Genomic DNA, 144,179 nt, shown 5'->3' with positions numbered 1-144,179 from the left:
ACTCTTACTGCAAATGTAAGCAGGGTATGTAAATGTAAAGGGTCTGCATTTATATTGCGCTTTTCAAGTCACTGAAAATCTCCCTGCGAAAGCACTTTACAATTTGCTTCAAACTTACACATTCATACACTCACTGATAGCAGTGTCAGCCATGCAAGGCAATTACCTGCTTGTCTGGGGCGTTAGGGATGCAGTGTCTTGCCCAAGGACACTTTGACATTTGACAGGGGGGAGCCGGGAATAGAATCTGCGACCTCTTGGTCCCAAGACAAATGCTTTACCTCCTGAGCAACAGCCGCCCCAAATGTATGTATACCTTATTGTTTTCCCTTCTAACAGACCTTCATTAATTTTAGATATGTCACCTCACTCGTATTTCTTGGTGCATCTAACGCCATAAAATAAGCATAGTTTTCTTTCGGCTGTCTTTGCCCGCTCTTACATTGCTGTCTCCACCTCAGAGGACTAATATCGTATCCTAGGGGTCCACTGTATCTGCCCCCAAATAATACTTGAACTAAGTACTGCACATAAAATGTGTCATTCTTCTATTCTGCCAACTCTACATTTTTATTTCTACAACTGTAACCATTTAAAGAGGCTCCCCAGTGTTCAAGGTATTATTAAAATGAATCAGATTAAACACTGCAAAGTGACAAGACGTTCCACAAAGAAAATCTATCACAGGTGGTGGCACACATTTGGGTTCACCACTCCCGTCCAGCATTTTATTTAAATTCCTCGCCTTATAGCCGCCGTGTTGTCCATCAAAGGACAATAAGGGAGGAGGACATCCTGGGCAGAGTCAATCATGAACTGGGTGCCAGTTTGAAACGCATCAAGCCACTTTAATATGAGGAAGGCGTGGGAATAGAATTTGAAGAAAGAGATAGGACGGTTGACAGGGGGGGTGGGGGGGGGGGGGGGGTGCCCTGGCCAAATAAAATGTATGAAGACAATCATTTCTGTGTTTTTCCAACCGAACTATTTGACTTCATTTTTGTCAGTATGAACAACACTTAGATCAGGGTCTTTTTCCCAATTCAGAGATTTTTTTGGGGTTCTGATTATTAAGAATTGTATAATGGATAATTTTTTCAAATGGCCATTTCCGGTAGTTAGTTATGACAGTTATCTATTTATCTGACAGTGATCATAGTAATATTTTCTCCAAATTACACAGATATTAGTTTAACTAGTGATATTCTAATTTCTTAATAAGACTCTGCCGATGAAGAGTAGAAGAGACTTCACCTTTACCAAAAGGATCCTACAAAATGTCAATAGGTTATTTAACTTTTCCCAGATACTTAACAAATACAACTGGTACTTTTATTCATGCCAGGACGGCTTGCACCCGGAAAAAAAAGTAGAATAAATCACAGACATTAACTAATAATTATGGCATTGTAGGCATTAGTTACTAGCTGCTAGCATCTAATGTCCAGAAAGTACATACATTGCTAAAAGATTCCAGATTTATTTATTTGAAAAAAACTCAAAACGTGAATTTATCTTTTTGCCATATTTCCCACTTTTACAAACTATAACTATATTTACCACTTAATTATTTAAGTTACTTCTAATTAAGAAAAAAATGGGATGTATTTTTATTATAGTTTAAAGTAACAAGTATTCATTTCTCTGTTTTTGCACTAAAAGATAAGTGCGCCAAACACGTTTTAACACCATCTAAGCTATTTTGTTTTCCATTTGTTGCTCATATTTTCTATCCACCGATTGGTTTGTGACACACCGAGCCCGATGAAAAATCAACAACAAAAACAGAGACAACAAAAAAAAGCGTAGTGTCTTACGCGTTCTCACCACACATATCAGGAAAAATCGTTACTCTGTGGCTGAGGAGTTTTGAAAAACAGGCTATATTGGGTTGTGTGCTGAGAGGCCGAGAAAAGGGTGAGGGCGAAGTGTGTGAACGATAACCTTGCCACACTTTCCAGAATGGGCGGGTCAAGAAAGAGAGGATGAGCGACAGAGGGAGCGGCGGATGATGCTTCCTCCCCCAGCTGCGGAAGAAGTGATGAAAGACTGGAGAAATTCTGCTCTATTGTTTCAAAAGAGTTTTTTGTTTGTTTTTTTGTCACCAAAGCTGCACTTAAGTTTGCAGGGAAATGTATTTTTGCTCTGCTGCGGAGGGGGAAAATCGAAGTGACGAAGCGATAGAACCGAGTAAGAAGGTCAGGGTAGACGCGGCGGTGGAACTTTGTCACCAGAAGACCACTGGTGAATGACGCTTTCCCAGCACAGTGTAAAGATAGAGCCTGCTGTGTAAACATGTCGTCGCTTTCCGAGTGTGGAGGTGTATCTTCAAAACAGGATCTGCCTCTCCCTAGTTATTATCACCCCTTACCACGTCAGAATAACGCAGTCTTTCCAAACCATTAGCGGGGGCGCGTCGAGTAAAGTCATTGACTCAAGTCTCAAAAACGTCTTTTAATGGCGGCATTGTGAAAATATGGAGTTTGTGGGAAATGCGAGTCAATTGAACGTAGGCGGTTTTGGATGGATGGATGGACCTATAATAGATCAATAGACAATGGTTAAAAGAAAAAGATGATGGATTAATTTATTGGTGTATGGTTGGATTGGATGGTTGATGAAAAGGATAGCTGTGTCAATACCAGAACGAAGACCCAGATGCGTAACGTTACTCACAAGTTTATTGAGATATAGAGGAAAAATCAGCTCCAGCGATTCGGTGCTCGCTTGACGAGGGAAGCAAGCCGCTCACGGGATCGGAGCTTGATCGCAAAAAGACAGGAAAAACAGGTCTTTAGCCTGGACGAGAGATCAGAACGTGGTCGGGGTCAAAAAACGGGCCATAGCCGGAGACAAATGAGGAAATTAGGAACAGACGAGTGGAAAACGGGTGACAAAACATGACCGACGGGAGTCAGAGTCAAAATGCTTGCCTTGTGTACACAGAGGTTCGCCGACGGACTGACAAAGAGCGAGTGAGAGCACTGAGCGTAAATAGGAGGGGGAACCAATTAGGTAACCCTTAGCAGCTGGCGTCAACAAGCGGGCACAGGTGAATGCAATGAGTAATCATGACAGGATGGTGGTTTAAAGAAAAGGATAGATGGATGGTTGATAAAAAAGGATGGATGTATAATAGAAAGGAATGACAGGCAATCAAAACAAGCAACACTCAACCCCTGGTAGATTCTATAACTGATGATGAAAACTGAATCGAAAAGTTTTTCGGAATACTCAGGCAATCTAAAGGGTTCCTACACCTTTTTCATGGCCAAAATCCAATCACTTTTTAAGGACTTTCAAAGCCAAATTTTCAATTTCTCCAGTACCATTAAAAGGAAAAAATCGGGTGGGAATCTTGTATTTTGCAGAGCCACAAATACATTTGTGATATAAATATGCAATTTTTAATACCGAGTGTGGGTTTATCAAGATTTAAGATTTTTTATCTCGTGTAAATTGCAAATCTATTTTTGAGACATATCTATACCCACATAGTTGTTGGGGTGCAAGTCTCCACCCTGGCAGTTTATATTTCTTGATAAAAAAAAAAAACTGTATCCAAACTTAATTCTGACTAAAGTTAAGCAATCTTATTACAGCTTGCAGAGTCAATTTTTCAAGAATCCACGAAAGATTCTGACAACCCATCTTATCGATTCAACGCTGCATTTTCTGAGTGACTTGTGAAAATTGCCAGAGTCAATACTGACGGACGAAGGTCTTTCATTCTGTCACTGGCAACACTAGATTTTTTTTTTTTAAATCAAAGCAGGAAAAGATTGGCCACACATTACAGATTGTACATTGTCTTTTACATGTCAGGAACGCCACAGATACAAATGTAGCCTCGCCCTCTGGGAGGTCGTGTCCCATGGCTATGCGATATTTCCAGTAAAGGGGTTAGAAGCTCTTACTTGCTCTAGGAAAATTGAAGCTTTTTCAAGGCTGAGCATGAATTAAGTCATTTCACAAATCAACAAGTTTTTTGCTTATAACTTTAGTCATTAAATAAAGGATGATCTCGTTCATGATGCTCACCAAAATCAACTACGTACTTTGCTTGTTTGCCCTCTAATCCAGAAGTGTGCTCCATTGCTGTGTCACACATGTTAAAAAGTTGTCTTTGTATGGGGCTTACACTACATAAGAATGTTAAATAACTGTTGCATTTACTATCTATTGACTGTAGAATTTTTGCCTTGGCGCAGACAAAAAATGTGAACATCATGGTAGAATCAACCGATACACACAAGGCATTTTTAGTTATTAAGCCAGAGTTTGTGTATCATTCATCGGCCTGGGCGACAAAACGATAACTAGAATTATCATCATATATTTTTCACCAAGCTAAAGAATATAAAAGTTCAATTAAAGTCAATCATTTGAACTTTGTTCACCATCTGACCACCGGTGAAAATGGGGGCGCTAATGCAATGAAAAAGCAAGTTCCAGACCAACATTCAGGAGACAAAGAAGGTGAGGAGGACCAGCCGGTCATTTTGCAGGAATAGCAGAAGGACTATTACAGTGCACAGAGAAGGACTACAAAATGAGAGATAATAAGACAAAAACACCTAACAGACCCACTCAAAACATGCTGAAAGAGTCATAGACAGAAGAGGCTCCTCATCTTCTCCTGTTTGGAGGTGGTTTGGCTATCTGGAGTCTGATAAAGAAAAAAGACAATTTAAAAAAAAAAAATCGCGCCAATATGGACTGCATATTTTGCCGACCAAAACTGGCAACACGACAAAGTAATTCCAACATTTCTGTGAGAACTGTTTTTGATATTAACGACAAAAAGCTGTACATCACATTAATTGACGCTGAACATTTTTTTATGTAGACCGATTATTAAAGACTCTGGACTTTGTTTGACTTTGAACACAAGCACATGCTTACAAATTATTGCATACTAAAAAGTCCACTGTTTACGTAAACATGTCCGCTAGGTTCGCTCAAAAGTTATTCATTAAAATGACCTTTGATGTTGATGAAAACAGTTCTTGAACTCTTAAAAAGGCTTGTTGACGTGAATGAAGAAGCCTTTCAAAGTTTGTTCAGAAGTGAGTCACGCAAAAAGGGTCAAAGCTTGAAGATGAAAAAAAAACAACTTGCAAATGAATACAAATTATGAATATTAATGTGATGAATTGCAACCGGAGCGCATAAATCAAGACTGGTGTCAACAGGTCGAAACGGTCGGGTTCTCATCCTCTGGAAGGACACGTCGCATTATTTTCAAATCGGTCACACATCATTTGTCAGTGAGCGCGTCATTTGCAAACAATAATCCGGTGACAGAGATGAGTTGGCCGGAGCAGCCACCGAAGGGGCCCAGGAGAGGTGAAGGAGGGAGAATGGAAGTCTTAGCGATTGGTGGGGGCCAGAGGTGGGTAGTAACGGAGTAATTTACTCCGTTACATTTACTTGAGTACGTTTTGGGAAATTTTGTACTTCTAGAAGTAATTTAAAATCCCTATACTTTTACTCTTACTTGAGTAAATCTGTGAAGAAAAAAACGGTACTTTCACTCCGTGCATTAGGCAACATTGAAGTCATTACTTTGTTACTTGATAAATCCCCTCCACATGAGTACAAATTTCATTTTAGGGCGGATTTTTGTTCATTTTCATAATATGCACTTTTTTTACTACTTTGTAGCACTTCTACACATTTTCAGCACTTTTTTCCTGTAATTCTTAAACTATTAAATTAAGTTTCAGGGCTTTTCCACAGTTTTCACAAGCTTATGTACTTTTTTTCATATTTTCAGTACTTTTTCAGTTTTTTTTCATACTTTTCAGTACATTCTGCATTTTAGTTTTCTTATCAGTACTTAATATTTTTCAGGCGGGTTTTTTGGGGTTGTTTTGGTCTTTTTGTCCGTCGTTCTTGTGGTCGATTTTCATTGTAAGGTTAGTTTTCTGATCATTTTTCAGTCATTTTTTTGGTCTTTGTTGGGTTGTTTTGGGTCGTTTTACTAGCAGCAAGGAGTAGGCAAACACAGCCATGTAAAGAACAGTTCCTGTTCACTGTTGCATTCATGTTAAGAGAGTTAAAAGTTTAAGAACTGTTAATACAGGTGATTGAATTGAATAAAACATATTTTTTTAGTCAGGAACTGCACGTGGTTTCTTAAGTCATTAGTATATTCTGCATTGTCATCATTTTATTTATTTATTCATGATGGATTGATTTCCTTAATAATTTTTAATATATATATATATATATATGGGCAGCACGGCGGCGCAGTGGTTAGCGCTTGTGCGGCACAGTTCATGTCATGGGAACCTGTCGTGGGTTCAAATCCAGCTCCAGACTTTCTGTGCGGAGTTTGTATGTTCTCCCCGTGCTTGCGTGGGTTTCCTCCGGGCACTCCGGTTTCCTCCCACATTCCAAAGACATGCATTTCAGGTGAATTGGCCGGTCCAAATTGTCCCTAGGTGTGATTGAGCGAATGAGTTGTCTGTCCCTGTGTGCCCTGCGATTGGCTGGCAACCGGTTCAGGGTGTCCCCTGCCCACTGCCCGATGATTGCTGGGATGGGCTCCAGCCCCCCGCGACCCTACTGAGGATAAGCGGTACGGCTAATGAGATGAGATGAGATATATATATATATATATATATATATATATATATATATATATATATATATATATATATATATATATATATATATATATATATATATATATATATATGTATATATATATTTAAAATGAAGATATTTGAGAACATCGGAATGTTTTTATCAGAGCTTTTGTTGTGAAAGACCTGATGCGGCCCAGGCTCACACAGACTCTGTTTCCAGCGGTATATTGAGTTTAAGATCCCTGATGTAGATCCTCATCTGGGGAGAACTCGAGGGCCCTTTCCAAATCTTCCAGATAGAACATTTGAGGATTCCCATTGACAGTTTTTTGGTCAGCGTGTATTTTTCTTACCCATCTGTCTTTCCCTCTTGCCGACCTCGATTGCGGCTTCGAAATCGCATCCACATTGCGTGAGATCTCGTCATTCTCCCACGTCTGTGACAGCGCTCATCACTGCGCCATTAATTAAAGCCCAAATAACAAAGCACAAACAATAAACACTCTGCCGCGAAAGCCACAACCGCGGTGAAGCACTTGAGACGCTCGCCAAGGAAACTAAATAGAATAATCCTTTCAAGATTGATCGGGCCAAGGCAGGGATATATACTAGATAGCCGTGCGTAGATGTCATTCATTGGAGTGACCGATGTGGTCGTATTTCACATGGCTGCACATGTGCAATTTGGAACGTAGTGTCACTCCGAAAATAACCTGTTTTGGAGAGCTGGGCCATGCTGGACTTTCTGCCCATTGGACGAGATTTATACGTGTTTATAGAGTAGTGTGTTTTAACCGTCCTTCCTGCAAGTGTGTATGCGGTTGAACGGGGAGTAAGTGAGTGCGTGCAGCAGGGGGAGGGCAGAGGGGACAGCTGTAAGGCAATCACTTCATAAGTGAAATACCACTCCCTGCACAATAGCCAACCGCAAACCAGAGCTGTGGCTAAAATGTTTTTCCAATCTGGCACAGATCTATCCCTGCACACAGAGATTTAGGGAGAAAAAAATACACATAAAGATATATGTGTATAAAAAATTGATTTTTCACTTCCTTTTTGACAGGCACGCTCCGATGCATTTCGTGCAAACAAATGTTCTTGGAAGACTTTTCCAAACTCTCACTTCCTTTACGAGAGTGGGTTATGACCTTATGATCTCGTTTTACTAAACTAAGTGATGGAGTGTTTGTAGTGCTTGGCACCTTTAAATAATAATCGAAAGCACAGTGATTATTAACAATAACCATCATGGCATCACACGAGTCGGAACGGGAACCGCAGTTTTCCGAGAAAAATGGGCCGGGAGACTCTTGGGGCCGCTGCAAGATGTTAGCATGTATAAACAGGGGTGAGCATGAGATGGTACAGTTGCATACTGGAAGGATTCATGTGTGCTGAATTAGACGGTGTCACTGCTTGTTTGCGTACCGAGCATATTGCAGCTTGTTCGGCGTGACTGTGGTCAGGCCAGCCTCAAATCAGCTGCCACAACGATCGCTTCTGAGGTCGAAACGAACAATAAAACGCAAACACGTCTTTAGTATCGATGAGAAAGCGGTCCAGGATGCAAATAAATGAATAAAAACCAAGAACTAGACTATAACCATTACAGAAGTGAACTCAAATTCAATTGATCACACACTGCAAGTAAAGGGTATAATTTCTCTAAGTGACGATGCCAGAAACTGAAATTGCTGTTAAGGAACACATAACATAGCTGAAGTATTTTTGTGTCTCTATAAATGTTTGCTATTTAATACATTGCAAACCAAAGTGAAAAAAGGGAAATGAAATTCCCTTTTCTAAAGGAGAACTACAAATAATAAACATTTACTCATGTAGCCAGAATTCTATTGATTGTGATGACTGTCTGCCACGTAAACAAATTTTGGAATTTTGGAAAACGTTCAAAACCTTTGTGACATTAAGATAATGTCATAGAGGATATTTTGCGGACAAATATTGACTGATTTCAAAGGTTTAATACATCCATCCTTTTTCTGCCCCGCTCATACTCACTAAGGTCACTGGAGCCCATCCCAGCCATTATCGGGCAGTAGGCAAGGGACACCCTGAACTAGTTGACAGCCAAAAAGTATGGCACACGGGCAACAACCACTCACACGCTCATTCACAATAGAGCTGCACTATTTAGGAAAAAAACTTAATTGCGATGTTCAAGACCAGCATTGCGATTTCGATGCGATTTTCAATTTTTTATTTTCTAATTGCATTTTAGCTGCTAGTTTTTTTTTTGTGAGTACTCAATCATATTGACATGCTTAACCTTGAGAAAACAGCGTTCCCTTCTGGGGAGCTTTGTTAGGGTTGCTGTCTGTTGACAATTTTTTACTTATTGATTCCGCAATTGATGTAAGTACAGGACCTACCTTCCTGTGTATTGCAATAGATAGCACTTCATGCTCATTGAAATAGTGGTCCAGTCTAGAAAATTTTCAAAACAAATACATATCACAAAATAACATTCCTATTATTCATTTTGACATGTCTTAATGACCAAAGTCAACCTCCAACATAAATAACATTTGAAAAAAGGAAATATTGAACTCTTACAATAAAATAAAAAAAAAGATAAACTCTGCGCACTTAAAATAACCCACACCAAACAAAGTAAACCTGTATCATTATTAACATTTAAAAAAAAAGAAATTATGAACTAGGGCTGCACGATTTTGGAAAAAAACCTAATATCGATTTTTCAGACGTAACCATTTTTCGATTTTAAAAGAAAAGTGCTATTTCTGTGCTATTTTTTTCCAGGGAGAACATAAACAAAGTGACTTGCAAACATAACTTGGGGCGGCTTAAGGGTTATTGTTATATCTTCTTTATTCATTATCCATTATCCGATATCGGTCAGTTCATAATACGCTACAAAGCCTAGGAGCCGGCACACTTTGCCTAGCCTTCATTGGTTTGTACCTTTAAAACCTGCTTCTGACTGGATGGCGATGTTAAATGCCGATATGTCACAATTCGTGTTAACCAAACACTCAGTCACTCAATTAACAAAGTGGAATTTTGAAAAACGCAGTGGTTTACGGTTACACTATCGCACTACGTCACATCACGATATCGATTCGATTTCGTTAATCATGCAGCCCTAATTCACAAAAAAACCTGATATGCATATTTTGTTTTTTATTTATTGGAATAAATAAAAAACAAAATGTGCCCCGTGGAAACACACGCAGATACAGGGAGAACATGCAAATTCCGCACGGAGAAATTGCAGTAGCTGGAATTGAATCCTGGACCTCCACTGACCACCCAGTCACAGTGGTAGATTTTGGTAGATCAGGTTACATATGTTTTACAATCAGTTCAATGCTTCCAATTTTGTCAATAAAATGGTAGAAGAAGCAAGATAATGTTGAGTGTGTAAGTGCAAGATGCTGCCTCTCGCGTATTGGTAAATCCATTTTAAGTGTGTGTGATCCTTGATTTTCTTCATTTAACAAGGCCGAAATAGAAAGACCGGGCGGCCTGCCTTTTCTTAGTGAGTGCTCTGTTTCGAGTCATTTTAGTGCCTTTATTCTATGACAACTGAATGGAAATTCAAGTTTGTCAACATTAAAAACCTAACAATTTATATTTGTTTATGTGATTAGGAATAACAATAAACACTATTTTGACAACAGACAACTAAGCAGCAGTCAACAGCAAACATTTTATACATACCCAGGGATGAAAAATTCCACAGATGACACGATGGAGGTTACCATTCAGTCTCCTTTGTTTTGATTTATTTATACCATCCAGCTGACTTGTCCTCAAATCATATTGCTGCAAAATAAAACACTGGTTAGCCATGCTTTAGATGGCGATGTGCAATAATGACAAGGGATGATTCCGCTTTTTTTGTATTGAATAATTCCTGTTCTTTATAGTACTACCCTTAACTTATTATTTTAAACCGTGTTATGTTATCTTGTAAATTTTACTGGAGAATTATGACACATTTCAATTCTGATGTACATTTGACATGTCACAATAACAATAAATTCTATTATACTGTGTATATGGTTAGTGGTTTAACACTAAAAAGAGTTCTTTTCATCATTTCAATTCAACTTTTGGCACATTAAAATATTAATGAAATGGTTGTTTACCAACAGAAAAAGCTCAATGTAAAGGGTTATAGAATTACATTTTGAGAATTTATCTTAAGGTCTGGTGAGTAATCAATGCTGATAGTTCATCTCTTGTACCGTTGGTCTTCCAATATGTTGCTTTCAAAATTTAAAAAAAGCTTTTTCCGTTTCAAACGTCATGTATTTCTGATCGGAGCTATCCTGTTTGGTTAGTTGCAGCCAGGCTTACTGGAACCATTCATGAACCATTTGAAAACTACTTTGAAAAGGAAATTTCAAACTGCAGGTGACACAGCATTTTTTAAAGAGCACCTTTCTTTTTATCATTTGTCAAAGCTGATTAAGATTATTCTATTCTTTATTTCCCCTCCACGCCCAAATTCTATTAAATCCATTTGTTCTGGATACACTGATGCCCTCTCAGCGCTTTTTGCATCTGTCTCAGGAGTAACAATTCAATAGAAACCCCACCTGAATGTGTAAAAATTATTGAAAAGGCTGAGGGTTTAAGTGCATTCCAGAGGCCCAATGGGACAAGCATTGTTGGCGGGCTTCCTGGTGTCACAACAGGTTAGCTATAATCTTGCTGGATGTGGCGGGACAAGTGGCAGTAGGGGGATCTTGTGATTGAAACATTCCGCAGGTTAAAACCTTTAAACTGCTCAGGTGATATTTGACATATTTTAATATTCTAGAAACCCACGTAATTTTTCGTCTGAATTTTAAAGGCTTTCCTTTAAGCATAGCTGTCAATTTACGCAAGGCCAGGCAAAATTAGCTGAAGAAAAACATGTTTAATGAAAGACAAATAAAGTGCAGAACAAGTGTTTTTTATTTTGCAAAATTCTTTTAAAATTCGTTATATCTTAATACCGTAAAATTCGGACTATAAGGTGCACTTGATGATAAGCCCCACCCAGTACATTTTTAAAGGAAAAACCACTTTGCCCATACATGAAATGAAATGATCTCAATGAAGACTTCCCAAAGCGCTTTACAATGTGCTTCACATTTACCAATAGCAGCCGTGCAGCCATGTAAGGCGCTAACCTGCTTATTGGGGGCATTAGGGGTTCAATGTCTTACCCAAGGGCACTTCGACATGTAACACGGAAGAGCCGGGATTCGAACCTGCGATCTGTTGATCCCCAGACAAGCGCTCTACCTCCTGATCTAATGCCAAAAGTTAACTTAATTTCCATTTTTCTTTTATATTCATTCCTAATTTAAACGAATCACATGCACATATATTACACATAAATAGTACAATACACTATTTTTTATTTTCTTGCAGTACTGGGGTTTCAGTTGCTAGTTAGTATGGGTTTCTATCCCCCGCCATACGGTAATTTCAGTTTGCCAACCCTACCACTGAACGGATTCATGTCGTACCCCTGACGTGTTTCACTTGTAGTCCCTTCGAAAATAATAATGTGCTTTTTAATTTTTTAACGTCTTTCAATTGTTTTTATTCGCCCTCCATTTTCTGCCAACAGTTGTTGTTACCTGTAAACTCTGTCGTACTTAAATGTTGTCTTTATTAAGAGTCAGACCTTTTGTTCCCCCCAAATTAGCAATCTAAATATTTGTCATTTTTGACAGGCCAATACATATTAATGAGTTTTTGTCAATCCAGACACAATTATTCATATCATGATTATTAATTATCTTCCCGTCGTCGAACAAATATATTTCTTGTTCGTTGGTGTTCTATTGTAATTTTACAACAGGTAGTGTGTGTGTTATTGTCGCACGTGCACTACACTGCCTTACAAAGGCCACACGTGTACAACAGGCACATTAAACAAACAGAATGAAGGTTTGTGCATTTTAAAACTAAAATATAACTGTCAAGAAAAAGATAATATAACCAAAATGAATCATCTGATTAATTTGAAAGCAGCTTGAAAATGGCCACAGTCACATACCTGCTAAAATATTTTGATGGAAGATTTATTTTAAAATGTTATTTAATATATTAAGTGGTAGAGCGAGTAATTGATGGTTCTGCACGATTTATTATTGACCCAGCTCTTTTGTCCATCCCAGCAATGTGAACCTGAGAAAATGGCGCCATTGGAATGTTGGAATTCCTCAGGGCAGCCGTTTGACCCGACTGGTCATCTAATGTCAGCAAGAGCAAGCGATCATCAGTGACCAGCATACAAATCCTTTTTAGCTTTATTGCTGCAATTTAGGAATGTCTGCCTTAGAGTTCTGTGGAGTTTTCATTTATTAGAGCTATGAATGTGTACAGCTAAGATAGTGCCGCTTAATAAAATTGAGCGATACATTGTTCTTAGCCAAAGCCTGTGTGACATTAACTAATGTAGAATGTGTATAATGTCACTCAAATCCATAATAAATAATAACAAAATACAAATGCTGATGCAGATTATTATATGCAAGTTTTCTTTTCATGTTTCCACCTGTTTATGTAAACCCAATTTAAAATTTTAACTTGAGTTACATTCTGAGATTGAAAACTATCAACTCAAGTTTTTAACATGAATAAGAAACCCTCATTGCATGAATACAATTTTAGTCCAATGCAGAAAATGTGTATCATATTAATGACATATTGTCTTGTATTGATATACATTTTCCTGTTTATTGACTAAAATATGAAAACGCATCCCTAAAACTGTCAGGACCAGAACGGAAACAGCGTCACGCAAAATAGCATCACGCAAATACAGACACTAACATTGGCTGCTAAAATGCTAGCACTAGTAGTTAATGTCTGTGACATTGGTATTGGCCGCTAAATCATTTGAATGACTTCGAAAGGGATACCAGCCGCTAGGTCAAAGCTAGCATCCAAAGCGATACTATTTGCTAATGTGGAAATGGAGACTAAATCATAGCCAGAGACAGAATATAGACGATATAACAATCTTTCGTTTTTTTCTTGGATCATAATGTTATTTGTTTTACACATATGGGTGGTTTCCCCAGAAGGGGTCCAAAAATAATAAACTTAATTAGTGAGGCGGCTAAAACAAGCGCTTCTATATTATTTAGATAACACCCCGGAGCAGGCCACGAGTCAGATGGACTTTAGAGATTTTCCCGTCATTTTTCATCCAGAATCCAGAACTCTCTCCCTCTGCCGCTAACCTTTTATTAGCGTGTCCCATTAGAAAGGACGTCAAACGTTATTTGATCTTCTATCACGTTTATTACATGTAGAGGGCCCTAACCAAAGAAGCAGCTGGCCAAAGTTTTGTGCAAAGGACCGCAACGACCACACTGTGCTGGTCTGGCATCTTGCCGCTGTGCCACCCGACAAGGTCTTCATGTGGATTTGGAGCCGCTGTGGGTAAGACCAGGACTTACTTTTTTCTTATGGACGCAGGTGCACCTGCTTGCTTCTGTCAAAATCTGGGACTACAGCGAACTAAGGAGAGTATGTACTTGACCGAATTGAATTAATGCAACTTCCATACACTGTGTAAAAAGTGAAACTGTCATAAAAACATACAGGATAAATAGTTAATGAATAAAAAGCCTTGGTATTACTCGTATGCAATGTACATGATTAGATGAAATTTCAAATAAAAAAAGATGTAAGGGAAAAATAAAATGTTACTTAGCTTTGGTGACATCACTTGAGCTGGTAGAGTAGAGTTAGTGGGTGTATTTAGAGACTGTCATGTCCTTAGAAGACCTTGTAGCTTCAATCCCAGACTTATTCTGAAAAACTGTTCCGATACTTGATTGGTTACGGCCATATCCTTCAGTAAGGGTCATGATGTGGTGCCTTCTTCATATTTCTTTATTATTTCAAGCCTTGTTTCAGTTGTTATTAATATCATCTTCTTGCTACTCCGTTAAGCATCATTGTAAGTCTTGGGGCCCAGAGTGAAGTAAAGTGTGTTACACAAGTTTTTGTTCAATGCTTATATTAAGGAAAAATATGACAATTATATGAAAATTATCATCAAACAGACAAGGGCATTTTCTCTTACTTAAGTTTGAGAAAATTCTTCCTATTGTTTTTTTGTACAACTTTTTTAGATCTTAGAATGTGTGATGTTCATCGCATTCAGACTGAAATCCCAGTTTTTCCTTCCCTTAAATTGAAAACAAAGAATTAATTAGAATTTTAAATATCTTTCTGTCATGATTACTGATGCGAGGCACCTGAGTCTGCTGCTTTGGCGCCAACTGCCTCGGACGCCGATTGGCTACTTGTCTCTTTTTAAACTCCCGTCTTCCTGTCACTGGTTGTCAGTCCGTCTGTGAACCTCAGCTCACGCTAGGCAAGCCTTTCGACACTGACTCTCTCCTGTCCTAAATCTTGTTTGATTCCAGGCTCCGACCCCTTTTCTGAACTTGACTACGTTTTTGCTCCCTGTCCCGGCCATCGATCGTTTTTTCTCCGCTCTCGACACTGCCTTCGCTCGGCACGAGAATACTACTTCCGCGTCTGAGTAACCTGCTCCCCACGATCAACGATCTACGGACCGTGTATGCTTCCCTTTCCGTTCTTTCTAATAAAAAGAGAAATGCACGCAAGTGGGTCCTGTCTTTGTTCTGGTCCTGAGACTTTCATTCATCATAAAAATTCTCCAATTTCTATCTTTGTTTACACAAGCTCTCACTGAGAGTTATCTTAAGCGCAACGGTGAATTGTTTACACAACCAAACTATACAACGCTATGCTATGCTATGCTACGCTATGCTATGCTATACATGTCCAAGACAAACCACAGGAAATTGTACCCCTACAACACACACACACACACACACACACACACACACACATACACTGCACTACACGATACCATACCGTACCATACCATTTGTAGACACTCAAAATAAGGAGAGAAGAAATCAATGCATTTTGAACTTGCAGGGAACTCAAACTCCAGATAAGAAATTCTAACCTGTTCTAAAGGCATTCCCCTGAGCCATTTATTTCTGTTAAATTTCCTGTGTGGCAAAAGTAGATCTGCCCCAAAGGGCGGCAAAATCAAAAAAAGAGCAACATGATTGGCTGATATTGACAGTGATATTAACAGTTCATAATAGTCAAGACAAAAAACAGTGCAATAGACAATAACAGTCTAAATGACAAAGCATCGGATGGAATCTCCTTTGCAGGTGTGAAATATTGAAAACGGAATAAACGTATCACTATACTATACTATACTATACTATACTATACTATACTATACTATACTATACTACTTAATAGCACTGTGTGGCACTCTACTGGATTCAAAATCCTAACTTAATCTTTGCCGATCTATAAAAATTGCTTGAAATCATCGACACAGCAGAGCAACACTACCGTACTTTCTTTGCCAGAGTAATAATGGAAATTTATTTTTCCCCTCAGCCACGTCGGTGTTCCCTTGATATCGTATATCGTCATAATTAGAACATATCTCCTTCCGATCTTCCGCATTGGAAAGTCATGTCAAAACTAAAAGCGCTAATAATGGTTTTAATAACACAGTCACTTTGAAAGAATGCATCAGGGGATCACTTTCGTCTTGGATTTTGTCTCCGAGCTGCCGCATTAGCATAGCCAGCTTTTTTCGGGGCCAAACCGTCACATAACTTACGTACTGCATGTGACCGAATGTTAGCTAGCTGCCACGGCAACCTATAACAAAACCAGCTTATAATGCCTCAAGCCACCCACCGACTGCTGGGGGGCAATGGGAAAAGCCAGAGAAGCGGGACCCATGCGGGGGTCCACTTTCCTTTTCTAGGTTGGGGTGGAGGAGGAACCTGTGAAAGGGAAGAAAAGGAGCTTCTCATGGTCCATTGTAAGGGAAACTGGCAAACTCCAGAACCAAATGTGAAACTATCATTCAAAATAGGGGTGGGCACATTTTCAGTGTAAAAAAATCTGGCCAAGTGTCCAGTCTATAATTTTTTTTTCATTTATTATATAATTTATACATGAAGACTTCTACATGGTATATTTATTTTTATGATTATTTTTTAATAAGATTAGGCTAGGTTCACACAGCAGAGCTTAATCCTCAATTTTGATTTTTCTGGTGAAATCCGATGTTTTTGTGAGATCATTCCCATTTCGGTCTAAACTTGACTTGTATGCGATTAGATCTTCCTGTGTGAACGCGCCACAACTGTCACGCATGCGCAGAAGAGGACATGTAACGTCACACGCATTGCACTCATGTTTGCGGAAGTACTCATGGAGGTTAACAGTGGAGCGTTGTCCCCCCAAATATTAATTCAAACCAAAACCTCGCTGTCCATTTGTTGGGATTTTAATGTAAATAAGTGTCAAATTAAAAAATAATAATAATAATAATAATATACATATATATATATATATATATATGCATATAGATTTTTTTCAAATTAAACGCTTGCTTTATTCCGATTTCAAAACCTTTGTCCGGTTTGGAAATTTCGGAATTTTGGTTCGTTTGGCAAGTTGCATACTCGGCAGCCAATCAGAAGCCTGCATCAAATAACTTCGTGCTTCAGGACTCTCCCGAGCATTATGGGGTCGCGCATTTGCATATAATTTTCCAAAGTAGGCGCACAGAGAACACAAGAAACATGGAGAAGTGGTTAGGAATCAAGCAAAAACCTCAGCTCCAGAAGAAAGATTCAAAAGAAGCTAACAAGATTTATGACGCTCCAAAACGTAAACGTTTATTAAAAGCATTGTGGAAAGAGGAGTTCACGTGGCTTTTAGCAGAAAACACAACGCAAACATTGAATGAATGAAGACGAGTAAATACAGGCACATACTGATGGCAGATGGAAAACAGTGATGTCATATACATGCAATAAATGTTATAAGTAGATTTAGAATAAACGTGATTTTAAAGTGTTGTTCTGTTATATATTTTGATTATCAATCCTTAATACTTTACAACAATGGTTTTATTTTTGCGATGAGTCGTCTTATTGTGTTTCAATTTGGGAAAAATGGGGCAGGCAACTTTATGGCTGGCCAGGAAACTTTTTAGAGTCGTCTGCCCTGGTGTCCGTTAACTTTTTGCCATGAATTTCAGACACTGTGTAAATATTGTTTACTCCCACTGAAGGATACTATCTCTTTAAGAATGAACTCATGCAACATGTTGTGAATCCATAATGCAATGTTTTGCAATTTGGTGAGTAAAAAAAAAAAAAACAAGCGTCCGTCGTCCATGAATGTGTGGTATAATGACACTTTGTGTTTTCGTCCGCCGTGGGTGTTGAATTTTCCACTTCTCCGTGCTAGTGGAAAGCAGAATAGTGACGTCTGCCGCCCATTTTTTAACCTGCGGATCGCATGAATGCGTCTCGACTGTTCACACAACAATCGCATTCCAAATGATCGGATAGGTATCGGATTTAGTATCACATATGAAAACGGCCTGGGTCTGGTGTGAAAAAAGCAGATATGTGCCGTTCAGATGGACCTTAACAAATCAGATACAGGTTGTGTCTGTGCAAAAAGTCAGATTTTCCTCCTGTGTGAACCTAGCCTAGTCTCATGAAACTGGTTTTGAAATGCTCAAAATCAAGGCAAAATAATACAAGGTGTTTGAAAAATTCGATATGCATTTAGATTTTACTTCACAAACAGTACATAATTAAGACAAATTATATAAAATTATTCATCTTGAAGATAGCATGTATTCTTCCTAATATGAACGTCAAATTAATAAAGCATGGGGATAATGTCAACGGTTTCACAAATGAATATGCACACCATGTGAGAAACGGCATAGTTCTTTAGTATTTCTCCAGCATTTTTGTAATATTTCTGTAGTACTATTTTTCTAGGATTACTGAAGTAAAATTTCTCTAGTAGTATTACTGTTGTAGTATTTTTGTGTTATAGCATAACTGTACTAGTAATTCTGTAGCATTTCTATGGAATGTCTTTTTGATTTTGACCGTTAAAGCTGAATAACAGAATAGAATTACTGTTTTGATAAAAACTGTTTTAAGCAATTCATTTGATATTGAGTTTTGTAACATTTTTGTAATATTTTTCTAGTACAGTATTGTTATAGCTGAACTTTTGTAGCATTTCTGCAGTGTTTTTTAGTATTTCTATAGTATTTTGTAGTATTGCTGAAGATGCATTTGTGTAGTAGTTCTTTGAAGTATTTCTGTAGTATTCCATAGAAACAGGGGTCAATTGCATTACGTTTCTCACAGGTTTTATCAAAGTAAAAAGGAAGGGCTGCGCCCACGCTCCGGCATTCGCTAGGCGCGGGAAGCAAGTCGCTCTCGTACTCGGATTGTGATCCAAACACGGACGTGGATCTTCCGTAGCGAGCGATGGCAGTGTCAGGGACGGAAAACTGGTCGCTAGCCGGGACAGGAGAGCAAAAACGTGGTCGAGGTCGGAAGCGAGTCGTAAGCCAGGAAAGGAGAGTAGACGTGGTAAGGACAAAAACGGGTCAAAGCCGGGGGACAGACAGGAGCAAATTACAGGTGGGAGTCAGGGTCGAAAAGGCTTGCCTAGTGTTTACTGAGTTTCGCAGACGGGCTAACAAAAGGGGACAGACAGGACTGGCGCCAAATGAGCGGGCAAAGCTGAGTCAAATCAACAATCATGACAATAGATGTATTTCTGTATTTTTTGTTGTAGTTTTTTCCAGTATTATAGTATTACTGTAGAAGAATTTATCTAGTATTCTATAGTTTTTATTTATTTTCAGAATGAAAACAAAGTTATACATTAGTTATTTGTTTTTAAGCACTAAATTTGATATGAAGTGTTGTAGTACCGGTAATTTTGTTGTATTCTTGTATTATATCTCTAGTAGTATTTTGGTACTAGAGACACAACGGGACACAGGGACAAAGCTGGCACAAAAAAAAACTTTTTTTAATTGGTTGTACTTTATTTACTATTATATGTTGTCATTACAATTTGACCATTTTTGTTCAGTCATATTAAAAATCCTGATCGGCGGCAGGTGGCTCATTGGCTGTAGTTTGCCCATCCTTGATTTAAAACCCTAGCTCTATAAACTAATTTGAATTTATAATAAATAAAAATAGAATCGTATCCCATAGCTGGAAATTGTATTCGACACAAAAATTGAATCCTGTTATTTGCCTAAAACCAAAAATAATACATTATAAATTCCAACCATTTTTAAAACCTTAACCTTGTCTTGAAATCCCAAAAATACTTCACATCCTTATACAAAATAGTCTGATCCCTTGCTTAAACCCTAAAAAAACTCACAAAAATCATAATCCTAAAAAAGGAACAGACAACCCTAACTTGAATGTAATTCCTTTAATTCAATCACAATATTTTTTCATTCTAAGCACAAGCTTAAAACCCTTCTTTCAAGTCCCAACACAGTATTGAAACCCAAATTTGAAATCAGACAGTTACATTTTTAATCATAGATTAAAAAAAAACTGTATTTCAAAACCAAAGTAATGTCATCAAATCATCATTTGAAACACCATCCTTGTCCTTAAACCATAGCTTGAAGCCCAACTTTGCTTTCAGGAAAAAAGTGGACTTTTTATATTGGCCAGAATGGATAAATAAGTTGACCATTATTTCTTATTGGAAAGACAAATTCACAACTTGACCAAATTGGCCCTCAGCCTCAAACCTCCAACCTGGAACTGATTCAACATCGAAAGTTCAGGTACTAATGCAGATACATGAAAACATCAGCCCCAGCATTTAAGCGCTATTTAATCTGTTGGGTCCATTTTAAACCCGCTGACAGTTAGCTGGCCCACAGCCTTCAGTTCTTTCATCGCCAGTCCCCCAGAACTGACCGGGCCACAGGCGCCGATTAACCAACTTCCTGGGTGCACACCAGGGGTCCGTCCCAGACCATCTCCCATTTTGTGGCGGTATTTCTCGTTTTTTTCACTAAGTGACTTTGCAGCTAAACAAACGCAATGACTCACGCTAATTCCATTGTCGGGTCATGTCCCAGTTTTCCGCCAGTCCCGAAATATACAACTCGGAGATCCCGAACAGATTTTGGGCCTCCCTGAAGAATGAATTAGCGTGAGCCTATGGATGTCTATTGCCGTGGCAACCCCATCCTGCTTTTGTGTGGGGGTGTTGTGAGTATTACAAGGGTGCGGCAAAGTTATAAATCTGTCGGATGGGACGCAAATTGTACGTACAAGCCACCAGCCCGGCGGCGATGCTTGAAGTCAACCCAATGAGAAGCCGTGGATGAGCTACGGTTCTCGACTCGGTTTCGCTCGGCTTCTACCAAACAGACGATCCAGATAAAAGCAAGGAAATGATTCACTTGAGGCTTCGAGACTGAGTCTGGATTTAGTTTCGGTCAGGACAGTGTTTTTTATTCATAGAGTTATATTTTTTTGAACGAACATTTTAGTTGAAGGGTGTTAAATTTAGTCTTTGATATTGCGCCGAAGTTAGACATTGGGATATTCTCTCATTTTTCTTTTTCAATTTTCTTTTACATTACATATATTTAGATTTCTTTTGTTTGTGTTTTTGTAATATTATTTTTGTTATATTACTAGAAAAGCTTTCTTCCATTTTCCCTTTGAGACATTTTGTGATTAAGAGCTATATAAATAAACATGACTTGACTTATATGTATTTGTATCATATCTTCTATGGTTGGTTGTTTTGTTGGTTGGATCCATCCATCCATCCATCCATTATCTGTACCGCTTATCCTCATTAGGGTCGCGGGGGTGCTGGAGCCCATCCCAGCCATCTTCGGGCAGTGGGCAGGGGATACCCTGAACTGGTTGCCAGCCAGTCGCAGGGCACACAGGGACAGACAATTCGCTTGCTCATTTACACCTAGGGACAATTTGGACCGGGCAATTAACTTGACATGCATGTTTTTGGAATGTGGGAGGAAACCGGAATGACCGGAGGAAACCCACGCAAGCACTGGGAGAACATGCAACCTCCGCACAGGAAGGTTGGTAGCTAGATTTAAACCCATGACCTTAGAACTGTGCCGCACGCGCGCTAACCACCGCGCCGCCGTGCTGCCCCTTGGTTGGATCCCTTACCTGTATATTGTGGTATTTATTTTGCTTTTTAAATAAATATGTAAAACATTAAGAAAAAAGAGAAAATGAAATTGGGACTTACTTCCAAAAGTAGGGTTTCAAGATAACTTTAGGTTCTGGCTCTGGCCAGAACACTTTTTTCACAGTATTTAAAACACAATTTTCAAATGAACATAAAACAAAGTTTAAGTGAAGATTTTAGTTGTTATATTCAGCTCTAAGCAAGTGCCAAAATTAGAGATTTTTGGCTTTATTTTATTTCAATGATTGAATTTCTTTCTCTTTTTTATGTATTTACTTTATTTATTTTATTAAATAAATGAATAAAAAGCATAACATCAGAATTTAGTGTCAAAAGTAGATTTTAATTTTTACGGTATGTTTTTCTTTTATATCATTTGATATATTTTCTTTTGATTCATCAAATGTCCAAATTTCCCATGTATTAATGTTTATATATATATATATATATATATATATATATATATATATATATATATATATATATATATATATATATATAATAATAATAATAATTTCCTTGTATTGTCATTCTGTGTAACAATGTACACAGAACGAAATGTCGATTGCACCTGACCCGTTGTAGCGAGCCGATGCAGCAGCATATATATATATATATATAGTTGCCAGCCAGTCGCAGAGCACATATATACTAGTATATATATATATATGGGCAGCACGGGGGCGCAGTGGTTAGCGCTTGTGCGGCACAGTTCATGTCATGGGAACCTGTCGTGGGTTCAAATACAGCTCCGGACTGCCTGTGCGGAGTTTGTATGTTCTCACCGTGCTTGCGTGGGTTTCCTCCGGGCACTCCGGTTTCCTCTCACGTTCCAAAAACATGCATTTCAGGTGAATTGGCCGGTCCAAATTGTCCTTAGGTGTGAATGAGCGAATGAGTTGTCTGTCCCCGTGTGCCCTGCGATTGGCTGGCAACCAGTTCAGGGTGTCCCCTGCCCACTGCCCGGAGATGGCTGGGATGGGCTCCAGCCCCCCCGCGACCCTAATGAGGATAAGCGGTACGGCTGATGAGATGAGATGAGTTATCCTCATTAGGGTCGCGGGGGGGCTGGAGCCCATCCCAGCCATCTCCGGGCAGTGGGCAGGGGACATATATATATATATATATATATATATATATATATATATATATATATATATATATATGTTTGGGCAGCACAGCGGCACGGTGGTTAGTGCGTGTGTGGCACAGTTCTGAAGTCATGAGATCGAACCTCCTGTGTGGAGTTTGCATGTTCTCCCCGTGCTTGCGTGGGTTTCCTCCGGACACTCCGGTTTCCTCCCACATTCCAAAAACATGCATGTCAGGTTAACTGACCGCTCAAATTGTCCCTAGGTGTGAATAAACGAGCGAATTGTCTGTCCCTGTGTGCTCTGCGACTGGCTGGCAACTAGTTCAGGGTGTCCCCTGCCCACTGCCCGAAGATGGCTGGGATGGGCTCCAGCACCCCCTGCGACCCTAATGAGGATAAGCGGTGCAGATAATGGATGGATGGATGAATGGATGGATATACATTATATATATATTAAGGTAAGTACATTATCATTATTTATTTTATTTTTAATAAAAAGAAGAAAGAAATTGAGATTTCCTGCCAAGAGTAGGTTTCACGAACCAGGACAGGAAACAGGCATGAGAACCCAATTGCATAATGTTTCTCACAATTTATTGGGGAGAGGAGGAATGCGCGCACACTCGATCCGGGGATCAATGGTCGCGGAGGTAGATCGAAATCACAACTAACGAGTGGTCAAAATCAAACAGACTGGGCCGAAAATAAAACAAGATCAAAACACAGGAAAATTCACAGGACTTGGCATATCACACAGAGTCTAGCAGGAGTTACGCAGACGCTCTGACACCAGGCAACTCACAAGACCGCGTTTAAATAGTCCGGCAGCAATCTGTCAACACGTTTCAGCTGGTGTCAATGGCCGGGGCCATTTGGGCGCTGTGACAACCGTGACAGAACCTGGCGCAGCAAGGCGGGGACCAATTGGGCGCCATGGCAACCATGACAGTAGGGTTTTGATTTAGGTTTTTTTAGGGTAATGTCAGGAACCAGGACGGAATCTCTGACCCAATTGCGTTCATTTTAAAGGAATCTTTATTGGAATGAGTTGTCAGAGCTTGCTTTGGACGCCGGTGTTTGTCGGTCATCAGCAGCGTCGGACGGAATGGCAGTTCCGTAACAGGTAGGCGGAATCGATACAGTTTAGCGGGCAGGTCGGTGGCCAGGGCAGGAGAGTAGAGTGTAAACGTGGGACAGAAACAGGTCGAAACAGGACGCAGGCAGAAATCAAGCAGAAGTCTTTGGTACTGGTAATCTGGCAAAACACACAGAGAGACACAAGTTCAATCTGACACTCCCCTCTGGATGCTGACAGCTTAAGAGGGGAGTGCAAGCCAATCAGAGAGCGCGCTTCTGCGCGCCAAACGATTGCCCCAGGTGTCTTCATTTTGGCAATCAAGACAGGTAAGGGTTTTAATTCTGGGATTGTATGCCTTGGTTAAGTCTTTGAGCAAGAAATTGCATTTTAAAATAAAGTTTGAAGCTAAAGTTTAGTTTTAAAATTCATATTGACATCATGTTGGATGTTCAAGTCAAATTAGTGATTCAAATGAGGTCTTCATATGTGTGTTGAGGTTTTAAACTAGTGTTTAAGACCAAAGTTTGGGTTTCCAATTTGGCTTTTGAAATATCATGTTATGGTTTAAGGAAGTTTCAAAACAAACTTTATTTAGGATGTTAGGGTTTTAAAAGTTCTGTTAGGGATTTTAAGCAAGAGTTGGGGTCAAAACAAAAGTTTAGTTTTAGCTATAATTTTGCCTTATTTAAACCACGTTAATATAAATAATGGTAGTAAACAAGCTTTTAGTCTGGGTCAGTTCCAGGTTAGGGTTTCAAGCCCATTTTCAAATGGGATTAAAAACTAAGGTCAGGTCTTTGACAGGCCTGAAGCTTATGTTACTGTTCTAATGGTCTTAAGACTGTAGACCAGAGAATCCTTCTGGATTTATTTTTAAATAAAACTTCGTCAACTTGTTAAGATCATAACCAAGGTTACAGTTCGGATTGGGTTTTCTGTCAGGTTTAACCCAACAGATGTAAACAAAACCTATATACAAAAAAGACACAGAGAACGTGATTTTGACTTACTTGCAAGGAGAGATGGCCATAGTCTACATAATGCAGACTACTGGACACTCTGAAAAAGTCTTATGCTCCTTGCCTTTTTATTGTGTTCGGAAGGCCCTAATTTACATAAGGTCTCTTCTGCTAAAGGGAGGGGGAGTGACAAAATAAACAGTTGAGACCTGTTTATACAATAACATGTTATCATATTCTATAGTAAACGAAACTAGGCGAGCCTGCGGTCAGAGAGGTCCCTTATCTCGCCGCAGATAGGTGTCGGCTGTTTAGTGAACATCTTGTTTCCTCCTTCTTCAAACACAAGCAAGAAAGGCACACAGTATGCAAAGAAGATAATGCAACAGTAGAATAACATATTTACAGTTTAAATCCATCATTTTCAAACTATGGTTTGAACATCATGTATATGGTTTGAAGGATTTAGTCTTCTATCAAAATGAGCTACACCTTATGGTCTTTGAAGGGTTTAAAGTCCACATTACTGTTTCTAATAGTTCTAAGAGATCTTAAAGCAGGGGTCGGGAACCTTTTTGATCCAAAAAGCCATAAAAGCAAAAATATGTTTATTTTTATTTGAGAGAGCTGCACCATTTATTTTAAGACAAAATTCAACAAAACTGCTGAACTGGCTATACAGAGAAAAGCTAATTCTTCAGCACATTTTATTTCACTGTGTGATTTTTGATGATTTAATCGAATCTATGAAATAATATTAATAATAATGCAGATACTTAAGAGTGCTGAGACTCATTTTGAATGTATTTTTTGTCCCACATTATGGTTTCAAAACAAGGTGCAAGCAAAGTTATTTTGTAAAAATGTCACAAAATACTGCAAACAAGAATACCAATGTATTTACCTTCAGTGCAGACGGCGTTGGCTAACGAAAAGTGCCCTGTGTATAGCTCCGCCCATTCCTACCGCTCACCCAATCAAATACCTCTAGGTGTTTTGCTTAAGATTGTGATCTAAAACATTTTTTATCACAAATGTTCTCAAAATTTAACATATATTATATATAGAGCTTCCATATAAGGGATTTTTTTTTTTTTCCAGCCAAAACGGTGTCTGGTCGTGTGACACCTTGACTGTATAAACTGTAGTAAAAATGGTGTCTCATGTACTAGACCAAACTCTGCAGTAGTTATTGTTGTCTCGGCATTGCACAGGCGATAATCAGCGCCACATGTAAAAATACAGTAATATTTGTGCAAGTTCTATTTTATCTCCGAGCCATTTGTACTCATGAAACGAGCCATAGGCTCCCGGCCCCTGCCTTAAAGCCCTACAGGGTTTGCATCCAATCAGAATTTCCTTAACTTGTTCAAGCCCTAACTCATTTAGTGATTTATAAACCAGCAGTAATGTACACGCATATCACACGTGCCAAAATCCGTAACTGTACGGAATGCACAAAAAACAAATCCCGAGAAGCGAAAGCCTTCATAGCTGTGGCAAGGAAGACCGTGCCTGTTTTAAACAAAGACATGTGTTAGGAAAGGGACGTCAGTAACTCAATCCCCGCGTGGGGGGCCGGGTCTTCGGAAGGAAGGGTTAAGTGCTTTGATCAAAGTTGAGCTAAGAACATCGTAGGAACGTCCGTGTGACCCTCTTGCATCCGACATCTTTTTGATTGGTGTGGGGGGTGTTTGCAGCGTTTTGGGGTGCTTGAAGCCATGGTGAGAGCCCACCGGGTTAGAACCTGGAGCGGCCTCGAACGACTCCTGAACTAAAATTTCTGATTTTTTGACGCAGATCAGAACCATTTCATGCAAGTATATATACATTTTTTTGTGCATGCATGCGTCGATGTGTTTGTGTATACAGACACTGCCCTACTTACGAACGCGATCCTGGGACAATCGCACATAAGTTGAATTTGTTCGTAAGTTGCTTCAGTGCTATATTTTGTATGTTTAAGGTTTGTATAAGTATGTATAAGGCTTGTATAAGTAACCTGTATTGTTTTGTACTAAAAAATAAACATTTAATGTAATAATATGCTTTATAAAGATAATTAAAGTTAAGCTTAACTTACTTTTTGGAAGACGATCTTCAAGAGTTAGGCAACTTCCTCCTCCGTGGTAAAAAGTGGCCGAAAAAAAAGCGATCCAACCATTTTCTCAACCGCATCAGGCTTTCTTATTCCATTTTCATTTCAAAAGATACGGCTCGCCTCTTCTTTACACTTTTCACCAACCGTATTAAATGGATGCACGGGATATTAAACGATATGGCAAATTTCTTAGCGCGCTGGAGATACAATATAGAATGTTTACACACAAACTGGGAAGAGGAAGCCGGATTTCTTCTTTGGGGTGGATGCTGGGTGACCTCTCACAGCGCCACCACACGCTGGTAGCGGCGGAAAGAAGTACTACAGTAATGTCCTGTACTCAGAAAAGGGTGCACACAACACAAAATCTAACTTACAGCAATGTGTTTTTCGACATCTCGAAAAAAATGTTCGTATCTACCATTTTTCGTAAGTCGAATGGTCGTAAGTAAGGGAACGTCTGTATATGTGTGTGCATGTAATCATGCTCTGCAGTATAAATCCTATAAGACTTTGGCCATTATTGTGTGTTTTTGACTCCTAGCTGACTCAAGTAGTCAGGAAACCTGCAGTGGTAAATAGTAGATGTGGCAGTGTGATACCTGACTCCATCCGATTTTAGCTAACCTGCATTGTCTCCATGTTAGCTTAAGATGTGATTTTAAGGTTCTGTTGGTAGTATACAAAATCATGCATGGACTTGCTCCTTCATATATTTCAGATTTAATTTCCCACTATGTTCCGGTCCGGAGCATTCGCAATGAAAATGCTGGCGATGCCAAGAGCCAAGAAGAGATCCGCAGGTTCGAGAGCGTTCTCCATTCAGGCCCTGGTGCTGTTCGATGCTCACCCGATGAAATTCGATCTGCAACCTCGGTGGAACTGTTTATATCTAGGCTTCAAACACACTTCTATATAACATATGAATAACCTATCTTTCATTTTGACAATTGCTGTGTATTATTTGCCCTCATGTAGGTTTTAGATGATGGGATGGTGTCATAATAGTCTGTAGTTTGCAATAGTCTTTGATCTGTCCAGCCTTTGAGACTCTTTGTGATTAAAGGCTATACAAATAAATATGACTTGACTTGACATCCTCATCAATCCAGCATTCTGAAAGAAAGCGCAAATATATAGGTATAATCAGATTTCCAAAAAAGAGAATTTTGAGGAAACGCAAAGTATTTCACTTCGGAGGTTTGTCCACATTTAATATTGTTTGACCTTGGTGGAGGTCTGCGTTCCACTAACTGCTATTTAGGTTCAATTTTCGCCCTTCGTCCGACCTCAAAAATGAGAGAGGGGTAACCTACCTTCAAGGGTCGAGTTGGTTTCCTGGTGGTGCCGTCTGTTTTTCAAACCTTTCTCACTTCTTACAAATAAAGCAAAAATAGCCTCAAGGAGAAAGTGGAGGAGCTCATGTGTGGCCTCCACTTCCCGTTTCTCGTCCACGGGGAGCTTTTTGGAGGAAAAACATGAATTGTCTGTGTCAGGTTCGTCCCGTGGTCCTCTAAATGCTGATGCTGACCTCGAAAGAGATTTGGGGCCTGAGGGCGTCTCCCGACAAAGAATTAACCTCACTCAAATTTTATAAGCGCCACTTAGTGGTCAAGGCCAACATAAACAGGTGTGAGCGCCAACTCTCCCGGGTTGTATCTTGTCTGCTAAATAGAAATAGCTAGTGCTTCTTTGAAGAACCAGTTTACGAGCCTTAAAGAATAGAACTGAATATTGGTTGGTTTTACTGTGGAAACATTATAATTCATTTATTACTTCTCAGCTCGGTTACTGTAATGTATTGCTCTTTGGTCTCCCGATGAGTAGCATCGAAACCTTGCAGCTAGTTCAAAATATGGCAGCGAAACTTTTGACCAGTGTTACAAGTTAAAACTTATATCAACTCTATGTTGGCAGAATTACTTAAATCAAAACAAGCGTGTCATAAGAGACGGCTCAGCTAAAAAGTCTCTGTAGTGCGAAGTGGAAGGAGAAGAGGACGACGAGGTGAGCGGAGAAGATGAGGTAAAATTTTGGACTATTTGATAAAGTTTCAGGAGCGAGCAGAGAGAGTGGGAAAGGTGAGATGGCACAACATTCATTTGGACAGGTAACTTAAAATTAGTTTTACCTGGTTATATCAGTATCAGAAATTATTTTCCCCCCATTTTATTAACACTCCACTTATTGAAACATAAATATTTTGTTTGTTTGTTGTACATGATTCAATTGTTTGTTTGTTTGTACATGATTCAGATTGAATCGTTTCTTGTACATGATTCAATTGTTTGTTTGTTTGTACATGATTCAAATTGAATCGTTTCTCCGGCGCCGTCACGAATGGCAGCCACTCCAGCAGCTCCCGTGTTATTTTTCGATTGTTCTCAGTTATTTTCGATTGTTCTCAGCTTAGGGATGCTGCTGGAAAAGTGAATTTCCCTTCGGGGATGAATAAAGTATCTATCTATCTATCTATCTATTAAGGTAAATAAAATTCCCAAGCGGGAGAGCACTGTCGGGTGGCCCATTCCGGGCAAGGACCTCGGCAGCACTGACACTCCCGGTGAGAAGCTGACTTTATTCAGACAGGAAACAGAAAAAGAACACCGGAATGCGACTTAAAAATAAAAGAGTACAAGACTGATAAACGTACAAGAGATGCAATTAGACTGATTATCGAAACGTTACTTCATGTGTGTGTGTGTGTGTGTGAAAGATTGAAGTTATTTTCACACAGTGAATTCTGAGAAATCTTACAACAAAAACGACCAACCTATCAACCAGGACAAGAACGTTTTGGCTAACTTCCACCGGCTCCTTATCTTTAAAGTTCTGTTACCGTCATACAAAGTTTGATTTGACTTGCCCCATCCCATCTCTCTGATTTGATTTCTCCTCTATGTTTCTGCTCGGAGCCTCTGCTTTGGAAAATGCCTGTCTACTTGTGACTCCAAGAGCCAAGAAGAACTCAAGAGTGTTCTCCATCTGGGCGCTGGTGTTGTAGAATGCTCTGCCTCCGGAGATAAGATGTGCTACCTCGGTGGAAGTGTTTAAATGTAAACTTAATACACTCTTTTATTCTATCACCTATAATTGACAGCAACCTCATAGTTTTGTCATCCTGTACTTTGACTTCTTGAAAAGTTAACATATTAACTATGTTTATTTTATTTTTCATTAGTGTTGACTATGCTTTTTTTTATTGTAACCCAATGCAGCATCTACTGCAACCTGGTCTCACGTGATCCCTTTACAAGGTTTCTTATTTTCCCTCATGTTGAGGTTTTGAGATTTTCCTTGTCTGCATGTCAGTTTCAGATCAGGGCATTGTGTAAATGTGGCCTGTGCACTCCTTCGAAACATTTTGTGATTTAGGACTATACAAGTACATGAGACTTGACATTAGGCTTTTACCTCAATGACTTTGCTTTGGATTTTAGTCTCATATTCATATTTGTTACGATAATATTCTATTTAAATTATTTTTGTCAATTTTATTTTCTTATTTTGATAACACACTTATTTTGAGTATTACATTATCTTTATTGCTTATTCAACATTATCTTTTATATTAATTATAATATTTCGTACATTAATATTCAATAATAATTTTAGATTTTATTTCTATTTATTTTTGTCAATTTCATTTTGACTTTTATTCTAATTTCGAGATCAAACTGCAAAAAATGTGTCACATCAGAAAATGTTTTTCTTTTTAATAGTCTGTTTTAATATAATTTAACAGTATTTTATGATTTTAGATTCTATTCTATTGTCTTATAATATATATTTTTATATATTTTTCTTTTCCTTTTTGAGAGCACACTGCCAATACCACCAGAAACAGCGTTTTTCTATTTTTGTTCTTTATTTTTTACAGGATTTGCATATAATATTATACAAATAGATTATATTGTGAAAATATATTTATATTTTAGCCCTGTGATTAGCTGGCAACCAGTTCAGGGTGTCCCTTGCCCACTGTCTGAAGACAGCTGGGATGGGCTCCAGCACCCCCGCGACCCTACTGAGGAAAAGCAGTGCAGGTAATGGATGGATGGATATTAATATTTTATATATTTAATATCAATATTTTTCTCATTAAAGTATTGTCTACTCATTTTTATATCATATTATGTTATAATTTTCTCTCGCTCCCTCTCTCTTTCTGTCGCTCTTTCTCCTTAACTTTTTTTCTCCCTTCATCTCTCCTTCCTTCTCCGTTCCTCTATCTCTATTAAAATGAAATGAAATGAACCTAAATGATCTGCATTTATATAGCGCTTTTCAAGTCAATGAAGACCTCCCAAAGCGCTTTACAATGTGCTTCACATTTACCCATTCACCCACACTCACACACCAATAGCTGCCGTGCAGCCATGCAAGGCGCCAACCTGCTTATTAGGGGCATTAGGGATTCAGTGTCTTACCCAAGGACACTTCGACATGTTACACGGAGGAACTGCGATCTCTTGATTCCAAGGCGAGCGCTCTACATCCTGAGCTACTGCCGCCCTATTGCTCTCTCTCTCTCTCTCCCCTATTTGCTTTATTTTGTTTTCTGTCTCTTTCTGTTTCTCTCTTTTTTCCCCCTCTCTCCATTTCTCTCACTTTTTCTCTTGAACCCACTAGTACGACCCCGGTGAGATTTTTCTTCGAGCATGTGGCCCCCAGCTAAAATGAGTTTGACACCCCTGAACTAGCATTTTTTTCCTGAAAGAGAATGGAACGAAAATAGCGTAAATAGAAAATGAGCATAATTTCCCATGCCAACTAATAGTACTTCAGTCAGAATGGTTGCACGTGTATCCGTGTAGAATCAGGTACGACGTTGGGCACACTCGACCCTAAAAGGGGGGTGGAAGGGGGTTTCAGGGTTCTGGCCGATGCCCCCTTTTGGCCCCTGTGGTGGATGACGTCACACGGGGCCCCGTGCGGCTGCCTTCCCTTTGAGGGGCCATGTGTTCCTCACCGCTAATATCAAACAGATGACACTGCCGACATTGCAGCGGGCAAAACGACGTCAAAAGAACATGACAAGTTTGCCTCCTTGTATTAATTGAGAGGCTTCAAATTTTAAGGATCATTTTTCTTATATTACTGGAAAACAAGTATTACATGTATCTGCTGAAGGAAACTTTATTCATTTACTTAATACAGAATTTGCTTTCTTAGTCCTACTTTCGCTCTTTAAACTAATTCCCGCAGGCAAAAAAAGAAAAAACATATTTTTTTTTTTTTGCTTTTTAATTTTTTACCTAGTAAAGAAAAATAAGTAAGTCAGATTTTGCATATTTTTGAGGACTATTTTTCGTTGTTTACAGGAAACTATTTCAAAATGATCTGCTAATGGGGTTTTGTTTTTTAATTCATTTTTGGGTCAGGTGTTTACAGTGTTTCTGGTCCCGATGTCACAACCAGAACAGAAGTAGGACCCAGATGCGTAACGTTACTCACAAGTTTATTAAAATATAGAGGAAATGCAGCGCCAGCGATCCGGTCCTTGCTGGACGCGCGAAGCAAGCCGCTCACAACGTGTTCCGAATGCGAAAGTGGATCTTCCGGAGCGGGAGATTTTAGCGAAATTAGATGGAAAAACGGGTCGTTAGCCGGGACGGGATAGCAGAACGTTGTCGGGGTCAAAAAACGAGTCGTTAACTGGGACGGGAGATCAAAACGTGGTCAGGGTTAAAAAACGGGTTGTAGCGGGAGACAAACGGGGAAATCAGGAAGGGACAAGTGGAGAATGGGTGACAAAACTGGACCGACGGGAGTCAGAGTCAAAAATGCTTGCCTTGTAAAAACAGAGGTTCGCTGATGGACTGACAACAGGTGAAAGGGCTGAGCTTAAGTAGGAGGGGGAACCAATCAGGTAACCAGCAACAGCGGGCGTCAAACGAGCAGGCACAGGTGAGTGCAATGAGTAATTGTGACACCCGGAAGTCCGATTTTGTTTTCAAACACAAATTCTCACGGCCCCATTAAAACAGTTTTTTTTTTAGAATTTATGATTTTTCACTGATAAAAATTATCTTTAAAATAAGTAAGATTTTTTTCATTTTCCGTATTTAACAGTTTCGTTAATTACTTCACTTGAAAAAATGTCAATTGAATTATCTGCTAAAGGCGACTTTTTTAATCCTTTCTTTAATTTTTTGGGGGGTCAAAGTATTAGCCTTGTATTCGAATCAGCTCTGGTCTCAGAATGAGTCTGTGCCATTTATAAGTGGTTTGATTGCATTCTTTTGTATACATTAATTACATTTGCATACATTGGTCCTCAAAAAAAAAAAAAAAAAAAAATTAAAAAGAATACCAAATAAATAAAAAATTGACTTAATTAGAAAATGCTACCACTGTTAGTCTTTTATCGACTTTGGACTTTTAGTTTTGAAACTGTAAAAAAAAAAAAAAACAGTAAGCAGAAAAATGCTAATGCTAATTATGCGAGCAAAAGTTCAGCACATATAATAACACGTGGCTTAGCAAGTACTTTCCAAAACAGGGACTTTTATTTAGCATGACTGAAGAGAAGGTATCAGTGCAGTACTCGATAACAACATCCAACTTTGAGGAACATTCTCATCGCTCCGACATCTAACAAAACGTTACTGTGACGAAGGAAAAACGATTTAAATAGAGTCGAGGCCTCGGAAATACCGGACACATTTTGACAGAGGGCAAATGGGGTCTTTTCATCTTTTCGTAGAAATGTACAGCTTCAGTCAGAGCTCTTAAAGTACTTTCTTTAAACTTAGTACAAAAAAAGACATCTCTACCCGTTAGTGCTTTGTTTTTTGTTTTGTTTTTTTTAAGATACTATTACATAAATAAACAATTTATCTTTCAGTGTTCAGAACAGAAAGTTCCAGTGTGACTGGAAGACTAACATTGACTCCAACATATTCCAGTTCTCCGCTCTAAGATATTTCGCTGCAAAAAATATATATTTTTACCTCATTGGCGGAAGAAATTTGGACTAAATATTTTATTCTGGAAAAAAAGGTTCTTAAAATGAGCAAAACTGTCTTTTTTAACAGGTAGGAGTCACTAACCCTTTTGAAACTGAGAGCTATTTTTTTGTTATTGATTAGCGCGAAGAGCTACCAATTAGCCTTTTTAAAGTATTTGTTATTACTATGTTATCATAATGTTTTTATGTTGTAATTATTAGGGTTAAAATTGGCTCAGTCAATTATTAAATTATCAAGCCACGTAGAAATTGACTAAAAATCACAATAACTTGGGCTAATTGGTGTTTTAAAGGGGCTACCTGGTGCTAGTGGGCACTGCATTAGTAACCACTGTGGTAGATTGTTTTGTTAATTGTATTTTTTCTAATCTTGGACAAAAAAAAATCGGGAAAAATCTTATTGTTAGTCTTATCGAAAATAAAAACACTAAATTACCTATAACTATAAAAAAAAATACCAATGGTACCATGTATAAATATGATTTATGAAGAAAACCTGGAATGACAATATTATATATAACATTTTGTATTGTTAAAGATTTTAAAGATAAACATCCCATGGGGTCTCTTTTGACCGCACTTATGTATCCATGGGTTAAGTTTACAGTATTCTTTTGCTATTTTAAGATACTGTATAGATATTTAAGATCTTATCTTTATTCACAAAAAAAAGAATCCTGAAAACCCTTCAACTAATTGACTATCTTACAAAGAACAATGAAGAATATTAATTTTTCTGATTAAAAAATGATTTCTTGTCATGATTTTGTTAATTTATAGTAAAGATTTTACTATTTTAGTATTATAAAAAAATGGTCATCGTCAAGGTATTCTAGCCAATTTCGGGGTCAATTAAACGTTTGAACCAATAAATCCATCTGAAAAACAGACTTATCAAACTTGTTTCTTCGGATGAATTCATCAATAAGTCATATACTGAAATAATTAATTAATACAACTAGAAAAAATACAGCTAAAATAAGTTATTTTTTCCGCCAATGGGGTAAGATTTGTTTTTTTAGTCCACCTCAACGCACCTTGCTTACAGAAATGTGTTCCAATGTGCGCCCCAGGGTCGTCCAAGTAAAAAAAAAAAAAAAAAAATCCATCAATGGCACCGCTCTCGTGAGTCTTAAAATCCCAGAGTGCCTTTCTCACCTGGGGTAGTCTATCGTACATCCTCGTGTAAAGTCTCCTTTTGCTAGTCCGTGAAAAGCGATTGAAAGAGATTCCGGTGTGCAAAACGTTGCTGTGAAGAGTCGGAAAACAAAGAGTTGTCTTTGTCCGTCGTCCGCTACTTGCAGGTGAACACTTCGGTCCTCTCGCTGCAGGTGTTGCACTTGACGAAGCAGCACCACTGGAACTTGCAGTTGCATTGCCAGACTTTGGTGTACTGGTGCGTGTTGTAGCCTCGCCCGCAACACATCAGGTCGCATCCGTCCGTGTGTTGCGAGGTACGGTTGCAAAGTCGACCTTGCGTGCCGACGCTGCCCGTGGCCGCGTCCTCCTCGCAGTAGTTAGGCGACCTCTCGATGTAGACCAGGTCCGTGTCCATGGGCTTGCGGTAGCCCTGAGTCTGCTTGACTTTGAGGTGGCTGGGCTGCCGAAGACGGTTAGCCCGCATCACCTCCACGTGAACGGCTTCATTGTATTTGTCCTTGAGGACGTAGCCGATCTCCCGGAACTTGGGCAGCGTCGTCCAGCATGTTTTGGTGGTGCAGGAGCCCGAAACGCCGTGGCACTTGCACTCCAGCTTCATCCTTTCTTCTAGAACCTGGGGGAGAGAAGAACAATGTGAATAGGTAAACTTTAGTAGACACTCAAAGTAGTTGGAGAAGACACCAATAAATTTTAAGCTTGCAAGGAGATCGAGCGGACCGTACAAAGCCTCCAAGGGGAAAAAATCCTTCCTGTTTTTCAGGTCCTTCACTGAGCAGTCGCTTTTTAATGAAATTTCCTAGGTTACAAAAAGCAGATCTAAAGGGTGTGGAATTAAAAAGCATGACTAAGATTGGATAGTGTGTCAGGACCAGAACGGAAACAGGACCCACTTGCCGCAAGTTTTTTTTGAAGGAAAGAGGAAGGGCTGCGCCAACGATCCGGTGTTTGCTAGGCGGGGGAAGCAAGTCGCTCACATACTCGGATTGTGATCCGAACATGGAAATGGATCTTCCGTAGCGAGCAATGGCTGTGTCAGGGACTGAAAACGGGTCGATTGCCGGGACAGAAGAGAAAAAACGTGATCGGGGTCGGAAACGAGTTGATAGCCGGGACGGGAGAGCAGACATGGTTGGGATCAAAAAACGGGTCGTAAGTCGGGATGGGAGAGCAGACATGGTCGGGATCAAAACAGGTCGTAGCGGGAGACAAACGGGAGCAAGAACGGGACAGGCGAGAGTCAGGGTAAAAAAAGACTTGTTTTGTATCACGGAGAATCGCAGATGGACTGACCACAGGGGCTTGACAGGACTGAATTTAAATAGTGACAGGGAGCCAATCAGGACCCGCGGCGGGTGGGGCCAAATGAGCGGGCACAGCTGAGACACAGTGACAATAATGCAAACAGTGTGAAATGGATAGATAATAGTAAAAATAAACCAACCCTATCATTATAAGCAATTTTTTGCAAGCGTTTAATGATTGAAAATAGAACAACCTTATTTGGACTTGCCAGGAGGACAGGGAGAAAATCATTCAGATGAGAAATTCCCACCATATCAGAGACAACCACTATGCCCACAAAATCAGATCAGCCCCAAGTAAATCAAAAAACAGCAGCATGAATGTGATCCATTATCCCCAATCATATATTGCTCTGAGCAGGGACCAGCAGAAGGTTCTTTTGTCAGTAGGCATGCCCTTCTGGCCTACCTAAAATTAAATACACGGATGTTACAACAATCCAGTATCCCCGGTCGACTACTTCTTAGAGCCTTCCATTGTGGCCTGCTTTGAATGAAATTCACTGTTAGGGCCGTAATCAATTATCCCTGTGAGCGAGGAGAGCAAATCTGTGTTATGTGTGATGTTTTTGTTTTTTTTGCCGTGCTCTACACCTAAAGTGAACAGCACCTGTAAGGCAGCGATCTATTATTCTCCGTTGGCTATTGCTGGGCCACTTTATGGATTTTTGTATATGAAGGAGGGTTCAGTTCCACAAAAATAAAGGATAGCAGTAGTGGGAAAAATTAAAAACACATAAAAAAAAACACTTATATTCATTTTCTTTTGAGATATTTGATTTGTTATTACTTGTCTATTTGTTATATTGTATTTGTTTGTCACAAATAAAATAAAAAGAAAATCTTTGGAATAGGAACAATTAGCTGTAAAATGGGAGATTATTTCAAATTTTTAAAAACTGTCATGATTACTGATGTGACTCAGCTGAGCCCGCTCATTTGGCGCCACCCGCCGCGGGTTCTGATTGGCTCCCTGGCTCTATTTGAACTCAGTCCTGTCAATCCTCTGTTGTCAGTCGGTCTGCGAACCTCATTGTAAACTCGCTCGCTATGGAAGATCCACTTCCGTGTTCGGATCACAATCCGAGTACGAGAGCGACTTGCTTCCCGCTCCTCGCGAACACCGGATCGTGGGCGCATCCCTTCTTGGTTCCTTTAATAAAACTTGTAAGAAACGTAACGCAAACGTAACGCAATTGTCCTGTTTCCGTTCTGGTCCTGACAGAAATACTTTTATGATTACAAAAAATTGTTCTGTGCTTCTTTTTAAAGCTAGTACAAAGTGGTTAACACATATCCCTTACACAGGAAACGTCCCCGGTTCGAGACTGAGTGCAAACATATGTTTGCCTGGAAAGGGATGGGCGCCACCAAGCTGTATTAGCCCAAGACACACCACAAGAAATGGTGTCCTCAGGACCCGTGAGGTTAAGGGTTCTGACACAAAGCATTAAAGGACACTTAAGGTAGGTTTTAGTATTTATACTAAGTTTATAGTTTTACTATGACTAAAAATGTTGTGTCACCATGACTAAAAATAGTGTGATAATGAGATCCAATCTACTGCTTTCACAAGTCATCTATACCACTGGGGGTCAGGTGCTTTGCCTACTTTTGACTACTGTTCCTACCTTCCTTCCTGCCTCGTTGTTGTGCAGGTTCATGAGTCGTCGCGGGGTCTTCTTGTTCTCCCGAGCGTCCACGAAGCGGCGGGAGAAGTCCACGCCGTACTTGATGTCGGCCGAGCAGCCTCCCCACTTCCAACCTTCCTCCTGATTGTAGTAGCCTTGCTTTTCTCGGTCGCAGCCGCACTGGCTCAGGTTGCCTTGACTGCACGCCGCCGTGATGGCGTGGGCCACTCCCGCCGCCGTGATGGCGTATGTGAAAGCCGCCTCCCGGCTGCCTGCAATAGGAGAGCACGTTTTTTTTTCTTTGAACTTATACGATCTTCAGGAACAAATGCATTTTATTTGAAATCCCTTCCCTGCTTCCTGCACCTTTGCAGGAATGCGCTTCAATTATTTCAAGCTTAGTGTTCGGGGTTGGACAAGGTGCTGTCCAAAGTGCTGAATTCGTCAACGGTAGCACCTTGCGTGCCTCACTGAGAACAATGAAGGCAAGTTCATGGATCTTCTTATTGGTTTTGTGCACCTGTGACAGTTTCTGACAGATTGCCCTGACCTCACAATAACATGTCAAATTTAACTGTCATGTTCTGTGCTTTCTGCACAGTCAGGTTATGTGTCTGGGTGCTTCAGAGTGAGAGCAGTCATGGCACTAGTGTTATTGTTCTTTTAACAAGTGGGTGTGTCTTGCATCGTCCTCCTTCAATGTTTTGTTCAGTTAGAGCTGGGTTGTGTTCCAACATATCCCGCATTGTCCTTTTTCATTGTATTTCCTTTAAAATGCAACATTCAAGGGACTCGAGGGATTGGAAATTGTCTTTATTGTAGTCAACATAAAAATGCCAGTGTTTTATTTTGAAACCCCTCCGTATGTCATGAAACGGAACAGGACCCAAACGCGTGACGTTTCCCACACAAGCCTTTTATTTTACGGGGTATGGGGAGTCATGCATGTTAGGCAGCAGTCTGGCGTGGAATGATAGGAAGACAGAGGCCAACGAGATCGATACCAATTGTCCGAGCAGATATCGGAAAAATGGGGTCGATACCGGACAGGACGGGACAAACAGGATTGATATCAAACAGGATATCGAAAATAAACAGGACAAACTAGACGGGAAAGGAACTGGAAACCAATATTAAACAACAGGACAGACAGGATTGATATCAAAACTGGACATCGAAATTCAACAAGACAAACTACGCGGAACGAAACTAGCAACCAAATATTAAACTGAACAAAATAAACGGGAACAATACCGGACAGGAAATACCAATAGGAAACAGGACTGTGTCAAAACCCAAGTCGTGCAGGGCAGAGGTTCGTTGACGGACTGACAAAGGAAGAGTGACAGCACTGAGCTTAAATAGAAGGGAAGCCAATCTGTCAATGTGCCGCAGCTGGCGCCACTTGGCGGGGCCAATTGGGCGCCATGGCAACCGTGACAATGTACAATGTTTAATTAATAGTTTCAAACAAGGATATGATAAAAGTAAATCAAATATGCATGTACAAACAGGAAAAGACTATGTACATATTTAAATGGGTGTGATGTGTGAGCTTACTTTCATGTTTTGTTCTGTCAGAAATGATTGGTGTTGTGATGTAGTTGTTGTATCTTTGTGTCAGTGTGTTGCCTGCGTCCTCTTCCTTTTGTGTTTTGTTCAGTTATTACTACTTTTTTAGGTGTGTTTTTTTTACTCTTTATTTACCATCTTAAAAAAGTTGTCATCATACCAGTAATACTGAAAGTAGTCACAGTAACAATAGCAAGATTTATAATTGTAAGAATAATACATTTTATATGTTACTATACATTGACATTAAATTCTATTCTATTCCAAGCATAGTACGTGTGTCCATGATTAAAATCGATTATTAAGATCGCAAACAATGAACACAATACCAACAAAAAAAATACTATGTATTTGTTTATTGTCCTTTAAAGTCAGATTCATCATCATATGCAACAAAGAGTCGTTTCCCTCATCAGGCTGTATTGTGATTATTTATGTCTTTCACGAAGACTTTGTTTTCTCTATTCCCTAAGATTAGTTTCTGGTATGTAAATCAAGAAAGCATGACGATGAGACAAAACCGAATGGCTTTTCATATGTCATCTGTATCACTAGTGGTCTATTAGTGATGATTCAGTACTCTCACCGCCGCAGCTTGGGTTCGATTCCTGTTGTGTTTTGCTAGTGTTCAGCAGTATTTTTCGACTTATCAATTATTGTACAAAAACAGTAAAAGGTGCACCCAAATTTTGAGTTATTTTTCAGGTAGGAAAAAAATAGCAAATTATACACAAATAAATATGGTACAGTTCAATAAATAAGTAACTAAAAATGTGTTCTCTGAAGACAAACCAAGGCGGTTGTCATTTCCTGGACCTCATGTCCACAAAGACCTCTTGTCTAAAAAGTCCTCTTCAAGTCCGAAACAGACCGAGGGCTATGATGGCAGCGCATCCCCCTCCCCTTCCCCTTCCCCTCATCCCTCATTCATTCATTGACCCGGGCGGCTTAGAGCATCCGAAAACAAAGAGAAGCGCCAAGCGTTTCGGGCCGTCTTTTGATGTACGTTGTGTAATACACTCACGCGCAAATATTTGCTCGTAGGAGCCCATCAAGTCGTGTCGGTTTCCATGGTAACGCACTGACAGACTGGAGGAAGTGCACTTATTTTTCCATCCACAGCTCAACACTAAAGGATAAGATTCTTGTGTACCAGTTAGCCTTTCAAAATGATTCTGTGTACTTTTTGTGATCATCCTAAGTATTATATTTTTTCATGATTTGTTATTTTACATTTTTCAATATTTTTTGTTTAAGAAGTAAGACACCGTGAAAAAGCTGACAACTTTTACATCTTCAAGGGACAGTGTGTAAAATTTAGTGGATCTAAATACTAGAAAATAATACATGAACTATCATACCAATGTTAAATATTAAAAAAATCATAGGTCAAGAAATGTATATTTCATTTACACCGTGCAATACCCACTTAAGTTGGCGCCATGTGTGTCCAGCATTCTGCTGCCAATATGTGCTATATTAAACAAAGTGCCATTTAGTGTGTCACGGTTGCCATGGCTCCCAATTGGCCCCGCCCGTGTGGCGCCAGCTGCGGCTCGTTGACAGATTGGCTTTCCATCTATTTAAGCTCAGTGCTCTCACTCTTCCTTCGTCAGCCCGTCAACGAACCTTTGCCCCGCAAGACGTGGGTTCTAACTCGGTCCTGTTTCCTGTTGGTATTTCCTGTCCAGTATTGTTCCCGTTTATTTTGTCCTGTTTAATATCGGTTCCCAGTTTCGTTCCAGTCTATTTTTGTCCTGTTTATTTTCCTCTCCAGTTTTCGTTCCCGTCTAGTTTGTCCTGTTTAATATCCTGTTTCAATATCAATCCTGTCCGTCCCGTCCTGTCCAGTATCGACCCCATCCATCAGATATCTGCTCGCGCAATTGGTATCGATCACGTCGGTCTCTGGCTTCCTGTCTTTCCACGCCAGACCGCTGTCTGACGTGCATGACTCCCCATTTCCCATAAAATAAAAAGCTTGGGTCCTGATCCTGTTCCGGTTCCTGACATTAGTAGTCAAATATTACACATTGGGGTTTAAAGTACTATTTTTCTATTTACTAAAACAATTATTTTTTGTTTGAAGATAATTATCTTTACATGATTCACGAATTAAAGAAGTTGAAAAATATAGGAATCATATTTACAATATCATAACTTAAAAACATTTACTTTTATTATTGTTAAGACAAATAAAACAAAAATATATTAAGTATTCATTTTAACATTTCTATGACAAAAATGATGACAAAAACTTTTTTTCCCTCTTTAAAAATAATTATATTTGGTGTGAGAGAAAATGTATCACACAAGTTTTCATTTTACAAAAAAAAGTTGAAATATATGTTATGGTGACTGATTAGTATCACCTGTGCCCGCTCATTTGGCGCCAGTCGCTGCAGGCTACCTGATTGGTTCCCTGTCCTTTTTAAGCCCAGTCCTTTCACTCTCCTGTTGTCAGTCCGTCAGCGAACTTCTGTTTGTACAAGGCAAACACTTTGACTCTGACTCCCGTCCGTTGCTGATCTCCCTGTTTGTCTCCGGCTACAACTTGTTTTTGACCCCGACCACATTTGCTATCCCGTTTTAGATTCCGACCACGTTTTTGCTCTCCTGTCCCGGCTATTGACCTGTTTTTTTCCGTCCTTTGACACCGCCATCTCCCGCTCCGGAATATCTACTTCCGTATTCAGATCACGATCCGATTTTGTGAGCGTTTTGCTTCCCGCGTCCAGCGAGCATCAATAAACCTGGTTAACGCTACGCATTTGGGTCCTGATTCGGTTCTGGTCGTGACAATATATAGAAATATATAGTAAAATCAAAATTTTAAATAGTATAGTTATGAATATTTACTTACTATAATTTAAAGACAAATTATATGTTATTTTACAAAATGAGTATTTTTGTTAAAATTATAACCATAATAAATTATTATTATGATGATGATTATTATTACTATTGGTAGTGGAATTATAAAAAGTGTTTTATTAGTACATAAGTATTGCTGGTATTGGTAATATTTTTATTATTATTAATATTAGTAATTAGAGTAGTAGTAAAAATATTGGAATTAGTAATAGTAGTTTTTTTAGTACTATTAGTATTAATAGGTGGCAGCACGGCGGCGCAGTGGTTCGCGCGTGTGCGGCACAGTTCTGAGGTCGTGGGAACCTCCTGCATGGGTTCAAATCCAGCTCCCGGCCTTACTGTGCGGAGTTTGTATGTTCTCCCCGTGCTTGCGTGGGTTTCCTCCGGGCACTCCGGTGTCCTCCCACATTCCAAAGACATGCATTTCAGGTGAATTGGCCGGTCCAAATTGTCCCTACGTGTGACTGAGCGAGTGAGTTGTCTGTCCCCGTGTGCCCTGCGATTGGCTGGCAACCAGTTCAGGGTGTCCCCTGCCCGCTGCCCGATGATTGCTTGGATGGGCTCCAGCACCCCTGCGACCCTACTGAGGATAAGCGGTGCAGCTGATAAGATGAGATGAGTATTAATAGGAACATTGGTATTAGTAGTCTTTAGTATTTTTAGAACTATTAGTATTGGTAGTATTACTCAAAAACGTAGCAGCAGTATTGGTGGTTTTAGTAGTAGTAATATTATTATTTTTAATATTATTAGTCGTAGTTTTTGTATTATTGTAATTACTATTATTAGTAGCAATACATAGTGTTTGGTAGTATTGTTAGTATTAGTAAAAGTAGTACCGATAATAGTCGTATGTGTTGTATCAGTTGTAATATATTTTTAAATACATATACATGTATTTCCGTGCTTATTCATGTGACATTTATCATTTATAGAAAACATCATTTTGATCAAACTAAATGTATTTATTAGCTTCTTAGTTAGCCTAGCATGCTGCCTCACCAATCACTAAGCAAATCTGTCTGTTCCCTCTGAATTTGATGTAGAGTTACAGAAGACCTCGACGTCGAGGTCAGATTTTGCCTCGACGGCCGCCAAACTCAAGGGTGGGGTGGCCAAAATTTTTTGACCACAACTCTTTTGTAACAGGAAGTCACCGTGCCCTTCGCCGAGGAAGCCGCCGTGGAGAAAAAGAAAAGTAAGGACCCGGAGAAATCTCCAGAGGCCCCGAAAGGCTTCCAGGAGGAACACCCCGGCTGGCTGGCCGGGGTTGCCTCGCTTTGCTGCCAGCGGAAAATTGGAGTGACCAGAAAAACCTCAGGACACTTGGAAACCAGCGGCACAAAAAATGGACCGATATTAAAACAGATGTCATTGGATAGGCTTTGGAGGCAAGTGTCTGGATTACTGAGACAAACATGATAATAAAAGAGATAGGGGAGCAAATTTCTGGGGATTTATAGCGGTCCCTATTGGTGTGAAAATACTTCATTCATTTATATGACACAGTTTTGATTCACACACATTTGGCAATTTTTTCCACTGTTTCCTTCTCTGGCCTCTTATCTTAGCCTCTTGGCTGCAGGTTTAAGCTAGATGCTTTTCTTGTTGTTAGTCTAGGGTCTTCTTCACACTTTTTTGATACTTTCCAAAACCTTTTGTATTTTTCAGTACCTTTTCATGCTAGGTAGTACTTTTTAGGGCTTTTCACACTTTTCAGTACCGTTCCATTAATTGTTTTACTTTTTAAATAGCGTGTTACACTTTTCAGTTCTTTCCAGGACTTTTCAATACTTTTCAGCACATTTTCATAATTTACCGTGCTTTTCGGTATTTTTTTATTTTTCATAGTTTTCAGGACTTTTCAGTACCTTTTCACTACTTCATCATTATTTTTGTACTATTCAGTACCTTATACTTTTTAGTACTTTTCAGTTTTCAGGGCTTTTCAGTAGTTTTCACTATGTTTTCTTTTGTGCTTCTTTGTACATCTCAGTATCTTTTGAGTACTTTTTCATCATTTTCAAAGCTTTTTGCTACCTTTCAGAATTTTTTTCATAGTTTTCAGTACCTTTCAGTACCATTTCACACATAACAGTACATTTTAAGAACTTTTTCATACTGTTCAGTACTTTTTGTACATCTCAGGAGCTTATAAGAAGTTTTATTACTTTTCAGGGCTTTTCACTACATTTCAGTACTTGTTTATATTTTAGTACTTTTCATAATTTTCAAGGTGTTTCTCAGCACATTTTCCTACTTTTCAGTTCTTTGAAGTACTTTTCTGTACTCTTGTCACGGTTGCCATGGCGCCCAATTATCTCCGCCCGTGTTGCGCCAGGTGCGGCTCGTCGCTCCGTCTATTTAAGCTCAGTGCTCTCATTCTTCCTTTGTCAGTCCATCATCGAACCTCTGCCCCGCAAGACGTGGTTTCTGACTCAGTCCTGTTTGCTGTTGATATTTCCTGTCTGGTATTGTTCCCGTCTAGTTTGTCCTGTTTAATTTCGATATCCTGTTTCAATATCAATCTGTCTTTTCCGTCCTGTCCGATATCGACCCCAGCTGTCCGATATCTGCTCAGGCAATTGGTGTCGATCTCGTCAGTCTCCAGCATCCTGTCTTTCCACGCCAGACCACTGCCTAACGTGCAAGACTCCCATAAAATAAAAGGCTTGTGTGAGAAACGTCATGCGTTTGGGTCCTGATCCTGTTCCGGTTCATGACAACTCTTCAATATTTGTTAGTACCTTCATCATACTTTTCAGTGCTCATTTCTTAATTTTACCACATTTCAATACTTGTTATTCTTGTACCTCATTATTAATTTATTCATGTAACATATTCATATACCAAATGATTTCACTTTATTCCCACTCATTCAACCCAATTCTCAAGACTTCCACTGATATTTTTCAAACGTTTCATTTCACATACAATTTCCAGAAAAAGTTTCCAAAATCCCTCAACTTCAATTCGAACTTCTGTAGTCAGTCTAAAAGTCGGATCCTCAAACCAAATGAGTAAGCGTCCATATGCGCTGACCACACTTTTTTGGACACCTGCCTACCAATGCGGCGATGCCCGTGACGTCAGCAATGGGGGGACGCAAAAAGATGTCGCGGCTCGCCACCGGCGCTCCAGTTTGGTTTTTCGGTAGCAGGAGGGAGGCGAGCGCGCGGCCGGGACAAAATTTCTCCTGACACGGCAAAGATTTACGAGCGTCGCTGCTCGAATCGGCCATCGGCTGGCCTCGGTTGGCCCTGCTGTGTTCTCCCTGCCTGCAGGATACAGTCATGCTGACACGAAGGGGTTCGGGTGGGGGTAAATACAGAAGGGAACTCTATAAGTGCTTGTTTTGCCAGCTAAATCCAGCACAGTTGGTATAGTATTTGCATTGTCCATATAAGTACAAGAACAGATACTTGAGTAACTAAAAAATAGGTTCTTACCTTTGGCAGACATTTTTACTTATAGATAAAAAAAGGTAATAAATAGGTTACATTTCTTACTTTGTATATTATATATATATATATATATATATATACACAGGGTTGGGTAGGGTTACTTTAACGGAATTACTTTTAATTACTTTTAGATGACTCCAATACCAAATATGCTTATAAAAGACAAAATAAACTAAATATGAATAAAATTACTAAATTTTGTGCATGCGTGGAATACATGGAATGACAAAAATGATGTTGGCAAGCTGTTTGGATTTATTTTCGATTTGTTTCTGTCATTTTATGTTAGTCTTGCCTGAGATCAAAGAGATCAAAGCCAGGAGAGAAAGCTTACCACGTGTTGTGAGTCATCATTTTATTCATATTTAGTTTATTTTGTATTTTATTAGCATATTTGGTATTGGAGTAATCCAAAAGTAATTGAAAGCAATCCAGCTGAAGTAACCCTACCCAATATATATATATATATATATATATATATACATTTATATACCCCCCGACCCTAATAAGGATAAGCGGTCAGAGGACATTTGGCAACAAATCCACAACCAACAACAGTGCAGCTGAACGGTCTCTCTGCCTGTTGATCGAGCTAAAAAGTGGAGGACTTTTGAAAGGCCATCGCGGACATGCACTCATGACCTCGTAAAAAACACAAAGCTCCTCAGAAAAATCCTACAGAGCCAACAAATTACACTGTAGTGAACAAAGGGAAAAGTGTCACCTGCTGGTGGCCCACTGTCTTTACACTCGGCCCTGTAAACATTAATAATTTTAGTTAACCTAGAGAATATTAGGCAAAATGCACTGTGCAAAATTAGATTCCTCCATAACCACAATTATTTATGGGCAATAAGTGATACTACAGTAGACCCTTCTGAAATGGGGATAACCATGTACCGGTACCTCAGGTCAAAACAAGAAAATAACTACATAGTTTGTAGTAAATACTACGTATGTGTAATATATGTGTGTATGAATAAATAATCTTATAAATCAACATACATATTAAGAAAAAAATGTGTTTTGGTTACTTTTGGCCGTGGCCCAAACCAAAAGCAGACCTGCAATTTATATGATGTCGACCAATATCTGAGAGGCACCTTGGAGACGGAACTCTACATGAGCATCAACATTGAAAAGTTTTTGGCCTCACAAAATAATTTGTTGTTGATGTCATTTGGTGGGGAAAACGCTGTAAAATGAGGGCCCCCAAAAACATCCTATTCCATACTGGAAAGCAGGGGTTGGAAACTTTTATGATCCAAAGAGCCATAATCGCAATATATTTTGATTCAGTTAAGAACGAGAACCACACAATATTTTTTAAGAGAAAATTCTGAAAAAAATGCCAAACCTGCTCTCCAGACAAAGGCTAATCTTTCAGCGCATTTTATTTCTCTGTGTAAGATGATTTGATAAAATGTATGTAATAAGAATAATGCCTGAATCTGTTTCCTATATCAACAAGTATACCACTTTAAACTTGTTTTCCCTCCCACAGTAACTTAAGATCGTTGAGGCTCATTTTTACCTCATTTTTTTTTCTCGTAAAAATCGTTTCGAAACAAGGTGTAAGCAGAGTTCCTTTACAAAAATGTGACCAAAAAACTGCAAACAAAAAGTTCACTCGCGTATGAGTGAGGGGAGCATGCTAAGTGTGCAGAGATCCCTCCACCCTTACGACTCTCCCAATAAAATTGCTCAATGTGCTTGGCTAGGGTTTTTGGGTGTTTATAGTTTGTTCTGTGGGTTTTTATCATAAGGTGTCCCGAAGGTGAACATACATTATATAATGGACTTCCATATAAAGGATTCCTTAGCAACATACAGCCAAAACGGAGTCTGTTGGTGTGACACCTTGACTGTAGACTATAGTAGAGACCGTGCCCTTCATATACTGGACCAAACAGCTTGTATATAGTCTTGCATCAGCTATGTACGTGCAAACTACATTTTGAGCTTAATAAAATTGAAATAAATTTACACAAGTAGCTGTATTTACTCATGAAAAGAGCCATATCTGGTTCGGGAGCTACAGGTAAGGTGGGGACGCCATATCCAGGGTTCCTCTGTACTTGATAATTACGAGGCTGTAAATTCTGGACTTGATTCAAATTTAGGGACTGAAAGTTGACTGGTCCATAGACCAGGTGGAAACAGGTAACAGTCGCGGTGCAAAAAGTGTGGAAATTTTTTTGGGGTGAATACGATCATATTGACAGATTCAGAAATGCTGTCCTATTGAATTGAAATATGACATCACATTTTTGGGTTATTTTTAGGGGGGGTTGGAGGGGCGTAGTCAGTCGCCCCTCACGTAAAGAGTCAGGTGCTATCAAGTCCTTCTCCTCTGCAGGAATCCCGCTGCTGCCAGGCTGCATACTTTTGCACTTATAGAACAAGCATGTGTGGGGCCTTTGGGGCATAAACGGCCAACTTCAACACTTGTTCTGGCCTGCCGTGTAATTCTATAAACTAACAAAACCTCGGAGAAAATGGCAGGTATTTTTCAGTTGTCTTTAACGGGTTTAAGGCCGATACCTGGCCATGTATTTCAAATAAGGTGGTTTTATATTGGTTAATTTAGTTTATGTAAAGAATGCAAAGTAGCAGTGTTACTTGATATTTTTACTGTACACTCCACCTTCAAAAAAACATACTTTTAGTAAAATTATTTTGCTCATTTTAATTATTCATTTTATTTTACCACACGTTTCAGAACCAGAACAGGAGGAGGACCCAGATGCGTAACGTTTTCACGCAAGCTTTATTTTTCGAGAACGGGGCAGTCATGCGGGTGAACACAAACGCCAGTGGTGTAAAAAGGATAAGCCCTTTGGGAGAAAAAACAAGTATATTTTTTTGTTTTATTTGTCTCGTTTCTCAAATAAAATAAGAAAAAGAACCCTTAATATAAGCCCAAAACCTCTTACCCCACAAAGTTTGATCATTTCATACAAATATTGGGAAAAAATACCCTTAATATGAGCAAGACACTCTACCATTAACTATACAAACCAATTTTACATATTTTGGATGTATTTCTTCTAATAATTTAGAAAATAAGATTAAATATATCCAAACAAGAAAATTGTACATGAATTTAGCATTTTCCTTCTGCCGTTGTGTCATCATTTATTTTTGGTAGTTTCTCGTAATTCTTCATGTAAAAACAAAGACACAAGAGATGAGAAATAAAACTAAAATGGTGAATGGTGGATCATTTTATGATCTATTTTTTAATAATTTTTTATGAATTTTAATAGACTTTTAAATAAGCATACATTTCAGTCAATGGGGTAAAAATTTGAGGATAATTACGGTCTTATTATCATTTTTTATTATTAAGATGACACTTTTGCTAGTCTGCTATTGCTTTTGTCACTGTACCATGAAGGTACCCCTGTTTTTGTCGGGAATCCCTTTCACTGCGCATTTCCATCTCTTGGTTCAGTTCAGAATCTCATGTGGAGTAAGGTTGCTCAAATACTGCGCAGTGATGCTAACGAAACAAGCAAAAACATAATGACCATGGAAAGCTTTCCAATATTAAGAAGGCACACTCATAATTACCTTTCTTCTTATCCCTCTAGGAAATATGGCCATTACCAAAATGACGATAAGGACAATTACTAGCATAAGAGGATATTAGAGCAACATTTTGAATCTGCCGTCTCCTCCTCCTCTTTACATCCACTAGATACTCCAATATACCACGTCATACCAACGGTAATAAAATTTCATTTTTGCTTTACATGTGTATTTATTTATAACATCATTTAATCATATCCACATCTATTACATTTAAGTAGTACTTACTATATACGATATACAAAGGCATCTCCACATTTGGTCATAAAAGGATAAACAGAGGAAAACCCCTCGTTTTGTGTACCGAAGTGCACTACTTCTTTCCGTTCCGCGTCCTTTGCTTGGTTGCTATGAAGGTCCTAGCAAATTACAGGCGAAGTTGCGGTACTTGAGGTTAGCAGCTCGAGTTATTAGCGCCGCCATGTTTCTCTTCGAATAAAAATAATATTGTTTCACCGGAAACATCCGGGTCCCATTTTCTGTTGAGGGGAAGTGACACCCTCACGGCCCGGCGGCACCCACCGCAGGCACCTTTACGCTCGACTGGCGAAATAGCAACGGAGCTAAAACAATTACTCCCGATGGAATTACGAAAAGCGAGCCGCCTCCCAAGCAGAAAAAAGTCAACTGGCAGAAAGCGTCTACTCAAATCCCCTCGAGGTGAAGACGGAGCTGTCGGACTTGTTAAAACAGGCAGCGAAGACTCCAACCTTTCGGTTTTTCGGGGTCCTAATAATGAACCTTTAGCACAACCTCACCTATAAGGAGCTGGAAATGTACTGGAAATCATAAAGATAATCCCTATCAGCCCCACAGATCCAACACCATAGAACAGGGGTCAAAGACTACCAGTTTGATATGCAGTTATCATAGTATTAGTACGGTACCGTTATTACCAGGTTTTGATCATTAGAAGTAGGGTTATAATAGGCCCAGTCAACCACGAGAACATCATGCCAGTTAGAATTCTCATCAATCCCGTCTGTCTTGTCCTGTCCGGTATCTTGCACCAGTATCCAGTATCAATCCAGTCTGTCTCGTCCTGTCCGGTATCTTGCTCCAGTCTTCAGTATCCGGTATCAACCCCATCTGTCTCGTCCGGTCTGGTATCTTGCTCCAGTATCCGGTATCGAACCCGTCTGTCCTGCTCTGTCCGGTATCTGCTTGTGTATCCTGTATCTGGTATTGATCCCATCTGTCCTGTCCCGTTTCAATCTCTTTTGCCCAGCGATCGCTGAATGGCTGCAGTTTGTGTTCCCGCGCATGACTGTCCCGTTCCCATAATATAAAGCTTCTGTTCGGGTTCTGACAGTATGAGGGTTTCTCTGGTGTTATATATATATAAAGAGTTATTTCTAACTTATTTTTCATTAAAGAACTCAGTATATCTGATATAAGACCATTTATCACAGTATACAGGATAATTTTTTTTTTGCATGATTGTGGTTCTGCATGTATATCAGTGTCTGAAATAATGTCTGCCCGGGTGCCCGGGGCGTGCATCTTTTACGTCAGGTGTACGCCCGGGTGGCCTACAACTTTTTCAAGAAAAAAAAAACATTTTTATTTTTTTCAAATTAAATGTTTGCTTTATTCTGTTTTTGAAATCTTCGTTCAGTTTAGAAATTTCGGAATTTCAGTTCGTTTGGGAATTTGCATACTCGGCAGCCAATAAGAAGCCAGCATTGAATAACTGCGTGCTTACGGAATCTCCCGAGCGTTGTGCATATCATATTTCAAAGTAGGCGCACAGAGAGCAAAAGAAAAATGGATAAGTGGTTAAGAATCAAGCCAAAAGCTCAGCCCCAGAAGAAATATCCAAAAGAAGCCAACAAAATGTATGACGCTACAAAACATAAACGTACATTAAAAGCATCGGGAAAAAGGAGTTCACGTGGCTTGTAGCAGACGACGCAACGCAAACATTGCATGAATGAAGATAAGTAAATACAGGTACATACTGATGGCAGATGGAAAACATCGATGTCATATAGATGCAATGAATGTTATAAGTAAATTTATAATAAACTTAATTTTAAAGTGTTCTGTTATATATTCTGATTATCAATCTTTAATACTTTGCAACAATGGTTTTTTTTTTTGCGATGAGTCGTCTTATTGTGTTTCAAGTTGTGAAAAATGGGGCAGGCAACTTTATGGTTGGGCAGGCAACTTTTCAGAGTGGTCTGCCCTGGTGTCCGTAAACTTTCTCATGACTTTCAGACACTGCTGTAGTACAGTATTTAAAATAAAATTGCCACACCCCAGTTTAAAAACCCAAGTCTTATACCCACTGCTTTATGACTACTGATCTATTTATCGACATTTCTCAAAAACTAATGTATTAGAGCAGACCTGGGCACTCCTGTCCTGGAGGGCCATACGTCCTGCCAGATGTTAAAGTTTGCTCTTCTTTAACTCACGTGATACAAATTATAACCTCGTTAGCAAGCTAGCAAGTGCTCGTTAACGATACTGGTGATTGGAATCACCTTTATTGGATCAGATAAACATCAAAAATCATGCAGAACATACGGCCCTCCAGGACCGGAGTGCCCAGGTCTGTATTAGAGCGTTGAGACTTGTATGCCTTGAAACCACACGGGTTCAAACTTGAACCCCGTCGCTTGAACCCCGTTTGACCCCAACATGTACCCTGTCACCTTAGTGTGGTGCTAGCAATGTGATTGTTGGCACATGCAAATATCCAGCGAGCAGAGAATACAGCAATTGTGTAAAACAAAGCCAGATTATGGTTGATCCTCTTGCATCCTGCTTCCTCCAGCGTCTAGCGCCGCTGGCAGACAGCGACGGACGCAGATCACAACGATAACGCCCTGCCGCCAGGGTAGGGGCCCGGGGGGCATCACTGCCTTGCCCATGAGTTAATGAATAATGGTCAATTGCAGTCCCTTTTAAAAATCTGTCAGTATAGAATCATACATTTTAATGGTTCAGTCCATGAAGTGCCAAAAAATATGCAGGAAAAATTGATCTTAAGTATTTTTATAGTTCTTATATGAGACCCCCAAAATATGTCAATTATTTGTAAACTAACACTCACATGGTTGGATGATGATTTCAGTAGACACCCAGGTTACAGCATTCATACTGTTAGGGTCTGACACACCTCTTTTGATCAGATGGTCCCAACTGGGGTTTGAACTGGACACAAATGTGTCCAATAACCACACACCTGTGCCCAATTTGTGACATTTGTCTGGTCATTGTCATTTTCTTTCACCACCATGCTAGGTTTTCTGGTTTCTTGCTTGGAAATTTGTTACTTTGTTACTTTATAACTTGCATTTTTCCTTTGCGGTTTTGGTCTAAGATTTTTTGTTTGGGCATTATGTCAGTTGTTTAGTGCCCAATTGTTGTTGTTTTTTAGTACTTTGGTCCTGTATTTGTCGATTGACAAATAATGTCCTTGTTTTGAGCATCTCTGCCTGCGGTTCTTGCTTCCCCCACATGGGGCCATCACTATTAAAACTTAACACATACCTTATGATGTTTTCAGGTTATGGTGTGGAATAAGACTGTTTTCAGGCGCCGCATTTCAGCATTATTTAACAAATTAGTCTCGTAGATCCCTGTCTACTATTGGGTGACGGCATATGAGATGCTACCCTTCCATTGGTTTGTGTCAGAGCATTTTGATGGTGTCAATATGCTATTGTCTGAGCTCCCTCCCCACAATGCCTCTTTCTTTCTTGGTTCAGTTCAGAATCTCGTGTAACAAACTTGAATTTGTTTAACCATGCGTCTCTAGACTTGCAGCGATGATAGAGGGAGAAGAAATATGATAACCATGTAAACAAAGCTTGGGATAGTAAGGAAATGTGAAGAATGTCAACAGATTAACCTCGCGAAGGAATACTGCTGTAACCAATCGGACGTCAGGACTATTATGAGGATAAGGGAGCGTTGAACGCAACATGTCATGACAATCCTCACAAGTGGAATTTTAAATATTAGCATTAATTTGAATCTGCCAACTCCACCACCTTCTGCATCCACCCACTAACTTCACTGTACCATCACGCCAAAGGTAATTAACATTTGATTTTATCTTGACATGGGTATGCTTTGATAATGTTATTCGATCATATACACATATATTTCTTGAAGGTAGTACTTACTGAATATTAATTTGTTACTAAGTTTTAGGACATTTATATAATTTTAATATTTACAGCTTGGGTACCACGGGTTTGGAACACTTTAGCTAATGACCATATGTTTCTAAGCCCTGCCATATGACAATTTCACCTTGGGATCACCACCTTAAAACAGATAAATGGCGTAAACCCGGGTTGTCCTCTAATATTTATTGTTGAAAAGCTAAAATTCTGAGGACTTGGAATATTCATCATCCAAAAGGTGTCCTGATTACTGATGTGCCTCAACTGTGCCTGCTCATTTTGCGCCAACCGCCGCGGGTTCTGATTGGCTCCTGTCACTGTTCGAACCCAGTGCTGTCAGTCCCCTGTTGTCAGTCCGTCTGCAAACCTCAGTGTATACTAGGCAAGCTTTTTTTCGACCCTAACTCCCACCTGTCCCGTTTTTGCTCCCGTCTGTCTCCAGCTACGACCCGTTTTGATATTTACCACGTCTGCTCTCCCGTGCCGGCTTTTGACCTCTTTTTGCCCCCGACTACGTCTATTCTCCCGTTATGGCTTACGATTCGTTTCCAAACCCGACCACGCCTTGCTCTCCCAGTCCCGGCTACCGACCCGTTTTTCCGTCCCTGACACCTCCATCGCTCGCTACGGAAGATCCACTTCCGGGTTCGGATCACAATCCGAGTACGAGAGCGATTTGCTTCCGGCGTCCAGCGAACACCGGATCGTGGGTGCAGGCCTTTCTCTTTCCCCCAATAAAACTTGTGAGAAACGTAACGCAATTGGGTCTTGTCTCCATTCTTTAAGAAAAAAAACACCTAAAAATAAATGGTTTTCAATTTCCATATTTTCCAGCCGTCCCAATACTTTTGTCTATGCGACACGCACATCACACAGACTAACGCTAACGTAGATTTCAATACAGAATCGGCGCACATGTTTTCAACAGTGTTAACTCAATACTTCCATTCTCATTTCCTTTTCCTATGTCAGGCCGAGGAAATAAAGCATGAATGGAACACAGTGGTCATTTTAAATACATTTCACGTCCCGTTGCCAGTTCGTTATTAGTTTTTGGTCGGACGTGCGAGGGGATGATTTGACCGCAAACGGACGCGGAGTGCTTCCGAGAAGAGGCTGAACGCTCGCATAATGCTTTTCAAATGTGCCAGTATCGTGACGCTCTGCAACGTTGCTCGCCTGACTAATTGGCGGTGACTCTTAAAACTACGGCAATTATCAGGGTAGTCATTGAATTGCTTTTTATGTTGAACTTGTTTAGGACAGAAGCGCAATGACGCTTTTCTACCATTGGCGCCTGGAGCGCTGTGGTGCATTTCGAGCATTAAAGACGGGAGAGCAATTACAGCATTACGATTTTTTTTCCTTTTTAGGTTTCATAGAGTGCAGCACGGCGGCGCAGTGGTTAGCGCGTGTGCGGCACAGTTCTGAGTTCCTGAGATCGAACCTTCCTGTGTGGAGTTTGCATATTCTCCCTGTGCTTGCTTAGGTTTCCTCCAGGCACTCCGGTTTCCTCCCACATTCCTAAAACATGAATGTCAGGTTAATTTGCTGGTCCGAATAGTCCCCAGGTGTAAATGAGCGAGTGAGTTGTCTGTCTCTGTGTGCCCTGCGACTGGCTGGCAACCAGTTCAGGGTGTCCCCTCTGCCCGAAGATAACTGGGATGGGCTCCAGCACCCCCGCGACCCGTCTGAGGATAAGCGGCCCAGATAATGGATGGATGGATATTAATTATAACATAGTGCTTAGATAATTTGGCTTAATCATAATAATGCAATGAAAAATAGTGCATTGCAACAAAAGTGCAATGAAATTAAGTGTCACAGTTGCCATGGCGCCCCAATTGGCCCGCCCGTGTGGCGCCAGCTGCGGCTCATTGACAGATTGGCTTTCCTTCTATTTAAGCTCAGTGCTCTCACTCACCCTTTGTCAGTCCGTCAACGAACCTCTGAACTCGCAAGATGTGGGTTTAGACTCTGTCCGGTTCCCTGCTTGTGTTTCCTGTCCGGTATTGCTCCAGTCTATTTTGTCCTGTTTAATATCGATTTCAAGTTTCGTTCCCGTCTAGTTTGTCCTGTTTAATTTAGATTTCCAGTTTTTATATCATTCCTGTCTGTCCCGTCCTGTCCAGTATCGACCCCGTCTGTCCGATATCTGCTCGTGCAATTGGTATCGATCTCGTCGGCCTCCGGCTTTCTGTCATTCCACGCCAGACTGCTGCCTTACGTCTTCTGCCCAACGATCACCAAATCACTGGCGTTTGGGTTAACGTGCATGGCTGCCCCATTTTCCGTAAGATAAAAGCATGTGTGAGAAACATTAAGTGAAATTTCACCTTGAGATTCCAACTTCAGAACAGAATAAGGTTGTATACCAGGGGTCTACTTTAGTTTGAAATCCAGCCCCGGTTTTAGTGGGCGTGACCAAAGTCTTCAATATCTAATGGGTTAAATAAGAGACGAGGAAAATAAGAAGGCAGTGCATTGCATCCAAAATGAATCTCAGTCTCTCTGCAGCGACCTTTCCCCTCCACTGCGTCCCCTTCGCTCTCCTGCCGATTTTTCCACACAAGTGCCTTTCAATGAAGGCGCTGACGAAAACATCCTTTATCTGGCTGGACTTTTTTTGGGCCCCCGGCAGGTGGATTCGCCCACTGGCTGCCGGATGTCAGAGGTGGATGAAAGATGAAGCAGCTGCCAAGGAGTCAAATCCTGAGGAAAATACAGACCAAGACGCGCCTCCCATTGTTCGGCCGTGCAACAAATCAAGCGCCCGCATTCCGATGTGCTTGTGTTTGCAGGATAATTATTACGATATTAAAATTGTGGGGCGATATGCTAGTAAATTCGGAAAGAATGTGACGCATGGCTGCATGGGAGGTCTCGGTTGAGTCGGAGTCAGATACTTGGAAAAAAATTAAGGCAACAAAGTGTCAAACTTGACCGAAATATCTTTTTCGCAATTAGAGTCCGAATTGTTTCATTTAATAATGTAAAATACTGATGTGACTCACCTGTGCCTGCTCATTTGGCACCAACCGCTGTTTAGTTAGAGTAAGTGTTCCAATATATCCTGTGTGTTGTCTCTCACGTTTTTGTCAGGACCAGAACAGTGACAGGACCCACTTGCGCATGTTTCTCTCAGTTTTATTGGGAAGAAGGGAAAGGATTGCACACACGATCTGGTGATCACTGGTCGCGGGGAGCAGGTTGCTCTGAACGCGGAAGTGGTACTTCCGTGGCGAGCAATGGCGTTGTTGGCAGCGGAAAAAACAGGTCAGTAGCCGGGACAGAAGAGCAAAAAACGGGGTCGAGATCAGAAAACGGGTCGAAGCCGTGAAACAGACGGGAGCCAAAAATGGAGTGAGTCAAGGTCGAAAAGCTTGCCTAGCGTAAACTGAGGATCATAGACGGACCGACAAAAGGGGACTGACAGGACAGAGTTTAAACACTGACAGGGAGCCAATCTGTCAACTAGCTGCAGCTGGCGCCATACTTGCCGGGCCAATTGGGCGCCATGGCAACCGTGCAAGTTTTGTCTAGTTGGAGTTTGTTAATGTTCCAACCTATCCTGAGTTGTCTTTCTTGCATGTGTTTGTTCACAGCTAATTAGTTATTTGACATAAATATATATATATACATATATATTACACATATTTAATATGGGCAGCACGGCGGCGCGGTGATAAGCGTGTATGCGGCACAGTTCTGGGGTCATGGGTTCAAATCCAGCTACCAACCTTCCTTTGCATGTTCTCCCCGTGCTTGCGTGGGTTTCCTTCGGACCCTCCGGTTTCCTCCCACATTCCAAAAACATGCATGTCAGGTTGATTGGCCGGTCAAAGTTGTCCTAAGGTGTGAATGAGCGAGCGGATTATCTGTCCCTGTGTGCCCTGCGACTGGCTGGCAAGTTCATGGTGTCACCTGCCCTCTGCCCGAAGATAACTGGGATGGGCTCCAGCACCCCCGCGACCCTACTGAGGATAAGCGGTGCAGATAATGGATGGATGATCTCGTCACCATAGCTTTGTGGTTTTAGCTCTATCCACGAGTGGGAACCACTCTTGTGTTCTTCCTTCATGTTTTGTTCTGTTAGAGTTAGTTGGTGTTAGAACCTTATGCAGTTGTTCTATACACGCATGAGCATGTCCTCAGGGTCTTCTTACTTTCTTGACTTGATCAATTAGAACTGAGACTACCGATAGTTTCTGCGTTTCCTATCATGTTTTGTTCAATTAGAGCTGGCTGTAGTTGGAATATTATGTTCAACCCGCACCTGAGTATGTTTCCCGAAATCTTTGTTTCCTCATTTTTTTCAGTTAGAGCTAGATGGTACTCCACAATCTCCTTTGTCTGGCCTTTCATGTTTTGTTTATTTGGAACAAGTCAGTGTTTCAACATATTCCAGGTTCTTTCTGTTATTGCTTTATTTACAGGGTTGCAGTAGCTCAGGAGGTAGAGCTGTCGTCTTGGGACCAAGAGGTTTCAGGTTTGATTTCCGGCACCTCAGAGTTAGATGTCAAAGTGTCTGTAGAAAACGATCAATTAATAATTACTCTAATAAACACATGTATTTACAATGTCAATGGCCCTGATAAGCAGGCCTCGGTGTGTGAATGCCTTTGGGAGATCTTCAGTGACTTGAAAAGTGTTAGATAAAACACAGACCATTTAAAATGTAGACCAGACAGCAAGTTAGTGTTCCATTATATTTCATGGTCTCTTAGTGGCATTCTCATTACTGTTCTGTCCACGTGTGGGAATGTTTCTTTTTCTCCGTTCCATGTTTTGTTCTTTTATGGGTGATTGGTGTTTGACAATTTTGTAGTTGTTTTATAAATGACCATGTTCCCTTTACCCTCTTTCTATTGTGTTTTGTTCATCTAGAACCAATTGTTATTTTACCATTGTAAGGACCAGAACGGAGACAGGACCCAATCGTGTAACGTTTCTCACAGTTTTGTTGGGAAGAAGGGAAAGGAGTGCACACACGATCCGGATATCGCTGGTCGCGGGGAGTAGGTTGCTCAGACGCAGAAGTGGGAATTCCGTGGCGAGCGATGGGGGTGTCAGGAACGGAAAGTTGAAAGCCGGGAGAGGAGAGTAGACGTGGTCGAGAACAAAAACAAAATGTTATTCGGGGCCGGGAGAACTGACGTGGTCGAGATCAAAAAGAGGTCGGAATTCGGGACGGGAGAGCAGACGTGGTCGAGATCAAAACAAATCGTAACGGGAGGCAAACAGGAGCAAAAAAAGGGCGAAAAAGGACTTGCCATGTAAAAACAGAGATTCGCAGATGGACCGACAAAAGGGGACTGACGGGATAGAGTTTAAATACTGACAGGGAGCCAATCTGTCAACAAGCTGCAGCTGGCGCACACGGGTGGGGCTAATTGGCCGCCATGGCAACCGTGACAGAAGCTGGCGCCACAAGGTGGAGGCCAATTGGGCGCCATGGCTACCGTGACAACCGTATCCTACGGCTTCCCCCTTTCATGTTTAGTTCATTTAGATCTACTTAGTGTATCAATATTATGTAGCAGGGATGCATCGTTGAGCCTGTGTTAGTGTAGCTTGATGTCTTTGAAATCTGAAGTTACAAGTAAAGGTATTTTTGTTTGTTTCTGTACTCTTTTCCTTTATCGAAAAATACCTTCCGATAATCTTATTTTCTGTCTTGATTCATGGGATCCCGACTGAATAATCCCATTTTTAAGACATCTAAGAGGAAAATGACACTGAAAGCATGAAAACATACACCACAACGATCAGAAAGCGCAGAACACGACACCCAGTTGGTTGTTCGGCAATCCGACTAGATGGATTTACGACATATCATAATAAATTCACAGATTTTAGCTACGAAGTAAAACAAAAAAAAAGTAACCCGCAGAAGCCATCCCTCAGCAAAGCAAGCTGACCTGCAAGAGCGCGAGCGCATCAATTCCGTTGTCCGTTGACAGCCACATCAAACCGGTCTAATAGTTCAACGCCGACACAACAAAACAAATCCCTTTCAAGCCGGAGCGAGGCCGGTGACAAACTGGCCAGAAAGTCAAACACAGAGTAACCGGATAACTCCCATCTTTTTTTACGAGGCTGGTCTTTGATGCTGAGTGTAGCCTGCTGAAAGGCGTCCATTTTCAAGCTTTGGTCACCGACATCAAGTGCGTGGCAATTTGAAAGAGTGCAAATAGGTCAGAATGTTGCTTTTAAGGGCCACAACCCCGGTGTGAAATTGCTCGTACGTTGAAAAGAGTTGACAGGGAAGCTTTTTTGAACACCGGGTGAGGCCGAAGGCTGCACACCTTGCACGGCTCAAAACAAATCCGATATAGGCCTGAGAAACGATTGTCGCGAGACTTCACCCACATGTTTTGATGAAACGTAACGTTCCAGGTTAACCTTTTATTTTTTGTTATTTCGACGGATTTTCCATATCAAAGAAACTGATAGCAATACTCAAGTTTTGAGTCGTTATTCAGGGTACAGAAACCACTAGTGTCAGGACCAGAACCGAAACAGGACCCACTCGCGTAACGTTTACCACAAGTTTTATTGAGGAAAGAGAAAGGGCTGCGCCCTCAATCCGGTGTTCGCTGGACGCCAGAAGCAAGTCGCTCTGGTACTCGGATTGTGCTCCAAACGCGGAAGTGGATCTGCCATGGCAAGCGATGGCGGTGTCTGGGACGGAAAAAGCGGGTCGGTAGCCGGGACAGGAGAGCAAAAACGTGGTCGGGGTCGAAAGCGAGTCGTAAGCCAGAATAGGAGAAGACGTGGTCAGGATAAAAAACGGGTCGAAGCCTGGGGCAGACGGGAACAAAAAACTGGACAGGTGGGAGTCGCAGACGGACTGACAACAGGGGACAGACAGGACTGGGTTCAAATACTGATTGGGAGCCCATCAGAACCCGCGGAAGTTGGCGCCAAAAGAGCGGGCACAGCCTAGTCACATCAGTAATCATGACAATATGCATATCAAACCGGTAGCCCTTTCTTAATCAGTTACAGAAAAATAACTGCTACAAAAAGGTAGGTGAACCGGCACAAGATCAAAAAAAATTGCTTTCGGTATTAAAATAAACGCTCATATTTCAAAGGCATCCAGTTACATTCCAACACATTTTATGTAAAATTGCTTTTAATTATTAGCGGTTCCTACAGTTTAAGGCAAGTTAAATTGAAGACTTTTTAAGACCTGTTTCATGCCTTTTGGAATTAAATTACAGACCGAGTCGACAAAAAACACAATAAAACAAACAAAAGAAAAAAACATAAATATTTCTTGCTGATACATCGTGCCTCGTACACATTACCATGCACAGCTTTTAGCATCGGCCAAAAACATTCGTTAGACACTTTTCATTAAAAGGACACTACTGCATGGTCCGAAGTACACGTCTCTGTCCAAAGTTGCGAAGTGTATTGTAGATAGACCTAAGACCTGAGACATGCATCTGCTCCGAAATGCCCAACTGAAACCACATCACCGTTTTAATAGTTTTGTTATTGTGGTCACGTGATGTTGCCACGAAAGTAAATCCGTGAATTATGAAAATAAAAACAATTGATGATTGTTACTAAGTCTTTTTAGTTCAAACAAATATAAACCTTAATAATGTGTTAACTTTAAAGACTTTAAATACAATTGGACTGAAGACATTTTAATGCCTATTAAGACCTTATTTTTAGGATAACGAATTCCATGCCTTTTAAGACGTTTCAAGGATCTGGGGGAACCATATTTAGTCTTCCTCAGAGTGAAAAGTCAAGAGAGGGCAACCAAAACTGTTACAGACCACATCAGAACAAATACAATGAGTTTTCATACTATATTGTCATGATTACCGATGTGATGAACTGCCTCGGACTCTGATTGGCTTCCTGTCGCTATTTAAACCCACTCCTTTCTGTCACCTGTTGTCAGTCCGTCTGCGAACCTCAGTTTACTCTAGAGAAAAGCTTTTTTTTCAACCCTGACGCCCACCTGTTTTGCTCCCGTCTGTTTCCCCGGCTTTCGACCCGTTTACGATCCATACCACGTTTTTTTGCTCCACTGTCCCGGCTACTGACCTGTTTTTTCCGTTCCCAACCCCGTCATCGCTCGCCACAGAAGTCCCACTTCCGCGTTCAGGGCGAACTGCTTCCCACGTCCAGCGATCACCGGATCGTGGGTGCAACCCTTTCCTTTCTTCCAATAAAACTGAGAGAAACATAACACAAATGGGTCCTGTCTCCGTTCTGGTCCTGACATGTATAGCATTTCAAAGTACATTGAAGTTATTTCACTTTATCAGGGGAAAACAATTATATTTATTATTATTCTTTATATAATCATTTGTTGGGGAATTGGAATTTGTCATGAAAAACTGTTGGTGTATTAGCAAGGGTCTTGATAAATATTCATAGCTGGCCAAAAGTATACCTGTCACAAATTAAACAGCAGAAAATAAATTGACTGATGGGACTCATAGTCAGGTGCGGCTTACATATTAAAAAAGTTTTGTCCTTAATAATGTACTGTATTCAGCAAATAACCATTTCATAATTAGGTTTATAGATACTTATATTTATATCACGGTTGCCCATTGCCCTCACTTGGGCCCGCCTGTTTGGCACCAGCTGCTGCTCGTTGCCTAATTGGCTTCCCTCCTATTTAAACTCAGTGCTCTCATTCACTCCTGGTCAGTCCGTCAATGAACCTCTGCATTGGCAAGACTTTCACTCTGTCCTGTATCCTGCTCGTGTATCCAGTATCGATCCCGCCTGCCTCGTCGAGTCTAGCATCTTGCTCCAGTATCCGGTATCGATCCCGTCCGTCCCGCCCTGTCCGGTATCTGCTCGTGTATCCTGCCTCCGGTATCGATCCCGTCTGTCCTGTCTAGTTTCGATCTCTTCTGCCCAGCCGAATCGCTGGTGTTTGTGTTCCCGCGCATGACTGCCCTGTTCCCGTGAAATAAAACCTGTGTGAAAATGTTACGCGTCTGTGTCCACCGTCTGTTTTGGTTCTGACAATTTATATATAATAATGCCAAGATCTATACCTCCTTGGGGCAAAACATACAGGTTAAGCTAGCTTCCACAGAGGAAACAAGAGATGCCTTTTAAGGGCCCGGTCACACAGCCGTTTGCGGCTGAATCATGGCCAGAAATTTCTGCCTGTGAGGCGGACGCTATTGGACGCTTTGAGATCGCCGTACAGACGAGATACAGCAGTGCTTAACACGCGGTCGGAAATTCACGCGCGATTGGCAGCGCGAAAAAGTTTTGCGCTGCTCAATACGGGTACACAGCCTTTCACGGGCGTATCGAGGCTGAATCACGGCCAGAAATTTCTGGCCGTGAAGCAGACGCTGTTGGGCGCTGTTGGACGCTTTGAGACCGCCATATAGACGAGATACAGCAGTGCTTTACTCCCGGTCGGAAATTCACACGCGGTTGGCCGCGCGAAAAAGTTTTGAGCTGCTCAAAACTTTGAGCACGTGTTAACCGCGGGCGGCACACGAGTTAATGACGCGGAAATGACGCGGAACGACGTGCTCTGGCCGCGGCCAGGGCGTGGTTACACATGGGTAGGACGGGAAATTTCAGCGGGTAATCGTGGGTGGAGCATGGTAATAGCATGTTCTGCGCCTGTATCGCGGTGTTATTACGTGAAATTAGCGTGTTACGCGTGTGACGGTCAAACGCCTTTCTCCGCGTCTATACAGCGCGATTTGCCGAGCACACGTCAGTTGTGCTCGAGACGTCAAGGGGTGGACATGGATCCCCGTCACCGTAGTGACCTCGTCTTAATCCATTTTTATTTCTTGACATTTATTTTCATTTCATAACAAGATAATAAAATCAAAACGAAAAACTATTACAATAATAACATATTGGCTTCTACGCTGCCATAGCTTGAAATCTTGATCTTCACGGGACTGTGTCTTGAGCGGTTATGATTTCTACAGCCCGGTGTTATGCCGAGAAATGCATCTCCTCGCTACTACAACCACTTTTACCTCGTTTTATCTCACTTTTATATCACTTTTATGGAATGTAATGGCGAACATATAACCAAAACCACTTCGTCTTGCATTTGTTGGGAATGTAATACAACTTAAACCATTCCGTCTTTGTTTTTGTTGTGAACGTAATCGAACGGTAATGCACACCGTATATAAAATCCTCCCCCCCTCGCGTGAACGCTCATTCTGCTGCGCTTCCAACAAAAGCGATCGTATTCTATATAAAACACTTATTAAAACAATAAAGCGAGCTAATTATAACAATTGGGAGATCCTAGTCTATATAACGCGTTTATTTAAACAATAAAGTGCAATCGTATTCTACAAAATGCGTTTGTTAACGCGGATGAAAAAGTCACCAACGTCAATGCACGCTTCCAACAAAAGCGATCGCAGCAGAATGCGCGTTCACGCCAGGGGGGTTGGGGGGGCGGGGGGGGTTATTGGGGGTTTGCGTAGGAGTCGGATTTGGGCACAACACCGGCTCGGGAGCTTTTATACCCGTGGTCCACACGAGAAAATGACGCGATGAGGAAGCGGAACAGTCGCCGGCGTCTGTTTTGCGGGCATACCAACGATGAACAGCATGTTGGCCAATTTTGCGCATTTTCCATCGCGGGCAACCACGGGCAAAAAAAAAACGCAAAATTTTACCCGCGATACAGATGCAAACGGCTGTGTGACCGGGCCCTAATTAAGGGTTTGAGACCTCCAGGCCTCCTTCAGCCGTTGTCCAATTTGTCACTTGCAACCAAACAAAGAACAAAAAACAGTTTGTGAAATAAATCACTTTTGTCAAATAAGGAAATCAACACAGATAGAGTTCCCTAACGCAATTATTTGCTGCGGTCTATCGGAATGCTCCTCGCTCTCATTCTCAATCCGAGAAGGGATAAATTTGTGGTGGGAAAAGGTTTAGTCCTCATCATTGGAGGGATTTGAGTTTATAACTTAAACGGGAGCAGCTTTTCCCTCGCGTTTAATTCTGATGATGGAAGTTTTTTTGTATTCCATGATTTCATACGTTCTCCAAAAAGAAATTCCATAACAGATTACAATTTGACAATTTCAAGGAACACGACAAATACTGGAAAATGAGCACAAGCAAAGATGTTGATGGCAGGTGTTTAAGGCTGCCTTTTTTTTTTCCAGTGTCTAAAACTGACAAGGGAATTCTTCGCTCACGTCTGTGGTCTCCCACAGAGACCGAATGGGAAGCCGAAAAAATGCTGCCAAAAGCCAATGCCTTGCCTTCCTGTCTACAGCTTCCTCCACTCAAATTGCTAATCAACGTTTATAAACAGGCATAAACACACTTGTCATGTCAGCGTCATTTGGGTTCTTTAATAACTTGAGATTTGGAAATGCTCCCAATACGTAGGAAAAAAGGATTTTATGAGAATATGTCAATGAAACTGAATTACTTCCATGTGACGTCCAAGAGCAGGATCGGCCTGTCAATCATTTTTCCACGTATCATAAAAATGTCATTATAAAAACAGTTTTAGACAATCTTTTTAACAAACACAAAGATATAAAGTCTTTCCAATTTTAAAAGTACGGCATTCTCTCAATTATGTTCCATAACTACCTGTATTAAGGGGCAGTGTGTATTATTTGACCACTGGATGTCTTTGTATTGTGTCATTCGACAGAAAATGAATGCCAAAAGCAAAAGGAAGAATTTAAACTGTGCAGTTTTCCTCGTTCGGGATATCTTTATGCCACAAAGCACAGTGTGACTACTGAGTCAAATGTTACACGCAAACTTGGTTTATTCACTAAAAAACGGTTTTTTTACTTGATTTCCCATCTTATTTTATGCCTGAAGAGCAAAAATGCTACTTTTTGTAGTGGATGCAACAGTTGTATTCATCCATATGTAGAACAAGTCCATTCTTCTAGCAAACCATTTACAAACACAACTTGTTAAAATACGATTGCGCTTATAAGTCCCTAGGCAGTTCTCGGATTGATTTGACTAAACCGGCACTCTTAAAATGATGACCAAATCCACGATGCACTGAGGACACGAAAGTCGAATTGCGAGGGTCAACTGTATCACTTTTTTATTTCTTTTTTGGGGTGACCTGAATTCGAAATGAATGATAATCTAAACTAATAAATTAAGAAATACATTCTATTGCACCGAAATCAAACTGTGAAAAAATATACACCTTGTGAATTTTGTATATATATATATATATATATATATATATATATATATGTATGTCACGAAACAGAACAGGACTGTCTTGAAACGGGTCGGGAAGCAGGAAGATGGAACTCATTTGCGTAGAGCCGTAGACAATCTGTCACTTTAATTGAGAAAGAAAAGTTGTCCAACACACAAACGGACCAAAAACAAAACAAAGCAGGCTCAAATGCAGGCAAAACTACAGACTAGGCATTTAACGGGATTAAACAGAACTTGCAGGAATCTCTCAGAATGTTACACCGAAGTGCAACAAAGTCCAACAAGCACAACAAGAATAAACAGGTATCAAACAGGCATGAACAGGTTTTCAACAAGGGTAAACAATTATCTGGCAAAGGGCAGTTCCAAAAGGCGCGTTTAAGTACCCATAGGAGTATTCAGGAAAATGCAGGTCAGCAGGTGTCAAGAGGCGGGGCCAGCTGGGCGCCATGACAACCGTGCAGGACATGAAAACATATATATATTTTAGCACTGCTGCTAACTGTTGTTGCACTTATTTCCATTGCACTATTGTTACAGTGCACTATTTTTTATTGCATTATCAATATAACATTGGCCAGTCATGAGCACCATGTTGTGGTTTTTTGTTTGTTTGTTTTTTATATTTTTTCCCTTCAAAGTATTTATCACATGTCCTACCCTATGCCATGTCTAATTCCGTTGCATACAATGTTTCACAACGTTGATATTTATGACAATTATATTCTATTCTAAAAAATATATTTTTGTTTCCTTTTGAAAAAAAGTAAAAATAGAAATAAGGGGAAAATATGAATGATTTTTGGCTTTAAAAAATAATGATACTGAAATAACAGAAAAGATAGCCAGATAGCTAGACTCAAGTAGCTTATCTTATATTCTCATTGCAACACAGATAAGCATTAGGACCAACTTCATATTACTCTCAATTAAACTTTTGTTTTAAAAAGCAATGCTATACAGAGTAACTTCGTAACATGTCCTTTAAAAAAAACTACATAAAAAAATCCAGGATACAAAAATAACTTTTTAAACTTTAAAAGCTGAAAAAAGGTCGCTAGTTGGGCTGACCCTTGCAGTCAAAATCAGGAGTAAGTTAAAGGGGGAGGGGCTAAAGTTGTAACTACTGGAGAGGGTAAAATGCATTATTGTTCAGAAAGAAATCTTTGAAAAAAAAATAAGTAAAGATAAAAATATGTTTGATGTTTAATGTTATCAATAAGGCTATTTAATGAATTTGACAAGAGAAGGAAAAATAGTATTGGTTTAGAGGGCTGACCCAGGAAGTGAAAGATAGGAAGCAGGAAGTGAAAACGGGAGTGGGAGGAGCCTAAGTCATAACACCTGCGGTGGGAAAATACATATGTTTTATGACGTTTTCCTTTCTTTGGACATTCTTCTGGATCAGTTTTCTGCCTGGATTTGAATCAACAAAACAAGTTAAGTGATACAAACACACAGCCACAACGTAAAACTACTTTTGTTGGCGGCCATTTTGAGCCTAACCATATCATCCCACTATACAAACAACCCATTGACCTCAACTTTACGACTCTCAACCCATTCACCGTCGACTTTTCTCCACTATTACTTAAACTGTAATCTGTTTGAGTGATGTTTGCAGTATCGTGTTGATATAAAGTTGGAGTGTGTTCTCTGGAGGAAGTTGTTTAGACTTTTTCAAGTGGTGAGAATGGAAGCTACCAGAATAGGGCGTCTCAAAAGTCACTGTGCTGTGTTTTTTTCTAAATTTGTTTTTCAGGATTTTTTAGGACAAACTCAGGGCCGTTGTCATTTGAGAGATAGAGTTTTACCGTTTTTCTAAAGATGCCATTATTTTTTCACGGTTTGCTAATTGACATCGGGGTTGTTCTGCCAAACTGCCTCATGGCAGATAGTTTCTCCGTTGCCGAGTGCAGTTCAACAGAAGTTTGACTATTATACGGTGAGTAGACACCATGTATATAACGTTAATGACGTCTGAGGTAGGGGTCTTAAAGTGAAAATTGTTGCATACCTATGGTTCTTAGCTAATGTGTTCCGAATCCTCATCACACCACATAAAAACAGAATATAGTTGGTACTAATTATGTGTAATATATTTGTAAATGATTCAATAACATTAGAAATACACATACATGTAAAGGAAAAAGGTCATTTTAATTGACATTTTGTGTGGCAAGACTCGAGCTGGTCGAGTGGAGTACCGCGTGGATGCAGGAGGGGGGGATGGCCACGGTGGATTTAAAATAAACTGATTTTAAAACATGTGAGGATTGTCATGCCATTACAAGATTCTTCTGGCTTTAATTGCCTCCTTATTTCTAGTGATTCGTGAGCGTTCTTATTACCTGAATATTGCTAGCTTTGTTTCTACGGTTATCATGTTTTTGCTTCCCCTTTGGCAACACTGCAAGTCTTGGGACCAAAGACGAATAAATGCAATATCAAAAATACAGTTTTGTATCACCGTGTCTTTATGAAGCACACGCGATTCTCACCTGAATTAGAAGAATGAATTGTTGGAGGTAGTATTTTAAATCATATTTTTCTTCATCCATCTGTTAAATTTATTCCAGGTAGCGAGCAGGTAGGTGGTCCAAATAAATTCACGGATGATGAGCAGATCCTCTAAAGTTTTATTTCCAGAATATTGTGGACATAAATGAGCTAAAGTAAAGTAAAATTCATAAATTGCTGGTGAAATGACCTAATGTAGGTCTTATACTAAAAGAAGCTGTATCAAAAACGATAGAATGGAAATTTCACTGAACAACGAGCCTTTGACCAAACCAATTCTAACAACCACTAATATGACGTTCAAGCCCACTTCTGGCTACATGATGAAGCAAAACTGAATAATGGAGGTAAATTATAAAATTATGCCTGAATAAATAAAGTTATAAATCATGAAATGATACATACTTGACCAAATTAGACGGTGGCATTTAAATATTACAACAGTAGTTCAGCCAATAGCAGGCTGTGATGCAAACCAATAGCAGACCAGGATGACGTTGACTGATAGCAGACAGGCCTCATTACAAGCAAAGTTTGATTTTTATACGCATTCGGGGAGGTGAATTCATTTGTATTGGATGTCATATAGTGAGAAAAATGTCATAATGAGGGGCAGGGAAGGTTTACCAAACCTTAAAAGTTAAAACGTAAAGCGGGGTCGCCATATCCCGGGGGTTTATGTACAAACTGTTGCTGGTTTCTCAAAACGGGATCTATCCACAATGACAGTTCTCAGAGTCCATTTATCAGCCCTGTGGGATAAATTAGTGCTCAGCTTAACCCCAACTGTAGCGTGATATTCAAAATACATGTTGTTGTCGGCAATTTCTTTTTTGCAGCCCAAGGTTTTTTACTACAACATACCCGCAGACTTGACTGCAGCGCTTTTTAAACCTCAAACCGATCGTAGCGGTGCGCACCACAGCGAGAGGAAACGTTAAATTTATGTTGGTTGCCTCCCAGATGTCGGTGACAAGCATGTTTTTCTCCTGAAGTCTGCACATGACGAGCACCGTCGCCAGCCAATCACGCGCTTGCTCGGAAAGGTCACAAAAGAGGCAGAATTGAAGGATTCCTATTGTGAAATGTTGAGGTTTTAAGGGAAAGTATTAAAAGTAGCAAAGGAATTCGATTTTTGATGATGCTAACCCACTACTAGCAGTGTAAAGCCACTTGTTTGTGTTTTAACACATATTTTCCCATCTGACTTTTTAGGATCGCTCTCTAGACAGCAATCAGGTGCATTGCTAACCGAGGTGAATTATTAAGCGGTCGCCATTTTGGATTACAAGTGACAATGGAGAAAGAAGAAACTACGAATCGATTCGTGCGGTTCACAACTTTATACGGGGTTATGCAGACAAGGAAAAGCATAGAGCTATATTCTATGAGAAAAGACAAGTTTACCTGTGGTTTCAAACCTGGATATCCTAAAATACGATCCAGCCAGTACTTCCTTGACAAGCTCTGGTTCTAAAAAACCCTTAAAGCATATACTGTAATCCCTCATTTATCACAACTAATGGGAACAAGAAACCCCGCTTTGTTCGAACATATGCGAAGTACCCGTTTGCAGCATTGGTCGACCGGGGATAATAGATTGCAGCCGCATTGGTGCCGTCCAAAGAACGGAATAAAAGACCCGCCATGTTTGGTCTCTTGACTCCACGCTCATCAATCCAGACCCTCCCCTACTTACGAACATTCGAGTAACAAAAGATGGTAGATACGAACATGACGAAAATATCCAGACATTGCTGTAAGTTAGATTTTGTACTGTGCACCTTTTTCCGAGTACAGGACACTACAGTAGTGCTTTTTCCCACCGCTACCGGCGTGTGGCGCTGTTATAGGTCACCCAGCATCCACCCCGAAGACGAAATCTAGCTTTCTCTTCCCAGTTTGTCTGTAAACATACTATACTGTATCTCCAGCACACGAAGAACTTTCACATTTTTATTGTTTAATATCTTGTGCATCCATTCAATATGGTTGGTGTAAAGAAAAGGCGAGCCATTTTTTTTTTTTTAAATGAAAGTGGAATAAGAAAGCTTGATGCAGTTGAGAAAATGGTTGGATTGCTTTTTTCAGGCCACTTTTTACCACGGAAGAGGAAGTTGCCTAAATCTTGAAGCCCATCTTCCAAAAGTGAATTAAACTTCACTTTTTTTATCTTGATAGTGTATTATTTTATTAAATGTTTAATTTTTACTACAAAACAATACAGGTTACTTATACAAGCCTTAAACATACTTATATAAACCTTCAACACACAAAATATAGCAGTGAAGTAACTTACGAACAAATTCAACATACGAACGATCATCTCATTTGTAAACAGGGCAGTGTCTGTAGTTGACTGAGGATAATGGATTGCAACCAAAACAGTGCAGTTTATTTGAGGCGAGTCACAATTGGACGCTTCAGTAGAGCAAATAAAAAATATTCTTACCCCTGCTCTCTGCTGTAGTTGACTGGGGATAATGGGTCTTGATCAAAACCGTGAACTACATTTTAAACACTCCAGAATTGCCAACCTCCCAAATAAAGTGCCTTGTATCAGTCCTCGCTCGCAGCATGTTCATTATAGGTAAAATTAAAGGCAAAATTAGAGCGTCCAGGCCTAAAAAACTGCCCCTCTGCTGGTCCACGCTTGCAGCATCATACAATCGGGGCATAAAAGGTCGCAGAGAATTTTAAGCTCAAAGTTGAGAGGTTTCTTAGTGGCTGGGTGAGAGAAATCAAATTAAAAGAGATCATCATTAGTTCTGGGACAATACATTTATGATGTCTTTGTATGAAATTACGCAGAGAAAGTTGGGATCCAATAATAACTGGTCATGTTTTAAGAAAAAAAGGCAATCTGTCAGTAATTACACTCAACTTTTCTTCTTGGAAACCCTGTCTATGCTTGTAAAGTACGCAAATCAATTAGTATTTGTGTCTTCCTCCATTGCAGCTCCTCAACCAATGTCGTGGCCCTTTAAAAAAAGTCACGCTGCTCGGAAGTCTTTAAAACACCTCTCCCTTTAGTAAATACACCTGTTTTGTGTGAACAGAAGAGTGGAATGCCCAACTACATCCAAGTATCAAAATCAATTATTAGAATCATGTGTGGTGAGGAAGAAAACCATCTCATTTCTGCTGTGGTTTGACCAGGTTGGCACACCAAGAATTTTTCATCAAACCATCAATTGCTGGACAATTTTCAAATCTTGATTTTTAGACCAATTTTGCCAGGGCAATCGCCTGTAACTCATTTGTGCCCAGAATATTCTGTAAATAAAACCTTCGAAGGATCCTCTCATCATCCCTGCCTTCTGTTTGACAACCTGCCTTCTCGGTACCTGTGATGAACAAACTTGCAGATGAAGAAAAAGACTGTTTCCAAAAATCGCCACCAAAACAAAAAGCAACCTGTTCACAAAAGAGATTGAAATGATTCGAAACAGTCTTGCTGACCTCAATGCAGCAGCGCAGTGTCCACAAAGTGAGATGACAAATATTGTAAAACGAAAACAATGCACTGAAGCTCGTTTTTTTTTAACCAAAGCCTGCTTCTCATCTTTTTTTCTCCGCACTAGTGAAGAAGCATAGCAACCAACAGAACCCCATTAAAAACAGATGTGTCCGACTGGTTGGCTTGGAACGCCACCATTCGCTGTCATTCTCATCTACGATATCGTTTTTCAAATGGAGAATTTTTTACTCGAGGACGGGCGGCAATCGATAGCATTTCTGTTGTGCCGTGCCGTGTCATGTGTCGCTAGCTTAGGTCTTCCGCGCAGCTCGGGTCTGACCTCCGAAGAACCGCAATTCATAGACCGCAGCTCTGGTAACGCCGCACGTTCCGTACGCCCTTACAATAGGACGGCTCGAGACGGGACGGAAAGTTTGAGGTTTCAATAGCAGAACCACAGGATTGTTAGCGCTGAATCGGGAGATGATGCAATCGGAGTATTGACAGGCCTTTACAGAGACGGATTCATTCTTTGGATACACCTGTTTTGTGGGGCGAAAGCTGTTGTTAAGACGTCTAAAATACTCTATTTGTGTGGAAAAATCATCATTTCAAGGTGTTGAAAAGACAACTTTCTCTGAATTATTTTGGGAATGTTAAATGGTCAATCAAACACATAGTAAATCTAAACTGCTGCTAATCTGTACATCTGTTGGTTTTGTTTGACTTTTTTGCACTACTGGCAGTTCTTTATAGCTAGCCACTCCTTGCACATCTGTTCTCCTCTGCACTATTCGTACTACAGTGTTATTGTTACTGTTTACCTGACTTGTTTACCTGACTGCCCATTTTGCACATCTGGTTAGCTGCTCCTCTTGCACTCTTTGCACTACTGTAAAATACTATACATAGCCATAATTATTTAGTATATTATTAGTACTCAATACTTCAACTCAATACAACATTTTATTTATATCTGTACATTCAAGGAAACTGTGCGGGTCAGATGTGTCGACATTTCGTTCTGTAAACACGTGTACTAGAATGACAATAAAGTAGATCTGAATCTGAAAACAAAGGCAATTATGTATTGAATAAATTTGGACCACGTTTGTATAAGATGCAGGTATGTACAATGACTAATCCGTTCTTTGGATACGCCTGTTATGTAGGGACAAAGTGGTTGAAAAAAACGACAAAAAGACATCTATGTTCAAGCCCAAAGATTGCTTTGTTCAGTTGAAAATTGAAAGTTAAAAAAAAAAAACCTTTATTCAATGTGTTGGAATGACGTCTTTCAACGGCTGCAACCATTGATAGATTAATTGGGAAAACATTCATACTATGGACAGGCATTTACAGTGACATACTGTACAGACGCTGTCCTACTTACGAACGAGATGGGTCCCGGACAATCGTTCGTAAGTTGCTTCAGTGCTATATTTTGTATGTCGAAGGTTTATAGAAGTATGTTCAAGGCTTGTATAAGTAACCTATATTGTTTTGTACTAGAAATAAACATTTAATGAAATAAAATGCTCTAAAGATAGAGTTAGGTTTAACTTACTTTTGGTAGATGCGCTTCAAGAGTTAGGTGACTTCCTCCTCAGTGGTAGTAAGTGGCCGAAAAAAAGCAATCCATCCATTTTCTCAACCTTATCAAGCTTTCTAATTCCGCTTCCATTTCAAAGGAAACGGCTCGCCTCTTCTTTACACTTAACACCAACTATATCGAATGGATGCACGAGATATTAAACAACAAAAACGCCAAAGTTCTTAGCGCGCTGGAGATACAGTATGGTATGTTTACACACAAACTAGGAAGAGGAAGCGGATTTCTTCTTCGGGGTGGATGCTCACAGCGCCACACGCCGGGAGTGGCGGAATGAAGCCCTACAGTAGTGTCCTGTACTTGGAAAAAGATGCGCACAATACAAAATCTAACTTACAGCAATGTCCGGGTATTTTTTTGACTCGAAAGAGAACTCCCGGAAAGCCATGCAAAACCCACCACCAAGAAACCAGACTGACCTACTCGCAGCTCCTGCCCGAAGACCGTCCTCTCACCCAGCGCCGAACAGTTCCAGCGTCCATACCGGAACTGGTACTGACACTCATTGATGCCCATCTGGGCGCCCTCGCCCACCACGATGATGGCGTCCGGGCGACTCTGGCAGATGGCTCGCTGCCGAGGCGCCAGTCCTGGAATCTTGTTGCAGATGATGTTGGCCCCCAGAGCCACCACTGACGAAAGGGCCCTGCGAAAGGGGACAGAGACAAAAGCGTCAAACCAGAATATTCTACGTGAGAGCTCTCGCGCTCAAATTTCCTTCCAAAAAAGCGCTCGCATATGTGAGGTTCCCCGCAGTATGATTCATTTCAACCACTGATTGATGCACCTTCCATCGTAAAGTGAAAGCATTTTAAGGCTGCAAGATTTTGCGTTTTTTATCGGCCTGTCTCGTATCCTGATAGTAAATTAAAGCCACGGCTCACAAAAGTTAAATGACGAGAATTGAATTTTAGAGCAAAGTCGAGTCAAAACATGAATTGTGCATGTCTTCACAAGCATTACAGTCACAGTGTGTGATAATTCACCACTAGAGGTCATTTTAGCTTGGAATGGAGCTGAAGTGTGTGTATTAGAAGAAGACACACCATGGATTCCTAGATTCGAACGTCAACTCCGATAGGCCGATTAATGTCACCCCGGGATCTACTGTATCCAACAATCATTGACCAAAGCTCGAAAGAGAAATCCCAGAAAGCCGTGCAAAACCCACCACCAAGAAACCAAAGTGACTGCTCCTGCCCGGGCAAATTAAGGATAAATTATACCCAGCGACAGGGCATGATAACTGGTGTTAATCTCTTTGAGAAGCAACAATAGAACCAGCGAAATGGATGTTCTCCAAGCGGCTGAAAAGAGCAAATAGCTGGAGTTGGTCAGAGCCGGTAAGAGGTTAGCGCCTAGAGGGAAATGCTACTTCAAAGTAAAAGATTGCAAGCTGGATACACCCGAAGGAGCTGTTTGTCAGAGCTGGTACAAGTGGCTAACTTTAGCAACTGGCGGGATAAGCTAATTCAATAAAGTCATGTTCTTTTGTGACGCCTTTAATCACAAAGAGTCTCAAAGGGCTGCACAGACCACAGATTATTGCAAACCACAGACTAGTATGACACCATCCCCTGATTTAAAACCTATATGAGAGCAAGTAAAAACTCAAAAACCTCAACATGAGGAAAATAAAGAAACCTTGAGAAGGGACCGCACATGAGGTAATCCCCCTTTCAGGATGACCAGGCTGCAGTGGATGTTGCACTAACAAATATACACAGGTATTGTCAACATAAAATATAGCTTATTCATATTCTTTTAAGCCTAGATTCAAACAGTTCCACTGAGGTTGCAGGTCGAAGCTCTGCAAGAGCAAAGCACAACCTTTTATCACGGAACTCTGATATTCGCTTTCACGACCAGATGGAGAAGTCAAATGACACTTAATAAAGCTTGTTTTGTCCTTTAAACGGACTAGCTTACAACAGTAACAGCTAGCAACGAGACACAGCCTGCAGCCAAGTGGCTAACATGAGTGGCTAGAGAGGGAAACTATTGGGAAAAAGAGTCCTGAATTACAGGATTTGGTGACTAGGTGCGTCTTAAGTAGTCAAATAATTCAATAAATCAATTATTTGCGGTATACAGGTACAACAAACTTAGCTTATTTTGAGGGAGATATTCCCAATTTTAAGATATTTTAGTTGGTTCTCTAGGAATATAAATATTAATACTGAAACAAAACTGTCCTACCTAGAAGATAGAAGATTGTTTTGCTCATTTTAAGTCTTCTATACTGGGTATAAAATATATCTTTAAACGGGCAAAATGAGCTACCTTCTTCTAGATGCGATAATATAGTATAACTTTGCTTATTATAAGAAGGATTTTTCTTATTTTATTAAAAATGAAAAAGTTAGAACAACTTTACCTTAAATGTCCAACTTTTTGTAACAATAGGGTCTTAGATTGTGGTCATTATAGGAAGGCGATGTGTGAATGTGAAATGAGTTAATCCTGTATTGCATAGCGTAATCGAGCAAACGATCGCCCACACATGCTCTTATTTAAAATGCGCTCGTCAACGTCCATGGAAACCTCGCAAGTGTCAAAAACACTGCTAAAAAGCCTCCCAGAGCAGCCCAATGAATTATAACCCCCAAAACTCTGATTCTTGCTGGTGAGGGTTCCCTATTGCCAGGCGGGAGATGATGCAAACCTCGTTTCATAGCCAATATCATAAAATAATGCCTATGAGTTGCAGGGCTTTACATTAACGACAAGCATATGTGGCGCATTATCGCCGCTTAATCTAAAAGGTGACTAAACGCTTTTTATGAGTTGACACGGGTCCTTCCCAGTCACGCATTGGAGCGATAATTTCCGAGGCAATTTGCAGCATAGCGGATTAGTACCGGGCAGCACAGCGGGGCAGTGGTTAGCGCGTATGTGGCACAGTTCTGAGGTCATGAGATCAAACCTTCCTGTGTGGAGTTTGCATGTTCTCCCTCTGCTTGCGTGGGTTTCTTCGGTTGCCTCACACATTTCAAAAACATGCATGTCAGGTTAAATGGCCGGTCCAAATTGTCCCTAGGTGTGAATGAGCAAGTGAGTTGTCCGTCTCTGTGTTCTCTGCGATTGGCTGGCTACCAGTTCAGGGTGTCCCCTGCCCACTGCCCTAAGAAAGCTGGGACAGGCTCCAGCACCCCCGTGACCCTACTGAGGATAAGCGGTGCAGATAATGGATGGATCGATTAGCACCGGGGTCACCGTAAGGTGCCTGTGAGCTTCAAAGATCGCCCGAGTAGCTTGCAAACATGTTCTGTAAAATTGCTTGCCAGTGATGGATCAATGTGTTTTTCTAGGATATTTTCAAACCTGGTAAAAGAAAAATCATTGACTTGGTGAGTGTATTTTCAATATACGTTTAATTCTTATGTTTGTTTGTTTTGTTTATTTTTATTTGTATAATCACAAAGAGTCTCAAAGGGGTACACAGACTGCAGATTATTGCCAACCACAGACTATTATGACACCATCCCTGATCTAAAACCTACATGAGGGCAAATAATACACAGATATTGTCAACATAAAATATAGGTTATTCATATGCTATATAAGTGTGTTTTAAGCTTAGATTTAAACATTTCCACTGAGGTTGCAGATCGAATCTCAGGGGGAAGAGCATTCCACAGCACCATTCTTTTATCTCAGTGAGGCAGGCCTCCAAATTTCCACAGTTTAGTGTGGCAGATTCCTCCATTGGAAGTGTAGTTGAGTGTCATCTGCGTAGCAATAACAACTGATATTATACTTGCGAATAATATCACCTAATGGAAGTATGTAAAGGCTGAAAAGAAGGGGGCCAAGTACTGAACCCTGTGGAACACCACAGGTAACACTAAAGGGCTCAAATGTCATTACATCATATTTAACACAGTGCGCCCTATCTGAGAGGTAGGATCTGAACCATAAGAGGACAGTTCCTGAGAGACCAATCAATTTTTCCAACCGTTCTAGTAAGATATTATGGTCCAGTGTGTCAAAAGCAGCAAAAGTGATGAAGCGCCAGAGTCCATTGCCAGTAGAAGATCATTATAAATTTATTGTGAAATTAGCTTTCAATTGACATATGTAAATCATTTAGTGCCCTTGTACAAAGCAGATTTTTTTAGTTGTTGACTGAGCCCATTTGAACACGATTTCTACCAATTCCAACCTGTTAATAACGTAGTGACGACTTAGTAACAACTCGATAAGTTATTTTAATAATGGATGTCAAACGGGTAGCTTTTAGCGCTAATCAGTAACAAAAAAAGCACTTCTCTGCTTTAAAAACGTCATCAATCCCTGGTTTTGTATTTTTCAAAAATAATTATCAAAAAATAACCTCTAATACAAATAATAAATGGTTCGTTTGTATTTTTTGATGTAAAAAAAACTTTTCTTTGTATGTAGGCTACCAAAACATGGTCTTCACACTGAAAATACCCCCCAGGCCGTAGTTTGGATATGAATGTATTGCAACATATTTCGTCACAACTGCTACATAAATGTGACAAATTTTGACAGCAAATGCTAAATTTTGCTCATCTCTTAGTTAATGAATTACTAAAAAATGTTACTGAACTATTACTTAACATAATACATGAACTATTATGAATAAAATAATTATAATAACATGGCAACCTCCGTTTTAAATTTTGCAAGAATAATTAAAAAAAAAAAAAAGGTATGTATTTTGGGGTAAAAATAAAACAATGAGATATTTTTCAGAGCAAATTTATTAAATCTGGCACGCCTCCGTCCACCAGAGGGCGCCTAATTGGTTTGCAATTAAAAGTCCAATTACCCCACACCTGTCCCTAATCAGGCTGGGCCGACATTGGGACATTTTAGACATCACCCCTTGTCAGGTAATTTTACTTTACACACCCATTTTCAACCATCACCTTTTTTTCCATTCGATCCTGCTTTCTGAGGTTTGTTTTTTTAGTTCAGACGGTTTTATAGTTGTTTTCTACCATTTATTTGTTTCTTTATTGATGATCGTGTTATTAAATGTTATCTTTTTTGAGCACTTTGCCATGTTTCCTGCTTACTGTGATTGCGTCTACAGCAAAACCACAAAAAAAAATCTCTACTGTATATATGCAGCGGACAACTCAAACTTGGTCGGCAGGATGCAATGGTCCCCTGGCCGTAGTTTAGATGGAAATGTATTGCAATATATTGACATAATGTGACACATTTTGAAGGTCAAATTTTGATAACATTTACCAATATCTTTTAGCAACTTATTCCAAAACTGTATTTGAATTATGACTTAAATTAGAAAATAAACTATTATAATGCTACAACTTTGTAACAACACAGTAATGACATAGTAATAGCATGATAAGGTGGTCATTGTGCTAATTGGAAACAAAAATATGTAAATTTCAACTACAAAAAGGTTGGGAACTCCTGGATTAGCACCCAACAAGCCCTGCGACTGTTTAAAGGCGTCATTGATAATAACTTTCGTTGCGAAATCCTGACTCGGGCGTGACGTCATCGAGCGAGACAACGACGAGACGGATCACGACACCAGACATATTCCGTCGGGGATTTGAAAAAAAAAAAAAAAACTGCCTGGGTCGGAGATTAAGAGCAAAACATTTGATGGATGGCTAGAACCCGCGTTCTGACAACAGCTTTTTCCACCCAGACGGGGGAAAGCAAATGAAACCTAAGAGCAGCTGTTACCAAAGTGACGTTGCCTCTCGCCCCCTCAATACTCAAAAATGCTTTTAAAAAAGAAATTCTGAAAAATTAATTTGAGTTTGTTATTATTTCTTTTTTTTTAATGGGCCTCCTAGTTAGCTTGTGTGCGTTTCAACTCAATGCCCTCGTGCTGCTCCGCTGACCCCGGTGTCACCCCTTTGCGGTATAACGTATACAGTCGCCCATAGCAACCGCGGCGACATGCCATTCATACAAACCCGACTCATTGTGTGGCCGCCCGTTTTCTTAGTTGGGATTTGGGCGGTGGTCTAAAACATTTATCTAAGTTGGAAAAACTGAGTTAATTGATCGAGTTATTTGACTTACATTGATTCAATCCGTGGTCATTTGATTATATTGTGTTATTTTCTGAAGTTCCCCCTCTCTTGGTGGATGGGTAAATTTAGTCCTACAGGGGCACAGACCTGCTTGTTTTGGACTTTTCTTTCTGGTGACACTGCTGATTCAAACATTCAGCTTGCCCCACAAGGCTCTGTAGGAGCTAGCTAATTATTGGCATTTGAACCTTCGAGGTTCGAGGAGGAAAATCTCCAAATAATGCGTTAGCTCATCAGCAATAAAACATGCATCAGCAAGGAAATGATAATGATCATGGCCATTTGAATCCGCTGAGTTTGAGGGGGGAACTTCACACTCAGCAGTGTCTGAAACTCATGACAAAAAGTTAGTGAACACCAGGGCAGACAACTCTGAAACGTTGCCTGCCCCATTTTTACCAACTTGAAACATAAGAAGACAATTACAAAAAAAAAAACATTGTTGCAAAGTATTAATGATTTATAATCAGACTATATACCAGAATAACACTTAAAATTAAGTTAACCATAAATCTACTTATAACATTCATTGCATGTTTTCCATCTGCCATCAGTGTGTATCAGTATTTCCTCATCTTAATTCATGCAATGTTTGCGTCGTGTGCTACAAGCCACGTGAACTCCTCTTTCCACGATGCTTTTAATATACGTTTACGTTTTGTAGCGTCATAAATTTAGTTCGCTTCTTTTGACTATTTCTTCTGGGGCTGAGGTTTTGGCTTGATTCCTTACCACTTCTCCATTTTTCTTGTGTTCTCTGTGTTTTTACTTTGGAAAATGATATGCAAATGCACGACTTTCTAACGCTCAGGAGAGTCCGGAAGCACAAAGTTATTCAACACAGGCTTCTGATTGGCTGCCGAGTATGCAAATTGCCAAACCAACCAAAATTCCGAAATTTCTAAACCGAACAAAGATTTCGAAATCGGAATAAAGCAAACGTTTGATTTGAAAAATAAATTTAAAAAAATAAAAAATGAAAGATTTATTTTTTCTTTAAAAAATGTTGTCGGACGTTTTGTAAGTTGTACGCCCGACGTAAAAGATGCACGCCCCGTTATTTCAGACACTGCAATCAGGGATGGGTACAGCACGATCTTGCATGTTTTCACTGATTCAAAGTGGCATCGAACCGCGAGATGACGAACTGCTGCGCTAAAATTCTGACGAAGACATGGTTAATCATATCTATCCCGGCTGACGTTCAAAGAACCTGTGCGGGTCAGATGTATCGACATTTCGTTCTGTATACACGTGTACACGAATGACAATAAAGTAAATCTGAATCTGATCAGTTTATGAGCAATTTATATATGAGCTTGATAATAAATATTAGCATTTGAATTAATTAGTATGATGGTGATTTGAATCGACCGTATTGGAGAAAAGGAACTTCACAATGAGAGATGCTTACATTTAATTCTCAAGAGGCACAATCCTTCACATTTTGGATTTTTCTCTCTTCTGACACGGCTGATTCAAATGATCAGCTCACCAGCAAGCCCTTCAGGAGCTTGATAATAATGATTGCCATTTGAAGCAGCTGGCTTCAAGTATCAGATCATTAGTGATAAAATCTGCATCAGCCTGCACTGCTGGAGATTAGAATTTTCATGGCCATTTGAATCTATTGAGTTAGAGGAGGGAATCCTCCAAAACATACATCAGCTCAACAGAAAACTGGATAAAACAGATTAGGTATGGTCATTTGAATTAGCTGTGTTGAAGAAGAGGGACTTCACAGAATAAGGATGGGTAAATCTAGTCTTAAAGGGGAATAGTCCTGTATGTATTGGACTTCTCTCGTGACACAGCTGATTCAAAATATCATCAGCAAACTCTGTAGGGGCTTAATATGTGTTGGTATTTGAATCAGGCGGCCAAAGAATGCATATGCAAGCTTCGCAGGAGATAATGATCATGCCTATTTGAATCAGATGAGTTTAATGAGTGAAACCTCCCAAACATACAGCATCTTATGTTATAAAGCCCCGACAGAGCTTGTGAATCACCTGTGCCCGCTCATTTGGCGCCAACCTCCGCGCGTTCTGATTGGCTCCCTGTAACTATTTGAACCCAGTCCTGTCTGTCCCCCATTGTCAGTCTGTCTGCGAACCTCAGTGTATATAGGCAATCCTTTTTTCGACCCCAACTCCCACCTGTCCCGTTTTTGGTCCCGTCTGTCTCCGGCTACAACCTGTTTTGCTCCTGACCACGTCTGCTCTCCCGTCCCAGCTTCCTGCCTCTTTTTCTCCCCAACTACATCTACTCTCCCGTTCTGGCTTACGACTCGTTTCCGACCCCGACCACGCCTTGCTCTCCCAGTCCCGGCTACCGACCAGTTTTTCCGGCCCTGACACCACCATCGCTTGCTACGGAAGATCCACTTCCGGGTTAGGATCACAATCCGAGCACAAGAGCGACTTGCTTACCGCATCCAGTGAGTATCGGATCGCGGGCGTTGCCCTTCCTCTTTCTTTTAATAAAAATGTGAGAAAACGTTACGCGATTGGGTCTAGCCTGTGTGCTTGTCATGACAAAGAGAAGTCCAACGCCTGCAGGACCATGGCCACTCGAGGACTAAATTGTGCAGGTCTCTTTCTCTAACATACATGATATCAAATCAAATCCAATTTATTTGTAAATTTGTATCAAACCATTCAGTGTACAATAAGAAAATATTATCTTCTCCTTGACTATGATAATAATCAGTCTTCTACAGATTGCTGATCAGGGTTTTCCCCTCCTCCAACTCGGGTGATTCAAATAAATTTTCCGTGATCACATGATCATAAACAGTCTTCTGTCATGATTACTGATGCAAGGCACCTGTGCTTGCTCCTTTGGCGCCAACTGACTCGGACTCTGATTGGCTCCCTGTCACTAATTAAACCCTCGTCTTTCTGTCACCTGTTGTGAGCCCGTCTGCAAACCTCAGTTTTCGCTAGGCAAGCTTTTTTACCCTGGCTTACTCCTGTTTTGGCTCCCGTCTGTTTCCAGGCTTCGACCCATTTTCTGATCTCGACCACGTTTTTGCTCTGCTGTCCCGGCTACTGACCTGTTTTTTTCCACTCCCGGCACCGCCATCGCTCGCCACGGAAGTACCACTTCCGCGTTCAGAGCAACCTGCTCCCCGCGACCAGCGATCACCGGATCGTGTGTGCAATCATTTCCCTTCTTCCCAATAAAACAGAGAAACATACGTAAGTGGGTCCTGTCTCTGTTCTGGTCTTGACACTTCTATAGGTGCAAAAACTATCTAGATTTTTCTTATTTGTGGGCTTGTCTATCAATCCACGATATAATATATAATAATATAACTGAAATCTTTTGTACTAAACGATCACCCGCCCTAAAATTTTGGATCGAGAATGGCCGGGAATTCCGCTTCCGTTCCTCAGAGTGGAAATCCATATTTCGCTGAGCATCTTTTTTGCCAACGTGACCCGACAGGCACAACCCAAAAAGGTGGGGGAGGCAGAGGGGGGAGTGCCTCTTGCGTCATTGCTGTGTCGTGATGCCTCGGGACAAAGTGGGCGACCGACGTCACAGCAGACGTTTCAGCCACCTTCTCCGCCGTCACATGGGAAGCTGGGAGACAATTTCGGCTCCCAGGCATGAATCTTACAACGGAATGCACTCATCATTCCCCAAAAAAATAAAAAAAGTCGTAGCCGGGACACATTTTGACTTAGATGGACGACTACTTTGCCCCAAAGAGCCGGAAATGTTGCGCTCGCTCCACTCACCATGACTATATGGACTGATGCGTGCGATTTGGCCGTTTTTTTTTTTCCTCTGAAAAAATTGCCTTGAGATAAGAGCAACCTGAGTGATAATATTTGAGAGCTCCACCATCAGAATGCCAAATAGTAAAGCATTTATTTTGAAAATGTCTGTGAGCAACAGTTGGGTGATACGGCCTAAATATCACATCGATAGATAGATATATCCATTTTATCCATCTATCCATACCATCACCGCTTATCCTCAGTAGGGTCGCGGGTGTGCTGGAGCCCATCCCAGCTATCTTTGGCCAGTGGGCAGGGGATACCCTGAACTGGTGCCAGCCAGTCACAAGGCACACAGAGACTGACAACTCACTCGCTCATTCACACCTAGGGACAATTCGGACCGGGCAATTAACCTGACATGCATGTTTTTGGAATGTGGGAGGAAACTGGAGTGCCCGGGGGAAGCCCACGCAAACACGGGGAGAACATGAAAACACAGGAAGGTTCGATCTCATGACCTCAGAACTGTGCCGCACATGCGCTAACTACTGCTCTGCCGTGCTGCCTTGATTCGAATCATAGACAGCCCTATAGTGCTGGGAGGAAACCCTAGAACACACAGGGAGAACATGCAAACCCCGCATAGGAAGGCTGGTAGCTGGATTTGAACCCATGACCTGAGAACTGTGCGGCACACGTGCTAACGACTGCGCTGCCGTGCTATATATATATATATATATATAATAATAATAAATATATATATATACACACACACATTCTTTTTTAAAATTTCTTAAAATTAATCTTGTTTTCATTACGATTCCCAAAATAAAGTTATTTGCGGATTGTTTGTTATTTGCCATTTTTCTGGCCCTTTTCTTTTAATGTTTAACATTAAAGACAATAATACAAATAATACATAATAAGAATGATAAATAATAATACATAATAATAAATGATAATGACTACAAATAAATAAGAATAAATAATAAATTAAATATCTATCCATCCATCCATTTATATATTCTGAAAATATGTCACAAACACTTTGGGAAACAAAAATAATTTAAGTTGGGTAAAATCAATTACACTATTCAATCAATTTGACCCTAACGCTAACCCTAACCCTTTGTGCTGGATTGTCATCAACAAAACGTCATATTTTTGCTTTTTTTTTTAAACTTGAAACTTTCAAGTGATATTTATCTTTTATTTAATTTCTTGGTAAAATTAGTTTTTTTTTTCCCCATTCTGCGTGTTTCTGTGTATGTTTGGGATGTTGGATCTTTTTGTACACCGCTTTGAGTTACATTTTCGTGTTTAAAATAAACTGACCTAATTTTTGTTTTTAAATAGGCACCATTTTAAATTAACTGGTCCATTATTGTTCATATAAAACAAAAGTAACCCATTTATAATAAAAAAATAAATATATAAATACTGCTATCTATATTATTTAGATGCTAAAAGCCTCTACTACACATCCATGCTATAAAGTTGAAACACTCCTATGATTTACATGAATTAAACAGGAAAGTAAGAAGTCAAGTGAAGTCATGTTTATTTGTGACGCCCTTAATCACAAGAAGTTGCCAAGGGCTGCACAGACCACAGATTATTGCAAACTACAGACTATTAAGACACGATCCCCTGATCTAAAACCTACATGAGGGCAAGGAAAAACTCAAAAACCTCAACATGAGGAAAATGAAGAAACCTTGAGAGGGGACCTAATGGAATACCAACTAGCTCTAACTGAACAAACCAAACTAAGGATGTTGGCGATACATTATCAGGTGTGGACTGAACTACATAATATTCTAAATATAACCACTCTAACAGAACAAAACATGGAAAAAAAGACAATGCAGGAAAAATGTCTGGACATTGACTCGGTCTTACTGGAATAAAAAGTTAAAAAGGAAACTATACAGGACACAAGTTGGAATACTAACACTAACAGAACCAAAACATGACAGAAATACAATGCACTTTACGTAGGTCCAGCCTACTCATGACTAAAGACGTCGTTGGCATGAACCCATTTACTGCCAGTTGTAGATGTCGATGGTAATGGATAGCTTTAACCTGGACAAAAAATACTTTTTAAATTTGCCAACTTGAGAATGGCACAATAAATATTTTTTTATCTGTTGAGCATTTAATCTAACTAATAATTACATGCACTTTCATGTTTTTTTGTATTTATTTGTTATGAAAAATATATTTTTATGGGGGAAGTCTTAAGGGGACAAAACTGCCACTGAAAACAACAAATAAAAACATTTATTAATTCATAGTCATTTTTTTAGCCTAAGCCTACCAGTTTAAAATGTGCATATGTGGCCAACAGCCCATAGTTTGCCTAACCTTGTTTCATACAAATTTGTCTCAGCAAACAATGTAAGAAGTTGGGTCAACTCAATAAAATCTACGTATCACATTGGTCGATTTTTGGTCCATTTTGCATTATTTTTGACTTAAATGTGCACATACAAGGGAGGACAAAACTTAATTTGAACCCAGAACCTCAGATGGCGAGCCAGACGTACCCACCCCTTCACCCAACAAGAAACCTTCTGCATATTCCAGTTAAACAATGTGTGTATGGCTTTAAAAGGGACAGCGTATGTTATTTAGCGCCTATATAGAGGTACAAAAATAATTTACTTAAATAAAAAACAGAAATACATGAACGAGTATATGATTGTGCGTATTTTCAAATACTAGTTAGTTGAGTCATTTGCATGTACTCTACGTAACAAAAGAAGGACAAGAAAATGTGTGTGTTTTTAGTCACTTTGAGTCTCCGTAGTTTGTTTTCTCCCCTGTGCTTTGTAGGATTCAGTTGCACAACACAAGTCAGCGACATCTATTGGGTAAATGGTACACACTGTCCATTTAATACGTGTGATCATTGAACGGACCAGTATTAGAAAAGGATTTATTTTGAGAAAATGAGTCAGCATCGGATGATGTGCAGCAACAAAACAATGAATTTAGAATTTAAAGACAGCAAGGCTACGCTATCAGAAGGCTGACGACACATCCCTTCTCCGCAATGTTGAAACTCGCTCTAAATGAACAAAACATGGAAGGAAAAGACACCGGTTGTGCTGGAGCTCAAACTATCTCTAACCAAACAAAACATGAAATTAAAATGTGGGATGTGTTGCAATACCAATAACATGCAAGGGAGAGAACACTGGGAACATACTCATGCATGAACAGGAAAAACTCCATAACATTCCAACACCAACCATTTCTAGCACAACTAAACATGAAAGTGGGTGACACAAGAAACATTTTCACATAAAAACAGGAGTACTGTGAAATATAATAGGCATTCTAACTTTACCTGAACAAAAAAAACATGCACAATACCAAATATGTTGAGACACTAACTAGCTCAAAAATAACAAAACATGAAAGGGCGCCACACAAGAAACATTCCTGCACAGCACATAGACAAAACCACAGCGAGAGTACCATGAAATACATTATGCCGACATAATAACTAACAAAAAATATAGAAAAAAGACATCACCAGCTCAGGAGGTAGAGCGCTCGTCTTGGGATCAAGAGGTCGCAAGCTCGATTCCCGGCTACTCCGTGTCATATGTCGAAGTGTTCTTGGGCAAGACACTGAATCCCTAATGCCCCCAAAAAGAAGGTAGGCGCCTTGCATGGCTGACTCCCTATTGGTGTGCGAGTGTGTGTGTGAATGGGTAAGTGTGAAGCACATTGTAAATCACTTTGGGAAGTCTTCATTGACTTACAAAGCGCTATATAAATGCAAACCATTTACCAGTGATGCGTTCTTTTTTGTGCTTTTTAGCACTCATTTTCGGGTGCACTATACAATAGAGCGACTTTTAGTGGTGAAATAATACACACTGTCCCTTTAATGTGGAGTGTAAAGAGCCCACTTTTAAGATGGGGTAGAAAAAAAAACAGCAAAACCACACATCTATTTTAGCATCAGGTTTGGGGTCTCCGGGCTAGCAGAGGAAGCGGCCAGAAAAGCAAGAAAAAAACAAGAGAAAGAGCGAAAAAGAATGTAATTACTTTGCAAGCCTGAAGGGATGATGGCTGTTTAATTAAAAGCCGCGGGGGCATTTAGGTGTCAATCAAGTGATGAATGGACGCACTGGGAAAGATGTGAGGTCATAAGATAGGGGGTTCGGAAAGTATGGCTCGCGAGTCAGGTGTGGCTCTTTGCATGAGTACATCTGGCCAGGAGTGCAATATTGTGTATCTACCACTAGTGGTTGGAGCGCTCTAGCGCTTTTCTACCATTAAGACTGGGAAGAAGAAATGTCATTGCCATGTTTTTCCCGTCTTTTATCCAATGTGATGCATTAGCATGCACACTACTTTCTGCCATTTCCCGAATGTTTTTCAAGTATAGTTTGCACAATTTATGAGAAAATGTTGAATAATAAAAGAAGCACTTGAGGAAGAATGTTTGTAGATTTCAAAAGATTTCAAAGATTCACATTGAAAAGGAGGACTAATAATGACCATTCAGTTACTAAGGTTAGAACTGTAACCACGTCACATAGCTGAAGGTTAATAAATTGCAGCTTTCTCGTTTGCAGTATTTTGGGACATTCTTTCAAAAGAGCTCTGCTCGCACCTAGTATGGAAACCATTAATCACAATGAAAACATTCCTGTCAACGTATACATTTTCCATAAGCTTTTTTGATTATTTTGAATTGTGTATGTGTATAACATTTTTTTTATCTTTTTTTTAAACTTTTTTTGCTAGACCGATCTCGTCTTGCCCATATGTCTTGATCACTGTTAGCAGACGAAAACATCTTTGGAGATTGCTAATTCTGTTGCTGTACACTAACAAATGGTATCCCCGATCAGGCATTTATTTGTAAATACATGTGTTTACATAAATTATCTTTGTTATCATTTTACAAAAGTCTGTCTAGCTGTGAGTGAATAGGTGCCACGTTTCCTTTGTAAGGTGTATTATCGTTTTCAAAAGGGGAAGCAATGGCTGAGGTTGACGGGTATGCAAAGACGAGATTTAAACTCAAAGAGTTGGATCGAATTTTGATTTATTTATTTTTTTTGACTCACTGCCGCCATTGCTTGTCATCAATGCAGCCTTTGTCAAGCTCCATAAGTTGCATGTGCAAATACATCCCTTTCTTAGACGTGCTGAAATAAACTCTTTGTATTTCATCATTTTGGGGTTTGTGTTTGCATTTTGACTATACTTAAAGAAGATCCCTTAACACTTTCAACGTCTTCATGCTACACTAAAAAATAGAAACATTAAATAAATAAAACGCTGGGATGAGCATAAAGTCACTCCCCATTCCTCCTACAGAAGGTGTTCTGCCCCAAACAGCTTTACTACAAGTATGATAAAAGCAGGTGGAAAATCAAGCATAAAGGCTCTTTGAACTCAGTTGGGCCTTTTGAACCCATGCTTAATAGAAAACATATTTTTTTAAAAACACCACACTTGACCTCAAACCATAGTGACCACATGCTATAGCAACATATAGTAGTCAAATAATACATAGTGCTTCTTTAGATTTGAGGTTTTGAATAAATTATTCATAATTTTATGCAAATAATTTATTGACCCAATATTTGTTACACTTAGTTCAAGTTGCGATTTTGATTTTTCCAGGGTGTGTTTATTCTTGAACATTGAAGCCGATATGCATATAAGTTTGGATTTTTTCATTTTTGCACGAAACACAGACGGTTTTTCTAAATTATTTAATTGGCATGAATTTACAAGTAACTGTAACCATGATATGTTGGAACACTAACCAAATATGAAAGAGATAATGCTGGATGAGTTGGAATGCTGACTATTTCTAACAGAACAAAACACAAAAAGGATAAAATGCAGGGAAAAACATTCATGGGGATTGGAAAACTACATAAACTAACTTTCCATGTACACCCAGCTCTAACAGAACAGAACATGAAAAAAGAAGAAAATGCAGTATATTGAAATTACAGCTGTAATTGGACAAAACGTAAAAAGTGGCTTAAAACACACTTCTATTCTATAGCATATGAATACCCTATATTTTATGCGGACATTATCTGTGTATTATTTGCTTTTATGTAGGTTTTGGATCAGGTGATGGTGTAATAATAGTCTGTGGTTTGCAATAATCTATGGTCTGTGCAGCACTTTGAGATTCTTTGTGGTCATGGGTGTCACAAATAAACATGACTTGACTTGGACCATACAGTATATGTTGGGACATGAACTAACTGACTGAAAAAAAAACGTGAAAGAGAGAAGATACAGGGAAACATACTCCGACGTGCATTTAAAAAATAAATTTTGTCCCAACTATCACCAACAGGACAAAACATGGAAGAAAATTCTGGAGGAGAATGCAGAAAATGTTGGAATTCTAACAACCTGAGAGCTGAGTGTACTGACTGAACAAAACGTGAAATAAAGAAGATGCAGGGAAACATACTCCGACGTGCATTTAAAAACTAAATAAGGTCCCAACTATCACCAGCTCCAACAGGATTAAACATGGGTTAAAATGGGAAGAAAATCCGAGAGGAGAATGCAAGAAATGTTGGAATTCTTAACTGAACAGAACACGAAAGTGACAATTTGGACACAAACTGGCTCTAATTGAACACAACATGAAAGACAATGCCCAAGACACGACCTCTAACTGAACAAAACTTGGAAAGGAGAACACAAGACTGTGCTCATATGACAAGTACCATAATGGGAGTCGCGTTAAAACATCAAATGGCAAAATCCCTATCCTGAATATTTCTACTTTATATACTTTTGAAGTTACGACAGGAGGGGGGAAAGTGTTAAGAATTCAAGTTTTGTGGAGTGACTAGATGATAAAGCGACATCTAGTGGTCAAATAATAGGCCTCGTCTCTTCTTTAGATATATTAATCACACTTTGATTCAAATAAGTGACCTCCATATTTGCTACACCAGTCCCGAGTCTTATTTTTGGGTGCGTTTGTTCTTGAACCTATCTGCCACTCTGTGGCCGAATTGAAGCCGGCATGCGAATAAAAGATCGGATTTTTATTTCAATTTTGCATGACACACAGGTAGCTTTATTCATATTAACTCACGAATTGATTAAATGGCGTGAACTTACAGGTAACTGCCGCTGGTGAGGATGAGAAAAATCTGCGGGTAATAAACTGACATCAGAACACTGCGCGACGAGAAGAGGATCATGATGACATGGAGGAGCCCGAACGGCTCTCGGGCGAGATGTCACGAGCGCACTTTTAAAAAGAAAGATTTTTCCCCCACGCAAAAGAACTAAAAAATATATTTATTTTATAAATAAATCCCAATTTTCAAAAAGGAAAAATACAATAATCCAGGTATCGCGTCACGCCGCTCGCCGTGGCCGAGTGGCCGGGGTGCGCTCCGACATGCAGCGGGTGATGCGTTCAGGGACCTCGCATGGCAGAAAAGTGGCTTCTCGCGTTCGACTGCGCGCTCGCGCCTGCCATTGGGCGGCCGCAAACCGCTGCAGTCCGCCCACTTTGCCACGGCGGGTAAACGACAAGAGTCGGAGGTGGGAGGGGGGGATGAACAACGATCCGAGCTTTCATTCATCATCCAGCCCGACGCGCTCTTCTCTCTCTCTCTCTCTCTTTCTCTCTCTACAACCCCCCCCCCCCCCCCCCCTCCTCGCAAAAAAAAAAATCCCCCCCAAACGTCAACAAAGGCCGTCATCGCAGCAAAAAAAGAGGAGGGGTCAAATCAGCATTTTTTTCCTTTTTTTTTGGGGGGGCGCAGGATGAGTCAGTCTGCATCCACAAGTTGGTGTTATATATGCAAGCTTGGGGCTGGAATACGACAAATATTCCTGCTGTCTAAAATAGAACAAAGTTTCATTGTACTGCTCAGAAAGTGGAAACAGAAAAGAAGGGGTGCGTAAAATAGGGCACCCGGGCAACCCACGGCACACTCAAGTACCTCGTTCAGACCGTTGGGTTTGTAGACTATGAATGAGGGGATCGTTGATAAAGTCTTTAAAAACTATGACAAAGCTTGCATTTAAATAAAAAATATATATACTGTTTAATCTTATCTGGTATATCAGGTGGTCGATTGGATTGTGGCATTCCATTTCTGACTGGCACGTTTTCAGCCACCTGTGGATTTTTCTCAAGTCCCATTGCCAGTCAACAGGAAATCGAATTGACAGTTGGTCATGTTCTTAGAGCAATCTTTGGTGGCTAATTTATTTGCCATGTTTTGACCACCTAGCCAGTTAAGCGTATGTTCGTGTAGTTAGAGCACCTTCTGCTGGTCTATTAGTTTATGGTGTTCTATTTCTAGCAGGCAACTTTTCAGCTACAGTGGAACCTCGGTTCTCGACCATAATCCGTTCCAGAACAGTGTTCGAAAACCGATTTGTTCGATCACCGAAATCATTTTTCCCCTTAAAAATAATGTAAATAGTTTTAATCCATTCCAACACCCTGAACGTTTACCTTGAATGTTTAACGTAAACATAAAGCTAACCCAGGCTAAACGTACGTTCACGTTATCTTCCGTACGAAAGATTACGCTAACGTGAACGTGTAAAAATTAAGAAAAAAGGATAAAGAAAAGAATTATGAATAGGATTTCTTACCTTTGTGGTGGTCAGCAAAAGCCATGCTGTATTCCTTAGCAAGATCAGACACTCGCACTACTTTTCTTTTTTCACCTGTAGCAACTTTGCTGCTTGCACTGACTTTCTTCGGAGGCATAACTAGGGGCTAAAACACTTTGTGCACCTATATTAAAAGCGAAAGCAAAACGAAGCACGTCCGCACGCGATAACAGTCGGTCACGAAAAGAGCGATCTACACCCGTACGCCGCTCAGCATCGCACCCTAGCTTACGCACTCACGCATTACCGGTGTTCGAACTCCGATTTTTTGACCAAACAGCGAAGCAAGAATTTCTCAAAATTTTTGGTCGGACTCCGATTTGTTGGAACTGAGAGGCATTCGAAAACCGAGGTTCCACTGTACTTATAAATGTTTCTCAAGACCTGTGCATGTCAACTAGCAAAAACTAGACCATTTTTCATGTACTCTGTATCTCTGGTGGTTGATTTGTCTGTTGCGTTCCTTTTTTAACAGGCAACTTTTAAGCGATCTTGAAAAAATTTAAGGACCGAGGCGAGTCAATAAGCAAAAAATTGATTATTCATGTTCTAATAGCACCCTCTGGTGGTCTATTTGTTTTTAAAATTCCATTTTTAACAGGCATGTTTTCGGTCACCTATAAATATTTCTCGGGAACAGTGTGAGTCAACGAGCAGACAATTGAAGATAGTTGATGTACTCATAGCACCTTCCGGAGCTCGATTTTGTCTGTAGCGTTCAATTATTGATGGGCATGTTTTCGGCCACGTATAAATGTTTCTCGGGAACATGGCGAGTAAACGAGCAGACAATTGAAGATAGTCGATACTGATAGCACCCTCCGGTGGTCAATTTTGTCTCTATCATTCAATTTCATAAAAGCGCGTTTTCGGCCACCAATAGGCGTTTCTTGCAAGTAAACTCGTAGACAAATTGAAATGTCTTCATGTACCTAGAGCACTCTCTAATGGTAGATTTTGTTTACGTGTTGGTGACAGATCCAGAGCACGTCGGGTTGACGATTGTTTGTGTACCCACCGGGGATTGATTCGTTTGTCGTGTCCCATTTGTGACAGGCATATTTTTGACCACCTGTGAATATTTTTCAAGACCCGTACGAGCCAGATTGTCATATGGTTGGGAAGTTAGAGCACCCTCTGATTGTAGATTCGTTGGTGGGGTTCTGTTCGTGACAGGAATGTTTTCGGCCACCCATAAAAGTTTTTCGAGATCTGTGCCAGTCACCCAGCAGATAAACGTGTTGAGACTCACATTATTGGATAATGTGCACGGCTCAAAATTTAAGAAAAATGAATTACAGTGGCCCGGCCTTGCAACGTTTTCACTTTACAGTGTGGACTAAGATGTTCTTTGATGCACCTATTTGCAGTATTTTCCCCACTACACAACATCAACAAGATTTCATACAAATTTTCAACAAATTATCACCTACTCAAAAAAAAAACAAAGTTAAATTTTACATTTGAAAGCTGCCCGTTTGCCATTGGTCAACGACATATAAAACATTAACCTGCTATGGGTTTGCATTACGGAAACATGACGAAAAATATGATATAATGTGATATTGGCGGAACTACCTTCCACAATGTCTTTCTTTTCATTCAGACTTCATGAAAAAGCCCGATATAATATTGTATTGTTTCTACTTTATTTATTTGCCATTGGTCACAGGGCTTGCAACGATGCTAAAGGTTGAAGCTCAAACATGATGCTTATGAAAACAAAGCTTGTGATTATCCAGAAATATAAGGAAAGCACATGAATCACAAATACTCAGTAAGTTGCAAGACCATTGCAAGAAATGAACTGGACAATTATTTAAAAAATGGGCTTTTAAAGCAAGAAAATCTAAGGGAATGACAATCCTTTTTAGTGGAAGTTTTAAAATATTTTTTTTGACTTTAAATCTGTTGTTTCCTCCCCTTCTGCATCCACCCACTACCCCACTCAACCAGCTCATGTCATGTCACACCAAAAGGTGAGTAAATTGCCGTTTTTCCTTTACATGTATATTTACCTATATTTAATCTTTCATACAAACATTTCTCATTAGTAGTACTTACCATATACTATTATGTTATTTTGATCTTTTTATCTGGGATACCAGGGGTTCAGAATGTTTTGTGTACTGTTACCCATATCTATTGCATCCTGGTCATCCTGGAAGGGAATTTAACACTTGTGAGGCCCCTTCACAGGGTTTCTTATTTTACTTGTGCTGAGGTTTTGAGTTTTTCCATGCCCGCATGTTGGATTCAGATCGGGGGATGGTGTCATTGTAACAGTGCAGTCCTTTGAGGCATCTTGTGATTAAGGGCTGTATAAATAAATGTGACTTTACATGACCATAGATATCTATTCCCCGCTATATGTCGTTTTCACTTTGCGATCCCCACCTCAAAGGATTCATGTAGTATCCTGGGGGTCTACCGTGCTGTAATTAATATATCCAAATATCCATTTTATGTATTTATGAAAACATAGAAACTACAGACAAGCTACAATATGTTCTAGGATCCGAGCAGGTAAACAAAATTGTAGAAGCGATCGAATCCTGCTAGTGTGTGTTCGCATCCTGGGTTGCTACGGGCCCGTCAGTCGACACCTGCAAGCTCCAGTCGTCCCAAATGAAGAGGGCACAATGAAAGATTTAGCGAAAGTAAAGGGCGAGAGGAAAGAGCTAAATGCTTAAGGCTCGGTAAACATGCTAAGAGCAGTCGGGCACCGTGTGATACCAGCATCTGCAGACTTGAAGTGTGTTTCACGCTCCACTCCACATGAGCTTCTCTTCCTTTTCCTCACTTATGTATTTATTCTCCTCCTATCTGGCTAGACACTCAGCGGCAGCCGCAACATGAGGCGCACCTGCGCAAACAAACAAGCCGAGGATGCTCGGCGGGATGCGGAACATGGAAGAAACGGTTTTCTTTCTTGCTTTTCTTAATAAAAGAAAATAAACTTAATTAGCAGATATCAAACCTCTCAAAACAATTACAAAAATAGTCAAGTGAATTTAATAGACGTCATGATCTGATATGGCAAGTGAAGCCCATTAAAGTGGATACAAAATAAGATTTTGGAAAATGAATTAGATAGTATACGGAAACAGAACAACGAAGTTTACTAGGATCCTGTGAAGTCAAAAACATCAAAGTTACTCTAACACAAGCTCGTCTACACTATCCTGAAACTCAATGTGATAACATCAACTAGATCTGAACGAACAAAACGTGAAGGTTTAAAGATAGCATATGTTTGGACACACACTAGCTCTAACAGAACAAGACATGAAAGTAAGATGTTGCGGGGTGTGTTGAAATACCAACTTGTTCAAACTAACGGAAACTCGAAAACAAAAAAATTCTTCATAAATGATTTTGAGGCAGGTTGTGAACAATTACATAATGATCCAACTATAACCAGCTCTAACAGAACAAAACATGAAATACACGGAATAACTAAACCAGACTTGGAAAAGGGAGGATGCAGAATTTGTTAAAATACCAACTATATCGAAATGAACAAAACACAAAAAAAGAGTATGCAGAAAACTATTTCACACGTGGATTGAAAAACTACATAATGTTCCAACTATAAACAGCTCCAACAGAACAAAACATGACAGGACAGAATGCAGGATATGTTGAAACACTAACCGTCTCTAAATGAACAAAAAAATAAAAGAAAGACAACACACAATATGCTTTGGTATTATAATGAGTTTTACCGGAACAAAACCCGAAAATATGAAAAGCCGAATGTGTTGGAATACCAACTCATTTTAACTGAACAAAACACAAACGAGGACACAGAAACATACTAACGTGTAAATCGTGAAACTATATCATGTACCAACAATAAGTAGCTCTAACAGAACAAAACATCAAAAGGTGGAAATGTGGGATATGTTGGAATTCTAATTAACTGGAAAAAGAAAACATTAAAGGAAGAGGATGCAGGGATACACTTGCATAAGGATTGATCCAGTACCTAATATCTATCTACATCCGATATTAACACGACAAAAAATTAAATTAAGAAGAAAATCCAGGATATGTTGGAGCTCTACTTACAACGGAACAATACACAAAATCTACCATTGACATCCAGAGACATAAATAGCAGTGAAATTAGTTATTTTATGTTTTGTTCAGTTAGTTAGTGAGCCTGCATTATATTTCATGGCCTTGTTATTACGACACTCTTGTTCATGTTTTGTCCAAATGTAGAAGGTGCTCTTTAGTATTTTGCACTGTTGTTAGAGAAGCTTTGATGACTTTGAACTCTGAAGATCTTAGTAAATTTTCATGTTCTGTTACTGTATAATACTTGATACCAATTACTTTTCAGTGAATAGTTTTCTAAAACTTATTTTGTGTAATATTCAGGGTTGCTACATATTTTTCATTGCCAAATTCAAGAACTTAAGTACTTTCAAAGCCAATTTTCCATTTTTTTCACTAATCATTTAAAGACGAAATCCAGCGCTGATCAAAAGAACAGAAGCCAAAACCTTAGTTTTAAACCCAGACTCAACCCCCAACATTATTTCGGAACCCTAGAACCAGTTTAAAAACCCTACGTGTACCCCAAACCCTAGCCCTACACCTCACTTTAGCTATAACCCTAGCCCTTTACCCGTTTCAAACCGTAACCCTAGCTCTAAATCTATTCTGGAACCCTACATTTGGTTTAGAACCATAATATGGAACTAAAACCCAAGTACCTAACCCTAACTGTAACTTAAGCCTCAAATCTAACTCAGAACCCTACAATTTGAGTTTAATACCCTAACAGGAAACCCTGACCTGGTCTTGTGAGCCCTGGTGAGCCTGGTCATCCTGGAAGGGGGATTACCTCATGTGCGGTCCCTTCTCAAGGTTTCATCATTTTCCTCACGTTGAGGTTTTTCCCTTACCCTCATGTAGGTTTTAGATCAGGGGATTCTGTAATAGTAGGCTGTAGTTTGCAATAATCTGTGGTCTGTGCAGCCCTTTGAAACTCTTTGTGATTAAGGGCTATACAAATGAACATGACTTGACTTGACTAACCTTCGATTCTAACCCTAGGCCCAACCACGAAATAAGTTAAAAAACATTATTTGAAGACCAACGCGCCAAACACCTAAGAAACCTGGCAAGAATATCAAGCATTTACACGCACTTTACCTAAAATGAAAACCCTGTTCCTACTTGAAATATAAAATTCAAATCCAAGCATTTTCAACCCTGTATATCTATAATCCTCAATTCTCCGGCAGGTTTGGTACACGAGTGTCCCCCTCAGAGAACACCTGCTTCAATTTTGGGTGGAAATAAATAAAGGAGGTTCTCATTCTAACCCTGTCCCAAAACTCATTTTTACAAGTGTTTTCAAACATATCATGAGCGTACTAACAGTGTCCCCTCTTATTAGGCTCAGCAGTGTGAGGGGAGGGATGAGGAGAGGTAAAACTAAACAGGTAAAAACTCAGTCTGGTCCAATGGAATGTGGAAATACAACTCTGGCTTGCAGCTATTAAAAAGAAAAAAAATGGCTGCAAAGAGCGACTGGAATGATCGACTTGGAGAATAAAATCCGATTTTTCTTCCCTACTCACCCGATTCTCAGGTAGATGATGCCCAAACTCAGGTACAAAGTCCAGGTTCGGAGGGGCTTGTGCATGGTCGTTGCCACTCCGTCCGGGGGGCCATGCACTGCAAGGACTGGATGCGTCAATCACCAAGCGACTTGCTGACCAAACGGCTACTCACTAAGTCACTAACCAGCTAACCTGACTAACCCTTCCACATGCACGCATGGCGACTTTCCCTTGCAGCACCCAGCTCGCGGGGAACCGTCCCTGGGGAGCAGTCCATGATCCTGCCCGAAATCCAAAAAAAAGGCGACAGGTGAGATGTGCTTTCTCGAGTTTTTCCACGCGTGTTTGTCCTTGCACCCACGACAACGCAAAATTCCCCGCTCTGATTAAGTATTCCACGCAGCACCTTTCTTTGAATTAACTCCACGCCAGACAGGTAAGGAAAAAGAGCTAGAGGAGGTGCACGCCTTCTATTTCCTCCCTCCCTTTTTTTGTGCGTTCCCTCCTCCCCCCACGCGTGGATTTGCAGTAAATAATTGGGCCGGGCTTTGCTTCCACTCAATGATGATGCGCTATGATGCCTTTTATAAAGATGGAAGGGGGACCCCTTTTTATCGCCTTTGCGTTCCCTTTTCTTTTCTTTTTTTTCTTTCCTTTTTTTTGGGTGTGCCACAGCGTCACGCCCCGCGGCGTGGAATTGACGAATAAGAATGATAATGACTAATAACGAGGGAAAACGCATTGCTGGTGTGGGAGATGTCGTTCTGGATGTGTCAGTCATGCCTACTGGTGATAAATTATGAGTAAATCCAATAAAAAAAGGGGGAAAAAACGCTGTATTTACTTGAGCTCAGTTGTGGTTGAAGTGCGATGTGCGTGGGCCAAAGTCTGAATACGCCACAGCACTCCCTCTGCTGGTAGTGCTTGGTAATGCTATTGTAAATACTTGGAATGTTACTGTACTTGATGAATAACGTTGAATAAAAACATGGTAAAATGATATTAAACAAACAAACTAATACGATAATACCACAAAAAAATATATTTCACAATAGTTAGCCTTTATTATTTGGGTTCTGAACTAATATACAGTGACTATTTAGAGCATAGAGATACACATTCACCCCCCAAGAACTTGACAAAAATAATCTCTGCAGTTATTAACTCCCCAGAATGTCCTTTTAATTTAGGGAATATTTCAATCAAATAAATCAATGAAGCTAATTCATGCAGCTTGGAAAATGCATTTATGACATAGTTTTTTGTTCATTTAATGGACTTAATTATTCAAAAGGTCATTACAATATACTGTAGTAATAAAAAATGGATTCACTACAATGGAAAATGCACGGTCAGTTGTTTTGTTTCGATAAATGTGAAAGTTATATTGAAAAACAGTGTAAATTGCTTTTTGTCGAGAGATGATCCAGCTCAGTATTTTCCTTTTTCCTTAGTGTATATATATATATATATATATATATATATATATATATATATATATATATATATGCATCTCTGATCAGTTTTCTCCTTGTATGAGCTAAAAGTTTAGGGGACAGCCCGATATTGGTAGATTTTCAGTGGTCTGATACTCCTTCCATTTCAATATTATTGCTTGTGCAGTGCTCCTTGGGAATGTTTAAAGTTGGGAAATCTTTTTGTATCCAAATCCAGCTTTAAACTTCTCCACAGCAGTATCTCTGACCTGCCTGGTGTGTTTCTCGTTCTTCATGATGCTCTCTGCGCTTCAAACAGACCTCTGAGCCTATCACAGCGTATGTGCATTTTATATAGAGACTTGATTGCACTCAGATTGATTCCATTTATCATTGTTAGTCATTTAGATCAACATTGAATCATTCAGAGATCCTCACTGAACTTCTGGACTTAGTTTTCCTCACTGAAAATAAAGGGGCTGAATAATTTTGCACACCCACTTTTTCGTTTTTTATTTGTTAAAAAAGTTTAAAATATCCAATTAATTGTGTCCCACTTATTGTTAATGCTTCACCAAAAATCCAGTTTTCTCTCTTGATGTTTGAAGTGTGAAATGTGGCAAAGTGTCACAAAGTTCAAGGGGGCCCAAATAGTTTTGCAAGCCACTGTATATATGTATATCATCTCATCTCATCTCATCAGCTGCACCGCTTATCCTCAGTAGGGTCACAGGGTGTATATATATATATATATATATATATATATATATATATATATATATATATATATATATATATATATATATATATATATATATATATATGTGTGTGTGTGTGTGTGTGTGTGTGTGTGTCTGTATACGAACAATTTTTCTTTCTTATTTGCATTCCAGAAGTCTCAAACTTGCAAACTGGGGACCATTTTTGGCCCCGAGACCATTTTTTCGGCCGTTTACTATTTCATAGTTGTTAAGTGAAAGAAAGCATGGTCTCATATTTGATTTTTGCAATGCAGAAGTCTCAAACCTGCAGCCTGAGGACCATTTGTGGCCCCAGGATGATATTTTCGGCCGTTTACTTGACCCAAAATCTAAATTTAAAGGAAGTTTCGTCCCATAATTTGTTGTTTTGCATAGCAGTGGTCTCAAACTTGCTGTCTGGGGACCACTTGTGGCTCCCAGGACGATGTATTCAGCTATTTTCTTGACCATATATCTGAAATGACAGGAAATGTAGTCCCGTCACTTTGTCTTTTGCATCGCAGAGGTCTCAGACTTGCAGCTTGGGGACCTTTCTTGGCCCCAGGATGATATTTTCGGCCAATTACTAGAACAAAATTCCTAAGTGAAAAAAACTGTAGTCCCATCATTTTCTTCTTTGCATCGCAGAGGTCTCAAACTTAAAACCTGGAGGCCATTTCTGACCCCTAGGACAATGTTATCAGCCATTTACTTGACCATAAATCCAAATTGACAGGATTCATTTTTTATTTAGCATTGCAGAGGTCTCAAACCTGCAGCCGCGGTCCATTTGTGGCCCCCAGGTTGATATTTTCGGCTCTTTACCCGACCATAAATCTAAAGTGACGGGAAGCGTCGTCCCAGTCATGTCTGTTTCATCCCAAACTTTCCCCCCTTAAGATCCATGGAGATTCAACACAGGAGCCGATTAAATCATTCTGAGTCACGTCCCCAAAAAAGGGCCACCCAAATATCCTAACCAGCCCTCACTGTAATCCAAAGCAGTTCTTGGGCATTACCACCCAGTGCCCAAATCAACATGGCCCTAAATGACACTTTAGGGCCCTCGCGTGCCACGTTAATAAGACGCCACATGTCCCTAAAAAAATCGCTTGTCCATCACGCCAAGCCCCCATTTTGGTGTCGGGATTCACGGCTTTCCACGCGTACCTCAAAAGTATCCGCTAAGAAAATAATAGCAATACGAGGAATCTCTTATTTTCCCTACCGCTCATCTGGCTTCTTTCCTCATCTGCCTGGCAAAGGAGAAAAATGTTTTTCAGCCAGCCAGCCCGACCTCATCCCTGCCCGCCACCAAATTTTATTATTGGGCCTTTGAAGCCAAGAGTATGTTTCCAAGTCCATGTGAACAAAAAAAAATGAGAAGGGGGCTAGCATGTTTGTAATAATGACGGCGTAAATTACAATTACAGACGCGGGTATATGACACGACCGCAGGGGCCTTTTGTTTTGCGGTCGTCGAGGGTCTCGCCTTCGAAAACACGCCCCATTAAAATTCCAGACGCATTTTTTTGGGGGGGAGACGTAATCAAAGTCAACATATGCCGCGACGCTCATTTGATTCTTGGCCTGTAAAACGGCGACCTTGTTTGTCGTCATGCGAGTTTCGTTAAAATGTTTTTAAGCTGTGATTAGAAAATCATGGCCTCACCCAATAATCATGTGCTAAGGATGATGGGTGGGTTTAATTCAGGGGTTCCCAACAAGGTGTCCGTGACCAAAAGGTAGCTCTGTGAGAACGGCCGAGAAGTCCACAGAATAGGCCTGAAAAAAGCTCACCAAAGTTGGGTTATTGTGATTTTCTCTGAAAATTGATTTCTACCTGGCATAAAAAAAATATTGATAAGCGTCTTTTAATGCAATTCTTCCAAATTTTGCTTTTTGAAGTTTCCTCTACTTCAGTCAAGTCAAATCACATTTATTTGTATAGCCCTTCATCACAAGATGTCTCAAAGGACTGCACAGAATACAATTACCTCATCGCCTGATTTTAAACCAATGGTTCCCAAACTTTTGCAGGCTGCCGCCCCCTTGGCTCCACGGTGAACTCCTAGCGTCCTGTTCCATGTTTGCTTCGTCAAAACCAAAATAGGTCCAAACAAGTGATGTACCACCCTTCTTTGGTGCAAGCTTCGTTTCCTTCTCGTTTGTTGACTCTGGGACTATGTTTACAGAGTGAGTGAATGAGCTCACACGGTGGGTGTGGCATACTGCGGTGCTTACAAACTTTAAATTGTGTTTTTTTGGCTTGTGCAATTATTAAAACTTGCCTCTGATTGGGCTTCACTTCTAAAACTCGAACAGTAACAATTTTGGTTGGCCAAAACCCCATCACGGGTTGTGAACAAATCATCCAGCCAACATTCAAACTTCTGACTTCGACTTCGGACTGCCGCCCCCTACCGCCCCCTTTTTCCTCACCGCCCCCTACCGCCCCCCTTTTCCTGGTCATCACATTTAAATATCTTGGAGGTGTCATATCAGAAGAGGGGTTAGAACACGAAATCATGGCCAGGATAGCTCAAACCTCAGGCTCACTTGCCATACATTAACCCATCTGCAGGGACAAAAACATAGCAGTGAAATCAAAGATCAGACTCATGCGAGCGCTGGTTACTTTCATTTTCCTCTACGCTTGCGCGGACTCTCACAGCAAAGCTCAAAAAAAAATCCAGGCCAAGGAGATGCGATGCTACAGGGAACTTCTATACCTCAGCTACATAGTCAATGTGACGAACGAAACAGTGTGCCACACATTCAGGGGGCACAATGAACCCTATGAAAAACTTCAGCGGTATGGTCACGTCATAAGATCATCAGGACTGGCCAGGATAATTCTCTAGGGCACAGTCCATGGGAGCAGGAGGAGAGGAAGACCGAAAAGAACTGGGCCGACAACATTAAGGAATGGACTGGTGCAAATTTTTGCCACGACCCAAAAACAGGCCAGGAAATGTCAACAATGGAGCTGTCCAGAGTTATGTTCTCACTGGCGCCTCGACATCTCAGGCGGTTAAGGGATCCATGAACCAAGAATGTTGAATCACATTATAATAAGATAGTAATAACACACTAACGTGTTATTTTGGAAATACGTATCAAACTGGTATCCTTTCATGCCAATCAGTAACAAAAAATAGCTCTCTGGTTCAAAAACGTTGGCGTCCCCTGGTTGCAACAGAGGAAGCAAAAATGCTTCGTTTTGAAGACAAACTACCAGAATTCCAACTGGAAAAAAGTCTAGCAAAAGAGGTATTTACTTGAAAATAGTTCAGCTGACTTGGAATATTATTTTTCTTAATTAACTTGTGTCAAAATTCCATTCGACAAAATAAAAATTTAATACTCATTTCATAGCCCTACCTAGGATATTTCTACAGTTGTCATGATTGCTGACTCAGCTGTGCCGCTCTTTTGGCGCCAACTGCCGCGGGTTCTGATTGGCTCCCGATCAGTATTTGAACCCAGTCCTGTCTGTCCCCTTTTGTCGATCCGTGTGCGAACCTCAGTGAACACTAGGGAAGTCTTTTTCGACCCTGACTCGAACTCTTCCGTTTTTTTGCTCCCGTCTGTTCCCGGCTTCGACCCGTTTTTGTTCCTGAGCACGTCTGCTCTCCCGTCCCGGCTTTTGACCTCTTTTTGTCCCCGACTACGTCTTCTCTCCTTTCCTGGCTCACGACTCGCTTCCGACCACGTTTTTGCTCTCCTGTCCCGGCTACTGACCCGCTTTTCTGTCCCTGACACGGCCATCGCTCGCCACGGAAGATCCACTTCCGCGTTTGGAGCACAATCCGAGTACCAGAGCGACTTGCTTCCCGCGTCCAGCAAACACCGGATCGTAGGCGCAGCCCTTTCTCTTCCTTCCAATAAAAACTTGTGAGAAACACAACGCAAGTGGGTCCTGTCTCCGTTCTGGTCCTGACAAGTTTCATAGGCAAGTTACTTTTTGAATTATGTCTATATATTGGATTTAGTTTATTTAATACATGAAAAATTGGGGTGAATATTTTGGTACCCAAAGTAAACCAAATCTGACCAAAATCACAGTTTTGCACACTGTGACACAAACTGACTTTTATTCATAGTTATCAAGCTTTTACTAACTGCATGTTGGTGTGCTGCTCTAAATTTAGTTTCTATGATGTTAAAAGTAATAGTATGATTGACGGAAATTAGCATACCTGTAGTGACATCTAATATTTCACATTTTCACTTTGGTGGACAACAATTGTTTCTATTCTTGGAATTGGAGATCTCATCAACATGTTTTTCAGAATCAAAACATATGGTAGACCCAAACGCATAACGGTTCACTCAAAAGTTTATTGGGATATTGAGGAAACAAACACCAGCGATCTGGTGCTCGCTGGACGAGGGAAGCAAGCCGCTCAGTGGATCAGAGCGTGATCGGAATGCGGAAGTGGATCTCCCGGAGAGGGAGATCGTAGCGTGGTCAAATGGGCAAAATGGGTTGATAGCCGGAGCGGGAGATCGGAGTGTGGTCGGTGGTCAAAAACGGGTTGTTATCCTTAGCGGGAGATCAGAGCGTGGTCGGTGGTCAAAAACGGGTCGTTAGTCGGAGCGGGAGGTCAGAACGTGGTCAAACGGACAAAACGGGTCGATGGCCGGAGACAAACGGGGAATCAGGAACAGACAAGTGGTATACAGATGAAAAACTGGGCCAACGGGAGCCAGAGTCACATTGCTTGCCTTGCGTATGCAGAGGTTCGCTGACGGACTGACAAGAAGTGACTGGGTTACTGGGTATAAATAGGAGGGGAATCAATCAGGCAACTAGCATCACCTGGCGCCAAACGAGTGGGCACAGTTGAGTATCAACCAGGTGAGTAACAATTCCCTATTTGAGTACTACAGTTCTCAGCAATTCCCTTCAAAAATTTGTGAATAAATGCGAAACGTTTGTCAACTGAAACATGTTTTTTTAGGGTAGCAGCTGAGTGAGGAACACTGATTCGAATTAGGCAGAATTGAGACTTTGGGCTTTGGTGCTTTTTCAGCATTATGTCACTCGCATTTGGCGTTTTCACAACTAAACAGCGTCATGCAGGGGCCACGGACGCGACACTCTAAGTCGCAAATCAAAATGATGAGCGAAAACACACACGGCGATGAGGCGCTTTGGGTGGTACGCGACCGATCCTGTGAGATTTTTTTTTGTATTTCTTTTTTTTTTTTAATTGTGGCAGAGATGACAGCATCTGGGTCTATTTTTAACACACTTGGCACTTTTGTTTGGCACCACAAAAAATACTAATCACGATTTAACTTGAAGTAAAGGTGTGTAACAATTCACCACTAGAGGTCCTTGTAGTGTAGACACACTATTAAAGCTCAAAGGAAACTACTGTAATATTTTTTGCATGAGCAAGGACGGAAGAAATTATTAATAATTATTTTTATCTGAATAATGGAACTTTCATTTGGACTTTCAACTGCATTTGGAAGGCGAGTGCCACTGAAGGACATACCAGGAGCACCTAAGAGTAAAAATCGTGACTAATGTTTAACCATCGCCTGCAGCTAAGTAGATAACGTGTGCTAGAGAAGGAAACCATGGAAAAAAATTGATGGCTGAACAAAGGAACTTTAATTGGGACTTCCACTCGCATGACTGGCTTTGGAAGGCGAGTTACATTGAAAACAAACAAGGAACAGCTAACAGTAAAAATCGTGGATAGTGTCAAGTGGCTAACATGAGTGGCTAGAGAAGGAACATTGAAAAAAAGTAAGTGAATCACGGAATTTGCAATTTCCCCTTGCATGATTAGCTACAGAAGGCGAGTGACACTGAAAGACGCAGCAAGTTTTACACGGACCAGCTAACAATAACAATAACACTAGCAACTCGCAGTGAGCCATAACCTTCATTTAAGTTGCTTACATGAGTGGCTAGAGAAGAAAACAGAGGGAAAGTCATAGATGCAATAAGCACAGGGCTGGGTGATGTTTTTTTGTATGAGCAGCTTTGGAAGGAGAGTGACGCTGAACGACGAAAAGAGCTTTATTTACACGAAACAGCTAACAATAGCAGCAGTTGTGAGCCATAGCCTGCTGCCAAGTGGCCAACATGAGTGGCTAGAGAAGGAAAGACTGGCCATAATCGTGAGACTGGCAACGTTCCCTTGGATGAGCAGCTGTGAAAGGCGTGTGACACTGAAAGACGAAGCGAGAGCAGCTCACGATGACAACAGCGGCAAGCCTGTACCTTGCAGCCAGTAGCTAACATGAGTGGCTGGAAAACGAAACAGTGGAAAAAAGGGTCAAAGATAACAAGCGCCAGATCACTGAATCTCAGGACTTATTTGTAGAAGGTAAGTGACTGTTTAAAATGCACTACTGGGACAAGCTAATTTTCCTATATGGACATCTCGGCTTCCGTAGTAGTAAGATAGCGTCCAGTTTCTTCCATTTTTTTGTAATATTAACCTAAAAGTATTTTTCTAATCATACTCATGAAACAGTATAAGGGTTTTTTTTCCTTATTTTATAAGTCAACAATGTTTTGTTAAGTGATTCATGTAAAGTATATTTACACCACTAGGGGTCAACATATAGGACACACTGGGGCATTAATGAAATAAAAGATTGTATCAGTATGGGTCATAAAGATTTTTGTCTTTTTGTTGTGGTTCAGAACGGTACGGAGCTGTCTTGATGGGTGCGGTAAATCAAATGGGAATCCTACTAAACGTACACTGAACTTCGAAACCCCCCTTCCTCCCCTGCCTTCACGCCAGAAAGCAAAGTTTAGCGTCGTCATTTTGACCTTTCAAATATCCAACCGAAAGGTCTGAGGTTAAAGGTCGTCCTGGGCAGACCAATAGGTTTGACCTCTGCCTTGCTCCTCTTCACTCATCACATTTGTGAAAGGGTGGGGGGCTATTTGTAGGGATTTTTTTCACAATAGCAGCTGCACTAAGGAAGATAGGGTGTCACATTTACAGTAACAAAGTCATACATAAGCCACACCTCTACATAAGCCGCAGGGATGAAATTGTGTTGAAAAAAATTGTGGTTTATAGTTTGGTACTGAAAGGTGGGGTGTGATATTAAAAAGTGTCCCTAATAAGTTGAAGGTTAAATATTTTTTTTATTTATTAACAATGGCCAACTGAGTTCAAAGAGCCCTTATGCTTTATTTTCCACCGCGCTTATCTGCTTTTATCTTACTTTAATCAGAGTTGTTCAGGGCGGAACTCATTAGGTTTGCGGAATACGGCCGGGGGGAGTGGTGGAGTGTGACTGTCACAGTTGCGGCTTGTTAACAGATTGGCTCTCTGTCTATTTTAAGCTCAGCGCTGTCACGCTTCCCTTGTCAGCCAGTGAAAAAAAAACCAACACGTGGGTTTTGACTCAGTCCTGTTTTCCTGTTGGTATTCTTTGTCCGGTATTGTGCCCATTTATTTTTATCCTGTTTAGTATCGATTTCCAGTTCGTTCTTGTCTATTTTTGTCCTGTTTATTAATCTCTCCAGTTTAATGTGGTCTTTTACTCTCCCGGGTGGAGTTAAAGAGCCTTATGGCATGAGGAAGAAATGTTCTCCTCAGTCTGTCCGTGGAACAAGACTGTGACAGCAGTCTGTCGCTGAAGCTGCTCTTCCGCTTGTGTGAGATCCATCACGCATTTGGGTCCTGATCCTGTTCTGGTTCAATACAGTCACGGCATGCTTGTCCCTGCACGTTTTTTTGTTTTTGTCAGGGTAGCATAAAAATGGTGAAAGTAAGAAAAAGCCTTCCTCAAGTACAGTCCGAACGCCAACCCAAAACCCAAGAAAGATATAAATAGACGGGTTTATTCGGGGGCGTCTAAGAATACACGAGCTGACTGAGGCTGCAATGATGTCGGAAGTCAGGAGATGGCACCAGAGAGTAGCAAACTTCTGAATTTAGTACAGCCTGGCGCGCTTCACTTTAACAAAACAGAAAAAGAAAAATAAATGCCCGCGCAATTCCCCATTAATTGCTTAAGCTATGTTAAAAAAATGCATATATATGCCAGATCTCTGCATAAGTCACAAAGGTTGCGGCTTATAGTAGGGAATTCATGGTACTTAAAGGTGGGGTGCGTTGCTAGAGGTGTTCCTAAAAAGTTGAATGTTAAATATTTTCTCCATTAAATATGTGTTAACATTGCCCAACTGAGTTCAAAGAGCCCTTATGCTTTATTTTCCACTGCGCCCATTTGCTTTTGTCTTACTTTTAGCAGAGCTGTTCAGTTAAATTTCTATTTGTGAAAATGGTGAAAGTAAGAAAAAACCTGCCTCAAGTGAGTCCAAATGCTAACCCAAACCCAAGAAAGATCAAAAGTAAAGTTGATTCAAGTGCGTATAAGAAATGCACGTACTTGCACGCACATTGTAAACAAGCTGACTTTGGCTGCAATGATGATGCGATCCCGGAGATGGCGGCAGAGAGTAAGTTCCAAATTCTGTACAGATCCCTCTGCTTCATTTCAACAAAACTGAGAAAAAAGGCCTTCAAAACTGAAATTGAAAAAAAAATGTCAGTGACATTAGCCATTAATTGCTCAAACGTTTTTAAAAAGAAATGCATACATTAGCCGCAGGGTAGAAATAGTCGGTCAAAAGTTGCTGCTTATTGTAAAAAAAATACGGTAATTAACATGAGCAAAACTGAAAAAGCCTGGGGTGTCACGGTTGCCCATTGCCCCCAATTTGGCGCCAGCTGCAGCCCGTTGACTGATTGGCTTCCCGTCAATGAACCTCTGCACCCGCAAGACATTTGTTTTGACTCTGTTCGGTATACTGCTTGTGTATCTGGACAGCTGGACAACAAACTAGACTGGACTGCCAACACAGAAGCTCTATGTAGGAAAGGGCAAAGCCGACTTTACTTCCTCAGAAGGCTGGCCTCCTTCAACATCTGCAAAAAGCTCCTGAAAATATTCTATGAGAAAGTAGTGGCAAGCGCCCTCTTCCATGCGGCAGCGTGTTGGGGAGGCAGCGTCAAGAAGAAGGATGCCTCTCGTCTCAATAAACTGGCTAGGAAAGCAAGCTCTGTTGTGGGCAAAGAGCTGGACAGCCTAACAACAGTAGCTGAGAGACGAGCACTGAAAAAGCTGAGGTCAATCATGGACAATCCATCGCATCCACTACACAGCATTATCTCCAGACAGAAGAGCAGTTTCAGCGACAGACTGCTGTCACTGTCTTGTACTACGGACAGACTGAAGAGATATTTTCTTCCTCATGCCATGAGGCTCTTTAACTCCACCCGGCAGAGTAAAGGCCCACATTAAACCACACCACCTACATTGGATATTAACGAATCTTACTGCAATATGTATTCTGTGTAGCACTATTTAGTTACTTTATATAACACGCTACAGTGGGCATTTGCACGTCACACTGGGTATTTGTATATTGTATTCTTTTGGCTTTATTATTGTACTGTTCTCAGCTCAGGGATGCTGCTGGAAATGTGAATTTCCCATAGGGGATGAATAAAGTATCTATCTATCTATCTATCTATCTATCTATCTATCTATCTATCTATCTATCTATCTATCTATCTATCTATCTATCTATCTATCTATCTATCTATCTATCTATCTATCTAAGAAATGCATACATTAGCCGCAGGGTAGAGAATTGTGTGACAAAAGTTGCTGCTCATAGTCAGGAAATTCCGGTAATGTGCAAAAATGAAACAGCCTGATGCGCTTCACTTCGAGAAAAAACGCAAAATAAAAAAAAAATCTCCAGCGCAATTAGCCATTAACTTTCGTCCCCTTTGGAGCAAACGTGGCGGATACATCAAATGCATTGCTTTGACATTGAAGTTGACATACTTGTGAAAGCTCAACACACAGCGTTGACACAAGGCGTGAACCCCCTCCCCCCCGCTCGGGCCCCCACTCGGCTCGTATTTGCACCTGAGCGCGTTCGGGCCCTCGGCCCTCGGTTGCAGACGCACAAACACAACCCGGCTGTGACCAGCTGGGAGTGTTTGCACCGTTTGCCAAGCGCACAATGGGCCCCGTGCGCTGTCTGTGTTTGCACTGCACCAAGCTCAAACAGTTTGCGTTTCCGCCCCCTCCCTCCATGAAATTGTCGCTAACCGCCCGAGCTCGGCCCCTGGTGGGGCCGGTAGGATACACGCAGGGCCAAGTTCATTGAGAAATCGGGTAGAATTTGAGCAATGCAAGCGAGTACGTACGGTCGCTGTGTTTTGTTTTGATAATATTATTCCGCGCTAGCCCGCCTCTTTTGCCGGCATTCCGGAAAAGGTCACGCAGATATTGGTTCCCGCGGTATTTCGTGGAGCGGACAATGGCGGTCACGAAGGCAAACCCGCCGGGGTCAGCGGCCAAGTAGAACGTGCTCGTTGCCCGAGCAATCAGGAGTGTCGGGATCCGGTAAATCTAGACGATAAATAAGATTTATGAAAAGAAATTATTTACAGCAAAGGAATGGGCTCCATGATGAGGAGAATATGCAAGATATGGGGAAATACCAAGTTTTTCTAACTGAACAAAACACAAATGAAAGAGGATGCTGGTAACATAATTACACAACTACTGTACATATTTTGTATATAATATATATATTAACTGTCACGGTTGCCATGGGGCCCAATTGGCCAACTGCGGCTCATTAACAGATTGGCTTTCCGTCTTTTTAAGCTCAGTGCGGTCTCTCTTCCTTTGTCAGTCCGTCAACGAACAACACGTGGGTTTCGACTCGGTCCTGTCCCTGTTCGTATTTACTGTACGGTGTTGTTCCCGTTCATTTTGTTTAATATCAGTTTTCAGTTTAATTTCAGTCTATTTTAGTCCTGTTTATTATTTTCTCCGGTTATCGTTCCCGCCTAGTTTGTCCTGTTTATTTTCGATATCCTGATTCATTATCTATCCTGTCTGTCCCGTCCTGTCCGGTATCGACCCCATCTGTCCGATATCAACTCAGGCAATTGGAATCAATATCGTCAGTTTCTGGTTTCCTGTCTTCCCACGCCAGACCACTGCCTAAAGTGCATGACTTCCCATTTCCCGTAAAATAAAACGCTCGTGTGAGAACGTCATGGGTCCTGATATGCTTTGGTCACGATTCGATTGAATCACGATGCTAAGGTGCCGATTTTGATTGATATCACTATAATATAATAATATAGTATTGTGATTCAAAATAATTGACCATCGCGATTTAATTTTATTTCCTCAAAACAAGCGGGAGGCAAAAAAACATGGACCTAATATTACTTTGCTTTCAATCTAAAAATGAAAAAAATACTGCTATAGTATTACAATAATAAGAAAACTACACCATAAATACTACAAATATATGTCTATGGTAATAATACAAAAATTTAGCACGCTAGCTCTGCCATCAACTGCGGCAGGAGGTGGAAACACCTTCAGGCGGTGAAGAAAGCAGATGCCTATTGGAGGCATCAGGAAGTTGTGGGTACTTTGTGTCAAAAACTGGTCGAAAAATGACGCGCGAGACAGAAGGGACTTGGTGGTACATAGGGTGCAAGCAGTAGCTGAAGAAGATCGTAGAATCAAAGTAGCAGGGTTAGGCTCCCAGGCACACTGGCGCTCGAGAGACCGTTGTCTTGGAACACCGACCAAGGCAAACTGAACTTCTTGTTGATCTCCCGCCAGCACCAAGCCATTTGAAAATCTGGGGCAAGGAGCAAGAGGTGTCCTGTAGTCAGTGTGGCACCAGCCTCTGCGCACTGAACCACATTCTGACCAGCTGCCCAAAAGCTCTGGCGGAGGAGTGCTACCGATGGAGACACGACAATGTCCTCACCGAGGTCAGCAAGTGGGTCGAACTACAGAGAAGCCACACCAACAAGCAGCTGCCAATACCACTGAGGCTCACAAACTTCCAACCAGAGGGCAGACCACTTACCATCAATGCAGCACCGCACATCATATTGGGAGCTGCGGGTAGATCTCAAGAAGAAGCTGGACTTTTCTCAGGAGCGGCAACGATCCTCCGACTAGATAGGATACTTCGTTCTAGGAGCTCAAAGTCCATCATTTTAGCTGAACTCACCGTTCCTTGGGAAGATAGGCCATCATGAGGCAAACAGGGCTAAGTACCTTGTGTACATTGTGGATGGGGCGACCCTCGCCATGTGGCATGCCACCCACCACCCAATCGAGGTTGGCGCTCGAGGTTTCCCCGCCACATCCATGCGCAGTTTCCTGCAGAAGATCGGACTTAATTCCAAACAAGTACAGAAGCTTATCGGAGTAGCCGAAAGCAGTTCCAGGTGGCTGTGGCATACCTGTCAACCTGTACGTTTTAGCCATACAAAGTATGTTTATTATGCATTTTTAGACGTGTACGACGTACAAGAAAATCTGTACGGAAAAACGCAAGTTTTTCAATTATGGGTACCATCCGATATACACCGACTATCACAAAGAGGCAAATCAATCAAGTCAAACGAGTTCGCCGCGGCAGCATCTTTATCTGTATCGTATTTTTTTTGTTGCAAACGAAGCGAGCGTTTGATGCTACTGTGCGCATGCGTCTGCCGCTGTAGTGCCTAATTTCGACTCCCCTGCAAAATCCCCCTCCCCCTTGCGTGAACGCGCATTCTGCTGCGCTTCCGACAATAGCTTTATTGTTTTAATAAGCTTATTTAATAGAATACGACCGCCATTGGTGGAAGCGCAGCAGAATGCGCGTTCACGCGAGGAGGGGAGGATTTTGCAAGGGGGTTGAAATTAGGCACTACACCGGAAGACTCCTCAACAGCTGCAGAAGGGATGTTTTGCCATTTTCATCGCAAAGCACAACCTACCTAACAGTTGCCGATCACTTCACAAGGCTTTAATACTTTTCTGTCCCTGTTAAATAATCTGTTTGCAATTTAAAATACAAGCATAAATGTTTGACAATGTGGTTTGGTTTACAAAATAGAAACGCCAACCATTTTTTCCTCCCAAAAATATCTTTGTTTACAAATTTAAATTTAAAATGTTATTAATGGATATTTTAGTTACACTGATAACGATTGTTCCTGATTTTATTCATTTTATTTTTTATTTTATTTTATTATTTAGAATATGCACAGAATGATATAACGAAACACGTGCACAATATAACATGTGAAACTACATAAATAAACCGGTTTGGAAAAAAAATATGGAGTAAGATTTTTTTTTTGTATTTTGTAAAGGAAGATACGTTTGTAAGGGCATGCAGCCGTGGAGGTTGACAGGTATGATGTGGTTGTCATAAGGTTGGAGCTGGACCCCTCCTGCTAACTCAGCCCTTGCTGCCCCACTCAGAAGAGGTGTACAGGTTAAGGAGTGAAACACCCGGGACCCTGAAATACCTGCTGAGGATGCAAAAGGGGTCTGTAGGAACACTATGACACTCCACCAGTTAGAACCTCACCATGCACGTTTGTTGTTGCTCCCGCAGTCTGTGCAATGCCCCTCCAGTGTTTATTTAATCTCTCTTTAAAAATACTAAATAAATACAATCAAAATAATACTTAGCATCTGCTTCTTATTACCCCTTTTCGAACATACTACGTAACATTATTTTGTTGTTGAGTTATTGTTTTTGTTCTGTTTTTATTTTAATGTTCGAAATAAAGTTTTCATTAATTCGTTCAAGTTTTCATTCATTCATTCGTTCAAGTTTTCATTCATTCATTCATTCATACAACGATGGCAATACTTCAAAAACACAACCAACAATACCACTGTAGATATACTCCTACCGTAATAGTAGTCAAGTCATGTTTATTTGTATAGGACTTAATCACTTGCGTGGGTTTCCTCCGGGCACTCCGGTTTCCTCCCACATTCCAAAGACATGCATTTCAGGTGGATTGGCCGGTCCAAATTGTCCCTAGGTGTGAATGAGCGAGCGAGTTGTCTGTCCCTGTGTGCCCTGCGATTGGCTGGCAACCAGTTCAGGCTGTCCCCTGCCCAGTGCCGGGTGATTGCTGGGATGGGCTCCAGCACCCCCGCGACCCTACTGAGGATACACGGTGCAGATAATAAGATGAGATGAATAATAATAAAGAATAAAAAAAAAAAAAAAAAAAAAATAACAAATACAATTAAATTAAAAATTAAAAATAAAAATAGAATAAAAGAAATTCTACAGAAATATAACCAAAAATACCACTACCATAATACTGTAATACAAAAATTCTACTATGGAAATATTACAACAGAAATACTACTAAATACAGCTACAGTAATATTCCAAAAATACCCAAAAAATACTAAAAAAAACTACTATAAAGATACTATATAAATACGACAGGAATAATACAGAAATACTAAAACAAAACTACTATGGAAATACTTACGTAGGTAGATAGGACATCACAAAATCAATTGTGGGGAGAAACATCGCTCTTAAAAATCCCCCTAAATAAAATCGAGCTAGAGTTTAAACTCTATACATTGATCGATTTATATATATATATATATATATATATATATATATATATATATATATATATATGAATGAATGAATGAATGAATGAATGAAAACTTTTATTTCGAACATAAAAATAAAAACAGGACAAAAACAATGAGTCAACAAAAGAATAATGTCACATAACATGTTCGAAAAGGGGTAGTCAGAAGCAGATGCTTATTTTTCCTACCCCTTTATCTTCCTATGTGGTTAGCACCTCCGCATTAGCAGCGCGCTGGAGACTGCTCACAGTATGAAATAGTTTTCTTTTCAGTTGACATACAATACATTTCAGAAAATCAACCGTTACAATAATTTTCACATACATTTTAGCAAGATACTTTTAACAAGTGATCGTATAGTGGTTTTAACTTTTACAATGAATTCAACTCAACATATTTTTAATCTGAATTTTAACCAACATCATCCTTTTTATATATTTGTGAAAACAGAAATAATTACAATAACGAGTGTAAAAACGGGAACAATTTACCTGCAATGAGCGACACAACATACACACACCATGTGGTTAGCACCTCCACTGATATTAGAATTTCAGTCAACGTACGGCAAAACTAACATAAATGGCGACAGAAACGAAACGAAAATAAATCCAAACAGCTTGACAATATCAATTACATTACTGTGTATGTTGCAAGATTTGTCAGTTGTGGTTTTAATGTTGTCAATTAACTTTTTGCGGAGCACCAAACTATTGTGGCTTGTTAGCAGCGCGCTGGAGACTGCTAACAATGGCCGCCTTCCGGTCATACAATCAGAGGCTAAACTAAACCTCATCCCATACCAGCAGGTGGCGCTGTTGGACTCGTCATTGCAGGACACATACACAAAATATACAAACATAATTCAGCAGGAATTTCAACAAAACAAATGTTAATATTACACCTGTTACATAAGCGTGTTGAGCAGTTCAGTTACATATTTATCCCCATTCTAACATTGTTTGTATACTATCCTCATTGAAATACAAAAAACCTAAAAGAATATTCCGTGGTTCTCATTAAAGACGGATTCATTTTTCATGAATGTTATTTAAAGAAAAGATCAAATCACATGAATGGTGATTCCATGCAAAAATTTTAGTCACTCCAAAAGGTTCAATTACTTATTCCTCCCCTTTCTAGCATTGTGTTCATACTATCATCATTATAGTGTGATTTGTACAAAGATCAGATCATATTTGATGGTGATTGTCTGCATAAATGTTAGAATTTGCAAAAGGTTAAGGTACGTTATTCTTCCCCTTCTGTCTTTGGTTGCATGCTATTCTCATTAAAATAGGTAAACCTATCAACGTTTGCTTGGTCTTAGATAAATCGGACACTGTGATTTTCACATTTGATGGTGAGAAATTCCAAAAGGTTCACATACTTTTTCAAACCGGAGCCGCAACATAAATCATAAGCGACGATCACACAAAATATTTGGCGATTCACATCTCCGCAGTTTGAATCCATCCGTACTGTTTAGCTTGACGCTATTTAAATCGCACCCGTGCATGTTTAGCATACTAGTATGTGGTTTCCCTTGCAATTTTTGGCAGCGGCCGGCATCTCGGTGTGCCATCCTGCGCGACATTCTCGATACCATAATGATCCTGACGCGAAAAAACAAGGCAAGAATGTTTCCTTGGGGTGCTGCTATTCTTCACCGAGACGGATGCTAAGCGATTTTCAGGCTCGATTTGCTGTTGATTTAAGGCAGCAATTAGCTCTTGCGATCATCCATCAAATCACATTTACATTCCCGCCAGGGTTTTAATGCAATCCCTTTGTTTAGCTCTCTGGAGCGTATAGATATTAAAAAAAAACTTAAATTGTATTACAGGCGTACTCTCTTGAGCCGCGTTGGGGAATTTGGCAAAAGCGAGCTAAGAACTTAATATGAGCAGCGGGAGGTACAGTAGATCGAGATCTACGATCGATAGATTGAAATCATCTCAGTTCTCATTCTTTCCTAATAATAGGATCACATTTTTAAGGATGGAAATCAAATAACAAACTCTCATTGGATGCTTATTATCAACACTGTTGAGAATCTCGGAATTTTTGACATGGTACACATTAAAATCTAAGACCCAGACAATATACATATACAACAATGAATATGCATACATATATATATATATATATATATATATATATATATACATATATATATATATATATATATATATATATATATATATACATATATACATATATATATATATATATATATATATATATACATATATATATATATATATATATATATATATATACATATATATATATATATATATATATATATATATATATATATATATATATATATATATATATATACATATATATACATATATATACATATATATACATAAATGCAAGCATGCATTGATATGGAATTTTTTTATACATATTTTGTTCATTTATATACAGTATTTTTGTTCTTGTCAGACCCAGAACAGACGGTAGACCCAAACGCGTAATGTTTCACAACAAGTTTTATTGAGGAAGCAAAGGAGTCAGGAGCTGGAAAACAAACACCAGCGATTCAGCGATCGCTGGGCATGAGAAGCAGAAAGCCCACGAGATCGGAGCGCGGTCGGAGGGCGGAAACGAGTCGAGCAGCCGGGATGGGAGATCGGAGCGTGGTCGGTGGGCAGACACTAGTCGGGAAGCCTGGACGGGAGATCGGAGCGTGGTCAGTGGACAGAAACAAGTCGGGCAGCCGGGGCGGGAGCTGGTCTGAGGAAGGAAAAAGTCAGGGAGCCAGGGACGATCGGGAAGCCCGCTGCAGACAAGTAGGATACAGGAAAGCACGGGACAGACGGGAGCCAGAGTCAAAAAGTGCTTGCCTTGAATGTGATGAGGTTCGTTGACAGACTGACCAGGAGTGAATGAGAGCACTGAGTTTAAATGGAGGGGGAACCAATCAGGAAACGGGCAGCAGCTGGGAGTCAAACGAGCGGGCACAGGTGAGGCCGATGGGCAAATCATGACAGTTCTTTTGTCCTTTTATGTTTTTTCATTAAGTAATTTATTTGTATTAGTTTTATTATGTAGCTTTTATATTTATGTATTATTTTGTAAATATTTCTCCTTTTTTTGTACATGTTTTGTATTCATGTATTTATTTATGTCTTTGTTTGTTTATTTTTATGTATATGTTCATTTATTTTAATGTATTTATCCATTTGTATTTATAAATCATGATGCATTAAGTATTTTTTTCTATTTGAGTATTTTTTCATCTGTCATGTTTAATTATATTTCTGTATATTTTGTGTATTGATTTATTAGTTATGTATTTTATGTATTTAAGCATTTTACATATTGATATATTTAAGTGTTTTTATTTGCTTTTATTGATGCATTTTTATTGACGCTTATTTCTGTGCTAGTTTGATTTATTAATTTAGTTATTATTTATTTTCATGTACTTTTAGTTCATAAAACAAATATAAATCAGACATCCATTTTAGCTAGGCTGCCATGGACAGCTTCAGACATAAAATATGCAACGACTTGCCCCCCATATCTTTCAGATTTAGGTTGCGCTATGTTCCTCCTCAGAGCCTTTGCTTGGAAAATGCAGGTCAAGAGCCAAGAAGATATCAGCAGGTCTGGGAGCATTCTCTATTCGGAGTACAACCTCAGTAAAACTGTTTGAATCGACACTTCTTGTATCTAGGCTATTATCATAATGATAAACATGACTTGACAAAGATTCATTTTAGTCAGTTTACCGTAGACAACTACAAACGTCAGTGATCCATTTTACCGAGCCTGACATAGATGGCTATAGATTTCAAAGATCCTTTATAGCTAAGCTTTTATGGACTACTATAAAAATCTGAGATATATTTGAGCAAGGCTGCCATTCACTACTATGGATGACAAAGATCCCTTCTAGTCTGCCATAGACATTTTAGCGAGGCTGGCAATGAAAGTGTTGATAGAGTTTCACATTTACACCCCTACTTTTGGCTGACAGACTCTTAAAAAGTGCACTACTTGTTGAAGAGTGAGTCCTAAAAGTAATTCTTTTTTGAAGAATAGAATAGAATTTACTTTTATTGTCATTCTTTGTAACAATGCACACAGAACGAAATGTCGTTACACCTGACCCGTACAGTTAAACTGTAGCGAGCCGATGCAGCCGCAGCCAAACAGGGCGCAGCCATTTTAGTCATTAGGTGACCAAACCCCCCAATTCCAACCCTTAATGCTGAGCGCCAAGCAGGGAGGCAATGAGTTCCAATGTTGTAAGTCTTAGGTATGACTCGGCTGAGGCTTGAACCAGCGACCTCCCAGTCTCAGAGCGGGTGCCCTACCAACTAGGCTACCAAGCTGGTTGTTGGGGATTGGAGGAGTCAGTTAAATAAAGGTGTAATTGCTACTAAGAACACTGTCAAATATTATATGGCACAGTAAACAAAGAACATGCCGCAAAATGCTAATGCAGCTGCTAGCATCAGCGACTGGCATTGCTCAGTAGACACCAAGGAAGAAAAATCCCGGCAACTCAAGTGCCGCCAATACTATTTTTGCTGGCATGGCATTTGTTAACTAGCAATGTTAAATTTTATTGCTAGTGGCACTCTCTTTTCTTATCACCTGTTTAACAAACCAGGCTTAAGTCAAGTCATGTCCCATTATGGGTATAATCACAACATGTCTCAAAGGGCGGCACAGGACATAGTGACACCATCCCCCAATCAGAAACAGGCATGAGGGCAAGGGAAAACTCAAAAACTTCAGCATGAAGAAAAAAAAAACCTTGAAAAGGGGGCTTCATACTTCCAGGGTGACCAGGCTGCAGTAGATGGTGCATTGAGTAAGAATATACAAAACATAGTCAACAATAACAACAAACATTTGTAATAATGCGTAAAATTGTTCAAGAAGTCTAAGATAGCAATGAATCAATTTCCCATCCCAGCCAGCTGGTCAAAGCAGATAATGACTTGCTTCAGGTCCAGGTGCTGGTACACTGACTCATCCCAGTTCCTTCTTCTACCTTATTTCGTCCACCAGCCAGGCAGCCGGAAAGGACAGCAAAAGGAAAGTATGAGCTTGGCACCAATCATAAGCTGTAGAATATAAGTGTGTCTTATGACTAGATTTAAGCACTTCCACTCAAGTTGCAGATCTTATCTCCGTAGGCAAAGCGTTTCACAGCACAGGCGCCTAGATGGAGAATGCTCTCCTTCGCTCTTGAAGTCACAAGTAGACCAGCATTTTTGAGTGGAGGCTCTGAGTAGAAACACAGGGGAAAATCAAATCTGAAAGATACAAGAGGGTTAGTAACAGAACCTTAAAGTCACATCTTAAATGGACAGGAAGTCAGTACACGTTAGCTAAAATTTGAGTTATGTGATCAAACTTTCTCGTCCTGGTCGAAAGTCACGCTGCCGCATTTTGAACCACCTGGAAACTTTCGATGCTAACTTTCAGGAGACACATTACACTAATAACGCCAAGAAGTAATAAAAGCAAGAATTACCGTCTCATAGTCTTCGCAATATTACGAAGATGAACAAAAGCCATTCTACAATTATAAAGCTATAAATACTGAGGTAGTTTTCATTTTACTCATGCTGAGGTTTTGTAGGTTTTAGATCAGGTAAAGGTATAATGGTAGTCCGTAGTCTGTAAAGCTCTTTGAGACATCTTGTGATTAAGGGCTTTACAAATCAACATGATTTCACTTGATCGATTTCAAAGATCTGTTTTATTTAGGCTTCCAATCGACTGCTACAGACGTAACCGGTCCAATTTAGTTGGGCTGGCAATAAATTCTATTAACAATGTCTACATATTGATGTCATATGTTGGACGTGCCATTCGTGATGAAGTCCTAAATTGAAGGTCTCTAGGTAGGTCGGTGGGTTCTGGCGGACTTACCTGGGACTCTCAGGTTGGGGGTAAACACTGCTTCTCTTTGTTTTGTGAACCTTGCAGAGGCCTCACATTCAATGGACAGATCTGTTTCGAAAACACTCATGCACACAAATACGCAGACGCACACTCGGTTCTTGTTTGTCTGTCTGACTAAACTGACATCTCCAATCAGGTCAGGAGGTTCTTAAAGTGCTTGCGGACAGGATGACAAAGCAACTGGACCTTTGGCCTCCGGCACACGAGATCAAATATCTACCGACGGCAATTTTCCAATTGTTAAATGTTGGAGAGGGAACAACCTGAAAGGTTTTTTAAAAAATCCTGGAGAATGTCAAAAAATGAGTCTCCACTTTTGTGGCCATGTTAAATAAAAAAGACAACCTCTAGCTGTTTGTTTTGGTACCTCTGATAATAGTCAAGTCAAGTCATGTTTATTTGTGACACCCTTAATCACAAGGACTCTCAAAGGGCTGCACAGACCGCAGATAATTGTGAACTACAGTCTGTTATTACACCATCCCCTGATCTAAAACCTACATGAGGGCAAGGAAAACCTCAAAAACCTCAAGTCAGGTCAAGTCATGTTTATTTGTGACACCCTTAATCACAAGGAGTCTCAAAGGGCTACACAGACCTCAGATTATTGAAAACCACAGACTGTTATTACACCATCCCCTGATCTAAAACCTACATGAGGGCAAGGAAAAACTCAAAACCTCAGCACGAGGACAATGAAGAAACCTGGAGATGGGACCGCACATGAGGTCATCCCCCTTCCAGGATGACCAGGCTGCAATGGATGTTGCAATAACAAACAATACACAGATATTGTCAACATGAAATATAGGTCATTCATAAACTATAGAATAGAAGTGTGATTTAAGCCTAGATTCAAACTGTTCCACTGAAGTTGCACATCGAACCTCAGGGGGAAGAACATTCCACAACACCGGAACCCAATGGAGAACCCTCTCAAACCTGCGGATCTCTTCTTGGCTCTTGGGATCACTAGTAGACCAGCATTTTCAGAGCGAAGGTTCCGAACCGGAACAGGGGGCAATTAAATCTCAAACAAATCTTGCTTCTGGAGACCAATACAGGTTATTTTATTGCTTAATATTTAGAAAAAAATCAGAACGCATGCAAAATCCAATTATTTTTATTTTTGTTTATTTTGGTTTACAACTACAATAACATTACACAACTTTGGTTAACACATATCCCAAAAGTAGTGTTGGAGAGAGTAGCGTTTGACCTAAAGGGACAGTTTGTATTATTTGATCACTAAAAGTCACTGTGTTGTGTAGTGCAACAGAAAATGAGTGCTAGAGAACTCAAGAACTAATACGAACTACAGATACAGAAAGGGACCATAAAGAATTATTTTCCTTCTAGTTCATTGCCGAGCCTTTTGCAGGGTTTTTTGGATAGCAATAGCCGCAAGATGGCGGATAATTTAGTGAGCTCCTTCTACGTGATGCTCTTGTAAAATACATGCATATTTCTTGACCTACAAGCATTTCAAAATTGCATGTTTATATGATAAATTTTAGTATTTTTGATTATTTTCAAAATGAAATGAAATGATCTGCATTTATATAGCGCTTTTCAAGTCAATGACTTCCCAAAGCGCTTTACAATGTGCTCCACATTTCCCAATAGCGGCCTTGCAGCCATGTAAGGCGCTAACCTGCTTATTGGGGGTATTAAGGGTTCAGTGTCTTACCCAAGGACACTTCGACATGTAACACGGACCAGCCGGGATTCGAACTGGGATCCCTTGATCCCAAGACGAGCGCTCTACCTCCTGAGCTACTGCCTCCCAACATTGTTTTTATTTAAAAGGATGGCATTTTTTTACACTGTCCCTTTAATTGATCAATACATACTTTGCCTTGGCTAAGGAACATTTTTTAGTCCTTTTTTTTCATTTGGCATTATTTAAGCTGTACACATTAGTAGCTATAATAAATCAAATTAAATTAGAAAAAAGTGACCAAGATGTTCTCCGATAGAAAACCAAAATTTGCACGAATGAGGAACATAATTGCTTAGAACCTTGTTAAAAAGTCATGTCAGCTGGTTCAATATTATAGAGTGGCGTGAAGTGATTGGTTATTAGGTCTTTTTTTCCTTATATTGTTATCAGTTGTAATAGCTAAAAGTCCTGTAAGAAAAAAAAGACTGCTCCCCCTGCTGGATATGTTGTTGCAGTGCAAACAGTGACAGGTGCATATTTCAAACCGACATTGCTCATCATTTTTATGATGTCAGTTGGTCAACACGAGCCTTAGCACCGTCCGTTTCCATTCTGTGCTCGGCCTCTGGTTAACCTTCCTGTAAAAGTTGTGTCCGAGTGCCGGAGTGTCTCAGCGAGCGATGGCTTCCTGTGCAAAGTGATTGTTATTTCAAGTCCCTGGCGCTGGACTGGTTGTGGTCCGTCGGCCCGAGCAAAGGAAAGCAATTGCCCCGGTGGGTCGCATTCACTCTTGGGTGGCTGGTATTTGACATAAAGGAGTAACATGGCTGACAATCCCTTTAATACTGGAATGGCGGTCCATTAGGGAAAAAAAACCTATAGGACAATGGTGGTAGACATTTCCACTGTGACGACCCTTTGTTTGAACTGTTTTTTGCAAGCCCGATGATATCATTCAAGGCTACTTCTGGCTACAAAATGAAACACAACTGAAATAATGGAGAAGGTGAATAATAATAACGATACATCCTTCGAGACATTTCAACATTATGATAGCTCCCCCACTGGGATCCGCTCTTGAGTAGCTGAGATTTCATGTGAAAAGATTGACATGGCTAACAATCACTTTTCTACTGGGAGGGGAGTCAATGAGTCAAAAAGAAATTTACACTTTTTGGAAAACATGACAGAAAGTACAGTGCTACTTGAAATTTTCACTGCAAAACAAAACTCTGTTTAAACCGGTTAAAGTCTGATTTGATGTAGTTCAGGGCCATTTCTGATGATTTCTACGATTTTCCTCTAGCCGTTCCTGACCACGATCTCTGTCGAAACGTTTCTGGCTAAAAAGAGACAACTGATATAATTGAGAAGCTGAATAATAATGAGTGAATAATAAAGGAATCATACACTGATGAATATGCAGTGACACATTTCAAAGGTGGAAGAATAATTAAAAGTTTGTATCTTGCAGTCATACTAATGCAAAACTATGTGTATTTTATACATATATATATATATATATATATATATATATATATAACTCAACCCGATGTCATGATTGCCAATTCAGAGCACCTGCGACTGCTTAATTGGCGCCAACAGCCTGGACAGCTGATTGGCTGATGTACTCCTTTTAAACCCCTGACTTACAAGAGATCCCTGTCAGAGTGATGTGCAAATTGCTGCTCCCAGCTCGGAAAGCTCTTACGTCCGACTCTGTTCCGGTCCCGTTTTTCTCTGCCTGATCCTCGTTGCCAACCTGTTTCCGGACCTGACTCGGCCCCGTTCTGCCTGCCCGTTATCTGATCTGTTCTGCCCCGCTACCTGCCTGCCTCCTGTTGCCGACCTTGTTTCCGAACTTGACACCGCCCTTGCTCTCCAGTCCCGGCTAACGACTTATAATTCCTGCCTGTCTTCGACCCTCCTCGCTAGACACGGAAGTGCCACTTCCGCATCTTCCGCTCCCCTTGTCCGTCAACCATCGGACAATGGAAGCAAGCCCTGCTCTCCCTCTTTATTAATAAAAACTGAGAAAACGAGCGCTATTGGGTCCTGTGTCTGTTTCTGGTCTGTGACACCCAAGGCTTTTTAACATATTTAAATGTACAGTACACTCAGTAAAATATACATTCTTATTCTATTGGTGACACGATTGCCCATCGCTCGTTTGGCGCCAGCTGTTGCTCGTTGACTGATTGGCTCCCCTCCTATTTAAACTCAGTGCTCTCATTCACTCATGGTCAGTCCGTCAGCAAACCTCTGCACTTGCAAGACAAGCATTTTGTCCGGTATCCTGCTCCCGTAACCAGTATTTGGTATCGATCCCATCTGTCTCGTCCTGTCCAGTATCTTGCTCCAGTATCTGGTATCGATCCCATCTGTCCCGTCATGTCCGGTATCTTGCTTAAGTATCCAGTATCCAGTATCGATCCTGTCTGTCCTGTCCGGTATCCTGCTCGTGTATCTAGTATCTGGTATCGATCCCGTCTGTCCCGTCCTGTCCGGTATCTTGCTCGTGCATCCTGTATCAGGTATCGATCTCGTTTGTCCTGTCCTGTCCGGTATCTGCTCGTGTATTCTGTATCTGGTATGTATCCCGCTTGTCCTGTCCGGTTTCAATCTTGTCTGCCCCTTGCTTCCTGTTTTCCTGTGCCTGACTTCTCTCACTTCTGCCCAGCAATTGCCGAATCGCTGGCGTTTATGTTCCTGCCCTGTTTCCGTAAAATAAAGCTCGTGTGAAAACGTTACGCGTCTGGGTCCACCGTCTGTTCGGGTTCTGACAACTGGCAGATAATTCTTATTTTTTTTACAATTTTTTAAACACAAAAACAAAAATGATACTTAAAATAACCCTAAAAAACATAGCTTGCTCATTTTAAATTTATTTTCCTTTTTCTTTTTCTTTTGTACAAAAAAAGAATTCTTAGAATGAATCTAAAGATTCTATTTTACTTAAGTCAAGTCACATTTATTTTTATAGCCGTTAATCACAAAAATCTCTTAAAGGACTGCACAGCATTACAATGACACAATTACCTGATCTTAAACCAACATGCGGGCAAGGAAAAACTCAAATACCTTAGCGTGAGGAAACAAGAAACCTTGATAAGGGGCCTCAACAGCAGTAAACTGGCTTCCAGGATGACTGAAAAAGATCATAATTTACATTCTTTTCATAAAAATAGTTTCTCGATTCTCCTACCAATTTATTTTTGATCTATTATACGATTATTTCATCCGCATACATTCTAAATGTTTATTTCATTTCTAATTTAATTGCAATCGGGACAAAAAAGGTTGACGTCGTAATAGGATGAGTACACCTGCTCCCACACTAAAATTTTCAATCAGTTGAATCTACTTTTTAGAAATATTCCTAGCTTTTATGTTTAATGATTTTTGTCACTTCTGCATATTTCTTTAATGCCAATTTAATTAGAAATGACTGCTGCGCCAGTTGATTGAGATTATCCACAAAGGAGTGTCTTAATCATGGTACAATGTGTTACTTGTTTTAGACATTTCCCCGCTGATTCTGCCAAGATCGCAATCTTACTCCATAAGACAGTCGGAATCTTGTTCATCCAGTCAGGCACATCACTAATTGGATGATGAGGCATTTGGCTACCAAAGGTAGTCATAGTTACTCTTGTCGTTTAACCGCGCTAAGTTGAATTTCTTCACTTTGACAGTTAGAGCACTTGGTAGAAATCGTTATGCTTTGTTTTAATAAAACAGTCAGATTTCCTGGTCTTCACCAGTTCTCCGATCCGCCAAAAGGGTCCAGTGTGTGTTGCCGCCATCTTGTGAAAAAGAAAAAGAAAAAGCCGCACTATATTTTTGCATAGAAAAAAATAAGCCACTTGTAGTCCAAAATTCACTGTGATTTTTGAAATACAGTTTTTAGTTTCATATTTGTTTATTTGTATCAAATTTGGGCATTTTGCAATATAAATGAATTTGAAGTGAAAATATCTGTGGAAATAAAGGGGGAGAAAACCATGTCATGATTACCAATTTGGATCACCTGTGCCTGCTCATTTGGCGCCAGCCGCTGCGGGCGATCTGATTGGCTCCCTGCCCCTTTTAAACCCAGTCCTCTCACTCTCCGTTTGTCATTCCCTCTGCGAACCTCTGTTGATACAAGGCAAGCCTTTCTGACCCTGACTCCCGCCTGTCCCGTTTTTGCTCCCGTTTTTCCACCTGTCCGTTCCTGATCTCCCCGTCTGTCTCCAGCTACGACCTGTTTTTTGATCCCGACCACGTCTGCTCTCCCATCCCGGCTTACGACCCGTTTTTGATCCCAACCACGTCTGCTCTCCTGTCCTGGGTTACGACCCGTTTCTCACCCCGACCTCGTTTTTGCTCTCCTGTGCCGGCTATCGAATTGCTTTTCCTTGCCTGACACCGCCATCGGCCGCTACGGAAGATTCCCTTCCTCTTTCTATTTAATAAACGTTTGAGAAACGTTTCGCGATTGGGTCTACCCTTTGTGCTATCTGTGACATTGCATGTTTAAAAGGTCTGCAATCTTGTTTTTTCGGGTGGTGCCATTACCTCAGCACAGCGTGGATATTTTCCACTACTACAAACAAAAAAACGTAAAATAAACCATCAAAGGATTTCCAGAGCGTGTTATCTTTTATTTATTTATTCATTTATTTTACTGCATGCATTCCCCAAATTAAAAGACGAATAAAACGGCGCCATCTGCGTACAATGAGAGGCCAATGTAAGTGCGGAATGTCATTAGTATTCCCCTAAAAAGACATTTATAAAGGAATGGCGAGTTTCCCAGCTCACAACTGCCACTTGTAATAAATGAAAGCACAAATATGATTGGCCCCCGACATTAAAACACTCCGATTTCTCACAGTCGAACATTTACGACATTGGGCGGTGAACAGCAGCATGACGTTGGCAACTGTTGCTTCATGTTAATGACATTATACCTGGAAAGCAACAAAAGCGGATTTAATCACCAGAATTATGAGTTGTCATTTTCTGTACTTCATGTTTTATTCAGTGTAGAGGACTACACTGCCAAAAATTTATTTTCCTCTAGCCGTTCCTGACCACGATCTCTGTCGAAACGAGCAAGAAGCTCAAATGATTCAGAAAACAACGTGCTCACGGAGAGACATTTTTGTCACCTACAGGAAGTAACCAGACTCTCCTGCCGTTTGAAACCTCAAAGTCTTTTATTTGTAATCAAGAGATTATCAATTTGCATATGTGTGTCGTTATGATTCGTGCCAGAGATTGATTTTGTTGCGTGTCAGAATGAAATTTCACCCATTAATCGATCAGTCATTTCGAGAACTTTATTTTGAGAAGCAGGAAACTTCGATTGGTCACAGGACTCGCCTCGAATGACCTTATCAGCATTCAAAAGTGCTCCCTCTCTTTTCTTCATACCTGCTCCAGGACAGGGTCCCAGACGGTAGCTTGGGAAGGCCTTTGCCCCTTTGGACAATGGGGACAAAGAAGGCTGAAACCCAGGGCCGTGGCCCTTTGGTGAGGAAGCCTGGCCCACAAAAACCATGAGGCCTGGATGGTCTGCAGATCGTTCCCTCTCAGTCAATCGGCTTAGAAGTCTGCAGGATTAGTCTTCAAAAAGAGTGAATGAACTGTGTTTCTTCAAAGACCATGTGGCCTTCCCTCCACCATGAGAGGCGTTTATTTCAAGGGTAACACGAGCAAAAGATTCTACAACAAACCATTTGTGGTGTTTTGGGACAAATATTTCATTCTGACACGCTATGAAGTAACTCCTGATCCTTGAAATAAGTTGATTGTCTTAAAACCAAACTTTCAACAGCAACAGAATTTCTTACCCCTCGCCTCCCCCTCTCTAACACCGCAAGTTTTTGTGTCAAAAATGTATTTTGTCTTTTGTTCTTTCTTCTGATTTGATTTGCCTTGCCATGTAAATAAATCGTAGTTTGTTTAGAATCAAACCACGTATCAATGTCAATAAACAATATGAAGATTGCTTCCTTTAGAATAAAATTCTTAACTAAATCAGGTGGGAAATCGTGAGCACCTTCTAATGGCTGACTTGGTAACGACCAAATTAGATTCTAAACCAAATAAATATAACTTATAAACGTATAAATATAAATTCTTCCTACATCAGTTAGATCTAGATAGAGTTCCAGTATTATATTTCATGGTCTCTTCATCATGACACTGTCATTGTTCTGTTGTTCCGTGAAATTGTTGTGTCATTTTCCTTTCATGTTTTGCTCCGTTAGAACGTATTAGTATTCCAACCTACCTTTTGTTGTCCTCCTTTCATGGTTTGTTCAGTTAGAGCCCGGTAGTTATCCAACATTATGCTTCATTGTCTTGTTGTCTTGGCACTCTTGTTATTATTATACCCCATTGTGTAAGTACATATAATCCTTTCATATTTTGCTCAGTTAGAGCTTGTGAATGTTTCAACATGTCCTGTGTTGTCTTTTTTTCATGTTCTTTCACTTAGATTGTGTTCCAACACTAGGTTTCATGGTTTTGTTATCCTAGCACTCTCGTTCTTTTTCTATCCAAGTATGAGTACATATCCTGCTTCATTCGACTTTTATGTTTTGTTCAGTTAGAACTAGTTAGTCTTTCAACATATCCTGTGTTGTCCTTCTTTTATGCCTTGTTTATTTCAAGCTAGTTGGTGTTCTAACATTGTGTTTTATGGTCTCTTTGTATATTGATACAGTTGTTATTCTATTCATGTGAGTGCATATCCTGTGTTGTAATCCTTATGTTTTGCCCAGTTAGAGCGGGTTAGTGTTCCAACATGTCACATTACTTCCATGTTTAGTTCCGTTAGAGCTAGTTGTAGTTAAACATTATGTTTAATCATATCAGCGTCCTGGCACTCTTGTTGTTCTCATCTATATTTTGTTCTGTTAGAAGTAGTTAGTATTCTAACATATAGTCATCAAAGCGGCGCTGCCACGAGCGGCTGCCTTTTCCAGCAGCTGCCCTATTGTTTTATTGTTTGCTCCTATCTTCGGTGTTTTTTCTTCCCGTTTTGACAACTACACTATGGATTATTTCTATCCTATGGACATGGGTTTTAACGCACAAGAAATGCGTGTATTCAAGGAATTTCAACTCCTTGCCCTTAAGAATTCTCGTGCCGGCGTGATGAAGGGGCCTATCGTGGAGGAAAAACCGGAGCTAGCGAAGCGGCTAGCGGCGTTATAAAACTTCGGTACCATTCGTAATCATGGTAAATGCGAACTCACGACCAAATAAGATCATCGAGTGCTTTTGGAAAACATCGAAGCGCACAGGGAGCGCAGTTGCTGTGTTTTGCGGAAACGTGGCTCACGTTTAGCATTCCGGACGCTAACGTGGTGCCACCCGGAGCTACCCGGAGCAGTCCGGCTTCAACGCCGCTAAACAGAGACACGAAAGCCGGGGGGAATCGGAGAGGAGGCGGACTTGCTAACACGAGGTGGTGTATCCCTGGATTTTCGCAAAGAAAAGTTCTCCATCTGCCGCAAGGATGTCGAATTTTTGGACTGGCGTGACGTCATCCACTTCGCTACAAGCACCCCTCAGGCATCATGTTCATCTGTTAATAAACAACAGGGTAGACTGCTGGAAGTGTGAATTTCCCTACGGGGATGAATAAAGTATCTATCTATCTATCTATAACTCGTGTCGTCCCCTTTCATGTCTTGTTTCATTAGAGCTTGTACATTAGGTATTTTATTATTCCACCATCATGGCACTCCTGTTGTTATATTATTAACCGGTGGCTGAGTGTCCTGCTTCAATATTTATTTATTTTTTAAGTTTTGTCCTTTCAAGTTTTGTTCAGTTACTTAGAGTTCTAAACTATTCTCTGTTGTCCTGTTTTCCCTTTTTGTTCCGTTAGAACTAGTTAGTGTGCCCGCATTATATTTCATGGTCTCATTGTCATGGCACTCTCGTTGTTCCCTCCATTTTTGAGAACCTTTCTTATATGTTTTCTTATCTTGATGTTTTGTTTTGTTAAGACCGTTGGTATTGAAATGAAATAAAAATCTTTCTTTTCATTTTTAATTGACAATTTTAATCTAATGCAATGTAGTGTAGATTGTTTACAGCAAAATTAGACATGGCACTTCAGGATAATCATATAATAAAATTGTCACGGTCGCCATGGCGCCTAATTGGCCCCGCCTGTGTGGTGCCAGCGGCGGCTCGTTGACAGATTGGCTTCCCTTCTATTTAAGCTCAGTGCTCTAACTCTCCTTTTGTCAGTCCGTCAACAAACCTCTGCCCCGCAAGACGTGGGTTTTGACTCTGTCCGGTTTCCTGCCTGCGTTTCCTGTCCGGTACGGTTCCCGTCTATGTCTGTCTTGTTTATCATTATCTCCAGTTATCGTTACTGTCTGTTTTTGTCCTGTTTATTATTTTCTCTAGTTTTCCCTCCTGTCTCGTTTGTCCTGTTTAATTTCAATATCCTGTTTTGATATCAATCCTGTCTTTCCCGTCCTGTCCGGTATCGACCCCATCCGTCCGATATCTGCTCGGGCAATTGGTATCGATCTTGGCGGTCTCTGGCTTCCTGTCATTTCACACCAGACTGCTGCCTAACATGCATGACTCCCCATTTCCCGTAAAATAAAAGGCTTTTGTGAGAAACGTCACGCATTTGGGTCCTGATCCTGTTCCGGTTCATGACAAAAATGATTAAAAGATAAAGATAGGGTTTTTAAAAAAAGCTTATTGGGATACATAACATTTATCCTGCAAATAATAAAAATAGAGAAATAAATATAATATCTAGTGTCAATCTTGACTCCTAAAAATAGCTTTTGAGTATCCGTGTCAGTGTCTGATGACAAATATTCCTACACAGCGGTTCGTTTGATTGGAAAAAACAGGAATAAGATGAAAGTTTCATGTTTTTGAAAAGAAACAGTGATTGTTTCTGTTTTTACCCTAGACACAGCTAATGCACAGTTATGAGAAAGGATTACGAATTTCTAATGCAAATTATCGTGATAAATATATTTTCTTCATACCAAAGTCAAGAATATGCTTGAAGAAATACCTTGTATTTGTACTTTTGTGACTTTAAAACTTTTTAGTATGCGGAGAAAACAACTTTCATCAAGTGAGTTTCACCTAGCAGTATTCGCTAGATGGCGGCATTGTGTCTTGGACAAACAGTATTTATTTAAATAAATGTTGGGTTAATAAAATTGACGTAATTAGTAATTGGTGAATTACTTGTAAAAATATATATGAATATTACAAAATTCCCACACGAAAAGATTAGTTCAAATGATTATAAGACGTTAAGGAAAAGTCCAACGCTCATATGTTTTAGTGCTTTCGCAATGCGTGTCACGTGATAGAACTGTGCAAGAGGCTTTTTGCCAGCAGGGCGCGCTGTTTCCCTATTATTATGTTTTCTTGCAAGCCGCTTGCAGTTTAAATTTAAAAAAATGTTTTAAGGGAAAAAAAATTAAAAATGTATTTCCTGAATTATGGTCGCCCTGACGTGTGAGTGCAATATTTGTTCTCGGAGAGGAAATTGCTTTAATGAGTGTTTTTCTTCGTTTTGGGGGAAGGAAAACGTGTTCAAACCTTTATTCCCAGCAGCGGATAATTTATTTATTCAAATGTGTTTTTATTTCACGAGCTCTCCATGTGAGGCAACAGTAATCTTTATTGAAACTTTTTTCAGAAAGTAGTAAAAATTGCATGAATTAAACTGATGTCCTATTGCATGTTTTTATATGTTTATTCATGATTTATTTCATGCACATTTCTATGGATTTTTATTTATTTATGTTATCTATTATTTATATCTAATACTATTAACAAATTTGTTTTCAAACAATGGCTTCAAGTTATTTCTTTAAACCCATTTGTTGTTGCATTAAAAATCAAGCCAAGTGTTAAAACTACATGACTAACATAAAAGGTTTAAATAGAGACACATATAATCTATTTACTGATTTTACAGCGCTATTGATTCTAAAATACAGTTAATTGCCAATTGAATTAAGTACAAAAAGATCTCACAGTCTTGTGTAAAAAAATACAGATGTCTTCCACAGCCGCTCATGGAAGCGAACATCGCTGAGCTTCAAGATTCTGGCATTGTCAATTTTTTTCATTCACTGTTTTTATCTCTTGCCACTCAGGTGAGCCACTTAGCATCAGGCTATGGCTCGCTGCTTTAGTTTTACTCGGTTTACACAGATGGTAACACAAGTGGACATTGCTGAATACCACAATTCACTCATGGGCCAGTTTTATTTCACTGTTTTCTCCTTTAGCCACTTATGTTGGCTGAAGGCACCTTTTTTATTGTTGGCCACTCCTGCTTTGTCCTTCAATGTCATTCACAGCGAATGTTACTGAGTTCCATAATTCAGGGTCCCGATGCTTGACACGTTCTTGTTAGGTCTTGCAATCTTTTACTGGCCTTTTCAGTGGCTTCTCTTGCTATGTGCTGAAATTAGCCACTTGCACCAGCTCTGACCAACTACAGATATTGGTTCGTTTCAGCTGCTCCGGGTGTGCCCAGCTCAATCAAACTTTCATGTCCTGTCGCTGGTTGAAATTACGCTAGAAAATATGTCAACAGGCTTGTGAATTTTTCAAATGCACACGCTTAAGCTACATTCAAAGCTACAACTTGCTATAATGGTGAAATATTATACACTGTCACCTTAACGTATTGATCAAAGACCCTTCTATCTTTTTGCGTTTTAGAGTCAGCAGCGTATTCAGAGATTCAATTTGCCCTCCAATCGTTTCTTTTCGGGTTGAACGAGTTCAGTGTCTCATGACCCAAATTAGAGTTCATCGAGTGCGATATCGAGCCAGCATGGTCCGTATGGCCTCGGAGCAACTAATATAAAAATACTCGTCTCATCCTTTCATAATCGGGTCGTAGGTTAGTAGAGGTGAGAGTGGCGACTATGGACTGACTTGAACCTGTTTCGGCATCTCGTTCGTCAACAATAACACAATGATGGTCCACGTGACGCCTTTCACCCGAACTGAACTCCATTGCTGGCAAACGTGACTCGCTCCAAAACGCCTTTTGGTACTTCCCCTTAACTGCAGAACGTGACCCACTTTGCACTGCTGCTGGCTTATTCAGGACTGTCTCGGAAAATGAGAATATTGTGATGAAGTTCATTATTTTCTGTAAAGCAATTATATGAAAAAAATGTCATGGATTCTGGAGTCATTACAAATCAATTAAATTATTGTTTTAATATTTTTCATTATGACAAAAACTCAAATATCCCGTTTAAAAATATTACAATATGAAAAAGTATATTAGTAGGTCGTGAGCCATAAGCAGCAATATTTCAGTTGTTAATTAATTCAGAATGTCGAGTCAAGTCATGTTCATTTGTGATGCCCTAATCACAAGGAGTCTTAAAGGGCTGCACAGACCATAGATTATTGCAAACCACAGATTATTTTTACTGCATCCTCTGATCTAAAACCTACATGAGGGCAAGGGAAAACTCAAAAACCTCTGCATGAGGAAAATGAAGAAACCTTGAGAAGGGACCGCACATGAGGTAATCCCCCTTCCAGGATGACCAGGCTGCAATGGATGTTGCAATAACAAATAATACACAGATAGTGTCAACATGAAATATAAATCATATGGACTAAAAGTGTGCTTTAAGCCTAGATTCAAACATTTCCACTGAATTTGGAGATCGAATCTCAGTGGGCAGAGCATTCCACAGCATCAGGGCCCAAATAGAGAACACTCTCAAACCCGCGGATTTCTTCTTGGCTCTTGGGTATGACATTTTTATTCATTTAATACTGCTACAGAAAAAGAATTGTTGTTTTCATTTTTTAATTGTTTTTAATAATCTTGTAACTGTGTTTTGATTTGTTTGTTGTTTTTACCGGAACTTATAGTTATCTTGAGCTTGAGGCAGGTTTACAGTCATCAAATGCAAGGTAGTTTACGAGAAGAAATGAAAAGAAAAATATTTGAGTAAAAATGGTTGAGCAATACGAATAATAAGTAAACCCATAATTGTAAACAATAGAGATATTTTTTTAAATGTATTTCAAATGTTTGGTAATTTTTTAATCAAATGCAAAAATAAAATACATATGAATGAATAAATGAAACTTTATTTCAAACATGAGGAAAACAAAATAAAAACAAACAACAAGTCAAAAAAAAAAAAAAAAAACAATGATAACGTAACATGTCTAAAAGGAATAGGAAAAAGCATAGGCTTATTTACTCCCCAGTTCGACTTAATTAATAATTGTGCCTTACAACTAGATATCCTGTGTTTTTACATCTATCAAACACTTAACCTCAAATATAAATAAAAAACTATATACTGTATATATATATGGCTGACATGTTGAATTGCCGCACTCACATGCAAAGCAAAATTGTACTATGCCAATGAAAACTACATAAAAATAAATGTTTATCATGAATCCAAAAATGACTAAAAAAACATTTTTTTTACTGACAAGTCCAACCTTATTTTTTGGTTATTTATTTTTCTTAGCATTTTAGCAAAAGGCTACGTATCAAAAGCAATTTCCCGGATGGATTACATTTGTCACGGTTGCCATGGTGCCCAATTGGCCCTGCCCGTGTGGCGCCAGCTGCAGCCCGTTGACAAATTGGCTTTCCGTCTATTTAAGCTCAGTGCTCTCACTCTTCTTTGGTCAGTCCGACAACGAACCTCTGCCCCGCAAGACGTGGCTTTTGACTCGGTCCTGTTTCCTGTTGGTATTTCCAGTCCGGTATTGTTCCAGTTTATATTGTCCTGTTTAATATCGGTTTCCATTTTTGTTCCCGTGTAGTTCGTCCTGTTTAATTTCGATATCCTGTTTTGATATTAATCCTGTCTGTCCCGTTGTTTAAAATCAGTTTCCAGTTTCGTTCCAGTCTAGTTTGTTCTGTTTAATTTCAATATCCTGTTTTGATATCAATCCTGTCAGTCCCGTCCATCCGGTATGAACTCAGTCTGTCCGATATCTGCTTAGGCAATTGGTATCGATCTCGTCGGCCTCTGGCTTCCTATCATTCCACGCCAGACTGAAAGCTTGTGTGAAAAACTTTACGCATTTGGGTCCTGATCCTATTCCGGTTCCTGACAACATTTTATTTCTCATGGTTTTAATTGAATTTATTTCAATATATTTTTCACTCAAGTCAAGTATTGTTTATTTGTGACGCCCTAAATCACAAGGAGTCTCAAAGGGCTGTACAGACAATAGACTATTATTACACCATCCCTTGATCTAAAACCTACATGAGGGCAAGGAAAAACTCAAAAGTCTCAGCATGAGGAAAATGAAGAAACACAATTTAATTCACTTTCAATACTCAACTAATGTGTGATGCACATATATTTATTCAATTTCTTTAAAATCAATGACATGGTAAAAATGTCCTTAGGTTTTGTAGCTAATAACTGGGTATAGAAGTTTAAATTTGTTGAATGAAGTGATGACATTATCAATTAAGTGTTACACAAACATTGTGCTTCTTTTGTAATTGTTATTCCGTAAATGTAATTTTAAAAAATCATTCATATTAGATTTAAGTATTTGAGCAGTAAATTAAAAAAAAAAAACGCAAAATTTGACTTTAAAAACAAAACTCTTTCATAAATAATTTATGAAAAGAAAAAAAGCCTTATATTGTCACGGTTGCCATGGCTCCCAATTGGCCCCGTGTGGCGCCAGCTGCGGCTCGTTGACGGATTAGATTTAAGCTCAGTGCTCTTATTCTTCCTTGGTCAGTCCGTCACCGAACCCTTGACCCGCAAGACGTGGGTTTTGACTTGGTCCTGTTTCCTGTTGGTATTTCCTGTCCGGTATTGCTCCCGTTTGTTTTGTCCTGTTTAATATCGGTTTCCAGTTTCGTTCCCGTCTAGTTTGTCTTGTTTATCTTCGATATCCTGTTTGGATATCAATCATGTCTGTCCTGTCCTGTCTGGTATCGACCCCATCTGTCTGTTATCTGCTCGGGCAACTGGTATCGATCACGTCGGTCTCTGGCTTCCTATCATTTCACGCCAGACTGCTGCCTAACGTGCATGACTCCCCATTTCCCGTAAATTAAAAAGTTTGTGTGAGAACCATCATGCATATGGGTCCTGATCCGGTTCCGGTTCTTGACATATATATTCAAATCAAACTTTCAAAAATACATTTTCCCAATGTTTTTTCTTCAAAAATGAAAGACAGGATTTCAATAAATCACTTTTTAATCATGTAAAACAAAATGGATTCTGAAATTTGCGAAGTGGTATCCTCCAGGCTTCCGTAGCGTGTCTTTGAATGTACACTCTCTGAGCTACAACGCACTCTAGTGGTGAATTACAACATACTGTCACAATAAAATTGCAATTGAATACAGAACTGTATGAAAAACAATCCACTAGCCAGTCTGGAGATATTAAAAAAAATCAGCTTTGGCTAATGGCACGCACTGATAATCGCAACCCCAGAGTAGTGAACAGAAAAAACACTCTGGCTATCGTATTTCGAAACTCGAAACTTTAATTTGCTCCAAATGAGACCGCAGAGACCATAGCGCTGATTACACCGCCGAATAAGGCAGGAAAGTTACTTAATACTTTTTAAATCTCTGAGCACGTCAATAACTTTTTTTTTTTTCATTCAAGCCGTTCCACTGTGTTGTTCCTGTCACTGTTGCATCATGCTTTTCCCCGGCAAGATTTGCAAACAGATTTTTGGCCTCTGCACCACATTAAGGCCCCGTTCATGTCATGTTGTGGAAATCAAATTCTGTAAGCGAATCAGCCTGAAATGTTCCATCTGGTCTGGCGATTAGCCTCAAGTCGGACGCTGTCGTCGAGCGTGCCATGCTCTTTCTTAACTCGATATAAATGAGGTCGCCGGGAAGGATTTCTTGGAAAACCTTTGGGCTGTTTGAAGAATAAACCCTCCATCAGAAGAAAATACTTTGACGGTGACATGATATTCCCAGAGAAAAGGAAGAAGAAGATCTTAAATACAAAAAACAAAAAAAAACTGTCAATGAAAAAAAAAATAAACTATACGGATCGTAGAAAAAACGGGTGAGCAAATTTTATAAATGATTGCCAGCCTGAAACAGAAAAAAACGTCATCCGCAGAAAAGAAAGAAGATCTTAAATTTAAAAAAAACTGTCACGAAAAAAAGGAATAAACTATACAGATCGTAAAAAAAACTGTTCACCAAACAAAGGGTGACCATATTTTTAAGGATTTTTTTAAATCTATCTATCTATCTAGCTAATACACAGATATTGTGAACAGGAAATAAAGGTAATTCATAAACTTGAGAATAGAAGTGTGTTTTAAGCCTAGATTTAAACTGTTCCACTGAGGTTGCAGATCCAATCTCAGTGGGCATAGCATTCCACAGCACCGGGGCCCGAACGGAGAACTCTCTCAAACTTGCGGATCTCTTCTTCCTGTAATGGCGTCTGAAATGACAATACTAAAAAAGGCCAATTTGACTCCATCATCTCTATTTTAATTGCATGGTGTTTTGGAGAAGTCGTGGGAAGAGTAGCTCATGAACGAAGGGAGGATGGCATCCCTGTGCCAGCAGATAATCCCTCATCAAATGGCATCTGGACTCGAAACAGGTTTTATCATAACTGACACCCCCCACCCCACCACATTTCCTTTGCTGCTGCAGAAACAGAGACCGCCCCGTTTAATTAGCAACCTCGCTAACGCCACTGACCGAGGTGGGCCCGTCATAGGGCGAAGGGGGCGTGCGAGGGAATGCAAAATCGCCCCCCAAACCCCAACCGTACAAAACAAGAACAATGGGATTTTGTTTGGAGTGAAAGCTTTGCCCATGCTGCCATTGTCTCCCGCGTTTTTCTTTTTCCTTAAGCCACCGTCGGGTTTCTAGTTCATACCGAGACGATTGTACGAGTGTGCTCGATGAGGTGAAGACCACCTACGGGACCACTGCTGGGATTTTAATGAACATATTTGCCTGGGAAGTTCGAATGTGAGAAAATCAGTGACAGGAGCTTCACATCAGGTGCCGGTTTGGAAGATTTTGTGCTGGAATTTTGAGCCGGAATTATAATATTTTATTATAATTATTTGAATGTAATTTAATGATTATAATTTTATTTATATATTTTTTTATGCATTCATGCATTTATTCATTTCATATTTTATTTGTATGTTTTTGTTTTTAGGAGACGACAAGAAATGAACTGCATTTGTGATGATCCAGCACGGACGGAGAAGCAGATTCAATAAACGTAAAGGCAGAATAACATTTTTTAAAAAGGATTAAAAAAAAAAAAAGAATCTATTTAGTGTGCAGTAATGGAACATGTAAATGTACTAGCATCTCCAGAAGACATCTAAGCTTTTCTAACAGAGCCTCACCACACATCTCTGCTACATGAATTTTGAAACACTAAATATCTCATCTAAACTTATACAAACCCCGATTCATGCGTTTGTATGCAGCTTATAGGCTCCGAAACAGCTGCACCGATTGTTGTAAAAATCTACACAGTTGTACTTTAGCTTCTCTAGGTGTGTTTTTAGCTAGGTTTGGTGTCAATGCACACCCAATAGATACCAACAAAATCAATATACCGTACATCTGCTTTTGTGTACATGCAGCCATGGAGCACTTTGGAACTCCTTAGTGGCTCCTTAGTGCTTTTTCACCGAACTATGGCCCCAACAACCTAGCCCAAGTAAAATGCCTGGCAACGCCAGGCCATTATGCTTGTATCTAAATAGACAAAACATGAAAGAAAGAAGATGCAGGATATGTAGGAAAGAAGACCAACCAACTGAAAAAACATACGTAAGACAACAGAGGAATGTTGGAATAAATACTAGTTCTAACTGGACAAAACGTGAGAGTAAGACGATGAAAACCTACTCACATGTAGATAGAGCAACTTCATAATGATCCTACACCAGCCAACTCAGAAAGAACAAGATATGAAAGAAAACAACATGGGACATATTCCCACATGTGGACCAAGCAACAACTAGAGTGCCATGACAACGAGATCAGGAAATATAATGCTTGCACAGTTACTAGCAATAACTCAACATGAAAGTAAGACAATGTGGTGTATGTTAGGAATACTACCTAACTAAGTTTTAACAATCTTAACATGAAAATAACTCATAACTACATTCATTAAGTTCCAACACCAACCAGCTGTAACAGAACAAGACACGAAAGTTACACAACACAAAAAACATTCCCAGACGCGGCCAAAACAACAACAAAAGGGCCATAATGACCATTCAATGAAATCAAATGCAGGCAAGCTAATCACCAGTAAATGAACATGAAAGTAAGACAAAGAGAAATATGTTAGAAATACTAACTGGTTCTACCGGGAAATAAAAACACGAAAGAAAGAGGATCCAGGGAACCCACTCAAACATGGTTGAAACGACTACATAACATTTCAACAATAACAAGCTCGAACAGAACAAAACATGAAAGGTAACATTCCCACACTTGGAAAAAACAACAACAGTGCCATGGAAACAAAACCATTTAATATAAAGCAGGCACACTAACTAGCTGTAACTTAACATGAAAGTAAGACAATGCTGGATATATTGAAATACCAACAGGTTCCAACTGTACAAAACAAAAAAGAGGAGGATGAAGGGAACTGACTCACTCGTAGATTAAAAAAGGTCTACATAATATTTTGTGTTTTGTTCACTTACAATTTGTTGGTATTGCAGCATAATAAATTGTGTCTTCTTTTCATTTTTTGTTTAGTTTGTTTGTGTTCCTACGTAACCTGTGTCTTCTCCTTTCATGTTTTGTATATTTAAATCTAGTTCGTTCAACATCGTGTAATATGGATGCGTCGTAGAGCCTAAGTAGAGTAGCTTTGAGGACTTTGAATTCTGAAGAGGTATTGTCCTTGTTCTATTTCTGTTAATTATTGTAGTTTTCTAGTTGATTCGTTATCCCTTAACCACGGGGGCCGTCGGGGCAGGTGTGTCTTGGGCAAGTATAGCCTGGTGGTGCCCATCCCTCTCCAGACCAACAAATGAAATGAAATGAAATGAAATGAAAATGAAATGATCTGCATTTTATATAGCGCTTTTCAAGTCAATGACTTCTCAAAGCGCTTTACAATGTGCTCCACATTTCCCAATAGCGGCCTTGCATCCATGTAAGGCGCTAACCTGCTTATTGGGGGTATTAGGGGTTCAGTGTCTTACCCAAGGACACTTCGACATGTAACACGGACGAGCCGGGATTCGAACTGGGATCCCTTGATCCCAAGAAGAGCGCTCTACCTCCTGAGCTACTGCCGCCCGGTTTCCACCCGGTCACTAATTCCTCTTCTGTAAACATATCCTTTTCTAAAATCTTACTCTGGGTTTTACATGAACCTATTCATTGCTATTGACATCAAAGAAAATTTGTCCTCGAGATTAGTTTAAAGGGACAATGTGTAATAATTAGCGCCCCCCCAGTGGTAAATGAATAATAAATTCAGTAAAAAAACAACAACATTGAATACCAGGCAAAAGTACATAAACTATAAGACCAATGTTAATTTCTATAAAAAAGTCATAGGTCGAGAAATTTGTATTTCTTTTGCACACATAAACCCTCACTTAGGTCGCCGCCATGTTTGTCCACCATCCTGCTGCCACGCTGTGCTCTGTGGCACTGGTCCTCCCTCGCACCAGACAACACATCTAGTGGTCAAATATTACACATTGGATTTTTAATTATTTGTATTTCTCGTTATTTTATCTTGATTTTCTGGTAAAATAAGAAAATAAAAACAGAGAGCAGTTTTAATCCACATTTTTTTGTTTGTTTTCTAATCTTGGAAGAAAATATTTGCTGAAACGAGAAAAAATAATCTACAACCTACTAGATTTAGGTTAGTTGGCTATTTTATAGTGTGATTTATTTATTTCATATCCAACAAAAAACTGAAAAAAAATATTAGAATTGAAAAATCTTCCTTTAAAATGAACAGAATTAATAGCCAATAGGTTAAGATTTGATTGTGGAATGTAACAAACTCTCGAAATACAAATCATATTAAACCAATAAAAGGGGGAACTCTTTGACGTTTATAGCCGTCAATGGCAGTGAATGAGTTAAATTAGATCTACACAATTCCTTGTTTCTGGATAAAAAAAATATTTATAAAAATCTATCCTCAAAAGATTGAAATTAGGTAATGAATTTGAATTGTGTAAATTCTCTTAACAAGTCGATTCCAATTGTCAACAGCGGGGGGCGCCTGCGAGGTGACCTGGCTTCAAAATCCCTCTTCCTAGCGACAGCGGGAACCACATCCAATTCCAAATGGTTTCTTTTAGCGTTAGCACTGCAAACCCATTCACCCCCGAAGCCCCCTTCGAGCAGTAATCCGTGCTCGTTTTACCGTCGTGCTTTTGTCACGTGCACAATCTGGAGAGGACGCGTCACTACAAAGACAGTGGAGAAGCACGCTAAGCTAATCTTATTAGCCTCGTCACCGTGCGCCACCAAGGTCACCGGGGTCACAGCGGGCCATCCATTTTTAAATTACGAGTTGCCTGGCACAACAATTATTTTCACGATCGAAGATTTGGCGGGACGACAGGTACGTGAGCAGGCGACAGGTGCAACATTTAAGACAGTTATTTTGAGTTGGCTTTTAAAAAGTAGCCCTGAGACCCGGGGGGAGCTAATTATGGCCCGAGGGACACATGCAGCCCCCCAGGCTTTTTAATTCGGCCCACTAAACAAATAATTCAAAGATATATATGTATATATTACATGTAAATGAATATAGGTAAATATAGGTAAATATCACAACAACGTATTGTATACAAGCTTTTAGCTTTGTAACCCGAGCAGGGGTGGTTAAACTATGGCTCACAGGCCACATCTGGTCCGACACACTGGAAAAAAAAAAAAAAATATATATATATATATGATATATTAAAAAGTAGCCCTGAGACCTGGGGGGAGCTAATATATATATATATATATATATATATATATATATATATATATATATATATATATATATATATCTTATCTTATCTCATTAGCTGCACCGCTTATCCTCAGTAGGGTCGGGGGGGGTGCTGGAGCCCATCCCAGCAATCATTGGGCAGTGGGCAGGGGACACTCTGAACTGGTTGCCAGCCAATCGCAGGGCACACAGGGACAGACAACTTTTCATCCTGGAGTAAAAGAAAACCGCGACCAGGATTTTTTTTTTTTAACAAAAATGCCTTTTTAGCAAAATTCACTAGTACAAAGAAACTAAAACGTTGCACAATTTTTCTGCTGAGTCTCTGCAAAATAGGACAATGGGTCAAATCAACCCAATTATGTTAGTCCATTTTTGACTCAAGCTTTTCATGGATGCGCTATAATCCAGTTGTTCTTAACTGGTCTGACTTCAGGACCCACCGTCCTACCCTAATTACAAACCGCGACGGGAATCAAGAAATAATTTGACTTCTCAAATGTATTGAATGAATAGGATTGTGCAGCCTAAACCACACATATTCACACTTATATGTGTGGTTTGGACTGCACAATTCAAGTCAAGTCATGTTTATTTGTGATGCCCTTAATCACAAAGAGTCTCAAAGAGCTGCACAGACCACAAATTATTGCAAACCACAGACTATTGTGACACCATCCCCTGATCTAAAACCAACGTGAGGGCAAGGAAAAACTCAAAAACCTCAACATGAGAAAAATTAAGAAACTTTTAGAAGGGACCCCCATGAGGTAATCCTCCTTCCAGGATGACCAGTACGCAATGGATGTTGCAATAACAAATAATACACAGACATTGTCAACGTGTAATATAGGTAATTCATAAACTCTAGATGTAAGTTTGAAACTCAGGGGGGAAAAGCATTCCACAGCACCGGGGCCCGAATAGAGAACGCTCTCGAACCCGCGGATCTCTTCTTGGCTCTTGGGATCACCAAACCCACAAAACACTAAGCCAACTCACTTGTTAAGAAACATTGCTTTAATCAAGCTCAATGAAGACAACATGTTTTATTTAAAAAAGACAGTATTGTTGCCCCCCTCTCCATAAAAATATCTATTTTTAAAAAACATGTCCATTTACATAATGTAAATCTCATTTTCAATGTCATTTTTAATTGTGCATTTTTCTGTATTTGGATTTTAGTTTAATTATCAAGATATTGATTAATTGATATTTCCATTTTTCCCCACCCGTCATCATTTACAAGGTTACGAGAAGTTGAAAATCCACAGCTCTGATGAAATCACATGTAAAATCAAGACCAGCATAATCATGATTAGCATAATAAGTCGATTTCATGTTCGCCTTGAGGTCTCCCCCTCCTTTTTGATCACTTTTATTGTAATTTGGTATTTGTTTAATTTCTACGAGAAGAGCCAAAAGTCAGTCAGATCTGATGAAACCAGTGTAGCTGGTCTGTCAGTCAATAATTTCCATTCTGAGGTTGAGGACCCCAATTTTGTCGTTGAACTTGTTGGAGAGGTCAGCTTTCAGTTTCTTCTAGGCGTTTTCAAGAGTTGTGGTCTGTTCGGCGAGGCTGTTGGTCAGGATGGAATCTCAGCGTTGAAGTCAGACCTCAGGTGCATTGGTCTGATCTCTGGGCAGTTGGTCAGACATCTATCTCACCCATGTCCACAAACTTTACATAAAAACACCAGCACAGATTCTTCAGATGAGAATGTAGAACAACAAATACACGTCCTCAACATCTTCAATGTCCAATAGTGTTGAACACAGTGTTTTGCATTTATTCCATGAATTTAAATTATACCTGCTAGGGTATGCGCCCTTTGGGCAAGGTCTTTGATTACTTTCAGCTCTCCTAGTAGAAAAGATCCTATCATTTCCACTGAATGCCCAAATAAGAAATTCAATTTTGTCCCAGGAGCGGTGAGATGTCGGGCAAACTTGAAAAGTCTGTGGGTCAATTTTCTGGGCTCTGTGCAGCACTCACCACAGATGTAACATAACAGTGATAAGACATTGCCTTGGTCTGGGTTCAACAATAACCTATTGTGTGTGTTTGGTGAGGTTTAACCTTGATAAAGTACACTCAGTAATATAACATGGACAGTAGCAGGGTTTTGATCTTGTTTGGATTTATAGGAAGGCGTTTTGTGGTGTAAAGTCAATTCTGGTTCATAACAGACAATTGAAAAATATCTAAGTAAGTGTCGTTATATGTTTTATCTCCGATAATTCAAAATGTTTTCTCTTGTTGTATCATTTTTTTCTCAGAATTTAGAATTGTAAATTAGCAGGGAGGCTTGAGTTTGCAGCTCCATACATCATTTGTTTGATATTTATTTAAATCTTGTAGCTTCAAAAGATTTGCCTCTATAAATGGGTTATGTGTATGTGCTCTGTGAGTAGTTTTGAA

At 40.1% G+C, this 144,179-nt stretch overlaps 1 protein-coding gene across 2 annotated transcripts; it reads right to left on the bottom strand.

Annotated features, from left to right (window-relative positions):
- Window positions 1-33,446: 33,446 nt before the first annotated feature.
- wnt7bb (wingless-type MMTV integration site family, member 7Bb) lies at window positions 33,447-97,990 on the bottom strand. 2 transcript variants are annotated; one of them, XM_088340635.1, is made up of 4 exons: window positions 97,519-97,990; window positions 73,890-74,116; window positions 38,023-38,294; window positions 33,447-35,703 (listed from the first exon to the last, which is right to left on the bottom strand). In XM_088340635.1, exons 1-4 carry the CDS (start codon window positions 97,581-97,583, stop codon window positions 35,224-35,226), a joined length of 1,044 nt encoding a protein of 347 aa, XP_088196761.1. In that variant the 5' UTR covers window positions 97,584-97,990; the 3' UTR covers window positions 33,447-35,223. The 2 variants fall into 2 exon arrangements, with proteins under 2 accessions (XP_088196761.1, XP_088196760.1); XM_088340634.1 differs by lacking the exon at window positions 97,519-97,990 and adding an exon at window positions 90,398-90,848.
- Window positions 97,991-144,179: the final 46,189 nt, after the last annotated feature.

This window comes from Urocampus carinirostris, chromosome 7 (assembly GCF_059441175.1).
Source record: "Urocampus carinirostris isolate Australia breed hairy pipefish chromosome 7, RoL_Ucar_1.0, whole genome shotgun sequence".
NCBI lineage: Eukaryota > Metazoa > Chordata > Actinopteri > Syngnathiformes > Syngnathidae > Urocampus > Urocampus carinirostris.
This window is presented reverse-complemented; position numbering and strand designations above follow the sequence as displayed.

What these genes read in the sequence shown, in the direction of transcription:
- wnt7bb (XM_088340634.1), bottom strand. Translation starts at nt 90,480, where the DNA reads ATGATCCTCTTCTCGTCGCGCAGTGTTCTGATGTCAGTTTATTACCCG. An exon ending in CTCACCAGCGGCAGTTACCT is followed by an intron (nt 74,117 to 90,397) that starts GTAAGTTCACGC and finishes CCCCTTTCGCAG; the next exon opens with GGCCCTTTCGTCAGTGGTGG. An exon ending in CGGGCAGGAGCTGCGAGTAG is followed by an intron (nt 38,295 to 73,889) that starts GTCAGTCTGGTT and finishes CTCCTATTGCAG; the next exon opens with GCAGCCGGGAGGCGGCTTTC.